This window comes from Ornithorhynchus anatinus, chromosome 8 (assembly GCF_004115215.2).
Source record: "Ornithorhynchus anatinus isolate Pmale09 chromosome 8, mOrnAna1.pri.v4, whole genome shotgun sequence".
Taxonomy (NCBI): Eukaryota; Metazoa; Chordata; class Mammalia; order Monotremata; family Ornithorhynchidae; genus Ornithorhynchus; species Ornithorhynchus anatinus.
This window is the reverse complement of record NC_041735.1, coordinates 52,613,235-52,757,413: the sequence shown is the minus strand read 5'-3', so window position 1 is coordinate 52,757,413 and position 144,179 is coordinate 52,613,235. Positions and strand designations below refer to the sequence as shown.

At 42.0% G+C, this 144,179-nt stretch overlaps 1 protein-coding gene and 1 non-coding gene across 4 annotated transcripts; one reads left to right on the top strand and one right to left on the bottom strand.

Moving 5' to 3' along the window:
- Nucleotides 1-18,694: 18,694 nt before the first annotated feature.
- LOC114813951 lies at nucleotides 18,695-18,833 on the bottom strand. The gene has a single exon (XR_003761695.1). It is a non-coding gene; the product is annotated as a small nucleolar RNA SNORA7 (small nucleolar RNA).
- A 52,846-nt stretch (nucleotides 18,834-71,679) lies between these two features.
- On the top strand, nucleotides 71,680-141,057 carry ZNRF2 (zinc and ring finger 2). 3 transcript variants are annotated; one of them, XR_003761490.2, is made up of 6 exons: nucleotides 71,680-72,150; nucleotides 101,187-101,282; nucleotides 128,505-128,610; nucleotides 132,423-132,501; nucleotides 133,698-133,890; nucleotides 135,420-141,057. XR_003761490.2 is itself a non-coding variant. In XM_029070441.2 (5 exons), exons 1-4 carry the CDS (start codon nucleotides 71,682-71,684, stop codon nucleotides 132,478-132,480), a joined length of 729 nt encoding a protein of 242 aa, XP_028926274.1. In that variant the 5' UTR covers nucleotides 71,680-71,681; the 3' UTR covers nucleotides 132,481-132,501; nucleotides 135,420-141,057. The 3 variants fall into 3 exon arrangements, 1 of the variants encoding a protein (XP_028926274.1); XR_003761489.2 differs by having other exon boundaries at nucleotides 133,695-133,890; XM_029070441.2 differs by lacking the exon at nucleotides 133,698-133,890.
- Nucleotides 141,058-144,179: the final 3,122 nt, after the last annotated feature.

Below are 144,179 nucleotides of genomic sequence, written 5' to 3'. Positions count from 1 at the left end.
GTTGGCTGGGTCCATAAAGTGCCAACCTGGTTTAGCCCGGATGCAGAATACTCTCTTAAATCTCTGCTCCCTTCACCCATATTCAATTTATATTGATCCAGACCTTTGAGGAGTATGAGGGGAATTAAAATGGCACATGGGTCTACATGTCCCCAAATGCATTGCAACGACGGCCATATTAGCTAGCACTCAAGGAGACACACACACACACACACACACACGAAGACCTGGGGTTTTTGGAGAGGGGATTGGGTATGAAGTCAACCTTTTAAAAAGAGACAAGTTGGGCATATGTCTTTCATGAGTTAGGTTGGCCGCACTTTTAGTATTTCATTTTTCCACCTGAAAGGCCTAAAAGGGAACCCCCTAGGGTCCTGATTTTGGCTAAAATGGCAGAAGGGTCCTTATAGCCAGAGCAGTAGTGGTGCAGGCAGCCCAGTAGCAGCAGAATGGAAATGCAAAGAGCAGCTGCCTAGCCCTTTCCCTGTCTTCTGTTTCCTTTTCAGCGGGGACAAGTGCCTGTGTGGTTACCACTGCCATTACAACTGAGCTGGTCTCACAAGGCTATTCCTGGGGATTTTCTGTGGGCCAAAAACATGGCATCCTGCTGCCCTGGCCACTCCCATGGGTGGTCCAGAAGAACTAGTTCTTGGGGCGAGGTGGGGGCTGAAGGAAAACAGGCAAAGCCTTAAAGGGATCAGGCAGCCCACAAAGAAATATGTCCGCAAGAATTTAGGCAAGATACATTATTGCTTTAAAGCATGGACAGAACTGCAGGAAATATTTGCTGGTTTGACTTTCATCCAGTTCTCCTATAACATGAGGACAGTGTTCTTGCAAAATCTCCCGTTAAGGAAAACTCGCACTGTGGTATTCATTCATCCTGATGGTGCCTGTTCTCATACTAGAAGTGTACACACAAGCCGCTTCGATAATGTGGCAGGCAATCGCTAAACAGTCTTGCATTGTAAGAAAGGTGCATCCATTGGGCATCTCCTGTACTAAGCACTGTACTAAGTGCTTTGGAAACTACAATAGAAGACACGTTTCCTGTCCTCAAGGAGCTAATATCTAAAGGGGAGACCTCCAGACAAAGATTCTTCACAAAAATCATGTGTGGACACTAAATGGGATTAAGTTGTCTTGTTTTTGTCCGTCTCCCCCGATTAGACTGTAAGCCTGTCAGTGGGCAGTGATTGTCTCTATCTGTTGCCGAATTGTACATTCCAAGCTCTTAGTACAGTGCTCTGCACATAAGAGCTCAATAAATACTATTGAATATGTGAATGAATGAAAGCAGTTCAAGTCTATTAGGATTCATTCATTCATTCAATAGTATTTATTGAGCGCTTACTATGTGCAGAACACTGTACTAAGAGCTTGGAATGTACAATTCGGCAACAGATAGAGACAATCCCTGCCCAATGACAGGCTTACAGTCTAATCAGGGGAAACAGACAGACAAGAACAAGACAACATAATCACGATAAATAGAATCAAGGGGATGTACACCTCATTAACAAAATAAATAGGGTAATAAAAATATATACAAATGAGCACAGTGCTGAGGGGAGGGGAAGGGAGAGGGGGAGGAGCAGAGGGAAAGGGGGCTTAGCTGAGGGGAGGTGAAGGGGGAAAGGATGAGGGAGAAGAGGGCAGAGAGGGAGCAGAGGGAAAAGAGGAAGCTGAGTCTGGGAAGGCCTCTTGGAGGAGGTGACTCTCAGAAGGGCCTTGAAGAGGGGAGGAGAGTTAGTTTGGCGGAGGTGAGGAGGGAGGGCATTCCAGGACAGCGGTAGGACGTGGGCCAGAAGTCGACGGCGGGATAGGTGTGAACAGGGGATGGTGAGGAGGAGAGCAGCAAAGGAGTGGAGCGTGCAGGGTGGGCAGTAGAAAGAGAGAAGGGAGGTGAGGTAGGAGGGGGCAAGGTGATGGAGAGCCTTGAAGCCCAGAGTGAGAAGTTTTCGTTTCTTGCAGAGGTTGATAGGCAACCAGAGTGATCTAATATACAAATGAAAATCCTAATGCAAATATATGTATATACTTAAGTACTGAATGAGCTGTAGTCAAAACATACAGTTGAAAATATGCATTAGGGCAGAACTGAGCATATTTTCAACGTGTTTTCAAAGAAGCCTGTTTTAAGCTTCGTTCTGCAAAGTAAGCCACCCGAAATCCATCCCGTCTCTAGCTTCATTGCCTTGGAAGCAACAGCGTGGGCAAGTCACTTCACTTCTCTGTGCCTCAGTTCCCTCATCTGGAAAATGGGGGTGAAGACTGTGAGCCTCACGTGGGACAACCTCCTTCCCCTGTATCTCCCCCAGCGCTTAGAACAGTGCTCTGCATGTAGTAAGTGCTTAACAAATACCAACATTATTATTATTATTCATGGGGAAAGGTGAAAAGCAATACTGGTTTCCTCTTCTGGCTCCCCACTGCTAAAATGTCGTATTTCTGGAGGGCATGTAAATTGTGGTTTCAGCTGAGGGGAGGTGGGAATTATAAATCAGACTGCTTTTCCCTCGAGGAAAATAATCTAGAGCCGAGTGGCCTTGACATTTGAGAAGAAAATATTGCGGTGGTCAGAGGAGGTCAACCAGTGGACAGTTGGGTCAAATCTGATGAATGTTTGACTTAAATCTTTTTTCAGGAGGTCTTTTCCCATAGACCATTCATAAATAACCCCTCCTCGTCTTCCCTGTCTCCCAGGAATTGGCTGGCTATTTCCAGCCAGCACTCTGGGAAAGGAGGTAGAAAACGAGAGCCGGAGGAACTACTAATGCATTTTTAATTAGGCGAGTGAAGCATCAAGCCAAACCTGGGTCAACACAGTTTTCCATTTTAATAATGGGCACAGCTAGGGGCTGACAATACTGCTTCCCTAGGAATGGGAGTGGCCCGCTGGCTGTGTGAGCTTGGAAAACAAAAGAGAAGGGATCTTCCTTCTGCTAGTGACAGCTGTGAGAGAGTGGGTGCCCGCCCTTTCCCCCCATTCTTTCTCCCCCCCCAGTGCAGTTTCTGGCAATGGCAGCTTCATGATGCTATAAGTCCGGGATTGGCACAGTGACAGCTCTGGGTGTCCCTTAGTGAGGTTATCTCTTCCTCAACCTGCTGCTGCTGCTGAGTTAGCTTCCATCAGTGCTTTATTCTCTTTCTCCCCTCTCCCTTCATCCACCTCGATCAAAAAAAAATACATTTGGGCTACCACAAACTCCTTTTTTTTCTGATTTCCGAGCTTCTCTTGATCCAGTTTGATATGTCCCTGAGTTAACAGAATGTGGCAGTGGGGCAGCCTATTCACGTGGGTTCTTGAGGTTCCTTTTAGATCTATAATTCTGGGATTCTATTATGCCCTTATCAGTTGGGTTATTACTGGCACTGATGTGTATATACACATAGTACAGGGCTTAAGTGCTTAGCACAGTGCTTTGCACACAGGAAGTGCTCAATAAATATGGTAGAATGAATGAATGTATATATGTCATATACATTCACATCCATGTGTGTATATGATGCACTTTTTAGGAGCTCAAAAATCTTTAGGGAGAGGCAGCTGAGTGGTGTCTCCATTTGACCAAAGGGAAACTGAGGCATGAAGGGATTCAAGTGACTTGTGACAGCCTGTAAGCTCATTATGGGCAGAGAACATGTCTGCTAATTCTGTTGTATCATACTCTCCCAAGTGCTTAGTTCAGTGGTCTGCATATAGTAAGCACTCAATAAATACCATTGATTGATTGACATCAAGAAAGTCTAACTTGTTTCGTGAAGAGCCCTGCTCTTTGTCTGAGCCAGGAAGAATACCTGAATATTAATTAATTCATTTATTTATTCAATCATTTATTGAGCACTTACTATGTACAGAGCTCTGTACTAGGGGCTTGGAAAGTACAAGTTAACAACAGAGACAATCCCTGCCCAACAATGGGCTCACAGTCTAGAAGAGGGGAGAGAGATTTCAAAACAACTGAACAGGAATCAATAGCATCAATATAAATAGAATTATAGATGTATACACATCATTAATAGAGTAATAAATATGTACATGTATATACAAGTGCTGTGGAACGGGGGGTAGAACAGAGGGAGTGAGTCGGGGTGATGGAGAGAGGGGGAGGAGCAGAGAAGGGGGGCTTGGTCTTAGACTTAGTCTTAGTATGACTAGGGAGTTCTACCACACAGCTATAGGAATTATAGTTATGCTATGAAAAAATCATGTTTTAGTAACCATTGACTTGATAAGAATTACTGGGTCGGGGTAGATGGTTCAAAGATACCACCAGCTTGACATCTTTTGATACAAATTCCTATATTCTTGTTATGTCCACCACCAGTGGAATGTTATTTATTCTTCCCGATCAATCCTTGGTAATTATAGAGTGCTTTCTGTGTGCAGAGCACTGTACTAAGCATTCATAATGTAATAAGACTCATTGTTGTTTTACTGTATCAATATTGTAAAGTTGAAAAATCACAAAGAAACCCAAAGTACCATTGGATACAATATACAAAGGCTGAGATGTTTAGTAGTATCACACCTTGACTGACACTGTTCTCGTGTGCACACTTGTTCCTTTCTGTTACCGAATCTACTGGCATTGTCTTGCGGGTTGGATTATACTGGGGCAAGTTCAGGTTGTGGGAAGAGTGTTCTCAAATTCTTCTATTGTGTTTTGCCCAAATTGTGTAATGACAACATGTATTCTAGTAGATCTGGATGTAAGTAAAGCAGCCACTTGCACTGTAAGAGTTCAAGAAAAACGTGGTTTACTTCGATCTTTCAAACTCATGCTTTGACTGATGGGAAGAAACTGGGTACTAGAAGGTTCCTGAAGACTCTTCCTATTCCCCTTTTACCTTCATGTCGATCGTGTGTCAAAGTCCCTATAATGGCTAACTATTGCTCTCCATTTGAGGAATGACTGCGTTAGGATTGAAGCCTTCTTACTGACAGTTTATTCCTTTGGCCAGAATGGAGCAGCGGAAGGTGGAGAATTTAGGCAGAACTTCTTCCTCTTTCTGCTTAGCCTTTAGCTGTAGTTTGAAGTGTGAGCGTTTGGTCCTCGTCCTACTTTCTGTGAAAAAATGCTCAAGTTGTGGATCGCAAGGCCTCTACTGTCATGGCCAACCTCACCAACGTCGCCTGCTCCTTTTCTCATCTTCCATGGAATAAAATAGAGTTGTAGGGAGTCCAGTCTTGCTTAATCTCTTCTCAGAGTTGTGTCTGAAGACATGGTGAGGTGCTTGTTTTGTTTTGTTGTCTGTCTCCCCCATTTAGACTGTAAGCCTGTTGTTGAGCAGGGATTGTCTCTGATGATGAATTGTACATTCCAAGCGCTTAGTACAGTGCTCTGCACACAGTACGTGCTCAATAAGTACGACTGAATGAATGAATCTCGGAGCTTGTTTGAGAAATGATTCCAGGCCTCTTGAGAAACTGATGATTCAGCAGGCTAAGGAGCACCATTGGAAGTCCTGATGCACACACGGACCAATTATTATGAACAGCTTTTCAGAATTAGCAAAGCATTATGGATTAATAATTAGTCTGAGGGAGATTGAGGTCACGTATCAGCTGGTACCAGTAATTGATTCTTCAGTAAGTGACCCAGAATTGAACATTGTCACCAAGTTCTTCTACCATGACAGAATATTTTACAGTAGTGCAAGGATAAACCAATAGTTAGGAAACCGACTTGGGGAAGTTAGATGGGCTTGAAGAAGGCCACTAGACATCGAGGAGACATTGAATTTCCACCCAAACTGAAAAATCAACAAGGTAATTGAATGTCTAATAGCTTGTGAGGCCCTGATTTGCCTCACACCCCACATCTGACATATTGAACATCAGTTGATAAGTCAGGATCTCACTGGTGAGACCCGTGAGGGGATGAGATAGCTGTGGGATATTCCAACAGCTGCTGTATCTTGAGCTGGAGTGGGAGTGGACTGCAAAGAAGAAAATCAGGAGAACTGTTTTAAAGATTGAGGAAAATAAAACCTCAGCTGATGTAACTTATTTGTGAGCAGCTAGGAGACAATTGTAGCAGCTAGAACTGGGGTGACTTTTTATGTTATTTGTTAAGCACTAACTTTGTGTCAAACACTGTTCTAAGTTCTGGCCTAGGTACAGGTTAATTAGATTGGACACAGTCCCTGTCCCATGTAGAGCTCACAGTCTACATTGGAGGGAGAACAGATATTTAATCTCCATTTTACAGTTGAGGAAACTGAGGCACAAAGAAATTAAGTGACATGCCTAAGGTCACAGAGCAAGCAATTGGCCAAGCCGGGATTAGAGCCCAGATCCTCTGACTCCCAGGTCCGTGCTCTTTCCACTAAACCACACTGCTTCTCTAAGGACAGAGACTTTGAGAAGATCAAGACAAGAGGCAAAATTGAGAAATGAATCAGGTAGCTACAGGAATCAAATGTGGTCCTTTGGATCCATGTCTCAGCCCAGGCAAGGTCCTTTGGATCCATGTCTCTTGCCTTTGGTTCATGGCATTTGAGCTCGATGCCAGATTGGCATCCTCCTCTCTCTGGTCATCTCCACAGGCTCCACTGTGGAGATTGGCTATAGCCTCCAGTTCTATTCCTCAGGAAGTTGGGCAATCTAGAGCAGAGGGATGATAGGTGCTGAAATGGGGAAGGGACCCAGGCAAGTCAGAGATACTCTTTCTTCATACTTCTAGTCTCCAGGAACCTTCTAGGGCTCTTTTGCTTTTGGCTCTGTGTTTTCCAAAGTCCAAGCCTGGAATGTGGGAAAAACCCTTGGATAAAGAAGCACTAGAACAAAAATGTGTTTCAGTGGTATGATCCCAGTGTCAACCAACTAGACAATACTTATTTATCTGTTCTCTTTCCTGCCCAGCAGCTCACCAAATATGACTTCTAGGGATGACTCAGTAATTCACTCATCAATTCCACAGTGCCTCAGAGGCTCTTCCAACTACCCTAGTTCTCCACACTAAGGCTTCCAAAGATTGATTACTGGGATGCTTGGCTTTGTGTTGCTAATCTAGTGAATTTCCATATGAGTCAATCACATTTCAGCTTTTCAGAAAGCTTCACTGCTTGTCTGGGCCTAGATTACAAACAGAATTTGCTTTTTGACAACCTTGCAGACATGACTAATAGTTTCAAATTTAAAAATAGGGCTCTACTTGTATTCTCATTTATTACTACTAATTACTCATTATGCCTAATACGTTAGATGGGATGGCTTAATGATCTAATGTCCAGGCTTGGAATATAGTACTTGGGTTTACTGTTCTTGTTCTGGGGAGAAGGGTCAACTGAGTCAGCCCTTTTCTCTATTTTAGGGAAGCAGTGCATCCTAGTGGAAAGAGCATGGGCCTCCAAATTCTAATCCCAACTCTGCCAGTTGCCTGCTGTGTGACCTTAGGTAAGTCACTTCACTTCTCTGTGTTCTGTTCCCTCATCTTTAAAATGGGGATAAAATATCCGTTCTCCCTCCCTTAGACTGTGACCCCTCTAAGGGACAGGTACTGTGCCTGATCTGATTATTTTTATCCATCCAAGTGCTTAGTACAGGGCTTGACACATAGAAAGCACTTCACAAATACAATTATTAGAGTAGGATGGGTTTGGGGAGTCATTAGAACTGAAGAGCCTGTGGAACCTTTCATTTGCCCTGGCATCCAAGACCTAGACTTGGATTTATATGACAACTTGTTGGGGAGAAAACTGAACTTAGCTTTTTTGTCATTTTCAAGACATTGGAAATTAGAAACCAATTTATCACCCATGGAGAAAATCTCCCCTGTGATATCAAGATAATTAGGTGAATTTCAAGGAAATTTGCACACCTAAAATTAAGAAGGGTAGAAATAAGATGGAATAAATTGATCCCAATAAGAAACACATTTTCGAAGGGGGAGAGAGAACTGCGTAATGAGCCAAGGACAACTTCCAGCTTGTCGCTAAGATACAAATTTCTCAGTGCAGATTTGTTAACTTTTGAAGAAAAATTAAATTTGAACTTTCCACATACAAATTCAGCTTTCAGTGCAAACATACGGCCTATTTGCTCTGAATTGGTGTCTGCAGCCAAAATCCTCCCTCGCATTTGGCAGTGAGAGACACAAGCTGCCCCAAGAGTTGCTGTCAAATAGAACACAGGAAATTGAATTAGATATGTACACCCTCCACCCCCATCTCAAATGTGCATGAACAGACACACACACACACTAAAAAAAACACAGAAAAAAACATGGGTTCTATCCCATTCAGATCTGATGGTAAGTTTCATGCTTTAACCACTCAAGAGAACTCTACAGACTCCTGATGATCCTTCATGTCCAATGGAAGATTGTAGCTTCCTCTAAGCCATGGTGCCAAGGCTCTTGCTCTTTTTCTTGGGAGGGGAGAACTACCTCTACAGATTGGTAAATCACCAGGTCTCTCCCTGCCTCTGGTAGCTAGATAATATTATGCTGTGAACACCCCATTAAGCCCAAACCTGTCTCCCTGTTCTCTCCCTGACCAGGATCTCACTGAGCAAACTGGAATCTCTGGAAAAGTACACTGATCCCAGAATCTTCCTTGATGGAAGCTGTCTGGGTTCAGAATTGTTACCTCAGGATAACTAAGGTTGGGTCAGATCCTTTGGGTTCATCCTCACCTCAGCTGTGGCATAGGCCCCAGGGCGGGCCCTGGAAGCCCCAGGATGGCCTGTGGCCTCAGGGAGCAGGTCATCCAGAGTCCAAGGCAAACCTAATGGGATTTGATGCCAGGCAGGGAAGTGAGCCAGACTTCCTGGAGGGTTTCATTATTGTTTATACCTTTGCACCTGGAGGAAAATCAGTGAACCACTTCAGCTTCCCTGGGAGGTGCCAATTGTACAGTTTATGGGAAAATTTGGGGATATTTACTCTATGTTGGTCTGGGGAAAATGCCAGGAGTCTATAGAATAAATAAAGAAAAGGAGAAGAGATAAAGCATGAAGGTTATAATTCAAGTTTGGTTGAGAAGGGCTCAGTTATTAACCAGCAAACTAATCAGCAGTTGGGAAGCCGTGAAATGGGACACCAGGAGTGTTTTTTATGTTGAATTCATCTGGGGAGAGTATAGAGGAAATTGAAAAAGTGCTTATGTAACTAATTTCTAAAGTAATGCAAACTTCATTATTGGCAGTTTATCTCCAGAATCGGTTAGTGATGAGTCTCAACCTGGCATATTTTCAAATCAGATTGGCACCCCTCAGTACCTATGCATAACTGATGTTTGTTCACTAATACGAAGATTGTGTTTCCAAATCTGTGAGAGAGGTTTAGTACTAGACATAAAGTCAAATATTAGGAAAAATATGTTCCAGAGCAGTGAGGTTGTTCTCAGATCTTAATGTTATTTCCATAAAAGCTGTGTAGGCTGTTCAATAGGTAAGTGGCCATTTATACTGGACAGTCCCATGTCTCATACTGTAATGTCACTAGACTCCTGCATGTCCATTTTTTATTTCTTTTAATGCTCAGCTCCCCTCCTCCTCAGTTAGTTCCTGCAGCCAAGTCCCGTAGTCTGGAATTGGTATCTGTGTTTATAGATATCTACAAGGACAAAAAAGCACTTCTGGGGTCAAATGAGGATTAGGGATCCCCTTCTTTTTCTGATGCTACTTGTTTAATGTTTACTATGTATTAGGCACTGTACTAAGCTCTAGGGTAGATATAAATCAATCAGGTTGAACATAGTCCCTGTCCCACATGGGGCTCACATTCTTAATCCCCATTTTACAGATGAGGTTACAGAAAAGTGAAGTGCCTTACCCAAGGCCACACAACAGAGAAGTGGCTGTGCCGAAATTAGAATCCAGGTCCTTCTGACTCCCAGGCCCGTGCTGTCTCTACTAGGGAATAGCTGCTTCTTGGCAACACATTCTTGGTTCTACAGACTTCTGCCAAAGGTTCTGTATGACATTATTATGTAATCATCATAAAGTAGTAATGTAAGGCATGCCTGTAACTTCTGTGATCTTTGAGTAGCATCTCTGGCCACCCTTTCAGTGGATGGAACATCAAAGTCAATGGCTGAAGCATCACGGTTAACAAAAGGATCCCCCAATTAAATTTTGAATGAGGTTTTTGTGTTCTAGTAACGATGAAAGCTGAAGTGAGAGGGACTAAACAAATTACAGCACCAAATGTTTAAAGCTTTAAAATAACTTGGTCTCAAACAAGAATTGATTATTGGTACAAATGCCGCAGGAATTGTGCTGAATTAAGATCGTGGAAGAAGCTAGCTTTGATAGAACTGCTTGGGATCTTTTCAGGAACTATAATTTGTGACAACAGTATGACAATAGTGTGACAAAAATAGAATATGGGCTTGCAAAAAAATAGTTAGGATTAGAAAGCAATGAAAAGTCTAGGGTAATAAGTCTGATACCATATTTGCTGCCTGTTGTTTTTGAAAAAAATTAGATCAACTATATTGTTTTTCAAATCATCTTTAGACAGCACAACAAAATAGCATGGACCAAATTAATTATTTTAGAAAACATTGTCATTATGTAATATATGTATTACCAGAAAAAGGGTAGAAAAATGATGTGATCAAATTAGGACAGCAAATGAAAAATGGGAACAAATGTTGTAATGACCCAGTAAATGTAGACTTGAGTTAAACCTCATTCATATCTTCAGGTACTGCTTTTCAAGATCTAATAATAATAATAATAATGGAGGTATTTGTTATGTGCTTACTCTGTGCCAAGCACTGTACCAAGTGCCAGATGCCATGCAATTAGATCGGACACAATCCCTGTCCCAGTTGGGGCTCACAGCCTAAATGGAAGGGAGAACAGGTATTTAGATCTGAGAAACTTTAGTCATGTAAACTCAAGTTTAGTCAAGTAAATTCAAGAATATCTGACAACCTTAAAATGCCTTTGTAACCTACAAATAAACAAAGAATGGGAATGAAAACAAATCTTTAGAATAAAAAAAAAACAAGGTAAAAGATTTTAGTCAGAAACAGGGCATTATTTAAATTATTTATTTGTTCTATGGCTTGTTCACAAATTAACTACTTGTGGAGTTTAAATTTGCTTCCTAAGACTGTCTTAGGAAGGTGAACTATTTTGAGGCCTTATTGGTCTGAGAGACACAGTTTACAGAAAGCAGAGTGGACTGGTGGCAAGAGGTCTGGACATTAGAGGACCTGATTGTAATCTCAGCTTTGCCTCTTGCCTAGTGTGTAACCATAGACAAATCATATAACCAAGGACAAGTCATCTCTGTAGCTCAGTTTCCTCACCTGTAAAATGGGAATTTTGTACTTGTTCTCCATCTGTGAGCCCAATGGGGAACAGGGACTGTCTGACCTAATTATTTTGTATCTACCCCAGAACCTAGTACAGTACTTGGCACATTGTAAGGGAGTAACAAATATCACAAGTATTACTATTATTATTAATAATATTTGATCTTGACAGAATGGAACTGTTTCATCTGACATGTACAATGTGTGGTTTTACAGCAAGGTTGATTCAGGTAGAGGTTTGGCCAAAGCTCCTTTGGCCCCTTCCAGTCATGTGATTGAGGCATTTAGCCAATCAGAGCTCTTAGAAAAAAGCCCTAGGGTTACCTCAATAAGCTCCTCCAAAGTCAGTTGGTCACTTGGAGGTATAATAACTTATTTCACACCCCTAGGATGAATTGAATTAAGCATAGCCTAATATCAATGAATGGTATTTGAGTGCTTACTGTGTGCAGAGCACTGTACTAAGTGCTTAAGATATAAAAAGATAATAGAGTTGGCGGACACAATCCCTGCCCACAAGGAGCTTGCAGTCTTACAGAAGTAGACTAGTGTAGTGGGTAGAGCACGGGCCTGGGAGTCAGAAGGTCATGGGTTCTATTACCGGTTCCACCCCTTCTCTTTTCTGGGCCTGTTACCTCATCTATAAAATGGGGATTGATACTGTGAGCCCCACATGGGACAGGGACTGTGTCCAACCTGATTTGCTTGTATCTACCCCGGTGGGACTGGTACATAGTAAGTAAGCACTTAACAAATACCATTATTATTATTACTATAGGGGGAGACATATCAAAAAAATTACAGATAGGGGAATTAGTAATGAGGCTATGTATAGAAGTATGGTGGGACTGGAGTAAGTATCAAAGTACTTAAGGAGTACAGAGCCAAGCACATAAGTGACACAGAGGGGAAGGAGGGTGGGAAAATGAGGGCTTAGTCTTGGAAGGCCTCTTGGAAGAGACAGGATTTTAGGAGGGTTTTGAAAATGGGGAGAGTGGTAGTCTGTTGGATATGAAGAGGGAGTTACGGAGTTTTAAACCAGAGGGAGGACCCTTTTCTTGAGGTTACTGCATTGGAACTTGCTCAGTTTGATCATGTACCAGAGCTGAGGAGTGCCTGAAGTACATGTACATGTATATTGAAGTACATGTATATTGAAACTGCAGTTAAAGTGGCTAGGGAGCTGGGGGTGGAAGGAGAGGAGAAAGGGTTCCCCTGTGGAGGAAAGGGAGAGGAACTTCCTCTGAGGCCGCCAAGGCAGTTGTCCCAGGCCCTAGGCCTTAATGAGCCACACTGTGAGAGGAATTGAGCTCAAAGCCTCATTTTCGATCACACTTTGGGCACCCAAGTGACCAGAAACAGCCAATGGCAGAAGGCCACCGCCATGGCATGATTCAGATGCTTCAAAGTGAGTGCCACAAAGGGACAGGGAGTTGGAGTTAAACCTACACTTCCCACAGAGGAGGGAGAAGAGGGTCCTTCAGCCTGTTTGCAAGTCCAGGGCCATCTGGAAAGGTAGGGGCTTCTTGGAGACAGTCCTGCCATGGACTCAGAATTCCTAGATGCAACTCTGGGAATTTTGCCAGAATTTAAATGTGTTTGAACCCCTCTCTGTTCAGCTCTTTGGATGTTCACTGGTACTACACTTTGTTAAATGTTAACCTAGTGACTTGAGAGAGTTAATGATCATACTATGGGTGCAGGCAGCTCAACTGAGGGACCTGGGCTTATTATCATCTTTTCCAAAGAAAGTGTTTGTTCATCCATGTATATGATGAGGACATTCCATTCCCATCTTCCTTAATATTTGATTTGGGGGCCAACAGAGAAAGAGAAAACAGAATCACCATTTACTTCCCACCCTATTGGAAGCAGAATGTTGGAACACCCTGACTCCTCTTGGAGCCATTATTCAATACTTTTAAAACAACATAAGTTGTGCAAGACTAAACTGCTCTGATTATATCACTTTTTAAAAGGGTTTTTTTTTAAGTGCTCACTCTGTGCCAAGCACTATACTAAGCTCTGGGGTAGAAACAAGATAATCAGGCTCAACGTGAAGTGCAAAGTCTAAGTAGCATGGCTTAGTGGATAGAGCATGGGTCTGAGAGTCAGAAGGACTTGGGTTCTAATTCCAACTCCACCACTTGTCTTCTGTGTGACCCTGGACAAGTCACTTAACTTCTTTGTGCCTCAGTTAGCTCATCTGTAAAATGGGGATTGACTGTGTGCCCCATGTGGGACATGGACTGTGTCCAACCTGATTACCTTGTATCTATCCCAGGCTTAGTATAGTGCCTGGCACATAATAAGCATTTTACAAATACCATAAAATAGTAGGAGGGGAACAGGTACTGAATCACATTTTTCAGATGAGGAAACAGAAGAGTCAAGTCACCCAAGGCCACAGAGCAGATAAGTGGTGGAGCTGGTATTAGAACTCACGTCTTATGATTCTTGGGGTTGTGTTCTTTCCACTAGGCCACACTGCTTCCCTAGGTATGAGATAATAATGGTTGGACACAGTCCATGTCCCAAATGGGGCTCGGAGTCTTAATCCCCATTTTACAGATGAGGTAACTGGGGCCCAGAGGAGGTAAGTGACTTGCTCAAGAGCACACAGCAGACAAGCGACAGAGCTGGGATTTGAACCCAGATCCTCTGACTCCCAGGTCTGTGTTCTTTCCACTAGGCCACACTACTTCTCTCTTGGTTTTATTTTCAATTTGATTTTACATGACATGATTTTCCCTGAGAAGGGTTTCAGCAGTATTCTTGTCTAGCACTTTCTCTTCCATCAGTTTGACTAGAAGAGGTTTTCCTTTTTGGCAAATGGTCATATGGAAAAGAATATTTCAGCCACTGAAAGTCCCTTAAGGCACTGACGCAAACTCATCAAAAAAGGATCGGATGACCAAACACCAAAAATTCCTTGAAGCTCTGCTCCCTGTTAGTGCCAAAACTGACGTTAGTTTGTCCCTGGAGAGGGTAGTGCTGAGCAGAGAAACAAGAAAGCCTTTTGTTCTACAGATGTCTGCTTCCTGTTAAGCATTATTCAGGAATGAGGCTTGCAATCCGAGGAACTGTCGTGCTCTTCTGTTAGAGACACAGTTCCAAATGGGAGTAGATCACCCTGGAGTCTGACCCTCCTGGAAAGCAGCAGACGCAAGCCGGAAGCCGGTTTTTATCCTCTGTCTGAGCCCAGCCAGGGACCCAGCTCTTCATCTGTTGTAACTCTCTGGAAAGAGTTTCACTGTAAGCAGAAATGTATCCGTCAGTCATCTGCAAACTGGTACCCGTTGACCCCGGACTTCCCTCAGAGGGTTACGTAAGAGAAGAGGAAGGTCTCTGGCCCCAGGTCTTGGCATAATCGTGCTCGTTACCCAGGCCTAGCCAATGCCTACTCTGGACTTGCTTAGCAGGGTTGGGGGTGGGTAGCGAAAATGGCAGCTCAAACTCCTCAACGTGTGTTTCCCCAACCCCCTTCCCCAGAGTTTCTTTCAGAATGTGTCTGCCTTTGGGAAGGCAGCATCCTCTGTGCTCAGGAAGAGGGTGTGCCCAAGTGCTAATAACTTTGGGGAGCAGCACCTCAGCCAACACGTATATGCCCCAAGTTTTCTCCATGGAAGGTCCGAACCTTCTGTAAAACCCAGATTTGCAAAACCCTTGAGACAGTCTTAGGCAGTCTAACACAACCCTTCTAGGCCTTCTGAGTGCTGCGTAGACACTTCCTGCTCAAAACCTGACTGACGAGAGAGAAGACTGCTGTGTGCAATTATTGTTTTTGGACTGCCTGTTGGAAATGATACTTGGAAAAGATTAGCTCTTTTATATAAGGTCTGAAATCATCTCACTAAGGTGGAGAAATTGGAGGGCTCTTCCACAGTTCTGATTTCTGTCTTTATCAATAATAGTATTTATTAGAGATTTACTATATGCTAAATGATGATGATGGTGCTATTTCCTGTGGTAGATACGAGATTATGAGATTAAGCACAGTAAGAGCTCAATAAATACAATTGAATGAATGACTATGAGATTGGACACAGTCCCTGTTCCACACAGGACTCAATCTATTTTATCCCTATTTTACAGATGAGGAAACTGAGGCCCATAGGGGTCAAATGACTTGTCCAAGGTCATACAGTAGGCCAGTGACAGAGCTGGGACTCAAATTGGAGAATCAACGTGGTCTAGTGGAAAGAGCACAGCCCTGGGAGTCAGAGGACCTAGGTTCTAATCCTGGCTCGGTCACTGGACCTTGTGAAAGTCACAACTTCTCTGTGACTCATTTTCTTCATCGGTAAAATGAGGATTAAGACTATGAGCTCCACATGGGACATGGACTGTGTCCAACCTGTCACATAGTAAGCGCTTAACAAATTCTATTAAAAAAAAATTGGAGACTCCTAGACCCATATTCTTTCCACGCCACACCTGGACACCCTTCCCTTTTAAGGAATGGGACATTTTCTTTTCTCTCAAACTAGCCCTGATTCATCCCCATCATTGTCAATAAACAGCCTAAAATGATAAATTGAAAATTCCAAGAGTAGGAATGGATTAGTCTGCAGAGATGAGTCTTTATTAGAGAAAAAAACCCAGTTATTAATCCAAGAAGAATGTATCACTCACCTCCCAAACTTGAATTGATTTAAAGTCTCCTGTTGGAATTCCGTGGGTGTTTCTCACAAATGTTGATCAATCTCTATAAAGACTGAAGCCAAACAAGCAACTTTAGAAGATCAGTAGTGAATTCCTCATTCAGTACAGACCCATCTTATTGTGGCAGAATTAGGGCACCCTTCTGTGTGAAGTTCCTGACTCTTGAGTGGTCTCATCCTCTCATATTTATCAAAATAACCCCCAATGTTAATCTAAAATCCACTTTTGATATAATTGAATAAATGCCAAAGATGACTTCTCATTTGGGATTTGGCCTCTACAAAACCTTAGGCCAGAGCCTTCTATTTCCTCATCAGTTAACAACCCTCTGGTTAATGGTCTTAGTTGATCTACCAAGAATTTATCCAGGTGGGTAAGTCTTTTTTGGCAAACTGTTCCTTAGTAGTTGAATTATTGTGTGATTCTGGGGGAGAAGGAAAGGGGCTGTGTTTGCTCTGGAAGATTATTTGCTGATGTTTATATTGAGAAGAATTTGAGGAAGTACCACAATGGTCATTGAGAGAATACGTTGGTTAGATTTACAGCAAATGGGTGTTCTAGGCAGGAAACCAGCTCTAGTGATGGTTGGGCTGGTGGAACTTTTTTATGGTATTTGTTAAATGTTTATTACGTGCCAGCCCCTGTACTAAGTGCTGAGGTTGATATAAGCTAATCAGGATGGACACAGTCAGTGACCCATGTGGGCCTTACAATCTAAAGGCACATTTTTGCAGATGAGGTAACTGAGGCACAGAGAAATGGATTGCCCAAGGTCATACAACACACCACTAGTGGAGTTGGGATTAGAACCTAGGTCCTTCTGACTCTCAGGTCCATGCTCTATCCACCAGGCCAAGCTGCTTCTCTTTTTTTGTAAGCTGTTAGATTACTGAAACTGTTTTACAAGACTGGGCTATTCTGTAGTTGACTTTCCTGTTGAGGTTGGTAAACTCAGCCTTGCCCCCTCCCTGGTTCTTGCCTGTGGCTTTCCTTGCCCCCTCCCTTTAAACACAGCAAATTCATCCCCCTATCTCCCTGGTCTCCCTAAGACCCTATCCATATTCACCTTTGTAGTCTATTGAACAACTGCTTGCACTGCCTTTTGGTCCCAGCCTTTCAGAGCTGCAAAGCAGAGACATATGAGGCCAGACCGAGGAAGATCCTGGGAAGGGAGAATGGTGGCACAGAGGAGGAGGAGGAGGTGGGGAAAGGGGAGAAATTCTGAGGAGGCAGTGGAAGGAAGAAAGGGGGCCACAGCCTTGGCCCTTCTGCCCCATTTCTCATGTTCCCTGCCCACAAGGAGCTTGCTGAATAAAGGGGGAGGTAAACATGAAAATAAATCTTGGATATGTATAAAATGCTGTGGGGCTGAAGGTGGGGTGAATATCAAGGGCTTTAAAGGGTACAGATTCAAGTGCAAGGGTGATGCAGAAGGGAGAGGGAGACCCTGGTTGGGCTCCCAGCATTCCCTAGGATGTGCTCGGGGCCCAACCACTACTAGAGAGAGAGAAAGTTGGAGATGATGGTGACACATCCTCACAATCCCCGTGAGGATTGGTGGTAAGGAAGGCAACCATCACACTTGAGCAGCCCATTTTGGAGAAGCAGCATGGTGTAGTGGATAGAGCACGGGTCTGGGAGTCAGAAGGTCATGGGTTCTAATCCCAGCTCTGCCACTTGTCTGCTTTGTGACCTTGGGCAAGCCACTTCACTTCTCTGGTTCTCATTTACCTTATCTGTAAACTGGGGATCAGAGCCCCACGTGGGATAGGTACTGTGTCCAACCTGATTTGCTTATATCTACTCCAGCTCTTAGTACAGTGCCTGGCATGTAGTAAGCCCTTAAATATCATAATTTATTATTATTATTGTTATTGTTGTTGTTTCTGGTCAGAGAGAAGTTTCTGGTTAGTCTCACCCAGTAATTATATGTCTTAAGTTTTTGTGTCTTTATGTAACCACCAAAAATGCAGGCAGGGGAAAAGCAGAGGAGACCTGTCCTCTTTTGCCTAAAAATCCCAGGCTATTCCAGCACCTTCTTAAATCTAGGGTAGTGTTTTGTTTTGCTTTTTTCCCCCCCCAAATGGTAATAAAAAAAGAAGGCTAAATTTAACAAATTAATGTTAGGCTAGGGAATTCCCTGAAGTGTTCCTTCTCCCACAGAGCCAGCCCATATTTGGTGAAAGAAAACCAGAGGGGCTCTCACACTGACTACTTGGGGTTAAGACTATTTTTTGTGGCCCTGAGATCCAAAGCATGGATCATCTCTAAGGATAACTCTGCCTGTCAATCTTCTGGCATGGAGCTCCAGGGAACTGTTGCACCAGGGACCTCACTAGTCTACAGGGAGTGAAATAACCTTTCAAGTCAGACAAAAGCCAAATCCTAGGAGTGTTTTTTCAGTGAAAATAAACTCTCCTTAGTTGCCTCCACCTACCATGTTTGAGCTGGACGGAGAGAAGAATATTGTCCCATGAAGCCACATTGTAGCCTGTGGCTTTCTATATCAGTAGCAATTTATCATCAAAATTAAAATGCCCAAAAGCTAATCATCAGTATATTCAAAGTGTCAATTCAGTGGAGACCCTCTCTGACCAGGAGTGCAATCTGACCCTGACTGATTGGAATTTTCCCTCTCCCGGATTGGGCAGCAGAAGTGGTTTACCATTGCAGCCTTCCACACAGTAAATGCAAGTTTCCTCCTTCGACTCTCTCCCATGCCACTGCTGCCAAGCATGGGTGAGTTTTGACTTGTAGCAGATTGCCTTCCACTCACTAGCCACTGCCCAAGCTAGGAATGGAATGTGTAGGCCTCTGCTTGACTCTCCCTCCCAAAGCTGAGACTGGTAAGAGTACTAGAAACTCTCCAGGGGCAACCCAGAGATGGGGAGCTGACGTGTACCCGAAAGGAAAGTTGCAGAGCTAAAGTGACTCTGAAAAACATCAGAATATCATTTGTTCTCCTCTTTTAAGGCTGGTGAGCCAAGAGAGGGAGCAGATGCTACTCTACAGGCATTACAACTCTGACTCCTGACATATTGTCTGTGGTGCCTTAAAGGACCCAGATTAGCCCACACAGGCCCCAGCCCACTAGGATTTCCCCAAATTTTGGTGGAACTGTTGGTTTCTACTCCCAGAGGCGAAGGGAAAGGCTGGCTCAGCCCAGGAGAGTTGGAGGTGAGACATAGAGGGATTTGCTTTCATAAAAATTAGCTTTTATAAATTATAAAATGTTGCAAAGTGCATGGGTGTTTTTTTTAAAAAAATTCTCTTTTTTTTTAGTTGCTAAGTACCATCAGTTTTTTCAGCAACATGTTGCAAAAACTGCAGATGCTAAGAACAACTAGCATAAGTGCCTCTTGGCTATACTCCCGGCTTATGGATTGGATCAGGCACTGCAACAATGTCTGCTGCTGAAAGAGGCTGTTGCCCAAAGGTTTCCCCCTCTAGACTGTGAGCTTGGTGTGGGCAGGAAATGTGTCTGATGTTATATGGTACTCTCCTAAGCATTAGTACAATGCTTTGCATACAGCAAGCTCTCAATAAATCCAATTAATAATAATAATAATAATAATAATAATTATAATAATGTTTTCTGTGACCAAGTGCACCTGCTACAAAATCACACCTGAAGGTGTATGGGTTGGTCAGTGTACATCTCAGAAGCTCTAAAAACTTACTATCTCTAACGACCTTAACAACTGAGAGAAAGCTTGCTTTTGTAAATGGTACCTGTTAAGCACTTACTAAGTGCTTGCACTGAGGTAGATATAAGATAATCAGGTTGGACACAGTCCCTGACACATAGTAAGTGCTTAACAAATACCACAAAGAAAAAAAATACAGAAAATGTTGGTCAGGAGAACATTAATACAGTGATCTATATATTAACTTGTATATTAATATATGTTACATACTAGAGAAGTAGCGGGGCCTAGTGGCTACAGCACGGACCTGGAAGTCAGAAGAACCTGGATTCTAATGCAAGCTCTTCCACCTGTCTGGTTTGTGACCTTGGGCCAGTCACTTCAGTTCTCTGTGCCTCAGTTACCCCCTCTGTAAAATGGGATTTAAGACTGTGAGCCCCACGTGGAACATGGACTATGTCCAACCTAATCAGTTGGATCTACCCCAGCACTTAGAACAGTGCCTGACACAAAATAAGCACTTAATAAATACCATAAAAAAGCATGTTAGTATAAGCTAACTAAACAAGAGTCCTCAAACAATGTTGGAGATTATCTTTCTGAAGCTCATAATCAATTTTTAAAACTAGCAGCACCTGTCCTTTGTTGTCTCGAAGGCCTCTCAAAACATGATTGGCTGTCACAATCTCTTAACATATATTTCTATTGACTGATTATGAGCCAAGTTTTTATTGAACTTGGATGGAATTCCCTTTAGTTGGCATCTGTCATCGAAACTACACATCAATCAGTCAACAGTATCTACTGAGCACTTGCCACATACAGAGTGCTATACTAAGCACTCAGAAAAGTGCAGTAGCATTAGAAGACAAGATCCCCGCCCTTAGCAAATTAGTAATCTAGCCAGGGAGTCAGACTCTAAAGTAAATTACAAGTGAATAATTCAAATGTAGGAGCAGTTAATTGGGCCATAAAAACAGTGAGACAAAAGGTCCAAATCTTCAGGGAACTGCATGGCCTAACGGATATAGATGGGCCTGGGTGTCAGAAGGTCATGGGTTAGAATTCTGGCTCTCCCACCTGTCTGCTGAGTGGCCTTGGGCAAGTCACTTCTCTTCTTTGTGCCTCAGTTACCTCAGGGTTGAACAGGGACTTTGTATAACCTGATTTGCTTGTATCCACCCCAGTGCTTAGTACAGTGCCTGGCACATATTAAGCGCTTAAAAATACTGCAATTATTATTATTATTCCTGGATCCTGTCCTGGGTGCAACCTGGTCACAGACACCAAACCTAGTCTCATTTCTGGTTCAACACCTGTGGTTGCTCCACCCTCATAATTATAATGGTATTTATTAAGGGCTTATTATGCCCCAAGCACTACTAAGTGCTGTGATAGACATAAGATAATCAGGTTAGGCATAGTCCCTCATGGGGCTTACAGTCTAATTAGAAAGTAATATAGATATGGAATCCTTGTTTTATAGAAGAAACTGAGGCACAGAGAAGTTAAGTGACTTGCCCAAAGCCACATAGCAGACAAGTGGTGAAGTTGGGATTAGAACACAGGTCCGTCTGACTCCCAGATCTGTGTTCTATCCACTAGGCCACACTGCTTCTCATTGTTCCATAGTTCCGCTGCTATTCTATGAACACAAATCCCTAATGAACTTTAAGCAAAAATGTGTTTTTACTCTGGTCTATGTACACGACTCCTACTGCATCTATTGTAACAGTGCTATCTATCCTTGGATATTTCAAGAACTATAATATTAGTCCTTATGTTTACTCATCTGTTATCTACCAGGCCCTTTATAATGACATATTGTGAAATTTTTTCTAACTACAGCCTTTACTTCTGGTGATGTTTTTTTCTTATCCACTCCCTAGTAATTTGGCATTTGCATTACATTAAACATGCAAATGAAAAGAATTAACACTTTTGTATTCAGTTGAGAATTTGCAGTTTAAGAGCTGGGGGGTGCTAACAGATTTTTTAATACATTTTATATCAACAGGAGTCAATGCAAGTACACTTGCAAGTGCGTTTTCATCTGAAGCTGGGATTAGTTTTGTTTTAATGAGGGAGAAAAGGCATATCTTTCAAGTAATAAAATAATAATAATAATGGTATTTGTTAAGATCTTCCTATGTGCCAGGCACTGTAATAAGTGCTGGGGTGGATACAAGCAAATCGGGCTAGACGCTGATGCCACTTGATCCTATTCCTCTGTGGGTATGGAGGAGTGAAAGAGGAAGCGAGGGGAAGGGCTGAGACTAGGTATAGATGTGGATATGCATGTGAGGAGAAAAGAAAGGAACTAGGAGAGGAGAAATTTATCATAATTATCATCATCAACAGCATTCACTGAGCACCTGCTGTGTGGTAGGTTCCTTTCCATACTCTGTGTCCTCTACCATTCTCTCCCAGCCCCCCAGGTTGTCTTTCCCCAGAAGAAACACTCAGTCTTACAATTATTTGTCAACAAGGGCATATTGGTCCGTACATTGTCTGTACATATCCACAAAGGAATAGGACCAAGTGCCACCAGTACCTGAAAGAGATGCCCTCTCTCCCTCATTCACTCTCCCATACCCACAGAGGACTAAAACCAAGTGGCAACAGCACCAGAAAGAGATGCAGCAACATAAGAGTGCCAGTTATCCTGACAAAATATCAAAATATCAGTCAACCAATAGATTACAATAGACTGTAAGTAAACTCTTTAAGGGCAGGGATCATGCCTACTAACTTTATTGTATTGTCCCAAGAGCCTAGTAGAGTGTTCTACCAGTCCATATTAGTGTGGTCTGTGTACTTTTTGGTATTTATTGAGCACATCCATTGCGCAGAGTACGGTATTAAGTGCTTAGTAAGCTGCAGTAGAGTTGGTGAACACGATCCCTGCCCTCTAGGAGTTTATAATCTAGTGAGGGAGTTTTATAATCTAGTGGGATTGGAAGCTTTCAAATGGCATGAGTCGTGACTGCCTCCAGCACAGCCTGTAGCCCCAGCAGACTCTCTAATGCAAACTCTTGAGGTCATGCATCATCACCAGTCAACAAATTCAGTTTTGTGTGAGAAAAAAATCCCTGCCCCTTTAATCCTATGTATAATTAGCAAGAGCAGCAGGACAGAGAGAAATCGACAAATGAAAACATCAGAGGAAGGATAATTTTGCTTGACTGATGTACTGAACTAAGCCCTGGTGATGGCTATAGTGGTGATGATGATGGTGAAGGTGGTGGTAATAATGGTGGTTGCTCCAGGGAGGGGCAGTGAGTGGAACCACCACCTTGTTCGGAACCAGGCCGTCTGCCCATTTTCTTGCCCAACGTTACCCAGCAGACAGGTGGGAGAGCCGGGATTGAAACTCAGATCCTGAAGTCGTCAGATTCTCATGCTCATGCTCTGTCCAGGTTCTCTTTTATTCCAGTTTATGGGCTTGGACAGACCTCTGTTTTTCTAAACCTCTTTGACACCAGTTCCAAAACAGCAATTTTTCTGGCATATTTTTTAGTCTGGAAATCCCCTTGTGGAAAGAAGTCTTGAAAGTCTCCGCTCTGTTTCTCCTCACTCTTTGCTCCTGATAATGGCGTCCCTAGCTCTCTCTCCTTGTAAATAAAGTTCCATTTTTGACTGGAAATATGATGATTTAGAATAAATAGATTTGGGCCCAACTTAATCTGGATTAAGGGGATTTATTAGTATTTGAAAAAAAATCAGGCTATATGGAATTTTACTTTATGTCTGACGGCTTTGGTTTGTCTAGTAATAGAGGTAGTAATAGTATTAAGTGGGCTTTGGTTTGTCTAGTAATAGACGTAGTAATAGTATTAAGTGCTTACTAGTAGTTGCAATAATTATTAAATACCTACTGTGTATAAAGCACTCTGTTAAACACTGGGAAGGAGCACTTAGTAGCAATCTAGAGAAATAGGGCAACAGATGTTACTGAAATGTCCAAGTGCTACACCTCCCCTCTGTCATAATGTAAATTATGTACATATCTTCAAATTATGTATCATAATATGTATTCATATTAAAGTCTGTCTCCCCCTCTAGACTCTAAGCTCGTTAAGGGCAGGGAAAGTGTCTGCTAATTCGATTGTATTGTACTCTCACAAACTCTTAGTACAGTGATATAGTAAATTCTCAATAAATGTTATCTCTCTCTCTTTCTCTCTCTCTTTCCCTCTCCCTCCCTTCTCAGCTACCTCACCTTCAGGAACTAGCATCTAGATAGCAAACAGTTCAAAAGACAGTGTTCAAGAAGACAAGCCCAATAAATCAGTGGGCTAGAGTGGTCTTGACCACACTCCAAAAAACTGGAAGCCATGTTGTACCTAGAATGACACACAGGTCTCTCATATGACACACAGGTCTCTCATACCAACACCATTTTTATGGCTGTCTTCCCGATTCAGCCTCATTCGGCCTGAGCCGAGAACTTCGAGGCCATTGAGTCCCGTCACTGGTCTGTAGGAACTTGGACACTGCGTTTGAGTGCTCAATAAATACAATTGACTGACTAGCAAGAGAGGCCCAGTGATGAAAATGAAAATCCCAGACCTAAGGACCTCTGGTTCTGTTTCTGAATCATGCAGGGTCAGACCAGCTGGAAACCATTGTAAAACTGCACAACCGGTCACCCTGTGGAGAGAATCAATCAATCATATTTATTGAACACTTACTGTGTTCAGAATACTGTACTAAGCACTTGGGAGAGTACAAAATAACAGAGTTGGTAGACACAGTCCCTGCCCAAAATGAGCCTATAGTCTAGAGGATGAGACAGACATTAATATGAATAAATAAATTACAAATATGTACATCAGTGCTTTGGACAAGTAAATAAAGGGAGCAAATCAGAGCTATGAAGAAGGGAGAGGAAGAAAAAGAAATGAGGGCTTAGTCAAAGGAGATGTGCCTTCAATAAGACTTTGAAGGTGGGGAAAGTAATTGTCTGTTGAATATGAAGAGGGAGAACATTCCAGGCCAGAGGCAGGAGGTGGGCAAGAAATCAGAGGGGAGATAGACAAGATCAAGGTACAGCAAAGAAGGTTGGCATTAGAGGAGCAAAGTGTACAGGCTGGGTTGTAGTAGGAGAATAGAGAGGTGAGGTAGGAGGGGGCAAGGTGATTGAGTGATTTAAAGCCGATGGTAAGGAATTTCTGAGAGGAGAATTAGGCCTTTTGTTCACAGTGCTGGATCCGGGCATCTCATTTCACCTACTCTGTTTAAGCTCAGTCCTGACTGGCACATTGCTGGGATGTTTGCAAGCAGAGGCGAGCAGATTGCCTTTTGAATTCCCACAGTCCAGACGGCTAGCTACATCATCCCAGGATGGTGGTTAAGTAGGAGGTTGGAGTTGAAGCAACTGTGGCGTATGATAATAATTACAATAATAATAGTTAAACTCTTACTACCTGTCAAGCATGTACTAAGTGCTGGGGTCAATACAAGATCATCAGGTCCCACCTGCGGTTCACAGTCTAAGAACAGGGAGAACAGGTATTGAATCACCATTTTGCATATGAGGGAACTGAGGCACAGAGAAATGAAGGGACTTGCCCAAAGTGTCACAGCAGGCATGTGACAGAGGTAGGATTAGAACCCAGGTCCTCTGACTCCTAGGCCTGGGCACTTTCCATTAGGCTGCACTGCTTATAGTCCAGGAATGCTCTTGCCAAGTCTCTCATTCATCCTCCCAGTGGGTGGGCAGGATGAAAGGAGGTGGGCTAGAAAACTTGATCTTCCAGTGATATTTCCATTTCCATGTCTAGTTTACTATAGGTCAATCTCTGTGAGAACCTTGGCTTGCTTGGGTTTGTGCTTGATATTGCTCTTCTAAAGTCAACTTCTTGCTCCTGGATGGCTAGTTCACTCCCAAATTGCTTTGGTCTAAAATTGGCACTGTTTTTAACATCTCTCTTTAGAGCTGTCTCAGCACAAGCTGATTTCCTGGTCAAGGTGGAAAGCAGTGTTGCCTAGTAGAAAGAGCATGGGCCTGGGAGTCAGAGGATGTGGGTTCTAATCCTGGCTCGGCCTATTGCTTGCTATGTGACCTTGGGTAAGTCACTTCACTTCTCTGTACTTCAGTTTCCTCAGCTTTAAAATGAGAATTAAATCCTACTGCCTTCTAATTAAACTGTGAGCCCCACCACAGCACTTAGGCATATATTTTTAATTTTATTTACTTTATTGATATGTGTCTTCCCTCCCCCCGCCCGCAGACTGTGAGCTCATTGTGGGCAGGGAATGTCATATTGTACTTTCCCAAATGCTTAGTACCGTGCTCTGCACATGCTAAGCGCTTAATAAATATAAATGAATGAATGAATGAATGTGAGACAGGAACTATGTCCAACCTAATAAACTTGTATCTACTACAGCGCTGAGAACAGTGCATGACACATAGTAAGTGATTAATAAATACCATAAAAAAAGGTAATGTAGCCTCCAGAGTCCCACAGTCCAAACCACAGCACCTCCCCCTGTGACAGCTCCATTGTCTGTTTCACCCATATCTGTTTCTTATTTAATCAGCTTTCAAAACTATTTCTTCTCTCTACTCTTTCCCATGCCACTCCACTTTCCTCTGCTTCTGCTACTGTCTTTTTGACTGAATGTTTTTATTTAGTCATTGTACAATTTCATTTTCACAACTGTTTTGGAAAATTTATTCCATACGTATAAAGCCGTCTGTCATCTGTTCAGAGATTTCATTCTGGGGCATAGTTTAAGAAATTCTTATACCACATACACTTGTGTGAAGTTGTGAGTGTGCCAAGCATGGCTAGAGATGTATCGCTCTTAAAATTACACACCCACACACTCACACATCCTCTCCCACCCATACACTCTTACCCCTCTCGGGATGGAAATGAAGCACAAGAGAGCATTCTATTCTGCCTCAGAATGAAATATTTTTATAATCAAAATGGTTTCAAATCTTTCTGTGATAAATGCTATTTTAAAACAGGTAGAGGAAATGAAATAATCAAGTTTGAGTCTTTGTTCTTCTCATTCTTGATTTGGGAAGCTCTTCACAAAAATGAAGCCTGGCTGTGCAGTTATGGGTTGGTTGAAGAGGTGGGTCATCAATAATGTTGGTTTTTGAGACTGGAGCTAGTCAGCCTTTGAAAAGCTGTTTGTGTGGCAAGTGGGACATGACTGCTATAAAAGAAATCCTCTTTCCATTTGCCCATTCCTATTTCTAGAAGTAAGTTCTCCTGCACTTGACCTCCAACCTTCATTAAGCTCCCGCTACCCTAGTTTGCACAGGAAACAGAACGTGGACAGAGCTCATAAACCCCTAGGCCCATCTCATTCTAAACAAAGGGTTGCTTGGTCTTACTTTTAATCCTTTCTAAAGCAGCGTGACCTACTGGAAAGAGCTAGAGCCTGGGAGTCAGAGGACCTGGGCTCTAATCCCAGCTCTGCCACGTCTGTTGTGTGACCTTGGGTGAAACATTTAACTTCTCTGGGCCTCAGTCACTAAATCTATAAAATGGGGATTAAGACTGTGAGTCCCTCGTGGGACATGGACTGTGTTCCACCTGATTAACTCATATCTACCCTAGTGCATAATGTAGTTCCTGGCACATAGTAAGCGCTTAATAAATACCATTAAAAAAGAGAGCTTGATGGGCCCCAGAGAGCCAGTGTTTAGTCTGGCAATGATGAAAAGAGATGCTATTTTTTGAGTTTTGTTGAACAAAGTTCACTGTTTCAAACCTTAGTGCCAGAGATCTATTTCCATTTCATCTTTTTTACCTCATCTGCCTGTTAAGGTTTGACTAGAGGGTCCTATGCCTTTGCATTTCCAGTTTACTGCTAATGAGGATTATCACTAACTGCAATGCAGCAGCCTCAAAAATTGTGCCTTTTAATTGCACGATCTGTTAAACCATGGCACTGTATCCTAGGGGAAGACCTATTCCTTGAGGTGGTTGACTCTGCACTGTGTAATACACTAGAGAATATTCTGTTGGTAAGTGCCCTACCCAGATGGAGGTAGATGTACAGATTAACTAATTATGCTGTTCTCTCTGGTTTCTGAGCTACTGAACTCTGAGGTGCTAAACTTCTTGCTTTGTCTCTGGCAGAGGGCCCCTTTAGGGAGCTCTTTAAAATGGAACTTTTTTTTTAACCACTTCATGAATTTTCATTCCTGTATTAGGTAAGGTACAACCTAATCTATTGTGATTCTTATTAGAGCTGAGCCTTGGGAGGCAGAACTCAGACCCTATTTCTAGATTGATCCCTGAACAGTGTTTCAATGATCTGCTAAGCACTTACTATGCGCCAGGCACGGTATTAGGGAAGCAGCATGATGTGGTGGATAGAACTTGGGCTTGGGAGTCAGTAGGTCATGGGTTCATTCATTCATTCATTCAATTGTATTTATTGGAGCCCTTACTGTGTGCAGAGCACTTTACTAAGAACTTGGGAAAGTAGAGTACAGCAATAAAGAGAGACATTCCCTGCTCACAGCTAGCTCACAGTCTAGATCAGGGAGACAGACATCAATACAAATAACTGGGCTCTAATTCCGGCTCTACCACTTGTCTGCTGTGTGATCTTGGGCAAGTCACTTCATTTCTCTATGCTTCAGTTGCCTTATCTGTAAAATGGGGATTGAGACTGGGAACCCCATGTGGGACAGGGACTGTGTCCAACAAAACTTACTTGAATCCACCCCAGTGTTTAGTACAGTGCTTGGCACAAAGTAAGTGCTTAACAAATTCCACAGATATTATTATTATTATTACTAAGTGCTGGGGTAGATCCAAGAAAATCAAGTTGAACCACAGTCCTTGTCCCACATAGGGCTCACGGTCTTAATCCCCATTTTACAGATGAGGGACCTGAGGCCCAGAGAAGCGAAGAAATTTGCCCAAGGTACACAGCAGACAAATGGCAAGCCAGGATTAGAACCCAGGTCCTTCTGACTCCCAGGCCCATGCTCTATCCACTAGGCCATGCTGTTAATTATTATTATTACTGTTTCGCCCTGACTTGATGAGATTGCCTGAGCCTAGAATGCCAAAGTATAAGGTGGGTCTGTGAGGTATCAGTTGCATTTTTTCCAAGCCAAATTTCTCACAGTCTGTCTTCAACTCTACTAGAAAGACATCCTAAATCCAATATTTCTATGTGTATTTAAGAGTTGAATATATAATGGTATGTATATGCTGAATGAGACTGATATGAGAATAGGCATTTCTGAGTGCAGTAGACTGTAAACTTCTTGTGGGCAGGGGTTACGTCTCCCAACTCTGTAGTGTTCTTTCCCAAGCACTTAGTATAGTGCTCTGCACAGAGGAAGCACTCAATAAACACCATTAATTGATTGACTGAGATATATGATTGAGGGAAAGAGGGAGGTTATGTCAGGTGAAATCTTAGGAGTGCAGGGTGCATTTTCTTAAACATTTTGAAGAACTTCAGGTAAGTCAATAAATTGTAGTGAATTTGGAAGAACTTAAGTAATAGCTCCATCAAAAAGGAGTTTTACTGGCATTTGCAATAGTCCATAAAATCAATAAAATTTCATAGCATCATCTGCCATAATAATGGAAGGGAAAGTCAATGTTAGAATGACTAATAACCCACGTGGTTCACAGAGCAGATGCAAGCAAACATTGCCCCAAAATAGATTGCTGTGACACATTAGTGAATGTGCAGCAAAGTGGTTGGAGCAAATGACTCACTTCCTCTAGAAAACCAACCAGTCCCTTAATCCTCAATACAATCTTTTCTTCCATGTGCTCTCTCATTAATTAGGAAGAATTGTAAAGTGAATTGAGAAGATGGAAGGCTCTATGGTGCTAAAAAAAATGAATTGACTATGGTGCAAGAGTCAACGATCCCCTCAACAACCAGGAATTGTAAATTCTGGGACAATAATTTAGGGACAAAACATAGAACAGGTAAATGGCTGGCAAAGGACAAACTTAATTAGCTGGCAGCAATTCTCAGCCCAGCACATTTTGTTCCTCATGGAAGGGCCTGGGAGTCTGGAGACCTGGATTCTACTTCTGATTTTAGCACTTGCCTGCTGGGTGACCCTGGGCAAGTCAGTCAACCTCTCTGTGTCTCAGGTTCCTCATCTGTAAAAATGGGGATGTGGACTCATTGTAGGCAGGGAATGTGTCTACCAACTATTTTGTCGTATACTCTCCCAAGTGCTTAATCCAGTGCTCTGCATGCAATAAGCACTCAGTAAGTGCCATTGATTGATTGATTGAGAGATACCTTTTTCCCCTCCCCCTTAGATTGTGAAGCCCATGTGATACAAGGTATCTTATATTGGATCTATCATAGCACTTAGTAGGGTGCTTGGCACTTAACAAATATTATTATTTTCTTATCATCATCATTAGTATTCTTAATTGGCTGATTTCCCAAGTAGAGACAGGCCAAATACCCCTTCAGAGGTGTGGGACAATACCTTTCCCCATCGTAGCTACTCCACCACTGCGTTTTGCAGGGTGCAAGTCCTGGTCTGGGGAGCAGAGCCTCTGATGGGGAACTGCAGGGCTGGGGGGAATGGAGATAAGATGCTGCCCTTTCCTCTCCCCAACCCCCAACCCCCAACCCCCAGCACTGTTCCTGCAGCTTTCCATAGATCCCCTGTGGTCAGTCAGCCAGTCAATCAATTGTATTTATTGAGTACTTACTGTGTGCAGAGTGCTGTACTAAGCACTTGGGAGACTATGATATAACAATAAACAGACACATTCACTGCCCACAAGGAGCTTACAGTATAAAGGGGGAGACAGACTTTAATAGAAATAAATTATATGTACAGCTCCATTACAGATATAGAGGATTACAGAAGCAGTGTGGCTGAGTGGAAAGAGCACGGGCTTGGGAGCCAGAGGTCATGGGTTCTAATCCCGGCTCCACTGCTTGTCAGCTGTGTGACTTTGGCAAGGCACTTAACTTCTCTGGGCCTCAGTTACCTCATCAGTAAAATGGGGATGAAGATTGTGAGCCCCACGTGGGACAACCTGATCACCTTGAATCCCCCCAGTGCTTAGAACAGTGCTTTGCACATAGTAAGCGCTTAACAAATACCAATATTTTTTAGAGAAGCAGCGTGGCTCCGTGGAAAGAGCCCAGGCTCGGGAGTTAGAGGTCATGGGTTCGAATGCCAGCTCTGCCACTTGGCAGCTTGTGATTGTGGGCAAGTCACTTAAATTCTCGGTGCCTCAATTACCTCATCTGTAAAATGGGGATTAACTATGAGCCTCACATGGGACAACGTAATTACCCTGTATCTACCCCAGCGCTTAGAACAGTGCTCTGCACACAGTAAGCACTTAAATACCAACATTATTATTATTAGATATGTACATAAAAGTTGTGGGGTTGGGAGAGGAGATGAATAAAGGGAGTAAATCAGGGTGTTGCAGAAGGGAGTGGGAGAAGAGGAAAGTAGGGCTTAGCCCCAAGCCTGAATTTCCAAACTGGTTTCATTCACAAAGGAAAGGTTGTGAGTAGCATGGCAGTCAAGTGAGAAGCAGAGTGGCCTAGTGGATAATATCGATCATGGGCCTGGGAGTAAGAAAGACCTGGATTCTAATCCTGACTCGGCCACTTGTCTGCTGTGTGACCTTGGGCAATTCACTTAACTTCTCTGGGCCTCAGTTACCTCATCTGAAAAATGGGGATTAAGACTGTGAACACTGTGTGGGGCAGGGACTGTGTCCAACCTGATTAACTTGTATTTACTCCAGCGCTTAGCAAGCGCTTCACAAATACAAAAAAAAAGTGATCAATCAATGGTATTGAACATTTACTGTGTGCAGAGCACTGTACTAAACACTTGGGAGAGTACCATCCAACAGAGTTGGTAGACATATTCCCTCCTCACAAGGGGCTTACAGTCTAGAGCAATTCTGGGAAATGACTGGTCACAGTAGTTCTTTCCTCCCTGAGCCCTGGAGGGAGGGTGGCTTGCGTCTACCGAAGTCCAGAGAGAAGAATAGAGATCCTTAATAATCTTTTAAAAATAGCATTGATGTTGTTGTAGTTCTTTACTCTGCCGTAGGCCCTTCTTGAGATTTTACACACCTCAGAGGCAGTCATGATTCGTGACTCTCCCTGCCTCAATAGCAATGAACTGTCTGCCTGAAACTCAAACAGCTCACGAGCACAGCCACAGACAATAAGCTCATTTCCCACAGAGGACTGAAAAAAAGCCAGAGCACCTCACGTACGACAAAAGGGTGCCACCCATCTACACATTTGAGGCCCATCCGCATTCCGGAATCGCAAGCCACATATAAAGCCACACAACTCCAGCTCCGACTTCAGCATGACCACAAAGCCCATTGTGGTTTCAGAGAGACAGGCCATGGCTGAAAGGTTTCCCGGAGGTAAGAGAGAGCAGGAAAGTCAATGTCTGGTTTCTGAGAAATCATTCTGATACTTTGGGATGGAATGTGCAGTGGAATGGGGTGATTTTACCTCAATTTGCCCCAACCTGGCTGTTACCACACCCCACCCCCATTCCTGTGACTTGGCTGACAATTGGTATATTCCAGTGAGCAGTTCAGATTTGGAGATACCTATCTACTTGCCGAAGAACCCAAGCTTTAGTTTAAAGCCATATCTTATCTTAAGAACCAGAGCCAGGAATGCTTCTTGTGCTGTGACTTTTACTAACTCTTTCCCCAAATTGGACTCTGGGTCACTCTTCTATAAGAATACTCCCTTGTGGTCTGCACCCCTTGCTCCTTTCCTGAGCGTATACTTTTTTCCAAGGTTCCTTTTCCACTCTGTAGGAATGCTAGCAGGAGATGGTGGTAAGGGGAGGGCTGTTCCCATTTCCTCCCATTTCTCCCTCTTGGGGTTCACTGCCTTTGCTGCGGTGGGGGGGATAATGATTTACCCTGTAAATCAATCAGTGGTATTTGTCGAGCACTTACTGTATGAAGAACACTGCATTAAGCATTTGGGAGAGAACAGTAGAATCGATCTCAAAAAGCTTATATAATCTAGTAGAGAAAAAAGACAAAATGTCAACCCTCTCCAAACTTGGGGGTCTCCTCTCTGAAAGTTGATTTATCTGCCCAGAGTTCCTTTTCCCTCACTCATCCTACTTTTTCCCAAAACAAATGCTTACTGAGAAGCACGTTGACCAAGTGGAAAGAGCACAGGACTGATAGTCAGGAGGACTGTGTTTGAATCCTGCCTCTGCCACTTGCTTACTGAATGATCTTGGGCAGGTCACTTAACCTTTCTGTGCCTCAGTTCCCCCTTCCTCTTAGACTGTGAACCCTGTGTGGGACAGGGACTGTGTCCGATGTGATCACCTTAGGTTTACCACTGCTTAGCACAGTGCATGGTGCATACAAATACCATAATTATTATTACTGAATCAGTTGAACCAGTGGCAGGTGCAGTGCTATAGAGACCTCTGAACTCTTGGCAGTCTTTGACCATCTTCACTCACCTCTTCCCAGTGCTCATATTCCAGCTGAAGAACAGCTGTGCATTTACTTCACCCACCTGGTAATGTGGAAGAAGGGAGGATTTGTTTTCTGATTGATGGATTTTTTTAACCTAGAATATCCTAGAGTTGCTTTCCTTTAATGTTTGGTACTCACACTGAACCATCACCGAGCTCTGCAGTTCAACAGCTGCGTCTTGCATTGTATCTTTGCTAAAAGGAACCAAACAGAACCTGAAATGTTTTATTCCCAGGCAAGTGTTATAAATGTTATTTTCAGATGTAACGACAGGAAAGCAGACAGTGTTGTCAGCCTGATATTTGTCTTTAGAATTTCTCCAGGCCGTTGATATCTCTGGGCAAACAATGTATTTAGAGACCACATGGGGCTCCCGTGCCATCTGAATCTAGAGATCCAGTTCCTTTGTTCTTCACAATTTGCATTGCTGAGAGACCAGTGGAAAATGCAGTTGCAATCACACTCCTATTGTAATTAAACAATGAAGCATTTTTGAATGTGGTTGAATGTTTAAATAATCATGAAAACAGCAGCTGGTTTATCCCCTCTGCCCACTTAGGAGTCTTTTTCCTTGAGAAGAATTCCAAAAAACAATCTCACCTTGATCTTCTCAGTGTCAAAAACCTGTCTGACTGGGTGGCTTCTGATCAGCAGACCTCCCGTAAAAAAAAAAAAGAAAATGAATTCCTTTTCTGACAAAATGTGACACTTTCTCAGGAAATCCATCCAAACCATATATAAATCTCTGTGAACTCCCAGACAGGATTTGAAATCAGTTCCTTCCCACAGGTTGTGGGTATGAGGTGTAGACTTGGCAGAGTTGGGTGGTGTTCCTAGAGCAGACAAAGCAGCCAGACGTTGACATCATAGTCAGTCGATAGTATTTATTGAGTGCTTATTGTGTGCAAAGCACTGTTCTAAGGGCTTGGGACAGCACAATATAACAATGAAACAGACACATTCCCTGCCCACAAAGAGCTTACAGATGTCAGTTCTCTTGTCATAATTGTGAAGGTAGATGTCCATCCATGCAGAACTTTTTCCAGGGAGGAAAACTGAATCACAGCATTTAACAAAATTATTGTAAAAATAATAATTGTGGTAATCAATCAATGGCATTTACTGAGTACTTACTGTGGGCAGAGCAATAATAATAATAATAATAATAATGTTGGTATTTGTTAAGCGCTTACTATGTGCAGAGCACTGTTCTAAGCGCTGGGGGAGACACAGGGGAATCAGGTTGTCCCACATGGGGCTCACAATCTTAATCCCCATTTTACAGATGAGGTAACTGAGGCCCAGAGAAGTTAAGTGACTTGCCCACAGTCACACAGCTGACAAGTGGCAGAGCTGGGATTCGAACTCATGACCTCTGACTCCAAAGCCCATGCTCTTTCCATTGAGCCATGCTGCTTCTAAGAGCACTGTACTAAGTGCTTGCGAGAGTATGATTTTTTTGTTGTTAATCATTTACTATGTGCCAAGCACTGTACTAAGTGCTGTGGTAAAGATAATCAGGTCACACGCAGTCCCTGTCCCATTTGAGATTCACAGTCTAAATAGGAGGGAGACTAGGTATTGAATCTCCATTTTACATTGGAGGAAATTAAGTCACTGAAGCAATAATAATAATAATGGTATTTTTTAAGCACTTACTATGTGCCAGGCACTGTACTAAGCGCTGGGGTGGATATAGCAAATTGGTTTGGATACAGTCCCTTGTAATAATAATAATGTTGGTATTAAGCACTTACTATGTGCAGAGCACTGTTCTAAGCGCTGGGGTAGATACAGGGTAATCAGGTTGTCCCACGTGGGACTCACAGTCTTCATCCCCATTTTACAGATGAGGTAACTGAGGCACAGAGAATTGAAGTGACTTGCCCACAGTCACACAGCTACCAAGTGGCAGAGTTGGGGTTCAAACCCATGATCTTTGACTCCTAAACCCGGGCTCTTTCCACTGAGTCACGCTGCTTCGCCGGATCTGCTTCTGCTTCACGGCTGAAACAGGCAAGGGGGAGTCAGTCTCGGTGGCCTGGATTCCCTCCCCAGCTTTGTTAGGTTGACCCGCTGGCACTGAACCCTGGGATTCCCAAAAATTTTCATCCCACATGAGGCTCAATCTCAATCCCTATTTTACAGATGAGGGAACTGAGGCACAGAGAAGTTAAGTGACTTTCTCAAGGTCATACAGCAGACAAGTAGAGCCAGGATTAGAACACATGACCTTCTGACTCTCAAGCCCGTGCTCTATCCACCTAGCCATGCTGCTTCTCTTGGGCAAGTGAAGTGACTTGCTCAAGGTCACACAGCAAGCAAGTGTGGCAGAGCCAGAATTATTGTCCAGTCATTATCACTAGAGACAAATAAAGGGTTGAATTTTGTTGAAGGAAAAGACTCTGGTCAACTATAGCCACTTTGGTCTCTTTCTTCCCCCACTGCCTCCCTCCCTAACACCTGTTGACCTCATTAACTACCTGGTTCCTAAAATTGAAGTCATCAGGTGTGAATATACCTAAGCTTCAGCAGTCAAACTGCCACTCCTCATCTTTCCCCTGCTTCCCAACCATTTTGTAAGAAGAGGTCTTCCATCAGCGTGACTCAGTGGAAAAAGCCCGGGCTTGGGAGTCAGAGGTCATGGGTTCAAATCTTGGCTCTGTCACATGTCAGCTGTGTGACTGTGGGCAAGTCACTTAACTTCTCTGGACCTCAGTTCCCTCATCTGTAAAATGGGGATTAAGACTGTGAGCCCCATGTGGGACAACCTGCTTACTCTGTACCTACCTCAGTGCTTAGAACAGTGCTCTGCACATAGTAAGCGCTTAACAAATACCAACATTATTCTTATTATCTACTCTCTAAATTCCCCCACTTACCCCCCCCACCCCACCCCGTATATCCCTGATCCCCAGGCCTCTGACCCTATCCCCTCTCACTTACTAAAACCACATGCTCCCTTTTTTTTAAGGCATTAGTTAAGGGCTTACTATGTGGCAGGCACTGAACTAATCACTGAAATAGACACAAATTAATCAGGTTCGAATCAGTCCATGTCCCAAATGAGGCTTGCAGTCTTAATCTCCATTTTACAGATGAGGTAACTGAGGCACAAGAAGCAGCTTGGTCTAGTGGATAGAATGCAGGCCTGGGAATCAGAAGGACCTGGTCCATTCATTCATTCAATCGTATTTATTAAGTGGTTCTAATCTCATATTTGCCACTTGTCAGCTGTGTGAACTTGGTCAAATCACTTAACTTTTCTGTGCCTCAGTTACCTTATCTGGAAAATGGGGATTAAGGCTGTGAGTCCATGTGGGTCATGGATTGTGTTCATCCTGATTAGCTTGTATCTACCCCAGTGCTTAGTACAGTGGCTCATGCATAATAAGTATTTAACAAATACCATTAAAAAAAGTGATTTGCCAAGGACACACAGCAGACAAGTGGCAGAGCCGGGATTAGAACCTAGATCCTCCTGACTCCCAGACCTGTGCTCTATTCATTAGGCTATGCTGCTCCTTGTTCTACACCCAACCCTTCCCTCACTTTCTAAGCATATGAATAGTTATTTTTATTTCTATCAATGTGATTATCATTTTGGTATTTGTTAAGCACTTGCTATGTACCAAGCACTGTGCTAATCGTGCAGTAGATACAATACACTCAGTTCAGACACTATCTCTGCTTTGCATGGACCTCACAATCTAAGGAGGAGGGTCTTCCCCTTCTAGACTGTGAGCCTTTTGCTGGGTAGGAATTGTCTCTATCTGTTGCCGAACTGTACTTTCCAAGCGCTTAATACAGTGCTCTGCACACAGTAAGCACTCAATAAATGAGATTGAATAAATGAATGAATGAATGAGAAAAGGCATTTTGTCTCCATTTTACCAAGGAGGAAACTGGGACACAGAGAAAGAAGTCATTTGCCCAAGATGACCCAGCAGGCAAGCAATCTTCTACACTGGCACAGAGTGCTCAATAAATATGATCGATTGGTAGAGCTGGTATTAGAATCCAGGCTTCCTGAATCCTAGTGTTGTGGGTAGGCCATAGTGCTTAATAAAGTCATTGTGAGCAAAGAATGCTTATTGTTATACTGTGCTCTCCCAAGTACTTAGTATAGTGTTCTGCACATTGTAAGCACTCAATAAATACAACTGAATAAAAAGCCCCCTCTCAAACCCATGGCCCTCTCACTGCATCCATTCCTATCCAAGCACTTTAACAGCCCATAAACACCCTTGGCCTTCATTTCCTCTTCACCAACTCTCTTTCTGACTTACAATAGTCAGGCTTTAGACACCTTCACTCCACTGAGGCTGTGCTCTCTAAAAAGAACAGTGACCTCCTTATAATCCTTTCCAGGAGACTACTGCCCCCTTCCCACCTTTAGAGCGTAAGAATAGAACTTTATTTCTAATTAACTGGTTATGTGAATTGTAAGGTCCCACAAATGACCTGATGGGCTTTATGCAGAAGGATTCCTGGTAGCTACAGAAAGAGGTTTTATTGATGTTGGCACCAGCCTCTGTGTACTCTGTGTACCAGCCTCAACTGTATATATTTTCGTTACCCTATTTATTTTGTTAATGAATTGTACATCGCCTTGATTCTATTTAGTTGCCATTGTTTTTACGAGATGTTCTTCCCCTTGACGCTGTTTAGTGCCATTGTTCTTGTCTGTCCGTCTCCCCTGATTAGACTGTAAGCCCGTCAAACGGCAGGGACTGTCTCTATCTGTTGCCGACTTGTTCATCCCAAGCGCTTAGTACAGTGCTCTGCACATAGTAAGCGCTCAATAAATACTATTGAATGAATGAATGAATGAATGAATACTATCCTTCCTTTAAAATAAGATTATTCTAGGCATTGTCAGAGTCTCCACTCTAACTGAAAGAATGTAGAAGGGATTAAGTGGTTGGGACTCCTCCTTATAAATGGGTGTTTCAGCAATTAAAATGAGTTGCTATTTAAGTGAGGCTTTGTGGGGGTTTGTGTCTCTTCATAGTAGTTTTGATGTGGTAGAGGAGGGAATCTTTTCTTATGGACTCTTTAGTTTTATGCCTTGACAGTTTCTCTGCCACGCCACATAGGCTTCCCCCTTCATTTTAGGATGCTCTTTTTTCATTTTTGAAGCACTTACTATGTGCCAGGCATGGTAAGGTACAGCAGACACCGGCAGGTACAGCTACCCAAGTTAATCACAACGGATGTCCCATATGGGACTCACAGTCTTAATCCCCATTTTACAGATGAGGTAACTAAGGCACAGAGAAGTTAAGTGACTTGCCCAAGATTATATAGCAGACAAATGGTGGAGTGGCATTAGAATCCAGGTCCTTCTGATTCCCCAGCACGTACTCTATCCATTAGGTCACAACGTTTCCCCTTGAAAGCAGGAATTTGGCCATGTTGTTTTCTATGCTTTTAAAGCTGTGTCCAATCTTTCTTATTACAGTGTTTTTCCACCTCCACCTCTGAAGATGTAATCATTAGGGTATTTCTCACTGTCAAAGGTAATAAACTGGATCCAAACAGCTCAAGGCTATTGCTGTGCAGTCAATATGAGGTAGGAGGTAGGATGGTCCCAAATGATTGATGAATCCAAGTCAATCCAAGCTAGTTTCTTCCCAAGACCTGTACCTTTGCCTGAATTATCTAGTCAGGCAATTGGAACAGTTCCAAATTCTCTGGGCATTTAAACACCTTTCCCTCCAGAATCGACTGTGTTTTTCTCATTGTTGGATGTATTAACTGCACCAGAAAGTTATTTAAATCTAAAAATAGATTTTGCCTTACTCTAAAGAGATAACTCTAACAAATGCTTATCAGATACACTTATTAATAATAAATACACAGAATAATATACCCTTTAAAATAGCTCATCTATTATGCCCAAGTAAATACAGTATAAAGGTGGGTCCTTAAAAGAAGCAGAACACAAGAATGCATTAATGCTGATTTAAGAACTACAGAAAATAGTTTGTTTTAATAATGGGAAAGATTGTTTCTTTCAGTTGACAATTCATCTTACAGCATGACAATTATAAAAAGGAAAAAAAAAATACTTTGCCTTATTATCCTATCAAATGTGAAGGGTGTTTGTACAAATACTGTACAGTGCACTTCACTGGAAAAGTCACATTATTTATCACTTTGCCCCCACAGTTTTGACATGAGTCCTTAGTAAGAGCACTTTGTGTAACTACTATCTCTTCGAGGCCTTTGGGGGTAAACTATGGCTGTTTTAATCCATTTTGAAAAGCAATTAAAAAGGCGGGGAGGGAAAAGGAAGCACTCAAAGCACTTGTCAGGGAGTTGTTCTTGACTAGCTTGCATGTGAACATCCTGATGATGATGCAAATTCAAATGAGGTTTGCTTCTAAACTCTATTGTTAATTCAAAACCCAAATCACCAAATGAGTTTGATTAGATTCTCTTGTCTCTAGGGAGGAGGGAGGGGGGTAGGTTTGTTATGCTCATCCAAGAGGTGAATCAGACTTTGTTCTTTTGTTTAGTGTTTCCCAGTCTCCTTGTACAGAAAAGGGGGCGGAGACTTATTTTGCCCTGAACACCAGCTGGGTCCCTGCTATACGATCTTTTATCAATGCCGAAAGAAGGAAGGTGATGGAGTCTATCCCTCTGTCTACCAATCTCATAATTCAATCAGTCTTTAGGAAGGTGCAAAAGACTGAATGTACTCTCCTCAATGCTTTGTGCTGCCTACTTCTAAAAGGATTAATAACTTGCTGTTTGTTTACTTAAATGCTTAAAGACATGCAATTGAGGGAATATTCCTCTTCCCTGGAGCATATGCCTAAAGATAGATCCCTTTTCTGAGTCAAATTCTGAATCCCATGAGAGATGGATGGGTAAGCAGTGTGGCTTAGTGGAAAGAGCACGGGTTTGGGAGTCAGAGGATGTGGGGTTCTAATCTCAGCTCTGTCACTTGTCTACCGTGTGACCTTGGACATGCCACTTAACTTCTGTGTGCTTCAATTATCTCATCTGTAAAATCGGGATTAAGACTGTGAGCCCTACATGGGACAACCTTATTACCTTGTATCTACCCCAGCGCTTAGAAGAGTGCTTGGCACATAGTAAACTCTTAAATGCCATTATTACTATTATTGTTATTAATTTGTCAGTGTATGGCACTGAGATATTGTGTTGAGGGCTTTTTTTAATAGTACTTATTAAGCACTTTATATGTGCCAGGCAATGTACCCATTTCTGGATGAAAACATAAAATGCAAGATGACTCCTCCAAGACTGAGGATTAAGAGGAAGATTTATGAAGGCTTTTGGTCCTTTCTATGGTAAGGACTGGTAGGTAGAGAAGCAGCATGGCTCAGTGGAAAGAGCATGGGTTTAGGAGTTAGAGGTCATGGGTTCTAATCCTGGCTCCACCACATGTCAGCTATGTGACTTTGGGCAAGTCACTTAATTTCTCTGTGCCTCAGTGACCTCATCTGTAAAATGGGGATTAAGATTGTGAGCCTCACATGGGACAACCTGCTTACCCTGTATCTACCCCAGTGCTTAGAACAGTGCTCGGCACATAGTAATCACTTAACAAATGCCAACATTTAGTAGTAGTAATAGTAGAAATAGACTGTGAGCTCGTTGTGGGCAGGAATTATTATTGTTTATTTTATTCTTTCCCAAGTGCTTGGTACCGAGCTCTGCACACAGTAAGTGCTTAATAAGTACATTTGAATGAATGAATAGTAGTAGTAGTAGTAATAATAATAATAGTAATTGTGTTATTGTTAAACACTTAATCCATGCCAGGCACTATACTAAGCACTGGGGTAGCTACAAGATAGTCAGTATGGACACAGTCCCTGTTCCATATGGGGATCACTGTCTTAATCCCCATTTTACGATGAGGTAACTGAGGCCCAGAGAGGTTTGTGACTTCCCCACGGTCACACAGGAGACAAGTGACAGAACTGGGATTAGAATTCAGGTCCTCTGACTCCCAGGCCCGACCTCTTTCCATTGGGCCACAGTGCCTCCTCCTCCTCCTTGGATAATGTTCATTCATTTATTCAATAGTATTTATTGAGCACTTACTATGTGCAGAGCACTGTACTAAGCGCTTGGAATGTACAAATTGGTAACAGATAGGGACAGTCCCTGCCCTTTGATGGGCTTACAATCTAATCGGGGGAGTCAGACAGACAAAAACAATAGCAATAAATAGAAACAAGGGGATGAACATCTCATTAGAAAGAGCCCGGGCTTTGGAGTCAGAGGTCATGAGTTCGAATTCCAGCTCTGCCACTTGTCAGCTGTGTGACTGTGGGCAAGTCACTTCACTTCTCTGTGCCTCAGTTACCTCATCTGTAAAATGGGGATTAAGACTGTGAGCCCCATGTGGGACAACCTGATGACCCTGTGTCTACCCCAGCGCTTAGAACAGTGCTCTGCACATAGTAAGCGCTTAACAAATACCAATATTATTATTATTATTATCATTAAAACAATAGCAAATAAATAGAATCAAGGTGATGTACATCTCATTAGCAAAATAAATAGGTTAATGAAAATATATACACTTTGAGTACCATTATTGAAAGTAAAATTTAGCCTGTGGCATGTTACACATTGCGCTGATATTCTTTGGTCCCAACTACCTCTAACTGTAGTCAACTGGAAACATGGAACGGGAAAAAGTAAGCTGTATTTAAATATGCTAGAGAGGAGTCTCTCAGGATTTTGGATGAGGTACCTTTATTCAATGTTGTTTTCCGACATTTGGCCACACTGAGGTGGGGAAAAAATTGCCACCTCCTCATAGGAAAAAAAAATCTCCAGAATTGTGAATTTTTCAAATTTTCAACCACTTCCTTCCCACCATTCCTTTAATGGTTTCCCTTGTTTAGCTTGTAAAGCCAGCCCTGCCTTTGGTGGAAATATGCTCCTGGACAGCAGAGTGAGAAAGAATATTTTCAAGAAGGGTACAATGTGGACTTTAAAAATTTTTTTATGGTATTTGTTAATTGTTTACTCTGTGCTGGGCACTTACTAAGTCCTAATAATAATAATAATGTTGGTATTTGTTAAGCGCTTACTATGTGCAGAGTACTGTTCTAAGCGCTGGGGTAGACACAGGGGAATCACGTTGTCCCACATGGGGCTCACGGTCTTAATCCCCATTTTACAGATGAGGTAACTGAGGCACAGAGAAGTGAAGTGACTTGCCCACAGTCACACAGCTGACAGGTGGCAGAGCTGGAATTTGAACTCATGACCTCTGACTCCAAAGCCCATGCTCTTTCCACTGAGCCACGCTAAGTCCTGGAGTAGATACAAGCTCATCAGGTCAGATGCAGTCCCTGTCTCATTTAGGTCTCGCAATCTTAATCCTCATTTTACAGATGAGGTAACTGAGCCACAGAGAACCTAAGGTCACACAGCAGACAAGTGGGAGAGCTGGGATTAGCACCCATATCCCTCTGCCTCCCAGGCCCGAGCTGAATCCTCTAGGTGATGTTGCTTCTAATTTTGCTTCAATCGTTCAAACCCTGCCGTATTCATGGATTTTGCTCACACCAGATGAAGACAAAACCACATTCTTACTGTACGGCAGTCAGTATTTAAACCTTGGCCTCCCCAAATATTCATTTTTTAATGGGCTGTCTCAACTCCATAAAAAAGAAATAAAATCAAGTGAGAGTCACAGGAGATTTGACCCATTTAGGGTCATTTTAAATCCATTTCTGGAAAATCACAGAAAGAGTAGCTTTTATATAAATTTCAAAATGTCTCTTCACCACCTTCAATTCATGGATCATATAAACCTTTTGAATACAAGAAGATTGCTTTACTGAAAAGCACGATTTTTCTTGTTACTATGGAAACAGTGCTAAGATGATTGGAGAGTACCACACAAAAGCATACTGTATGTAAATGTATTCCTAGTGAATGCCTTTTATTATATTCTCACTCTGCTTATAATCCTCTGACTTCTAATACAGCAGATACATTCCAAACCTAATGTTTTTGCCTGAAGACTTGCCATCTAAATATGACTCCCTTTATTTTGATTTTAAAAACTTAGGTTTAGTATTTTCCAAGTGATTTCCACTAGAGCTAGAATATGTTTTTGCCTTTTTCTCTCCTGGAACAGCTCTTCTTTACAGTTAATATCCTGAAACACACAAAACATAAACCTTTCTTTGGAAAGAAAGCTATTAAGAATTAGTCTTCAGCTAATTCCTTTGTGCCCCTCTCAGGGTCACACCTGGAGAGTTTCCAGTACTCTACCAATCTCTACTATGGGACAGAGTCAAGCAGAGGCATATTCATTCCATTCCTAGTTTGGGCAGTGGCTAGCGAGTAGAAAGCAATCTGCCTCAGGTGAAAACTCACCTGTGCTGGGCAGCATTTCATTCATTCACTCATATTTATTGAGCACTTATTGTGTGCAGAGCACTATACTAAGCGCTTGGAAAGTACAGTTGAGAGAGGAGACTCAAATTTACTATACGGAAGGAGCCAAGAAAACTCCATGGGAACACTACTAGAATGATTGCAGGTGGAGCTGGGGTGTTCTGGGAGAGTTGTGGCCATGGCGTTGCTATGGGTCAAAGATGACTCTACAGCATAAGACAAAAATTCCTTTGTTGATGATAAAGAGACATTCTATTTAGCCTGTCTTCATTCATTAACATTTATTACTGGTAGTTAGTATTATCAAATCAAGCCAAATATAGAATAGCCAACAGTGTCTGGGAACAATAATGGATGTCTGGGTTTACTAAAAATGGGTGGGTGGGTCCACTTGATATCTAACAAAAGATGTGTACACACCCAGGTTATAACCACCCCACAATACAACCAACCTGGAGATTCAAATGATATTGTTTGATACTTAACCACAGGTTATAACCATTCCATGGTACAACCACCTTGGGGCTACAACCTGAACGGTTAGATGCTATACCCCAGGCACATACTTGCCATAGCCAAGTTGTGTAGTAAGAGCTCAGACTGAAATTTTGAATTTTGAGTAGAAGTGGTGACCTAAGAATAAAGGTGTAGCCCTAGCTGGAAGCCTCATCCAGAAATGTCCTCAACACTAGGCAGACAACTGTGATTGTTTTACAGCTTTCTTGTAATCTGGCTTTATAGTGAATGATTGAACATAAAGGGTAATGATAAGCTGATGAAACTTTCCCCATAACTGAGAAAAAAAGGAAATGAAAGAGACTTTTTCATTCACCAAAGTGTTTTTGGTGGCATTTGGAATGTCAGTGTGCTTCATTCATTCAATCATATTTACTGAGCACTTACTGTGTGTAGAGGACTGCACTAAGCTCTTGGGAATGTTCTATATAACAATAAATGGACACATTTCTTGCCCACAAGGAGTTACAATCTAGAGGGGGAAGCAGACATTAATATAAATGAATAAATTACAGATATGTTCATAAGTGCTGCGGGGCTAGGATGGGGGATGAATAAAGAGAGCATATCAGGCGATGCAGAGGGGAGTGGGAAAAGAGGAAAGCAGGGCTTAGTCAGGGAAGGCCTCTTGGAGGAGATGTGCCTTCAATAAGGCTTGGGGGGGGGGGGTTGGCGAGTAATTGTCTGTCAGATTTGAGGAGGGAGGGTGTTCCAGGCCAGAGAGAGGACGTGGGCGAGGGGTTGGCGGCGAGACAAAGTCGAGGTAGAGTGAAAAGTTTAGCATTAGAGGAGTGAAGTGTGTGGGCTGGGTTGTAGTAAGGGAGTAGCAAAGTGAGGTAGGAGGGGGCAAGGTGATTGAGTGCTTTAAAGCTAATGGTGAGGAGTTTTTATTTGATGCAGAAGTGGATGGACAACCACTGGAGTTTCTTGAGGAGAGGGAAAACATGAAGATTTTTGTAGAAACATATGGGCAGCAGAGTGAAGTATAGACTGGACTGGGAAGAGACAGGAGGCTGGGAGGTCGGCAAGGAGGCTGATACAGTAATTGAGGCGGGAGAGGATAAGTGATTGTATTATCATGGTAGCAACTAGGGTGGAGAGGAAAGGGTGAATTTTAGTGATGGAGTGAAGTGAAACCGACAGGATTTAGTGATGGATTGAATATGTGGGTTGAATGAGAGCAGTCTAGGATAACGCCAAGGTTACAGGCTTGTGAAGAATGGTGGTGCTATCTACAGTTTTGGGAAAGTTAGCGGGAGGACAGGGTTTGGGAGAGAAGATAAAGGAGTTCTGTTTTGGACATGTTAAGCTTGAGGTGACAGGAGTATATCCAAGTAGAGATGTCCTGAAGGCAGGAAGAAATGCGAGACTGCAGAGAGGGAGAGAGATCAGGGCTGGAGATATAGATTTGGGTGTCATTGCATAGAGGTGGTAGTTGAAGCCATGGAAGTGAATGAGTTCTCCATGGGAGTGGGTGTAAATGGAGAATAGAAGGAGACCCAAAATTGAACCTTGAGGGACCCCCACAATTAGAGAGGGAAGGCAGAGGAAGAGCCTGTGAAGGAGACTGAGAATGAGCGGCCAGAGAGTTAAGATGAGAACCAGTAGAGGACAATGTCAGTGAAGTGAAAGGAAGTTTCGAAAGGAGCCCCTGGAAGATACAAGATACTCTCTAAACTGAATTTCTCAGAAAAAAAAAAACAGTCAGTTGTAATTGAAATTTTGAAACCAATACTTGGAGTTTTTTCTAGTGGTTTTTCTTGGAAAAACACAACTTCTTGGGAAAAGTCACATAGTTTCTGCAAGGGCAAATCCTACCTCCCTAATCTGCTGGAGTATTTTTGGAGTGGGTTGTTAGAATTAGACAGAGTGGAGCCAGTGAACCTAAAAAACACCTTGCCTTGTAGAGGGCCTTTGACCAGTTTCCACCTCTAGAAAAAAACAATTTTAATGATGGGATTGGAGGGAATGATCTGCCATACATAAGAAATTGATTAAAAGAGAAGGTCTAAGGGTAGAACGGCCACGTTTCTGGAATGGAGGAGTGTAGATAGTGGGTTCCCCAGGGATCTCTGCTAGGATTGATTTTGTTCAAAGTTTTCATAAGTGGCTTGGAAGAGGAAGTGCACAGTGAAATGTCCAGAATAACAAATGACCCGAAACTCTCCTGAGTGGTGGAATGTCATGCAAATGGAACTTCACTCCTCTAATGCTAACCTTCTCACTGTGCCTTGATGTCATCTGTCTCGCTGCCGACCCCTGGCCCACGTCCTGCCTCTGGCCTGGAATGCCCTCCCTCTTCAAATCTGACAGGCAATTGCTCTCCTGTTCTTCAAAGCCTTACTGAAGGCCTTCAAAGCCTTATTGAAGGCACATCTCCTACGAGAGGCCTTCCCTGACTAAGCCCCCTTTCCTCTTCTCTCACTCCCTTCTGTGTCATCCTGACTTGCTCCCTCTGTTCTTTCCCCTCCCCAACCCCACAACATTTATGTACATATCTGTAATTTATTTATTTACATTAACATCTAGCTTTCCCACCTCTAGACTGTAAGCTCATTGTAGGCAGGGACTGTATCCTGCCTACAGTATCCTGCCTTCTCTAGACTGCAGAGAAGCAGCGTGGCTCAGTGGAAAGAGCATGGGCTTGGGAGTCAGAGATCAAGAGTTCAAATCCCAGCTCTGCCACTTGTCAGCTGTGTGACTGTGGGCAAGTCACTCAACTTCTCTGTGCCTCAGTTACCTCATCTGTAAAATGGGGATTAACTGCGAGCCTCACGTGGGACAACCTGATTACCCTGTATCTTCCCCAGCGCTTAGAACAGTGCTCTGCACATAGTAAGCGCTTAACAAATACCAACATTATTATCTGCTTATTGAGTTTATTGAACTCTCCCAATCGCTTAGTACAGTGCTCTGCACAGAAAGCGCTCAAATATGATTGATTGATTGTAACTGGCGATCTAGCTCAACTTTGACTTTCATTGCTATTTTCACTCCAGGCCCAACTGGAGCCATTCTTCGGATGACCTTGGGTATTTCTCTGTGCTACGTTTAGCACCTAGTCACTCGATGCCCATTTTTGCAACTGGGAATTCGAGAGTGCTTTAAAATCTAACTTCTTCCTGTAAAGTACCATTTTCTCTCTGAAATTCATATGCAATGTTTTTTGGCCCCTATTCAGCTGGAACCGATTAAAGTCATTAAATCCTTTTGGTGTACCCGGTGGGTTGGGAAAGATTGCTGTCACCGATAATGTCGACGACTTTAGACACCATGCAGATGACATGGAAGTGAATTAGAGAGCTGTCCTTCAGGTTTAAAGGTGACACAACTGATGGGGAGACTTTTAACCATTTGTGTGAGTGACAATTGATGCTAGCAATGTGTTACTGGGCATGCCTACCTTCTTGGGCACATGTGGGGAGACAAAGCTTGGGCAGGACAGGGAAGTGGGAGATCCAGGGAGGGGGAAGAAATAGCTTCCCATCCCCCCCCCCCCATCAACGTGTCCAAGCCAAATCAAACTTGCCCACCTGCCCTACCATCTTCCTCTGCAGATTCAGTTGCCCATCTGAACCTGTCCAGCACTTCCCTTCTGGCTTGAGTCATCTCCCTCTCCCTCCGGCATCCCAAGGACAGCCTGGTTTGGCGAACTGCTCCTACCATTTCCCAGCTGACTCCAATCTCTGACTCAGACCTGATTGAAACAAAGTCTCTCCTGGGCCCTGGTTTCAGGCTGGAATGATGTCACTGCGTGGTCACAAACTACTAAACCTGGGATTATAAACTAACTAATCTCCTTGACCAGTGCCAGCGGATGTGAATTCAGTTGTGATTCTTCCCTATTAGACTCTTAGTTCCTTGTGGGCAGGTATCAGGTCTATCAACTCTATAGGATGGTACTCTCTTAAGCTCTCAGTACAGTGCTCACAGAGCACAGTAAGCACTCAATAAGTTCCACTGATTGATTCAGTCACATCTTGTCTTGTCTCATGCCATCGAACCGTTTCCGACCCATAGCAACACCATGGACACATCTCTCCAAGAACGCCCCACTCTCCATCTGCAATCATTCAGGTAGCGTATCTGTGGAATTTTTCTTGGTAAAAATATGGAAGCGCTTTACCATTTCTGCCTTCCATGCAATAAACTTGAATCTCTGCTCTCAACTTTCTCCCTTGCTGCTGCTGCCCAGCATGGGTGAGTTTTGACTTGCAGCTGATTGCTAGCCACTGACCAAGTTAGGAATGGAATGGGTTAGCCTCTGCTTGACTCTCCCTCCCATAGTCGAGACTGGTTGAGTACTGGAAACACTCCACGTGTGACCCTGAGAGGGGCAGTCACATCTACGTGGCTCAGTGGAAAGAGCATGGGCTTGGGAGTCAGAGGTCATGGGTTCTAATCCTGGCTCTGCCACTTCTCAGCTGTGACTTTGGGCAAGTCACTTCACTTCTCTGTGCCTCAGTTACCTCATCTGTAAAATGGGGATTAAGACTGTGAGCCCCACGTGGGACAACCTGATCACCTTGTATCCCCTCCAGCACTTAGAACAGTGCTTTGCACATAGTAAGTGCTTAACAAATACCATCATCATCATCATTATTATTATTATTATTATTATCTAGCTGAGTTTTTTATGGCTTTTGTTAAGTGCTTACTATGTGCCAGGCACTGTACTGAGTACTGGAGAAGATACAATGTAATCAGGTTGAATCAGGTAAGGCCACACAGCAGACAATAATAATAATAATGATGGTATTTGTAAAGTGCTTACTATGTGTCAAGCACTGTTCTAAGCCCTGGGGAAGATACAGGCAAATCAGGTTGGACATAGTCCCTGTCCCACATGGGGCTCATAGCCTCAATCCCCATTTTACAAATAAGGTAACTGAGATGCAGAGAAGTTAAGTGACTTGCCCAAGGTCACACAGGAGCCAAGTGGTGGAGTCAGGATTAGAACCCATTGCTTTCTGACTCCCAGGACCGGGCTCTATCCACTAAGACACACTGCTATGTGAATTCACTGAATTCAGACCAAGGTTCCGAGTAATCCCCTCCCTAGTGCTGCTTGTTGGCAATTTCCAAACTTGGGATGTTTAATGTAAATGATGCCTATTTGGAGAGAAAAGTGTAGGTGTGAATTTTAGAATTTTCTTGGTTTGGTATTACTAGGAGACTCAGAGAAATCGTCACTGTTGCTCAGACATCTGGTGTGTTACCAAATGGTGCTGCTGCTGCTTCTGCAACCTAGCAACCAAATATCCTAAGCCTTGCAGAGGACTTTTGTTTGAATTTTTTTCTCTAGGAACACCTCAGGCACCTAAATTGTTTTGGCAGTAATGGTGATTGGTTGGTTTGAACCATCTTCTATCTTTCTCCGATCAATCGCTCAATCTAGATTCTAGATTGTAAACTTCTTGTGGCAGCGAACATGTCTATCATGTTGTACTCTTCTTAGTGCTTAATATGGTGCTCTGCACACAGTAAGCACTCAAGAAATACCATTGATTGAATGATCAATCCATCTGAGTGCTCTACTGAATACTTTGTCCACTGCTCTCAGACTGTTAATCCCATGTGGGACAGGGACTATGCCTGACCTAATCATCTTGTATCTACCGCAGTGCTTCGTACAGTGCATGGCTAGAGAAACAGCATGGCTTAGTGGATAGAACAAGAGCCTGGAAGTAGAACAATCTGGGTTCTAATTCTGGCTCTGCCTTGTCTGCTCCATGACCCTGGGCAAGTCACTTCACTTCTTTGTGCCTCAGTTACCTCATCTACAAAATGGGGATTAAGACTGTGAGCCCCCTGTGCATCAGGGACTGTGTCAAACCCAAATACCTTGTATCTACCCCACACTTAGTATAGTGCCTGGTACATAGTCAGTGCTTAATAAATACCACAATTATTATTATTATTATTATAATTATTAAGAAGTGTTTAACAAATGCCACAGTTATTATTACTCAGGACTCAAGAGGTGCTTGGTAAGTTTTGAGTGAATGTAAAATAAGAAGCAGTATTGCATAATGGATAGAGTACGGCCCTGGAAATCAGAAGACCATGGGTTCTATTCCCAGCTGAATCACTTGTTTGCTGTGTGACCTTGGGCAAGTCACTTAACTTCTCTGTGCCTCAGTTACCTTATCTGCAAAATGGGGATTGAGATTGTAAGCCTCTCGTGGGACAAGGGACTGTGTCCAACCTGATTTGCTTGTATCCATCCCAGTGCTTAGTACAGTGCCTGGCACATAGTAAGTGCTTAAGAAATTCCATTATTATATTATTATTAGTAATAGTATAAGGGGATCTGGAATGGAACCTAGAGGGGCACTGCCAGATAGAGGGTCAGAGGCAAAGGAAAAGTTAGTGAAAGAGACTGAGAACGTGTGGCCAGAGAGCTAAGTGGAGAAACAGGAGAGAACTGTTTCAGTGAAATCAAGATACGATAATGTTTCAAGCATAAGGAGCGGTTCACAGGGTCAAAGGCACCGATTATTGATTACAACACAAACGAGACATACATTCCCTATAATGAAAGTTATATTAAACACTTATCTGTGCCAAGAGTTGAGGTAAGTACAAGATAATATATCTAAGTCAGACCCAGTCCCTGTTCCTCAGTCCAAGAGGTAATAATAATAATAATAATGTTGGTATTTATTAAGCGCTTACTATGTGCAGAGCACTGTTCTAAGAGCTGGGGTAGATCCAGGGGAATGAAGTTGTCCCACGTGAGGCTCACAATCTTCATCCCCATTTTACAGATGAGGGAACTGAGGCACAGAGAAGTAAAGTGACTTGCCCACAGTCACACAGCTGACAAGGGGCAGAGTCAGGATTCGAACCCATGACCTCTGACTCCCAAGCCCGGGCTCTTTCCACTGAGCCACGCTGGAGAGAAAGGATTTTATCCTTATTTTACAGATGAGGAAACTCAGAACCAGAGCGGTTAGATGACTTGCCCATGGTGACAAAGCAGGAAATCTGAAACTAGACCACAGATTTTCAGACTTCCAGTCCCCTGCTCTTCCCACTAGGCCAGACTGCTGCCCTCCCCTGCAGGAGTTCAAAGTCTAATGGACCAATCTTCTTGTGACCAGTAGCATGTTTTGTGCAGTGGCTAGCCAGTAGTAAGGGTACAGTCAGTTGATCAGTCCGTTGTATTTACTGCTCACTTACAGTTTACTGCTCACTTACAGTGTGCTCTGTATTAAGCACTTGGGAGCAGTAAACAGACACATTTCCTACCTGCAGCCAGCTTACAGTTTATATTGACTCTTTTAGTCCACGGCCAATCAATCAATCAATTAATCTATGGTATTGATTGAGCACTTACTTTGTGCAGAGCACTGTACTAAGCACTTGGGAGAGTGCACTACTAAGGAGTTAGCAGATTTGTTCCCTGGCCAAGAAACAGAATACTTCTGGACATCTTCCTCAGAGACTGAGGCCACTAAGCACTCATTTGCCTTTTAGGCTGCTGTTGAGGAGGGTGCTCTCTTCCTCCATAAAAACGAAAGGGGGGTTTGCAATTTATATTTTAAGATTTTACTCAATCTGGGGTGGGAGTGTCATGAACTGATTCTCTTTCCCTCTTCAAAACCCTACTTAAAACTCACCTCCTCCAAGAGGCGTTCCCAGACTGAGCTCCTCTTCTCCCTCTACTCCCTCTGCCATCCCCCCTTTACCTCTCCGCAGCTAAACCCTCATTTTTCCCCTTTTCCCTCTGCTCCTCCACCTCTCCCTTCCCATCCCCACAGCACTGTACTCGTCCGCTCAACTGTATATATTTTCGTTACCCTATTTATTTTGTTAATGAATTGTACATCGCCTCGATTCTATTTAGTTGCCATCGGTTTTTACGAGATGTTCTTCCCCTCGACTCTGTTTATTGCCATCGTTCTCGTCTGTCCGTCTCCCCCGATTAGACCGTAAGCCCGTCAAACGGCAGGGACTGTCTCTATCTGTTGCCGACTTGTTCATCCCAAGCGCTTAGTACAGTGCTCTGCACATAGTAAGCGCTCAATAAATACTATTGAATGAATGAATGAAAGCTAGCAAGTTGCCAACTGAGGAAACTGTAAGAATGGTAGGAAGAAAATAAAAATGAACAAGCCAAAGGAGGAATTGTTCATGAGTTAGGTTCAACCTAATTTTAGCCCGCAATCAGGGATTTGGAGAGGTGGCCTCTGTCCTGTTGTCCTTTGGCCTGGTCCCAAAAGACGCTTCTTCACAACCTGGGAAAATGAAGTCACCCCGCAGGCACCTTCAGGAGACCTGGGATCTCTCTTTTGAAGTCTGCTCTCTCTCCAAAAGCCATATGTTCTCTCAATGGTTCGGAATGAGTCCTTTGGAAAAATTGCCATCATTTTTAATAGTTTCTCAATTACTGTATGGAAACCATCTGTATTCTGTACTGTTTTGTGGCATTATATATGACAATTGTGGTAGTTGTTATACTAGCCTTATCCTAGATGTCCACCCTAGGTCAAATAATAATAATAATAAAAATAATTATGATTATAGTGCTTACCATATGCCAGGCAATGGACTAAGCACTGGAGTGGGTGCAAGTAAATTGGGTTGGACTAAATTGGGTTGGACACAGTCCTTGTCCCACATGGTGCTCACACTCTTAATCCCCATTTTACAAATGAGGTAACTGAGGACAGAGAAGTAGTGACTTGCCCAAGGTCACACAGCAGACAAGTGTGTGCAGAGCACTCTACAGCACATGGGAGAGTACAGTATAACAAAGTTGATAGGCAAATTCCCTACCTTCAGATTTACCTGCCTTTCAGGGTGTGTGAAGCTCTTTGCACTTAAACATTCCTAAGAAATAAGCTAGTATTACAGTAATAAGCTTAAAAATGATTATTTTGTGTTGGGGGATAATATCTGAAGGTAAAGTTGGACATCATATAATTCTGGAATGTCGAATGATGAACACAATTGTTGAAGCAATGCCATCATTGTGTTGTAAGTATTTGAAGAGGCTGGTAATGTCAGGGCTTGCCTCAACTACCATGACCTCCAAAGCGTAGCTTCAGGCTGTGCAATTCTAGGGGGAGTAGGCTGGAGTCGCAAGCAAAACTTGAGACAAGGTGAAAACGTCTCTTGTCTAACTTTCGGAACCGTTGGTTTGAGGGATGAAAACATCGTGATTGGTGATGCCACTACCTCCATCTCTAATCATCCTTTCCTGTGCTCAAGTCAAACACAGAACTGTTTATTCATTTATTTATATTAATGTCTGTCTCCCCCTCTGGACTGTGTGAGCTCATTGTGGGCAGGGAATGTGTCTGTTTGTTGTTGTATTGTACTCTCCCAAGCGCTTAGTACAGTGGTTTGCACCCAGTAAGCTCTCAATAAGTGCTATTGAATGAATGAATGGATGAATGAACTCTGATCAGGATGGTGGTCTGCGGGTAGAGGGAGTTGGGGGTGGATGAAAGCATAGCTTCTCTGGGCCAGGGGAGAATCCAGAACCAACAGAAGTAAGCATTCAGTAAATACCACTGAGTGATTATTTGAGATTTTCTTGCTAGCAGATGTGAATCTGAAGGGAGTTTATAGTGTATTTTCTACACAAGTGAAGTACAGGACAGACACTGTTGATCATCATAATCGTGAATAGTATTTATTGAATGCCAACTTTGTGCAGAGCACAGTATTGAGCACATGAGAGAATACAATACAATACAATCAAGAAGCAGTGTCACCTAGTGGATAGAACACAGGCCTGAGAATCAGAAGGACCTGGTTTCTAATCCTGGTTCGGCCACTTGTTTGCTGTGTGACCTTAATAATAACATGGTATTTGTTAAGCGCTTACTATGTGCCAAACACTGTTCTAAGCACTGGGGTAGATACAAGGTCATCAGGTTTATTTGGGAATCATCCATGTAGAGATGGTAATTGAAACCATGGGAGTGAATGGGTTCTCCAAGGGAGTAGTTTAGGTGGAGAATAGAAGGGGACCCAGAACTGAGCCTTGAGGGCCCCTCACTGTTAGAAGGAGGGAAGCAGAGGGGGAGACTGTGATGGAGACAGAGAAGGAGCGGCCGGGGAGATACGAGGAGAACCAGGAGAGATCAGTGTCTGTGAAGTCAAGGTGGGATCAGAAAGGATCTAGTTCTTTATTCGTGCCTGACAAAGGCTATTTATATCTACTGAATTACCACTTCTAAAGCATCCATGTATTTAACTGGAATAAATATGGGAACCAAGTAAGAGCTACTCATCCATCTTTTCGGTAATACAATCTGTCTCTGAAATATATTATTAGTAGCATGCCTCTTGCCTCTTCTTTTACTACTGAGTTGGTTTTTCAAATTAACAGAAGAAACGGACTGGTTGACGTTGCAAAAGCTGTCTGACTTTTTTTAGATTTGAACTATATTTTTGTATAGTTTTAGTATGGTGGGACCTCCATCTTAATTTCTGTTAGATTTAATATATACCGTTTTCAAATTGATTGCTACTTTTCCAAAGTCTGAGAACTGATATCAAGCAAACATGCATTGACATTTAAGCCACTACAATAAATTCACTGTTTATAGTGACGCCATCATTGCAGCTGTCATTTTTGTTGTTAATTTTTACTTGACAGAATCTTACACTTCCTTTTACAGATAGTGAGGGTAGGGTGGAAGGAGAGATAGAGTAGGATGTATTATTAGGATGCCATCTGTTAAAAGATATGCCAGAGGCAATATATTAATGTACACCTACAAGTTTTACTGAGCTGTTAAATTTCCCTTAAGCTCTTTAAATTTCCCTGTCATTCATGTCTCAAAGATCAGTGAATTATTATTGTCATTATATTCTATTTTTCATACCTGATCAATGCATCATTATTCTGAAGCCTCTAAATCTGTGGTTTGAACTTGTCACATGCATTCTCATTCTGAAAATGAAATCTGTTTCACCTTTTGCTTGAATCACCTCAGCAATCGATAGTTTGTTTCTAGATTTTTCTAATTATATATTGCTTCTCTAATAGGTGTGACAATCAAAATTGAATCAGAGATATTTCATTTTTTTTTGTCCTATCTTAGCTGTGGGCTCCCTACCTCTTAGAAGGTGAGCCCATTTTTGGACAGGGACTATGTTTGAGCTGATTAATTTGGATGCACACCCCAGTGCTTAGCACACTGCTTGGCACATGTAAGAGTGCTTGATGAATGCCATGATTATTTATTATTCTATGTGGCTAGTCCAAGTGAATTTAGCAAATTTTATGTTCTTATCCATTTTATCCAATAATTACTGAATTATTTACACAATAGTAAAATAAAATGTGCACACATGCCTAGTAAATGATTTTCCTTTATTACCTTTATTACCTTGATGATTTAAAATTTATATTTATTCTGTCCATACCTCCCAGGCTGACACTCATCTTTGTTTTTAGGAAGGATGCAAACTGTAAAATTTATATTTATTTAAAATGTGCACACATGCCTAGTAAATGATTTTCCTTTATTTCCTTTATTACCTTGATGATTTAAAATTTATATTTATTCTGTCCATACCTCCCAGGCTGACACTCATCTTTGTTTTTAGGAAGGATGCAAACTGTAAAATGCAGGCTGTGTTGTTTTTAAATGGAAAGTTCAGAATTAAAATTAGAATGGATAAAATAGAAGGGAAATAGTTTGTTCTTCAGGCTTCATAGTAGTCCTAGTATTTAGTGAGCACCCACTTGATAATAATATAATAATAATGATTGTTTGTTAAGTGCTTACTATGTGCCAGGCACTGTACTAAGCACTGGGGTGGGTATAAGCAAATGGAGTTGAACACAGTCCCTGTCCCACATGGGGCTCACAGTTTCAACTCCCATTTTACAGATGAGGTAACTGAGGCCCAGAAAAGTGAAGTGACTTGCCCAAGGTCACACAGCAGACAGTGATGGAGTCAGAATTAGAATCCATGACCTTCTGACTCCCAGGCCTGTGTTCTATCCACTACACCATGCTGCTTCTGTGCATGATTGTAATAATGCTGCTTCAAGTGCACTTGAAGGGAACGGCATAAAATAGAGACGCATACCCTGGCCTCAAGAAGCTTACAGTCTATTGGGGGAGATAGCCACAATGATATTTACAATTAGAGTTGTCCTAATTAATAATTGATTGTACAGTTGCATACACACACACACACACACACACACACATATGCATGAGAAAAGCTAATGAAAGTTAATGTCCTTAAGGAAAAAGGGGTGAGTATGTTTATTTAATTTTTTTATGGTATTTGTTAAGTGCATCCTATGTGCCAGGCATTGTACTAAGATAGTACAAGATAGTTAAGTTGGACTCAGTCCATGTCTCACATGGGGCTCACAGTTTTCATCTCCGTTTTAAAGATGAGGTAACTGAGGCACTGAGAAGTGAAGAGATTTGCCCAAGTTCACCCAGCATCCCCGCTCCCAGCTTCATAGCACTTATTTACATATATGTAATTTATTTATTTATATTAATGTCTGTCTCCTTTTCTAGACTGTAAGCTCACTGTGAGCAGGGAATATGTCTGTTTATTGTTGTATTGTACTCTCCCAAGAACTTAGTATAGTGCTCTGCACACAGCAGTCAGTAAATACGACTGACTGACAAGTACCTTCTGACTCCCAAGCCTATGTTCTATCCATTAGGTTACACTGCCTCTCTAATCATATCTATTCTTCATAGCAACGGTCCCTTCAGTGAGTAGTTGACATAGGCATAGCTTTGAAGTCTTTAAGGATATAAGCTTAAAAATATCTAGGTAAACACTGTTTTAAATAGTGGAGATAACTGTCATTAGCAAGAAAAAGGGTTAGATGAGCATTTTGCCTTTTAGCAGTGGAATCTTCAGTTTTAAAATTTATTCATGATTTAGCAGAAAAACTCAAGGCTTTTAGGCAAGCTTGAAAACACAAGCTAAAGCAACATGAATTCCCACTATAACCCCACCCCCCTAACAAGTCATGAAGGGACAGAAAAGAAAACCTTGCCTTCTTTCCTGTGTTCTAGCAGAACATGTCTGGCACAGAACTTGATTATTTCTGGGTTTAAAAAATCAGTGCAGAAGATGGTGATTCATTTTAGATTTTGAAGTTTAAGCAGTGCAAGTTATTATCACTAGATGTCAGTGTGGACTTTCTCAACTGTGAACCCTCATGAGGTGAAGATTTGAAATTGTAGATCAGACAGAAGCCTAGCCTAGAATCCTGTTTCCTAACCCTGGCTAATTCAGGAGCACATTCTTTCAGCATATATTCTGTGCACTTTCATAATATAGTTAAATGGTTGTTAATGAAAGCAACATTGACTGAAGCAAAGAGCATGGGCCTGGGAGTCAGAAGACCTGGGTTGTAATCCCACCTCTGCCACATGCCGGCTGTGTGACCTTGGGCAAGTCACTTAACTTCCCTGGGCCTCAGTTCCCTCATCTGCAAAATGGGGATTCAATACCTGTGCTCCCTTCTCTTAGAATGTGAACCCCATGTGGGACCTGATTATTTTGTATTTACCCAGCACTTAATAAAGTGCTTGAAACATAATAAATGCTTAACAAATACTATTATTATTATTTTGGTTGCTACTAATAATAATAAAGCAGAGGAACCATAAACTGTAGTTTGTTGCAAACTCTGCATTGAAGCCCGTATCCCCAAGGGTCTTTCAAGTAATATTTATGTACTGAAAATGACATAGATTTATTCATTCATTCATTCAATCATTTATTGAGTGCTTACTGTGTGCAAAGCACTGTACTAAGTGCTTAATCATCCAAAATTCAGGATTAACTATTAAGTATACATTATAAAGCTGCATGTCAACTCAGGAATTTATAGACTTCTGCTCCAGGAAACTATGATAGCACATAAATGACTGTGCAGGCTGATACATTAAGTCTCTAGACTTTAAGCTCTTCATGGGCAGGGAACGTGTCTACCAACTCTGTTATAGTGTACTCTCCCAAGCTCTGAGTCCAGTGCTCTGTACACAGTAAGTGCTCGGTAAATGTGATTGATTGATTAAAACCTTAGTGTAAGTAACACAGAAATTTAGTGGCTAGAGTTACGAAGTTTGTCTATGGCAACTTGGAAGCAGGAGGCCTTTAAAATATTAACGAGTAGTCGTTTTTAAAAAATAATATTGGGTCCAAATATTTAGGGAGAAAACATTTTTTAAAGGGATAAATTCACCTGAGTGGGAAGTACACTCTGATCCAAATTGTTACTTGCGCTGGGTAGACTTGGAAAAAAAAATCAGGGTTGCCATTTTTCCTGGTTAAGGCCCAAACAGGAAAAATTTAATTTTGCCACACCCAAGAGCAATATTTGGTAATACTCTAATTGTGTAGGCAATAGATGAGAATATTTGTTATTGCTAGTCTTCTAAGATGCCAACTGGAGAAAATGCTCACCTCGTCTCTACTAGAATGTAGAAAGGAAATGGGTAGTTATTTTGGGACTTCTCTCTCTTTGCTGGTTAAATCTCTGCTACACATTAATGATTCCATAGGGAGTCCTGTGGTGAAGAGAATTAATCAATAGAATGTCTTGAGAGTTTACCCTTGCAGAGCACTGTGCTATGAGAAGGAGCATGGCATAGTAGATTCAGCACAGGTCTGGGAGTCAGAAGGTCAGGGGTTCTAATCCCAGCCCCAGCCCTCATCTGCTGTGTGACCTTGAGCAAGTCACCTAACTTCTCTGTGCCTCAGTTACCTCATCTGTAAAATGGGAATCAAGACTCTGAGCCCCATGTGGGACAGGGACTGTGTCCAACCTAATTACCTTATATCTACCCCAGTGCTTAATACAGTGCCTGGCACGCAGTAAGCATTTAACAAATACCATAATTATTACTATTATTATTGTTATGTACCTCGATTTGTCTATCTCACCATCGACCCCTCACCCATGTCCTGCCTCTGGCCTAGAACGCCCTTCCTTTTAATATCTGATTGACACTTACTGTCCCCACCTTCAAAGCCTTTTATTTACTTATGCTAATGTCTGTCTCCCCTTTTAAGAGGACTGTAAGGTCATGGGCAGGGAATGTGTGTGTTATACTGTTATAGTGAACTCTCCCCTGTGTTTAGTACAGTGCTCTGCACATGAGAAGGGCTCAATAAATATGATTGACTGACCGACTGACTGACTGAAGGCATATCTCCTCCAAGAGGCCTTCTCTGACTAAGCCCTCATTTCCTCTTTTCTCATTCCCTTCTACGTTGCCCTGACATGCTCCCTTTATTCACCACCTCCACATCCAAATCCACAGCACTTATGGTTCGTATCCATCATTTATTTATTTATGTTAATGTCTGTCTCCCCCTCTATACTGGCAGCTCACTGTGGGTAGGGAATTTATTATATTGTTATTTGTACTCTCCCAAGTGCTTAGTACAGTGCCCTGTACACAGTAAGCCCTCAATAAATATGATTGATTGATTGATTGAGAGTACAATACAATAGAGATGGTAGACATGATCCCTGCCAAGGATCTAGCTAGGGAGACAGGCACTAAAATAAGCAGTAGAGTTTAAAGATGGGTATGTAAGTGCTAGTGGGTAGTGGTGCAGTTAATAGCAAGTGTTTGGGTGACTTGGAAGTGTTGAAGTCAGGAGGGAAATAGTTTGGGGAGGAGATAGACTAGGGTCTCTTGGAGGTTGTGATTTCAGAAGGACCTTAAAGATGGGGAAAACAGTGGTCTACCTGATGTGAAGAAGGAGGGAGTTCCAGGCAGGAGGGAGGGCGTGAGCAAGAGGTTGGCGGTGAGAGGGTTGAGGATGAGGCACAGTGAGTAGGTTGGTTTGAGAAGAGCAAAAACATGCAAGTTGGAGGGTGGGACAGGAGGGAGGATAAGTCAATCAGTGGTATTTATTGAGCTCTTACTGTGTGCAGAGCACTGTATTATGTGCTGGGGGAGAGTACAGTGTAACAGAGCTGAGCGACATGTTCCCTGCCAACATCGAGCTTGCTGATTAAATGTGTCTTAACTCCAGTGGACGGGAGTTTCTGCTCGATGAGGAGAGGAGTGATCAGCCATGAGAGGTTTTTGAAGAATGGGACGACCAGGGCAAAATGATGTTTTAGAAAATTGACTTGGGCAATTGAGAATGCTATCATCCTTCCACCCCTGATGTGCAGTGTGTGCCCACAGGGTCCTGTGCTTGGTCAGTTCTAGGTTCTCCCCAAACTGCAGCAAATCCCTCTGGGCTCCCCCTTAGCAGGCCATACCTCTGTGCCTGGAGCCAGGCTGGTCTCTGGGGGTGGAGGGCTGATGAAGGTAGGGTGGGCAGACATTCAAGGTTCACTCAGCTCTTGTTTTTCCACAGATTTCATAATGGAGGTTCAGGTGGATCTTTGACTTCTTGAAATGGTATCTCACCCATTTTACCTTCCGAGGATAAGCTTGCTAAAAGCAGCCTCGGGAGAAGAGTCTTTAGGAAATATTGTTTGTGGTATTTGTTAAGTGCTCACCATGTGTTGTTCTAAGCACTGGGGGAGATACAAGGTCATCAGGTTGGACATAGCCCATGTCCTACACGGGGCTCACGGTCTTAATCTGCACTGTACAGGTGAGGTAATGGAGGCCCAGAGAAGTTAAGTGACTTGCCCAAGGTCACACAGCAGACAAGCGGAGGAGCTGGGATTAGAACCCAGGTCCTTCTGACTCTTAGGCCCCTGCTCTATCCACTAGGCCATGGTACCATGGATTCCCAATTGAAAATAAATTGATGAACCCTGGCAAGTACTTACTAAAAAGAGTTAATGCCTACTTTGCTCCTAGGGATAATTTTGTTATCCTTAAGTTTTGGACAACTATAAAAATAATAATGATATTGGGTAAATACTTACTATGTGCCACAGTGCTGGGATAGATAGATAATAATTATGTTGGACACAGTCCCTGTCCCCCAGGATCTTACAGTCAAAAGTAATGATAATGGAATAATTAGAAAGGATAATACATGACTCTTGCTGATCTGCCTCCATCTTCTGTCCGTTTGATTATTTTACTGTTTTTAACATTGTCTGAGGTCCATTATTAATCATAATATTAATTGAATGCTAACTGTCCAAAGCACTGTATTAAGAACTTAAGAGAGTACAGCAGATTTAGTTAACATGACTTCTGCCCTCAAGGAGCTCACAGTCTAACTGGGGAGAACCAGCAATGTAGTGATCCAAACAAAAACCCAACGCACCCAAAATTGCTATTTTTACTAGCAGGTCACATATTATCTCTACCCATTTTGGATAGTGTGCTTTCCAAAGTTGAATGTGATTATAGTTCCTCGAAGGTTTTTTATGATATCTTGTCCAAGCGTTTTTAAACATATTTGAAATATCACATTGTAAATCAGGCCCCTAAATTATTTGTATCAGCAGTTAAAATGGTCTCTAAATACAATACAGTGCTTTGCACACAGTGAGTACTTAATAAATACTATCACTACATAAATAGTATTACCACTACTATGGCAGCACCACATCAAATAATGAATTTTGTAAACACTATTCTGTGGTTTTATCAAATATGGAAAGATGGATGTCTGGTCTCTTTTACATTTTTGTTTTTACATTTTGGCTTTTACCTTTCACTGTTACATTATAGTAGGGAGGTGAGGAGTTAAGGAATATGGTTAAAAGACAGGTAATACTAGTCAGTTGCTACCATTTGTAATGTGGGGTTTTTTCAGTGGGTTTTTTAATGGTACTTGTTAAGTGCTTGTTATGTGCCAGGCACTGTACTAAATGCTGGGGTAGATACAGGATAATCAGCCCCTGTTCTACATAATGTTCACAATCTAAAGTAGAGGAAGGTGGATTTAATTCCTATTTTACATCTGAGGTAGTAACTAAGCCACAGTGAAGTTAAGTGACTTGTCCAAGGTTACACAGCAGACAAGTGACAGAGTCAGGATTAGAACCCTCTGATTCCCAGGCCTGTACTCTTTCCAATGGGCCACGTGGCTTCCATTATGGTGGAGGCGTAACATGAAAATTGTGATGTAATTCAAGAAAATAAAGCTTTCAAGTTCTACTAAAATCATTTCTCCTTCATGAGGCCTTCCCTAAGCCCTTCTTCCCCCCCATTCATCCTTCCTCCTCTGAGACGCCTATGCACTTAGGTATATACCCCTTAAGCACTTTGATACTAACTCCAGACCAACATCACTTATTCACATATACTCTACCATTTCTCCTATCTCTAATTTACTGTAATGTCTGTCTCCCTCTCTAGACTGTAAGCACCTTGAGGGCAGGGATCATGCCTACCAATTCTATTATAGTGTATTCTCCCTAATGTTTAGTACAGTGCTCTGCACAGAGTAAGCACTCAAATATTATTGATTTTTTGATTGAAGTCATTGTAAGGGCCAGTAATGTCCTGGATGCTGCAGAGAATGGTAAAAATAATTACATTAGTTAAGAAGTCTCAAAAGTTTCAGTCTTTAAATATTCAAGTTTTTAAAAGTACATATTGACAATATATTATTACTTGCTGTAAATAAGTTCTTTCAATTTTAGGAAGTACAATTACACCAAAACACATTAGTCAAATTTAGCCTTTGGGTGAATAGGCATAATTGCTAATGGAATTGATGGAAGTTAAATGTGAATACGTGAAGACAGAATTTGACCACTGGTAACTAAAGAAAGCTGAGTGGAGTAAAGATGGAATAAACAACAGCTAGTCAGTCCATCATATTTATTGAGTGCTTACTTTGTGCAGAACACTGTACTATGCACTTGGGAGAGTACAATATAACAGTGAACACTAAAAGAACCTGATTTTTATTTTGGCCAAATCTGAATTTTTGGGATTTAAGAACCAGCATTTTTTTAAGCATCACTGAAATTTAGGATAAAATGTCCCATCCTCTTGGAATAAAATGATTTTGATTTTTTTTTTTGTTGGAAATTGAGCATTATCCTCACTGGATATATACCGAAAAAGAGGAGAAAATGTAGCCTGATAAATAAGAATCTTATTTTTAAAGTTTTTCAAACATGACCAGAATTAAGACTGTCTAAATGAATATTATGAAGGATTTATTTTTTCACTATCTGACAAGACTAATGCCTCTGGACCATATGTTATTAGTCAGAAAATAAAATGCCCCGGAGTTCCCAGGCAGAACCTCAGAGGCAGGACCTCAGAATCCTGGGAACTCTGGGGTATTTCTTTTTCTTTATATGTTTTTTTTTAAGCACTTACTATGTGTCAGGCACTGTACTAAGCACTGGATTACAGTGGTTACAATGACTACTTGACTGAGAGATAGCATTTGTGGCTTTTTCAGTGAAAGCCTTAGAGCAGTCTCCAGATGCAGCAAGCAGGCTGGCAGGAGCACAAGGGAAATAGCCCCAAGAATCTGAGGGCATCAGGGCAGCAACTGCCAACTGCAAGAAGGCACCTGCAAACAGGGAGGCAGAATAAACTAATTAAAACACAGTAAAGCACAGTCTCAAACTCTCTGAACTAGCAGTGGACTCTGGTGGGAGGCCACGGCAACAGACAGGGCTGGTGGGCAGCAATGAGGGGTGGCTCTCTCCCAGAAAAGCACTTGTTAAGACTGGGATATGAAAGAGGTGGCTCAAAAAGAGAGACAGGCCCTATGTAGAACCAATGCTTTAGTACAGTAAGGAATCAATTAGTGGTATTTACTGAGCATTACTGTGTGCAGAGTACTGACTATGCTCTTGGGGGAATATAGTATAACAGAATTTGTAGGCAAATTCCCTTCTCACATGGAGCTTGCAATCTACAGGGAGGGACCGACATTGTTATAAATGAATAAATTAGGGATATTGTCCATAATAATGATAATAATTATGGTATTTGTTAAGCGCTTACTCTGTGCCAGGTGCTGTATTAAGTAGTGGTGGATACAAGCAAATTGGGTTGGACACAATCATTCAATACCTGTCGCACATGGGGCTCAGAGTCTCAATCCCCATTTTACAGATGAGGGAACTGAGGCATATAGAAGTGAAGCAACTTGCCCAAGGCCACACAGCAGACAAGTGGCAGACCCGGGATTAGAACCCATAACCTTCTGACTCCCAGGCCTGTGTTCTATCCACTACACCATGCTGTGGGGCTGAGGGTGGGGAGAATATCAAGCGCCTAAAGCGTACAAATCCAAGTAGGTAGGCGACACAGAAGGGAATGGAAGTAGGGGAAAAGATGGCTTAGGTAAGCCCTCTTGGAGATCAATCAATCAGTCATATTTATTGAGCTCTTACTGTGTGCGGAGTACTGTACTAAGTGCTTGGGAGAGTACACTATAACAGAGGTGGTAGACATGTTTCCTACCCATAATGATCTTACAGTCTAGAAGGGATGGGGTTTTAATAAGGCTTTGAAGGTGGAGAGAGTGTTGGTCTGCTGTATATGGAGGGGGAAGGAGTTCCAGGCTAGAGGGAGCATGTGGGGAAGGGGTCAGCAGTGACATAGAGAGACTGCAGTACAGTGAGTAATTTGGCATTTGAAGAGTGAAATACACAGACTGGGTTGTAGTATGGAATCAGTGAGGTAAGGTAGGAGGGAATGAGCTGACTGAGCGCCTTAAAGCCGATGGCAAGGAGTTTCCATTTGATGCAAAGAAGGATAGGTAACCACTGGGTGGTAAGGAGTTTCTATTTGATGCAGAGGTGGATGGGAGGTTCTTGAGAAGTGGGGACTGAACTTTTGTTTGGAAAAATGATCAGGGCAGCAGAATGAAGTATGGACTGGAGTGGGGAGAGGCAGGAGGCAGGGAGGTCAGCGAGAAGGCTGATGCTGTAGTCAGGGTGGGATACGATAAGTGCTTGGATCTGTGTAGTATAAGTTTGGATGGAGAGGAGAGTGGATTTTAGGGATGCTGTGAAGGTAGAAACAATTGTATTTCATGACAGATTGAATATGCTGGTTGAATGAGAGAAATGAGCCAAGGTTAATGGTCAAGTTGCAGGTGAGGAGAAAGATATGTGGAGGACAGGGTTTGGGTGGAAAGATGAGGAGTTCTGTTTTGGATATGTTTAGTTTGAGGTGTTGTGGGATATCCAGATAGAGATGTCCTGCAGGCAGGAGGAGGAAGTGCGAGACTGCAAAGAAGGAGAGAGATCAGGACTGGAAAGGTAGATATAACTGTGGTATTTGTCAAGCACTTACTATGGGCCAGGCACTGTATTAAGCGCTGGGGAGGGTACAGGTAAATTGGGTTGGACACAGTCCCTGTCCCATGTGGGGCTCACAGTCTCAATCCCCATTTTACAGATGAGGTAACTGAGGCACAGAGTAGTGAAGTGACTTACCTGAGGTCATACAGCAGACAAGTGGTGGAGCAGGGATTAGAACCCATGACCTTCTGACTCCTAAGCCCATGATCTATCCATTATGTCATACTGCTTTTCCCAGATATGTGACAACAATGTGGAAGAAAGTTTCAGTCATGCACTGGTCTTTCAGCCACGCTTGTATAGATGGATGGGATTTCACCATTAATAGTGTCATCTGAAAAAGCCAAGAATGTATATTCTGTATAGGTGAAAAGGCAAAAATTCAGGAATGATCAGGTCAAAAATCAGGTCTCAACTTGCCCCAAAATATTGCTGCAGTTTTTTTGCTGTTTCGCCAGATCAAAAATAAAGTTGAAACCTGTGGGGTTTTCCTTTGGAACACCCAGACTATATATATATATATATATATATATATATTGTAATATTCAAAGGAGCAGGATAGGCTAGTGGAAAGAACGTAGGCTTGGGAGTCAGAGGGCCCGGGTTCAAAACAGTGTCCAACCTGACAACCTCTTATCTACCCCAGCACTTAGGACAGTGCTTGGCACACAGTAAGTGCTTAACAAATACCTTAAAAAAAAATAGTCCTTGCTCTACCAGTTGCATGCTGTGTGACTTTGGTCTCATCTGGTTACATAGGGACTCAATGCCTGTTCTCTCTCCTACTTAGACTGAGTCATTGTGTTCAACCTGATTAACTTGTATCTGCCTCAGTATTTAGAATAGTGCTTGACAAAGAGTAAGTGCCTAACAGATATCATAATAATAATAATACATATGCTATATAAAATGTATAAATGTATGGTGTATCATTACTTATACTAATATATTGTATATATTGATTTATTAGAGTTCTGTAATGCATTCGTTCAAAATTCTCAAGGCAATGGTTGGAAAGCTTTTACATTTTTTTGAATAATGAATGTCACCCAAAAATGATAGTAATAAAAATATCCGAGATATTTTGAGACACTGGGAGCAGATTCTGTTCTTCCTCAGGGGCAATGCCTTGTGGTAACCATAATTATGGAGAAGCAGCATGGCTCAGTGGAAAGAGCATGGGCTTGGGAGTCAAAAGGACCTACGTTCTAATCCTGATTCTGCCACTTATCTGCTGTGTGACTGTGGGTAAATCACTTAACTTCTCTGTGCCTTGATTCCCACATTTGTAAAATAGGGATTAAGACTGGGAGCCCTATTGTGGGACAGGGACTGTGTTCAACCAGATTTGCTTGTAGCTACTCCAGTATGTAGAACAGTGCCTGGAACATAGTAAGCACTTTTAACAAATACCATAATGTGGAGCTGCAATACTCCATACACAGTAAACACTTAATAAATACCACTGATTGATTGACCGATTGATTGAAAGTAAAGAGTGGCAGCAGCCACTACTGGCTCTAAGGTACAGGAATCTGGGTTCCTAAGAGCACACATATACTGCATAGTGGATAGAGCATGGGCCTGGGAGTCAGGAGGCCATGGGTTCTAATCCTGCCTCCACCACTTGTCAGCTGTGTGACTTTGGACAAGTCACTTTACTTCTCTGTACCTCAGTTACCTCATCTGTAAAATGGGGATTGAGACTGTGAGCCCCACATGGGACAACCTGATTACCCTGTATCTACCCCAGTGCTTAGAACAGTGCCTGGCACATAGTAAGTGCTTAACAAATACCATCTTTCTTTTTCCCCCTCTGGGTCAGGCTGGGAAAGAGAAGAAGAAAAGAGGAGAGAAAGAACAGTGCAAAATGGGAAGTTGTGTGACCAGGGCAGCAGAAGGAGAATAATAGAAGCAGAAAAATAACAATAGAATTATTGTTATTATTATTATTAATTCTGGCTCCGCCTGCTATGTGACCTTAGGCAAGTCACTTCACTTCTCTGTGTCTCAGTTACCTCATCTGTAAAATGAGGATTGAGATTGTGAACCCCACATGTGGGAGGGACTGTGTGCAACTTGATTTGCTTTTATCGACCCCAGCGCTTAGTATAGTGCCTGGCACATAGTAAGCGCTTAACAAGTACCATATTTTTTTCCCCCTCTGGGTCAGCGTGGGAAAGAGAAGAAGAAAAGAGGAGAGAAAGAAGAGTGCAAAATGGGAAGTTGTGTGAACAGGGCAGCAGAAGGAGGGGGAGAGAAGAGTAAAAGAGAGGGAGCAATCGTAAATCCAGCTGGCACTGTGTAAATTCAGTTGCAAATGATACAACCGATGACTTCATATGGACACAGCCTGTTTGAATGCTTATTCAAAACATATGAGCTCGGAAGTCATTAAAGCGATAAATAAGCTTTGGGATGATGTCTGAGAAAAAAATGTATTTATTTGTCAGAATTATATACCAGACAATAGTGTACATAAACAAATTCAGATGATTGATTAAAGGATTCACTGATTCCACCAAAATACCCTATGCACACCTCTTAAATCATTTCATTTTTGCCTTCTAAAGACAACAAAAGATCATATCTTGAAATGTTTTTTGCATTTTGAAACTGGACCAGTTGACTATGTGTGGGAACACATATTTACGATTGTGAATATCACATTATTAAAGTACTACATTACAGTATTGTAGAAAGTGGCTGAATTTTTTTTTTTAACCAATATAGTGATTTTCAAAAAGAACAGGAAAACCTAATTTGCCTATTTGTGATGATTTAGTCACAAGAATTCTGTGAACTCATTGAGGGCAGGATTGTCATTCTTTATTGTTATACTGTACTTTCCCAAGCGCTTAGTACAATGCTCTGCACACAGTACCTAATAAACGATTGAATGAATGAATGAATGAATGAAGATTTTGGTTAGATTATATTAAGATTTACCACAGTTACAAATAAACAATATCAAAGTCATTGAACATAATCTGAAAGGTCTTCCCAACTGTAATTTAGGTTCTACTGAATTTGCTGCTCAAACTTTATAAAGAAATGAAACTCTGAACTCTGTAGTTGGAATTTTTTTTTTAAGAACATCAACTCTCCTCATTTTGGTTTGGTGGGGACAAGGGCTGCTCTTTCATACCCAGCTTTTGAACTACCATTTTAAAATGGATCCTAGTGCCTGCTTTTCTAAAGCTACTGCAAAGCAGGTCAAAGTGAACCTCTGAAAACAATTTTTAAGTGAGTAAGTAGTCTTTACTATATAGTGTCTGCCTTATCTTGCTTTGAAGTCTACTGTACTTACTTTTGGAACCAGGTTCTGACATGAGCATGACAACCGGTTTTGAAACTGGTTGTTTAACAACTGGTGCACAGCTCAGGCCACACATCACGCTCACAGTAGCTTCTGATTTTAAGAACTTGGGCTTTCTGGCCACCATTCCTAAATTGTTGCTTGTTAACTAAACAAGTGAACTTCATCCATTTGTATAGCTTGGGTTTTTTCAAGCGCCCTCGCCATTACTTGGCTAGCATTTTCATTCAGATTCTATTCTGAGGTATTTTCAGCTATTTTTAAAGGGGGTTTCCAGTGGTTAGGGCACAGTAGCCTTTGTTTGCACAGCCAGATTTATGCATGTATAACTCAGAGTATGACTGCCAAGGTGCATATACATGGCTCTGCCACTTGTCAGCTGTGTGACTGTGGGCAAGTCACTTAACTTCTCTGTGCCTCAGTTACCTCATCTGTAAAATGGGGATTAACTATGAGCCTCATGTGGGACAACCTGATTACCCTCTATCTACCCCAGTGCTTAGAACAGTGCTCCGCCCATAGTAAGCGCTTAACAAATACCAACATTATTATTATTATTATGGCTAGACTATTATGGGAAATAATCCCTTAGGGTTGTACTAAGCGTGACTATATAGTCACACATTCATTCATTCCATAGTATTTATTGAGTGCTTACTATGTGCAGAGCATTGTACTAAGCGCTTGGAATATACAATTGGGCATCAGATAGAGACAATCCCTGTCCAGTGGCGGGCTTACAGTCTAACTTCTCTGGGCCTAAATTCCCTCATCTGTAAAATGGGGATTAACTGTGAGCTTCATGTGGGACAACTTGATTACCCTGTATCTACCTCAGCGCTTAGAACAGTGCTCTGCACATAGTAAGCACTTAACAAATACCAGCATTATTAATTGGGGGAGCAGACAAACCTATATATATATATTATACACACATACATAATGTCTACTCGCATACTGCATGCCTTTGTTTTTACCCTCAACTACAAGGAAAGGTGAATTCCCATCTTCGATTCTTTCCCAAACTCATTCTGTTGAGGGTCTCTCTTAGGGTCAGCAAAATAGCTCCTGGGTTCTCCAAATCACCAGTTTAGCTCCGCATCTAGAGATGCAAAGAGTGTTCATTTTGCACATTTACGTTGTGCATTCAGCAGCTGGAGGCAACGCTTGGAATAATAGAGAAGCAGCGTGGCTTAAAGAGCCCGGACTTGGGAGTCAGAGGTCATGGGTTCTAATCCCGATTCCTCCACTTGCCACCTGTGTGACTTTGCACAAGTCACTCAACTTTTCTGTGCCTCAGTTCCCTCATCTGTAAAATGGGGATCAAGACTGTGAGCCCCAAAAGGGACAACCTGATCACCTTGTATCCATCCCAGCGCTTAGAACAGTGGCACATAGTAAGTGCTTAACAAATGTCGTCATCATCATCATCATCATCATCATCATTATTATTATTATTATTACAATACCACCAACCACCTCCACCAGCCCCTGATAAGAGAAGCAGTGTGGCTTAGTGGAAGGAGCCCGGGCTTGGGAGTCAGAGGACCTGGGTTCTAATCCCGCCTCGGCCACTTGTTTGCTGTGTGACCTTGGGCAAGAGAGTTCACGTCTCTGCACCTCAGTCACCTCATCTGTGAAATGGGGATGAAGACTGTGAGGCCCATGTGGGACAACCTGATGAACTTGCATCTACCCCAGCGCTTAGAACGGTGCGTGGCTCAGTGGAAAAAGCCCGGGCTTGGGAGTCAGAGGTCATGGGTTCAAATCCCGACTCTGCCACTTGTCAGCTGGGTGACTGTGGGCAAGTCACTTCACTTCTCTGTGCCTCAGTGACCTCATCTGTCATGTGGGGATTAAGACTGTGAGCCTCACGTGGGACAATCTGATGACCCTGTATCTCCCCCAGCGCTTAGAACAGTGCTCTGTACATAGTAAGCGCTTAACAAATACCAACATTATTAGTAAGCCCTCAGCAAATGCCATTATTATGAGTAGTGTTATTGCAGCGTGGCTGAGTGGAAAGAACCCGGGCTTTGAAGTCAGAGGTTGTGAGTTTGAATCTTGGCTCTGCCACTTGTCAGCTGTGTGGCTGTGGGCAAGTCACTTCACTTCTCTAGGCCTCAGTTCCCTCATCTGTAAAATGGGGATGAAGACTGTGAGCCTCCCGTGGGACAACCTGATGACCCTGTATCTAGCCCAGCGCTTAGAACAGTGCTCTGCACATAGTAAGCGCTCAACATGTGTCAACATTATTATCCTAAGGAGCTTGGAGGGAGGGGACTAATTAAAGTCAGGGACGCTCCGCCCCCTGCCTCGCCCCCCCCACTGAGGGCACGCCCCCTGTCGGCGCGCGCCAACCACGCCCTCAGGACACGCCCCCTTTCCGCGCGCGCCAATCCCACCCTCAGGAGGCGCCCCCTGCCGCGCGCCAGTCACGCCCTCTGGACCCGCCCCCTGCCCGCGCGCCAATCACGCCCTCAGGACCCGCCCCCTGCCGCGCGCCGATCACACCCCCTGCCGCGCGCCGGGCCCCTCCCGCCCCCCCGGACGACACTGTTGACCTGCGAGACCACGTGCAGGAGGTGGGGCCGCTGCCTGGTTGGCGGCGGACGGGGCCGCGCCCGCCAATGAGCGTGGGGCGGCCGGCAGGGGGGGGGCGGGGGACGGACCCCGAGAGCCGAGGGGCGGGGCCGGAGGCCTGTCAATCACCTCGCCGGGGCCCCGCGGAGGCACCTACGCCGGCCGCCGCTTTAAAAGTCCATCTGCGGTGAAGGGGCTGGGAAAGGTGTCCGGCGGTGGGGGGGTGGGTCGGCCTTTGTTCTTCCGCGTCCCCCACCCTCCCGTCCGGGCCTTCTCCGTTAAGCTGCCCGGCGGCGGCGGCGGCGGGAGGGAAGGAGGGAGCGAGCGCCCCATCAGCCCCGTAGCAGCGTCCGGAGGAGGAAGAGGGGGCGGAGGAGGAGGAGGAGGAGGAGGATGGCAGCGGCGGCGGAGGAGGCGGCGCCGCCGAGGCCCGGGGCGGCGGCAGTGCGCGGCGGCGGCCGGTCCTGGCGCAGCCCCATGGGAAGCCGCAGCGGCCGCCGCGCCGCCAGCTGAGGGGCCGCCGCCGCCTCGGTCCCCCGCAGGAGGAGCGCCGCCCCCGGGCCGCCCCGCTCCCTCCGGGCCCGGCCGGCCGGCCGGCCATGGGCGCCAGGCAGAGCGGCCCGGCCGCCGCCAACGGCCGCACGCGGGCCTACTCGGGCTCCGACTTGCCGTCGGGCGGCGCGGGCGCTAACGGGGTGGGGGCCCGGGCGGCGGCGGCGGCGGCGGCGGGAGGCCCCTCGGCCCCGCTGTCCGGCCCGGCCCCGCTCGTCCCGACGGCGGCCCGGAGCCGCTCCCTGGCCACCCCGGCGGCGTTGGCGGCGGGGGCGGCGGCGGCGGCCGGCCGAGCCGCCCCGGCTTCGGGCCCCCTCCCGAGCGGCGCCGTGGGCGCGGCCGGGGCCCCCTCCGGCTCGCAGGACTCTGTGAACAGCAGCCCCGACGACGGCGGCGTTGGCCGGGACCGGGACCGGGACCGTTCTGCCGGCGGCGGTGGCGGCGGCGGCGGCGGCGGCGGGCCCCGCCTGGTCATCGGCTCTCTGCCCGCCCACCTGTCCCCGCACATGTTTGGAGGTACGGGAGACACACAGCTCCCCCCGACCCGGACCCCACCCGCACGTGGCCGCCCCCCGCCCCGCTCCGCCTGCGCCCGGACTCCTAATGCCCTTCGCCGCTCGCCTCCTTTCCCCGTCGCTCTTCTTTTCCTTTCCTTTCTTTTCCTCTTTCCCTTTTCCTTTCCCTTCTCTCTTTTCCTTTTCCTTCTGTCTTTTCCCTTCCTTTTTTCCCCCTTTTTAATTCCCCCTTTTCTTTTCCTTTTTTCTCTTTTCCTTCTCCTTTTCCTCTTTTCCCTTCTGTCTCTTCCTTTTTCCCCTTTTCTCTTTTCCTTTTCCTTCTTTCCCTTTCCATTTTTCCCCTTTTTTCCTTTTCCTTCTCCTTTCCCCTTTTCCTTCTCCTTTCCCCTTTTCCTTCTCCTTTCCCCTTTTCCTTCTCCTTTCCCCTTTTCCTTCTCCTTTCCCCTTTTCTTTTTCTCTTTTTCTTTTTCATTCATTCAATAGTATTTATTGAGCAATTATATGCAGAGCACTCTACTAAGCGCTTGGAGTGTACAAATCGGTAACAGATACATTCCCTGCCCTTTCTTTTCCCGTACTCTTTTCCTCCTCCCTTTCCTCTTTTCCGTCTCCTATTTCCCTATCTCTTTCCCTTCTTTTCCTTTTCCCTTCTTTTCCTTTTTGGAGTGAGCCTTAAGAAGTAGCCTTGCTGTTGCAGGAATCCATCGGAGCTGACGGGCTGGCCCCACGGGGGTTAGTTAACTGTACCGAGTAAAGGCTTACTCCATGCTTCCCTGACTTCTCACGCCACAATCAACTTTTTGCTCCCCTTGTGCAGCAACAGAGCCTCGAGGACTGTATATTGAATGTACCATTTGACTTTCTTTTTTTTTCCTTCCCCTCTCGGGGTTAGCAAAGGTCGATCTGAAATACCCCGGTGTCTAGAGAGGTCTGTTCCCTAAACATGTTTCTGGTGGCATTTGGGCGTTTTAAAGAACACACTAATAAAAACAGCAGTGCAGGCTCTAGGGATTCGGGTATTGTGGAGGGGAGGCACGGGAAAAGTCCCTTTTGGGGTTTTCTTTTTTTAATGCCTGGAATCAGGTAGCTATGCAAATACCCCATAAAAGCACAATTAGGTTTTAATTGGATAATGTATTCATAAAGTCTACTTTAAAAGAGTAAAATACCTCTTAGGGTGGCAGTTAAACGCAGGTGCTACTCATTTCGACATAGACCTCCAGCAATTTGAAAACGGGAAGTTATTGATTAATGAAAATAAAAGCTATTAAGTGACGTGACCTACTTTGACCCAGGCCTGTTCCTTTCCTAGAGGAACAGTTTTGGAGCTCAGTTCAGGCATTTGGAAGAAGAAAATTCTTGTAGCCCTAAATGCCTCTTCTTGCAGGGACTACCCTTTTAAGGTCATAATATAGCCATAAAGTTTATTGTATTGTCAAAATGGAAAACTTAAGGATTTGATGTGCTGCATGTGCCTCTCAGGAAAATGGATTATTTTTTTCCTTGATAAGGATGTTTATGAAAGCCTGATAGAATTTTTAGAAGGGGGAGTTGGTGATAACTTTACCAGTTGAAATGTTTTCCAAGTCAGTCCTATCTTTTTCAAATAAATAGTAATTTGAATGCAGCACCTTTTGATGTTTTAGCAGGTTAATCAATTTAATCAGTAGCAGATGAATCATTTTCTCAATAAAAGCAATTTTGGGGGACTTTGTTGCCTAAAGAAGTAAACCAGCGACTTTATTGAACTCACTGTTAATGAAACTCTTGAAATAAGTGGCAGAGGCCACTTGAAATTAAAATAGTTTAATGACAAAACTGGTGAGTGGTCAACCCATAATTTTAATACAGTGAAACAGTGGTAAAACTGTGTGCACATATCAAGAGTTCAGAGGTATAAGGAAGCACTGGAACAAAGGAGCAACAAAGGTTTAGTCATCAGATTAATAGTTTTTTTGTTTTCTCTAGCTTTTCTTCTGATTACTCTTGGTAAGGAGTGCTTTATTGGCCTTATAATTGCAAAGAGTACTGAATTTCATTGAGCTAATGATTAGGCAAATTGCTGGAGAAAGCAAGTTACCGAATATCCTATGGCTGTGGGAAATTTGAGTACAGTAAATTTGGTCAGTTTAAAGGATTAGTTTTACTTTAAATTGCAAGCCAGTCAAACCACTAGGTAATAGAAAAAATGTTAATATTAGCGAGTTTCAAGGTAAACCAAGATAGGTTTAATGCAAATTTCTCAGAGGGTGAGTTTTTTTGTCTTGTCATTCAAAATTTATTTTGACATCAGTGTCACTCAACTGTGTTTTCTTCATCTCGGCTGAAGCGCAGAGATTTTCAGCAAGTGGGATGATTCCTGACATCGGCCTACAAGGTCTCACTTGGGCTTTTAAGCCCCTGTGCCATGGCTGCCTTTCTTCATCCCCCTCCCTCCTTTTTTCTTTCTTTCCCTGCTGCAAGTTCTTAAGCACAGTTGTCTTTTTTTTTTTTTTTCTTTCACGAGTTGGTCTTTTTCCTTTCCTTGAGTTTCTCTGTGAAGCTGCTGGGAGGGAAGAGTAGTAATGGAGGCAGACATGTGACTTCTCACCTCAAGAGTTCATTCAGGAGTATTTCTTGAGTGCTTACTATGTGCAGAGCACTGTATTAAGCACTTGGAATGTACAATTTGGCAACAGATGGAGACTGTGCTTGCCCAGTGATGGGCTCACAGTCTGATGGACTCTTAGTATCAGCAGAGGGATGCTCCTGAGTACGACAGGTGTGGCAGTTGAACACCAACTCTACTTGATCAGAGTCAGTTATCAAGGAGATCAGACCCTGGCTGCATTTTTTTTTTTCAAGTGTGTGTGCTTGCTCACAAATGTGAGGTGGGGTGAGAGCTGGACCATGGCCATGAAATGTCTGTTATGAGGTTATACTCTTCCAAATGTTTAGTACAATGTTCTGCACACAGTAAGCACTCAGATATGACTGTGTGACTGTGGCTTTCAGATGCGACCTGCTGCTGTTCTTTCCAGATCCAGCCCTCCTGCCTCTGTTTCTTCTTTGAGGCCCAAGTTGGGCTGTGGGAGCCCACAGGAGAGCTTGGGGCTGCTCAGAAAACTTGAAGGGGGTAGAGGCAGGATAAAACAGAGTTGGACAAGTTTTAATTATCCGGAGGCCAGCAGGATTTGGTGGTCCACTTGGTACACGAGGGCCACACCAGGCTTTGCCAGCCGGTGCTTGGGCTTGTCAAATTTTCTTTCAGCCCTGTAAGGTTTTGATGAAAATTGGTTCCCGATTAACTGACTGATTCTTATTCGTCAAAGTCCTTGGTTTAATAGCATACTCTTGTTTCTTGAGTGTGTTCAGAATTACATAGAGCTGCAGTCCAGTGTCTTAAAACATTTAGGGATAGAGCTTTCAGCCTTCTTTATCTACTTGTAAATCCTTCAATTTTTCTGCCTTCCTACTAATGCATAGAGGAATGAACTGATTAAAATATTCATTTAATTTGATTCTGTAAAGAGTTGCAGCATATTTTTGCAGATAACTTCAGTGAGGGTTCCTGCTGCTGTACACCATAAATGCAAGAATGAGTATGAAAGATACTAACTTGTAGTGGCTTTTGCCTTGCTTCTCACTAGGTTGAGCTTGCTTGGGCCTGATCCTTTAATGGTTGTTTCATGTGGTCTGATGTTCAGCTGCCTCCTTGGTTTGCACAGCATTCCACCTGTTTACAGTTCTAGATGTGATTCTTGAAAGACTGAGTTGATAAAACAACCTGTTTTCAGATAAATTGATTTATTTCAGTGTCAGCCTGAGGCAGTTAGTTGGAACACAATGGATTAAGCTATGATTGAATTGTTCTTGTAACTACATTCAGAAGTGTTATACAGAGTCCAGGTGTGTGGATCTGACATACCGTTGAAGGAAATTTCTCTAAAGAAACTGTCAACATGTAAACAAGGGGAAGGTAACAAATGGCTTATTGGTAAAGGAGGAAATATTTTGTCTACCTGTGGAGTTATTAGTATTTAGCACTTGTAAATCAAATCCTCTTAGATGTCATGCAAAGAACTGTAAGAAAAAGGACAGCATCTTTTTTGTTTGCATTTTTAAGAATGTCCTAGATGAAGGATACTAAAAGGTTATTTAGTACCTGTTGAAGTACTGGGTAGTGGTACTATAGGTATTTTATCCTTGCATATGGTGTAAAAGTTCAGGCACTTTCTTAAATATTAATCTAAGGTCCATTTTGAAATGGAGCACCCTCTGGGTGCCACAAATGATACCATACCTGAAAAATTTAGAGGTCAGTTCAGAGCATAGTGTCAGCAATGAGTCCTGGATGACTGACAGTCTGGGCTGTGTTGGCTTTATGCACATTTCTACCGTGCTAGTAAATTTACACAGCATGATACTTAACCCCAACTCGTTAAGGTACATGGGAATTTCCACTAATAAAGCATTGCTTCTGTCTACCACTCCAGAGGAAAGCAGATCTTGATCTTAAGTGGGCAGGTCTGATCTACACTGTAGTTAACAAAAGCCTCAGTTAACTCTTAATTTCTCCTGGCAGGTGGAAGAGCTGGGAAAGATTGCTAGAACTAGCAGCCATGAAATAGAACAGTAGTGGGGACTTAGAGAACCAGAAAGGGGAGGCACAATTAATTGTAGGAGGAATAGTGTGTATACTTTATGTTACGGTAGTTAAGTGTTTACTATGTACTAGGCACTGTACTGCACGCTGGGTTATAAGCTGGTCAGGTTGGTCACAGCCCATGTCCCACAATAGGGCTCACAGTCTTAATCCCCATTTTACAGATGAGGTAACTGGGGTACAAAAAAGTGAAGTGTCTTGCCATAGGTCACACAGCTGAGATTAGAACCTTTCTATGCAGAATACTATACAAAGCTCTGGGAGTGGGTTTACAAGTGGGAATTTAGTCCCAGTCCCGGTCCCTCAAGGGGTTCACCCCTTGCAACTCCAGCGGACACTGAAATCTTTAACTGCAGTTGCCGGCCTGACTGGCAGTTTCAGCTAGTGAGTGAGGCAACTGCTGCACTGAGTCCCAAGGATCACTTCTTTGGATACTTTTAATCCTGTCCTGGGCATGTCAAAAATGAAGCTTTATATAGTTCAAAGTTTAACCTTAAAATGGGGTCAATGCTGGGAGGCTGGTAGTGACCAGTTCAGGCTAGAATTTCGACTCTGAATTTATAACGCGGTAACAGTTAATGGACGTCATAGGAGGTAACAAAATGTAATTCAGCCAAGTCACAATCATCACTACCCGTGACAACAGTAGGACAACATTTCTCCCCCATTTTTATGGGTAGGCAGGAGTCGGAGGCATTGTCAACTTGAGAGGGATTTCACGAGCCTCCTGAGCCTGTTTTTCAGCAGTATATAGTTTACAAACTACATTTAGGAAATCACTTAAGAGTTGGCAAGTACAGTAGGTGGTTCTTGGAAAGCAGCATCTAATATAACATCGTCATTACCTGAATAGAGTCCACCGGAAATAGGGACTTTTGGACAAGTATTCAAGAACAAATTCAGCCGTTATAAAAATAGGGGAAGCCACAGGCTAGGACTATGTAAGTGCTGTGGTTGGGGGGGAGGAGGAAGAAAGGTAAGAGGGGAGTTGTTTCGTCTTATGCTGTCGAGTTGTTACCGACCCATAGCAATGCCATGGCTACATCTCTCTCAGAACGTCCCAGCTCCATCTGCAATGGTTCTGGTTAGGTTCCTGGATAAACAGGGACCTGGGAAGAGAAGACAATGGTCCAGAAAATCCCTCGAGGTTGGAGGGTGTGAACAACCCAATATACGTCTTGTTACGCTGTGCGTCTGAGAAGTCATATGAGTTCTAGCATTCACTCTTTCAATCGTATTTATTGAGCACTTACTGTGTGCAGAGCACTGTATTAAGTGCTTTGGAGAGGTCAATATATTAAAAACTATCATACCAAAAACTGTTACAGAAAGTATATTCAACTCTTTTTCTCGATGGAGGCTATGTACTTGGTAAACCTCACAGTATACTCTTGTTATAGTACATGTGCCCTGGTTAGAGCTGCCTGCAAGCACAGAAACACTCTTTCCACTCTCAGCATTGTTTTCTATCCAATAGACCCACGGTGTCCAAGAATGGTCTCATTCTCAAATGATGTTCTGTCCAAAATGCGACAGGAAAATGTGCGTGGCTTATTGTGTAACTCGAAGTAGGAAACGGACAGTATATTTCCAAGACGGTGTCAAGTTGTGTGTCTAAATGAACAAATTAAAGAAAATGGTTCTCTGTAAAATAACTTTACTGAAATATGGATGTAGTACCCGGAGAATGACATGCAAGACTCAGAAAGTAATATTTTCACTACATTCTGCATTGGTCACATGTTTATTGCTGTATAATGCTCAGGTTTAGTCCCTACATAAAATATGTAAAGAAACTGGGAAGGGTCTAGAAGAATGACAGAATTGGTTTAAAGGAATGGAAAGTGGTCAATATCGTTTCTCCTCTTCAAAGCTCTATTAAATGTCACATTCCCTGCTTCTTTACTTATCTCTTTGTCCTTATCACTTGATCATCCACCTTTGCACTATGTATATTTGCTTGTTGCCTTGTTGATGTTTATCCTTTATATCCATTTTCTGTATATTTGACAATTTGCGGCTGCTTGCCTCTCTCACAAGATTGTAAACTCATTAAAGGCAGGGACTGCTTCTTTTACTTCTATTTTGTGTTCTCCAGGGTACTGCCCGCAATAGCAGATTAATAAATGATGATGACATGAATTGAAGTTATTGAGCCCAGAGCCGAGGAGGATATAGGGTTTTTAGTGAACATGAGGACCAAAAAATGTGAAAATTTTAAAAATTGCAATGAGAGTTAAAAGTAAAATTCCATGACTGAAAATGTCCAAGAAGGTTTAGACCTTTCTTGCCTCCAACAGAGATGCGCCTCTCTGTAGAAAAGAAATGGTCATGTTGATTAAGAAACCTGCAAAGCCTGGTAGGGGTGGAAATAGTTTCTCAAAATTGAACTAGAAAAAGGAATTAGAGGCAAGATTTACTCAGTTGAAAATTTTGCCAATACACCCAACTCATGTGCCTTTCCTTACCTGAAAGATGGATAGTTGTGTCTTTTGAGAAATTGATAGTTAAAATAAAATTGTGGAAATAATGGAACTGTGAGGGATTTCAAGGAGTCACCTGGTTATATCAGTTAAACAAAAATGTCCAAATCAAAACTAGTTATAAATAGGGGTCTGATGAAAACAGGAATCAGGTGAAGAATATTCTGGCTTCACATTTCTTATTCCTGTGAATACATCTTGGCATTATTCTAACAGTACTACTCTGCTGATCCAGTTTAAGCTCATGAATAGCACACCAATCTATCAATTGTATGTGTTGAGCATATTTTACAGATGAGGGAACTGAGGTCCAGAAGAGTTGTGACCTGCCCAAGGTCACACAGCAGGCATGTGGCAGATGTCCAGGTCCTTTGACTCCCGGGCCCGTGCTCTCTCCATGAGTTTTTAAATGCAGACTACAGAAACTTGCAACAGTTGTACCTATACTCTGAGTGTTTTGGAGCACTTTCCAAATCAGTTGTGTTTATTGAGCTTACTACATGCAGAGCACTGTACTAAGGACATGGGGGAGTATAATATAGCAGAGTTGGTAGACACATTCTACCTACACCCAGTTTACAGTCCAGAGGACTAACCAAACCACTGAAACAGGTAACAGTTGAAATTCAATATTGGTGAAATAGGCCAAGGTAACAATCTGAGGCTGAATTTCTTTATCCAGCAAATAGGAGGATGTACATAGGCTACAGCTTTTCTCCAACAGTTCCAGTCAGTCAGTGGTATTTAATGCCTTCTGTGTGCAAAGCATTGTACTAAGCATTTGGGTTCCATTCTTGCTGCTCGTCCTTCACTACTAAGATGGTTTTCCAAAGCAGATTCATTTTTTTGCTTAGTATTCTTTTCTTTGCCAAGGTTTATTGTGTAATTAAAGTAAAAGTGAAAGTCTTTTATGAAATGTTTCTTTGACCTCCCACTTTTTTTATTAATCATCTGTTATTCTCTATATTCTCCTGTCCCTTCTCTTTTGATTAAACATTTTCTTCCTGCTTCTGTATGTGGGACCATAGATGAGTAAGGCAGAAACCGAGAGGAGGAAGTTGGCTGGGATTTAAGTGCTTTAATCCCACCCTCCCTCTCCTTGGTTCACCCACCCCAAAGCAAATTAGGTGAGAAATGAGTTTTATGGGATTTTTTTTTTTGTCCTTGTCTCAGTACATTCCTGCCATCCCTTTTTATTTGTGTTTCTCCTGTTTTCCCTTCTTACCCTCCCCTTCTCTTGTACCAAAAATATTATTCCTTGTCACTTTAATCTCTCTGTTCACCTGTTGCTGTCTCTTGTGTCTCACTTACTCTGTTACTGTCAATTTCATTGGCTGTGACCCTACTTGCCTGTCTGACTGTGACCTTAGGCCTATCCTTGTGCATGCATGTGTTTTTAAGTCTGTACCCATGAGTGGGCTCACTTATCTTTGGCATGTGATTGCCCCAAATGGAATTTTTCTGTGTATGTCTTGTGTTCCTCTCTGTGTTCAGGTGGTCTCATTTCGTTTTTCCATGTAGGTTTCTGTGTAGTCCGTTGGAGTGTAGAGCAGAATAAGGTGAAGGTGGAAATGTGAGCAGGGATTAAAAAGTGCTCCTACCCCCAGTGTCAGCTGCCAACCTCAGGTGTCTGATTCTTTCCCTAGGTCCTGCCCTGTCGTGAGGAATTTATTTTTTCCATCGGGCTGAAGACTGGAGCAGAGGCAGATTATCGCTCATTAGACGCCATCCTTTTACCCAGTGCCTGCTCAGAGAATCTCTCTCTCCTTGCTCTCATGCTCCATCCCACGGTAGAGACCTTGGTAGCGGTGGAGACCAGGAGGTCTCTAGTCTGTAACCTTGTGCCATTTGCCCGTTAAGGGCCTAACTCTACTCTGCCCCATATCTACCCCTGAGCTCTGACCCGGGCAACTGCGCCTGAGTCAGACTTTGTTTCTTACCCCCACCCTAAAACTTAGTGACACCATGGAGTTTGATGGCAGCATTGATAGCTCAGGGGCCCCTGAGAAGAGTCCTCTTTGCTTAGGTACTTGCCTTACCTTTAGAAGTATATTCATATTGGCTCAACAGCTAAGCATGTTGGCACGCACCCGGGGGATGCAAAGAGGAAGTAGATAGAGACTACTTATTTTTGGTGTGTGCTGTGTATTCATTGCTCCCTGCTGTGTAATTGTATAATAGTTGTCCCTTATTATCTGAAAACATTACTGATAGTTAACTTGGTCCTCGTTTAGATGTGGCTGACAAAAATGACCCTCAGCTCATAGTCCTCGAGGCTTTATGCACAGCTAAAAGCTGTCCTTTGCTGTGCCGTTTCATTTGCTATTTTCAGCTTTGGGACTGTTTTCAATTCCTCCTCTTAGAATTATGAACTTCTCAAAGCCTTGTCTTGTCTTTCCCGGGTGCTGCTGTTGTCCCCCAGCTTAACTGCTCTGCCATATTGATGGAGATGGCGCCTCACTATATAGGCAAAATATTTATTCTGCCCTTCCTGTTTGTGTTCTGGTTCTGTTCCGGTTCATCATAAAGGGAAATGTGGCCTACTGGGAGTCCGGAAACATGGGTTTTAATGCCTGCTCTGCCACTGGTCTGCTGTGACCATGGACTGTTTTTTCATCTGTAAGAAAGAGGGAAAATACTTGCCCTACCTCTTAGATTGTGAGCCCCATGTGGGGCTGACACTTTGTCTAGTCAGATTTTTTGTTTGGTACCTACCTCAGTACTTAGTACTTAAGTCTTTAATAAATACTGTAGTAATTATTGTTTTCTGTTTGGGTATTGAGCTGTAATATGACCTTCTCCCTTGTCTTTCCCAGCCTGCTTGTTTCAGTGATGTTTTCTTTGCTGTTGGTACACTGATTGGATTCTGGACCCTATTAGCAGTAATTGTGTCTGGCCATTTGAAAAGTTGAGTGTGTGTGTGGGGGGGGGGTAGTAGTCATATTCATGAAGTGCTTTTGCTAGCAGAGCACTGTACTAAGTGCTGGGCAAGTGTGCAGTTGGGAATTAGATGTGGACCTTGCCCCTTGAGGGATTTGTATCTTTGGGTGACATTCAACTGGTTGGTGAGATGTCCTATGTAGTAGCTTTGGAAGGGTGACTATTACTACATACAGCCCTGAGAATTTTCAGTTTGGTCTGATACTTGAGTTATATTGTTGTCCCATTCTGGGTCAGTCACCCAAGGAATGTGCTGACTGCTTTGATTTGACTTTCTTCTTTGGGTGGAAATTGGGTGGGGCTGCTAACAATTTAGAAGACAAGATTAAAATTGAGAGGCCAAGCAGCGTGGTTTAGTGGATAGATCATGGGCCTGGGAGTCAGAAGGACCTGGGTTCTAATCCCAGATCTACCACTTGCCGGTCACACAACAGATAAGTCACTTAACTTCCCTGTGCTGCAGTTACCTCCTCTGTAAAATGGGGGTTAAGATTATGAGCCCCATGTGGGACATGGACTGTGTCCAACATGACTAGCTTGTATCGACCCAGCACTTAGTACAGTGCCTGGCACATGGTAAGTACTTAACAAATACTATAAAGAAAAACAAACATATTTGAAGTGGTCTTACAAAATTGAATGGAACTAATGAGAGCAATGTAACATAGTATTCTTAGAACAGAAGACAAACAGCAAGACTAAAGGGCAGATAAAGCTTTGCTAAACATATACAGCAACACTATGCCTCTCCCCACCCCAAAACCCAAAGGTGACAATCCCCAGACAGCACTGTAGAGTTATCTTAAAAGCCCAAACATGAAACTGAGAGGTGGTAACAGGAACATAAACTCTGTACTGTCAGATCCCTGTTAATTTTGCATCAAATTTTGACCACTCCTCAAAAAGGATTTGAGAAACCCTGGAGAGAGTCCAGAGAATAGTCCCAAAAGTCAGAGGATGGAAAATAGGTTGTTAGGGAAGATTAAAGGAATTGAGATTGTTTGGCCTGGAGAAGAGAGGGCTGGAGTAACTAACCACTTTCTAAGTATATGAAGGATGTGAAGCACTTATTCTCTGCTTCTAAGTGGAGACTAGATTCCCAGGAGAGGTAGTGGAATCTCTTTCCACTCCTGTAAAACTTTAAGAAGAGAATGGATAGTTATGTTAGGAATAGTTTGGTTATTCACTTGTTTGTGAGCTGGATCATCTGGACTACACCTGCTCCCTAAATCCCCTCTCGATTGATTCTGTTTGTGATTCTGTGACTTGCACACATCATTGAAATAATCCAGGGCACACACTTGAATCTGCGCTGTGGATTTTTTTTAAAGAAATATTCTAAAGTGTGGTAATTTTATTAATCTTGATTTGTCAAGAGGGGAGAAAGAGGTAAGCCTTTTGAATTTCTTGAAGGCTACAGGTTGATTTACAAACTTGTTGCATATCAGTCATTCCCATTCCTATATGTAATCTTTGCTGAGTTATTAGGCCTCAAAATAGCTATTCTCTGTAATCTCCATAACTAGTCTGTGAGCCACTCTCAAGAGCTACATTTTGGCATAATATCCAGAGCAGATTCAGACCAATCCTGGAGGTTTGGCTTGATTATGCCTGTTTTAGATTTGAGCCTAGTACCATATACTGTTGAGACCCTGGTACATATTTAGAGAGATTTTGGCTTTGCAGCAGAGAAGCAGCTTGGCCTAGTGGAAAGAGCACGGGCCTGGGAGGCAGAGGATTTGGCTTCTAATCCCAGCTCTGGCATTTGCCTGCTGTGTAACCTTGGACAAGTCATGTAATTTATCTCTGCCTCAGTTTCCTCATCTGTTAAGTGGGGATTAAGTTCTCCCTCCTACCTAGACTATGAGCCCCATGTGATACAGGGACTGCCCAACCTAATAATGTTATCATGCTCTGCACACAGTAAGTGCTAAATAAATACAGTTGAATGAATGTAGCTACCCCAGTGCTTAGTACAGTGCTTGGCACATAGTGTTTAACAAATATCACAGTTATTATTGGCACTATTCAGGAATTAGTTTACAATATCAAATTGGTGTATAATAGGCTGGCCTCTTGGTTCTTGTAGCAAGTTTTCAAAAATAACTCCCAAAGCAGTCAAAATTGTGTAAAATCAAGGAAAGCAAACTTGATCTGGGAACTTGTATTAATAGTCATTTTAAAAGTTTTCATTGGGTAGTTGAAACTTCCCAGAAAAACACAATTTGGGTCTAGCTAGTCATATTAGTTACATTCTAAGGCAGATAAAATATACTGTGCTTTTTAAGGTAGGGATCATGAATTGTAGTCCTTCAGTAAAATTGGTAATGTGGCATAACATGCCCAATCAAAGTTGTTCTGGTTTCCAGTTTATTTTATAAAAAGAACAGTGCTGTAGAAATACTGGCTTAAAAGCTGAGGGATAACAAACCCTCCTGTTGGCAGTTAGCTTTGCAACCAGCGGGTGACTGCTTCTGAGGCACTTATCTACTCCAAACAGAAGCATTCGACCTTTTCTTCAGTGTGTAAGGGACCACCATCAGTTTAGGAGGTGAGGAAGAGACAGTCTTCATCCTCTCTCCACTATGACATTAAGCATCTCAACTGAGCTTTTTCCTCCTATTTTCCCTTCGCCTCTCTCTTCCAGTCCAGGGGAGGAGGCTAGACAGAGAGGGGCCTCCCTAAGTCCACCGATTCTGGGGGGTCCCCTAAATTCCACACAGGGGTTTTTTAGCCCAGGTTTCTCATAGCCACAAATCCTCCCCCTAGACTTTTTGGGGGACTGGGGGCGGAGGCAGTTGGAGGAGAGCCACCACAGCTCCTGCAAGGCAGAGGAGGGAGGAGTTTGAACTGGCCCCTCCATTTGAGCTGTGGTCTCCCCCCTACACATTTAGCAGTAACTTGAAGAAGGTGACCAATTGTTTCACCCAACACTGTAATTCATGGCATGACTTTCCAAGAGACATTCTGTTGAATGGTAGTTGAACAGATTGTGACTCCTTTTCATCTGCCCTCCTGAAATTCTCCCTCCTCCAGTAAGCATTCCCTCTTGAATTTTCTTCTCCTGAGATCATATTCTTCTGACCATAATCTCAACCTATACATATTCACAGCCACCCAAAGCACTTGGGTACATATTGCCTACACCCTTTGCTGTTTATGCTCTTATTTGCTTTCTCATCCATTCTCATGTCTACTTGTTTCCTTATTTTTCCTTCTAACCACAAATAATTCATGTCTGCTGGTCTACCCAGTTATATTTTAAACTCTGAGGGCAAGGATCATGTGTTTTACTTTATTGCACTTTCTCAAGAGCTCAGTTCAGTGCGCTGCACACAGACATTCATAATTTTTTTTTTGTTATTTAAGTGCTTACTATGTGTTAAGCACTAAGTGTTGGGGTAGATGTGAATTAAATCAGGTCGGGCACAGTCCCGGACCCACTTGGGGCTCTAGGAGGGAGAACAGGTAATGTTATTGATACATGGTGGTTTTATTTCAGTCCTACTTAGGGATTTTCTTGGATTATATTTGACAAATTGCAGTCTGTAATTGTAGAGAAGCAGCGTGGCTCATTGGAAAGAGCACGGGCTTTGGAGTCAGGGCTCATGAGTTCGAATCCCAGCTCTGCCACTTGTCAGCTGTGTGACTGTGGGCAAATCACTTAACTTCTCGGTGCCTCAGTTCCCTCATCTGTAAAATGGGGATTAAGACTGTGAGCCCCACGTGGGACAACCTGATTCCCCTGTGTCTACCCCAGCGCTTAGAACAGTGCTCTGCACATAGTAAGCGCTTAACAAATACCAACATTATTATTTGTTTGATTTGGCTAATCAAAGTCCTTACAATGTTATGCTCAATCTTTAATGAAAGGGAACTTGGTTATGAAGTCAAAATTCTAAAACGGACAGAGTTGCACCAAAATTTGCATAGTGTAAATGTGTTGCATTGAATCCATACCAAGCCAATTACTGACTCCAGTTTAGCAATCAGTCAAACAGTGGTATTTATTGAGTGCTTACTGGGTGCAAAGCACTGTCTTAGGGGCTTGGGGGAAATTCGCTGTGTTTGGTGCACAGTCCCTGCCCCCAGAAAGGGAGGAGACTAGGGTGGGAAAATGAGAGCTGAGGCACAGAGAAGTGGCTTGCCCAAGGTCACTCAGCAGGCAAGAAGTAGAGCCTGGATTAGAACCCATGTCCTCTGGCTTCTAAGCCCATGCTCGTGCCACTAAGCCGCACTGCTTCTCTAGTTAGTGAAGGGTTCCTGGAGAAGATCTGATTTTTAAGGGGGACCGTGAGGGTTTGGCAGAAATGAAGAGAGAGGGAGTTACAGGTAGAGGGGAGGGTGTGAGCAAGGGTTTGATAGTGTGAGATATGAGATCCAAGCACAGTAAATAGGTTGGGGTTAGAGGAGTGACCTGTGCTTGGCACACAGTAAGTGCTCAATAAATATGATTGAATGAATGGTGGGCTGGTGCCTAGTGAGTACATTCAGCCCTGTTTGATTTGGTGCCATCAGGAGCACAAGTGATTGAAATTCCAGAGTCCAAAATCCCACCTGTCCCCAACTCTTCATTGGCCCAGGGATGGTCTTTGTTGTTGTTGTTTTTTTTTTTTTTAAGGTGACCCCTGGGCCAAAATAACTGCTAACTCTAATCTAGATTTCAAAAATGGAAAGGTGGGTTCTGCAGTATCCAAATGGCATGCCCTCCTCTGAGAGGCTTAGTTGTTTCCCAGGTAATAGAGATGGGTCTCGAGACATCCCCCTATCACCATCTCTCCAGTAGAATCAACTCTCACCCACCAGACATAGCTTCTTGCATGAGAGAAACTACTCCTATCTTTTCCTTTAGTGGGGAATTGATCACCAGGCTTTCCCCTTCTCTTCCATTTTAATGTGTTTTTTTTTTTAAACTAATCATGTGAAGTGATTTTTTTTATGGTATTCATTAAGCACTTACTATGTGCCAGGCACATAAGCATTGGAGTAGATATGAGCTAATCAGGTTGGACACAGTCCATGTCCCACGTGGGGCTCTCAGTCTTAATCCCCACTTTAGATGAGAAAACTGATTATTATGTTAAATATGCCAAGAGGCTGAGGTCTGTATTTTTGGACATTGGCTTAATGCATGGCTTTCCCCTCTCTATTGCCCCTGCCTCATCCCTCCACCCATCTCTTCTATGTAAATTGGTGGCCCTGAAAATGACATCCCCATTTCTGTATGCTGCTGATATCCAAAATGGTGGGGCCCCCCCAAAAAAAGGCATTAAACACTTTCTCTGTGCCAAACACTGGGGTAGATACAAGAGATTGGGTTGATGCGGTCCCTGTGCCACATGGGGCTCACAGTCATAATCCCCATTTTACAGATGAGTAAACTGAGGCACAGAGATTCGAGTGACTTGCTCAAGGTTACACAGGTTAATCCCAGTGGAGGTGGAATCATGCTCTTTCCACTGGTGCACACTGCTTCTCTAGTGGATTAACATTGGGAAGCATGAAGATGATAGCACAACATTCAAAGGAGTGGGGAAATAAAGGGACATGGAGTTCCATCCATAAAAATGCCTTTTTTTTAATAACCAACTGGAGGGACAGAGTAAACAAATGAACAAAAGTGAAAGTACCTGTTTTTCTTATGAACTGCAGAGCTGTCACTTAGGCTAATGGGCAATAGTTATTATAATTGGAATTAAATCATTCGTTAAAATACCAGGCATGGAGATATAACTAAATCAGAGGAAATTGTCGTACTGTTTTGTGGCCAAACAAAAGAAATAGGCCATGGACCTAGTGGCATCATTTCACACTCATTTTTCTTTTTATGAATTGTAGGATCAAAGGTTTATTTAAAAATAAATTCGTTCCGCTTGATATCCTGAAGACAAGTCAGTGGAGGGTGGGGAGAGGCTGTGCGGGGATGTGTATGGTGATATAATTTAGGGCAGCTCTGAAATTATTTGGCCATTGCTGCTATTTTCAGCAAGATGTGACTTGGGCAGCAAACACAGGAAAACCTAAACCCTTAAAGTGAAATTATTCTTAAAAACATTGAAATAGGTATATTAAAGATACTACTTAAGAACACATTCAAGTAAATTCTGGTACGAATGTAAAATAAGCATCATCCCACCATCTGCCTCTTTGGGATTAATCTGATCAATCAATTAATGATATCTGAGTGCTTACTGTGGGCATCCTTACTGTGTGCATCCGGAGAAGCAGCATGGCTCAGTGGAAGGAGCACGGGCTTTGGAGTCAGAGATCATAGGTTCGAATCCCAGCCCTGTCACTTGTCACACAGCTGTGTCTACCCCAGCGCTTAGAACAGTGCTCTGCACATAGTAAGTGCTTAACAAATACCAACATTATTATTATCCTAGCTCTGGCATAGAATGCCATCCCTCCTCATATCAGACAGATAATTGCTCTCCCCCCACTTCAAAGCCTTATTGAAAGCACATCTCCACCAAGAAGCCTTCCCTGACTAAAGCCGTCCTCTCTCCTCCCACTCCCTTCTGCGTCGCTCTTACTTGCTCCTTCATTCATTCTCCCTCCCATCCTCTTAGCACATATGTATATATCAGTAATTTATTAATTTATATTGTCTGTCTTCCCCTCTAGACAGTGAACTCATTGTGGGCAGGGACTGTCTCTCACTGTACTCTCCCAAGCGCTTAGTACAGTGCTTTGCACATAGTAAGTGCTCAATAAATATGATTGAATGCTGAAGGGAAAGAATTAATATAAAATTCTCCTAATGGTACCTGACCAACATGTGAAGTATTATTAAGATTGGTAAGAAAGGTGTACATTCTGGGGGAAAAAAAGGCTTTTTAATTTTCTGTTGCCTTGCTCTTATAGGTGGAGGGATGCTGTTTCTTTTTGACAGTAACTATACAAAATCTTCTGTCTATAAAACACTAAGCTCATTTGCATCGTAATGTACTTGAATGAATATGTCCAAAACAGAACTCATCTTCCCACTCAAACCCTGTCCTCCCTCGGACTTTCCCATCATTGCAGACACCTCCATCCTCTCTGTCTCACTAGCCTGTGACCTTAGCATTAACCTCGACTCATAACTTTCATTCCACCCACATATTCAGTGAGTGGATCACCAAATTCTGTCTGTTTCACCTTCACAGTGTCTAGAATCCACACTATCCTCTCCATCCAAACTGCTACCATACTGATCCGAGTACTTGTTTCCTGCCTTGACTTCTGCATCAGCCTCTTCACTGACCTCTCTGCTTCTTGTCTTTCCTCACTTCAGGCCTTTGCTCTGCTCCCCATATCATTTTTCCACAAAAATGTTCGGTCCATGGTTTTCGCCCTCCGCTCCAAGAACCTTTGGTGGTTGCCTATCCACTTCTACAGGCAACTCCTTACCATTGGTTTAAGGTGTTCAATCAGCTTCCCCCCTCCTACCTCACCTTACTGATTTCCTACTACAACCCAGCCCACGCTTTGCCCCCCTATCACCAACCTACTCACTTTACCTCCATCTCATCTGTCTCACTGCCATCCCTTTGCCCACATCCTCTCTCTGGCCTGGAGCTCCCTCCCCCTTCATATCTCACAGACCACCACTTGCCCCACCTTCAGAACTCTTAAATTCACATCTCCTCCAAGAAGTCTTCCCTGACTAAGCCCTTATTTCCCTTATTCACCTTGCCTTTTGCATTGCCTTTGTAATTGGATCTGTACTCCTGAAGTGCTTGATATTCACCTCAGCCTAAGCCTCACAGCACTTATGTACATATCCTTTATACTCTCTCATTTCCTTATTTGTAATTTTTAAGAATTGTCTCCTAGACTATAAGCTCCATAGTAATAATTATAATTGTGATATTTAAGCACTTACTAGGTGCCAATCACTGTACTAAGAGCCGGAGTAAATAAAAGATAATCAGATCCCAGATGGGGCTCACAGTCTAGGAGGGAGAGCAGGATTCAATACCTGAATACCTAAAATGATATTGAATCACCATTTTACAGATGAAGGAACTGAGGCGCGGCAAAGTGAAGTGACTTGCCCAAGATCATGCAGCAGACAAGTGGTGGAACCAAGATCCAAACCCAGGCACTGTGACTCCCAGGCCTGGGGCTCTTTCCACTAGGACACACTGCTTCGCCATGTGGGCAGGGATCACACCTATTGTCCTGTACTTTCCTAAGTGCTTTGTACCATTGTTTCATTGATACTTAATATTTGAAGTATGATCAAGTTGTCTTGAAGGTGAGGTTGTATTAGAAATCTGCACACCTTTTGTGTCTTATCTTCAGCAGACTTGGGCTTGAAGGCTTGATTTAGGTTTGGGTGAAAGGACAAGGAGAAGCTTCTCAATATCCCATTGTGTTTATTCAAATATCTTGCCATTCAATTAAGTAAATACTGCTGCTTGTACCACTTGCTTAAAGCACTCTCTATGAAAAGTCAGTGAAATATTGCACGGCTGTTTTTTCCTTTGGCAAAACAGTATGATACAGCCAATGTAGTTTAAGTCATCATCAGTGGTATTTAACGGGTGCTATATTGGGTTTATGTGTTGATTGCAGTGGTGAGTAAAATAGTCAGTTCTCAGTTATTCAGGATATTAATGAAAGATTTGCCATGCACTACTCATAACTAGCAAAATAGTCAAATATCATGCTAATTTCCAATTGTTAAAAGTTTCACTTTGACTACTGATGCCATATGACATGGCAAATACATTGCTATTCAAAAGTCTTACAAAGTAGACGTAATGGATTTTAGCCTCTCTTGGTAGTCAAAAGTGCTCGAACAGTGCAACTGTGAGTAGAGTGACTGACATGAAAGCCAAGAATCGTCCCCTATTTTAGTTCTTTTTCCTCTCTGTCTTCTCTCTGGAAATACTAATGAGCCTCAAAGTGGTCCAAGGGCAAGCCTGCTTACCAGGCTTTTAGGTTAAGGGACAGCCTAGTTCAGGCTACTATTACCTTCGAGGTATTCTTCAAAGAAGAGGAGTGGCTCAGATTAGAACTGTGAAATTAAAAACCGGATTACGGGGGTTGGGGGTGTAGCAGATTTCCAGTACATACGTGAGAGCTTCCCATTGTGCATCAATAAGGAATTATAACAGCAAAATGCAGGTATAAATCCATGCAGTGAAATAATTTAACCTTAAATACTGTAGAGTTGGCTTTTGTATCATTCAAACTCTGCATTTCTTTGGTTTCTTTCCTCCTAGATGCTTAGTGTTAATATTTTTTCCTGACTTAGAATTGATTGGGTTTTCCTCTTTTCTCTACTACTGCTACCTCTATTCCTTCCGGAAGCAGTAATTTAATGGTAAGTATATTGACCAGATCAGATTTATGAAGTTTTTGGTTTACTGAGGATTATCTACCCTCATGTAACTAGCTGAAAACTTTGTAGACTACAGATCTTAACTCAGTGGTTTCTCGGGTTTTCAGCATTGCATTGTTTTGGTGTGATGGATTGATTGCGCGCCATTCCAAAGTTCTGCCTTCTGCATGTTGCCATATGGCATCTATTATTTGTAGTGTTCATAATAATATGCCTTTTTCATGGAGTTTACTCTTTTCTTCTTTTCATCTTTCTACTGTTTTTATCAAGTGGGAAATGTCTTTATCCCACTCTTTTTTCCCCCACTGTCGTATGCCCCCGCCCACTCCCTGTTCCCACCCCTTCAGCCCTTAGTTTATATCTCCAAGTAAACTTTGGCCAGTCTGTTTTCCCCAGATGTTGTCTGTCTATAACATTGAGCATGTCTTCTCTTGAGTCTCTTTTTTTCATTGAGAACCTATAGGGATTGTGTCTACTAAATCTGTTGTATACTCCCAAGCACTGAGTACAGTGCTCTGTACAGAGTAAGCGCTCAGTAAATACAATTGATTAATTGAACTCGTGTTCTTTCTGATGATTTGCCCGCTTAATTCCATTCTGCTGTCGTTTTTAGTTTGTTTTGTTCATTTAAGGTCTTTAAGATATTCCAGTTGTTTATGGTAGATTTTATAATCTCTTAGAGAAGTAGTGATCTCTTAAGCCTCAAATACCAAATTTGGGGAAGTGAAAGATTAACACTGAATTTTTAAGTAGCACTAAATAGTTTAAAATGAAGTTATTTAAAATATTCTTGATATTAAAACTTGACAAATATTTAAAAAAGCTTCTTCCTAACTTGGCATCTTACAATAAATTTTAGTGCCAGTGCTTAAGGGAAATAGTTTAATTTCTGACTTGGGACTCTGATCCAAGTTCATCTGTTTCATAATTAGTAAAAATATCAACAGTCATTTCATAAATGCTTCTGGGATTATCTGGGGAGCCTCAACCCAGGGATGGAATTAAGGGGTTGTATTACCACCTCAGTTGCTATATACTACCACTAATAATAGTACTAAGCACTTACTATGTGCCAAGCTGGGTTAGATACAAGATAATCAGGGCCCACATGGGGCTCACAGTCTCAGTAGGAGGGAGAAGAGATGTTGAGTCCCCATTTTACAGATGTGGGAACTGAGGCACAGAGAAGTTAAATGAGTTGCACAGTGTCCCACAGCAGTCAAGTGGCAGAACTGGGATTAGAACCGAGGTCCTCTAACTCCCAGGCCCGTGCTCTTTCCACTAAGCCATGCTGCTTCTTATCTATCCACCTCTAAGTTCTTTCCTGATTACAGGGAGGATCGTGGATGAGGGACATGTTTTCTCCCACTCTTGCCTTTATTGTTGGAGCCATTGTGGAATCCCATTGCTTGCAAAGATACTAGCCTTTGGACCAACTGCTGAAGAAAATTGTCAACCTTGCACTCCTGGAATCACAGTATGGCTGCACACTGCGGATGTGATATTTAATGAGTGTCCATTTGCAGAAGTGTAGGGGCCAACATCTAAACCCACTCATATTGTCAAATACTTTGTGGTGCCAACAAACATCATCTCGATCTGAACTCTGGAAATTGCTGAGGAATTGATCATCTTGAGAAGTTTTTCGAGATCCTAAAATTATTCCACATTGACAGTGTTAGTGCATCATTATTGAAGGGGTGTCTGATATTTTTTTTTCTCCTTTGCCAAGAGAGTAAAGCTGAGAAGCTGGGTTCTAAGTCCAATCAATCAGTCGTTTATTGAATGTTTACTGTCTGCAGACCATTAGACTAAGCACTTGGGAGAGCACAATTAGTAGTTGCTAAACACATTTGCTGCCCACAACCATCTTATAGTCTTTAGGAAGACAGACTTTAATATACAGATATTACATAAGTGCTGTAAGGCTGAGGAAGGGCTGAATCGGTGCAATTTCAGGTGCTGGGGTGACACACAAGGGAGTGGAAGGAGAAGGAAATATGAGCATAGTCTGGGTAGAGGAGTGAAGTGTGTGGGCTGGGTTGTAGCAAATCAGGGAGGTGAGGTAGAGGACAAGGTGACTGCTTAAAAGCCTACAGTAAGGAGTTTCTGTACAGTACAGAGATGGATGGGCAACCACTAGAGGTTCTTGAGGAATAGGGAAGCATGGACTGAATATTTTGGTAGAAAAAAAGATCTGGGCAGCAGAATGAAGTATGGACTGGAGTTGAGAAAGGTAAGAGTCAGGGAGGTCACCAAGGAGGTGAATGCAGTAATCTAGGTGGGATAGAAAAAATGCTTGGATTAATGTGATAGTTTTGGATGGAAAGGAAAGGGTGGATTATAGCAGTACTGGGATGGTTAAGCCAATAGGATTTGGTGATAGATTGAATATGTAGATTGAATGAGAAAGGAAGTCAGAGGATAATACCCAGGTTCCAAGCTTGAGACAGGGTGGATAGTGGTGTCTGTAGTGATGGGAAAGTCAGCAGGGAGGACAGGGTTTGGGTGGAAAGACAAGGAATTCTGTTTTGAACATGTTTGAGGTGTTGGTGGGACATCCAAGCAAAAATGTTCTGAAGGCAGGAAAAAATGAGACTGAGAAGGATATAGATCAGGGCTGGAGATGTAGATTTAGGAGTCATCCACTGAGGGATGGAATTTGAAGCCATGGGAGTATATGAGTTCTCCAAGGGAGTGGGTGTTGATGGAGACTAGAAAGGGATCCAGAACTGAGCCTTGAAGAACTCCCTCAGAGGGTGGGAAGCAGAGGAAGAGTCTGTGAAACAGACTGAGTGACCAGAGAGAGAGGAGAACCAGGAGAGGGCAGTGTCAATGAAACCAAGGTTGGATATTGTTTCCTGGAGAAGGGGGTGGTTGACAGTATTGAAGGTAAACTGAGGCCAAGAAGGGTTAGGATGGTATAGAGGTCATTGGATTTGGCAAGGAGATCATCAGTGACCTTTGAGAGGGCAGCTTCTGTGGAGTGAAGAGGGTGGAAGCCCAATTGAAGGAGGTCAGTGAGAGAGGTGGAGGCAAGGAAATGGAGATGGGGGTTTAGACAACTCCCTCAAGGAGTTTGGAGAGGAATGGTTGGAGGGAGATGGGGTGGTAACTGGAGGGAACCATATTGTCAGGGGATAAGGGATAAGGATAGGATAAGGGAGACATGAACATGTTTGAAAGCGGTGGGGGAAAAAGCCATTGGAAAGTTGAAGAAGGTGACCAGGGAGGGGGGAAAAAAGGAAGGGGGCAAACACTTTTTAATAAGGTGTGAAGAGTTGGGGGTTGAAGGTGCAGGTGGGGTGGATGGATTTTGAAAGGTGACAGGTGATCTCCTCTCTAGATACTGCTTGGGAAGATGGGAGAGTTGAAGGGGCATTCTTGTTTATTCTGCTCAGCCTTGTTTGAATGCCCAGCAAGGAATCCAGATGCATATGTGCATTCACACCCAAAATTTCAGAAGCTACAAAGCATTACTGGGTGAAAGGAAGATCCAGTTCTGATCAAATTCTTTGGTTTGAGCCACATTCATTTTCAATGATGGCAGCTGGTTTGTTAAATTTTATAGAACTAACCAAAAAGTCAGTGGGCAACCAAAGCAAAGAAGAGAAAACTATAGGTTTAACTTTCTGTATCTTAAAATATTAATGACAGTGAAGTGCTAATGAAGCAGTAGATAATGTAAATTCTAGTTTTAACATGTTTTAATGAGACTGTTGGAGGCACAGTTGCTGGGGGACAAACTATACATTTGTTCACCTTCCAACTGTGTATCATGGCTGTCAGATTAGGTCAGTTGGACTAAGTTGGGAAAAAAACCCATTCACCTCTGTAGTGATGGCTTGTATATGGTCATTGTGAGAACTAATATGAACAGAATGCAGGTTTCTACCTCACTCAGTCCCATTGACTTCTAGCATTAGGGTTGAGATTGAAAGTTAAAGCTAAGAGCAAACTAAGAGTTAAGCAAAAACCTTTTCTTTTTTTTGAAGCTTAGGGTATTTTTACCAAGACTGGGGCACTTCTAAAGTATTCAGTTCATTCTGTGGGGTTTTTCTTTTGATTTTGCTTTTTCCCTGCTGTTTATAGACTTGCTTTGGGCAGGCCACTAATGAAAATCTCCAGTCCCTTTTTGTAATGGGTAATTTTTCTAAGACTCACTATTCTATGGGGAATTGTTCAGACTCTTATTTTTCTTTTCAGGAGTATTCTGAAAGTGGACAATGTTAGGTTAAGTCAGTGCTATAAAAGGTAACTACATATTCCCATATGGACTTCATTTACATCAAATTCTTCAGACTGGATTGAAATATCCACTCTCCTGTATGGGGCCACCTTCTCCAAAATGGCCATTACTTACAGGAATTTGGGATTTTGGAACAAAATCATTAGTTTCGCCTCAGCTTTCTAGGCTGTGTTCTAATCCTCTCAGTAAGGATGGGGCTAGCTGGAAACTGATATGTGATGGGGCTCTTGACCTTAGCTTCTCCCTGTCTCCTAGCTTTTAATGAGAGAGATGGGGAGAACTTCCCTGCTGTGTGTGTGGGGGTGGGGCAGGGGAGACGGGTGTGTGTGTTTACATGTATCATGGCACAGAATAATCACTGTTATGGCCACAAGAACTTTTATGATCTCATCCATTATAGTAGTCCTTTTATGTGTCTCACTGAAAGATTGCTTTCTGAGAGGAATTAAGTCTATCTCCTATTTTTTAGTATTCAGTAAATATAAATTCTTTAATCCTATTTAATTTGAATGGATCCTAAGATGATTCTGTGAATGAGTACTAAAATGAGGCTCTTCTCTGGTGGAGGGAGAACAAGTGAGTTGTTTGCTGATGGGAAAGGGAATGAAGGATCTGAACAGAAGAGATGCCTAATGCATTAGTTAATTAGTCTTTGGAAATACAGTTTAAATGGAATGAAATTTCCCTTTTAAATCCCAGTATTAACTTTCTCCAAGAAAGTAAATATACCAAAGATTGCTTTTCAGGATATATTTGTGAAACTTATCTAAGCCATCACAGTCCTATATATTGAGAGCTTACTGGTTGCAGAACGCTGTAGCATGCCTAACCAATGTACTTTTTTGCCTAAACTTGTATTTTATCCTAACAGCCCTTAGTTGTACAAGGCTTTGGCATTATTCCTCACAGAGCCATGCCTGGGAGGAGGGGACAAGATGGAAGGTTGTGAGGAGGGTTGGCCAGGAACAGGGGCCTGCAGCCTGGGGCATGAAGTGCTGAGGGATGGAGTGCCCTGTTCCCAGTTTTCCTCTTTCCTCTTCTTCCTCTTCCTCTCTTTCCCCTGAGAGTTGGCCTTGTTAATCACCCTGTGCTACCTGTACTTTTGGGGGGTTCAGTGGTGGGGGACCATCTAGCTGCACCATCCCTCATCTTTTACCCTGGTGCCAGGCTTGGGGGACCATTGCTTCTGGAGCCCGTGAGGCCTCCCATTCTGGGGATCTGGGAGGGACAGAGGGTGTCCCTGCAGGTGGAAGCCTGGTTCTCCTTCAGCCACAGCCAGGGAGGAATAGCAGCAACTGCTGGAACCTCTGCCCATCCCTGCTCCTGTAGACCAAGGCCTGCCTACCCATGGACAAGTTACACTGCCCCTACACTACTGGCACTGACCTGTCATGGTGGGGAGAAGGAACAGCAAGAGGACTTCTTGACCATTAGGACAGTGGAACTGTGGTTGTTGGACTGTGAGCCTCCAGACGCCTGAAGCTCTGCTCTTCCAGCCACAATATCTTATTTCCCTTTGTTTTTTGGGGGGAAGTGTTTATCATTGTCCTTGTCTTATGTTGTTTTGGTGATGTTTTATCTTGTGTATCCATTGCGAGTTTCCCCTCCTTCCTTCCCACCCCATATTCTGAGGTTGTGAGCCCTTGGGGGCCACGGACCCCAGAACTTGTAATTTTTTTCCCTGTGCTTCTCCACACCATAGGTGCTTAATAAATATTACTCTTGATCTTTCCTTCTTGGCACCCTGGAAAACTCTATTACATGTCACAAGACTGCAAGCTCCTGGTGGGCAGGGATTGTCACTGTTCATTTTTGTATTGTTCTTTCCCAAACGCTTAGTACAGTGCTCTGCACACAGTAAATGCTTAATAAATGCAGTTGAATGAACCCATCCCAACTCTTAGTCGATCAACTACTGGAGAATGGACAAGTAGATTTGGACCACTAGCCTCTGTAGCCTCCTCTAATCCTTCCAGTACAGCCACTGGACTTTACTTCAGGATTGTTGAACCCAGGGCAGATGGGATTAGGCAATTGGCAATGGTAGTGGGTTTCAGGTAGGGACCAGCAAAATGTACAGAAACTCAATACTGGGTTTTTTGTGGCCTCATGCTGGTACTATTGGGGAACAGTCAGTGAAGCAGGTAAGGTGAGTGGGGTCAGTGAAGCCTAATACTGAGTTGTATTAAATAGATTCAGAAACTCATTGGTGGCAGAGGGGGAAAACAAGGAACTTGAGCCGCAACGCAAGCAGAAGTAGAATAATGAAGATCAGAAAGGCGGGCAGGGAATCCATCTGAATCCAGATTTTTGGAAGGCAGCTAAGAATCATCAAAATACCTGAATAAGCCATGTGGGAGCTCTTAGATGCTGATGGATGTATTCTAGACACACACATGCACATAGGTAATAATATATTGCTTTTCAGAAGTACCAAAGCATCCTGGACTAAGATCCTGAAGAAGATAATAATCATGGTACTTGTTAAGCACATAGTGTGTACAAGGCACTGTTCTAAGGACTGTGGTAGATACAAGTTAATCAGGATGGACACAAAAATCCCTTTCCCACATGGGTTCACACTTTTAATCCCCATTTTACAGATGAGGTCATTTACAGAGAAGTGAAGTGACTTACCCAAGATCACACAACAGTCATGTGGCAGAGCTGGAATTAGAACCCAGGTCCTTCTGACTCCCAAGCTCTTGCTATATCTACTGTGCCACCATGCTTCAGGCATCATCAGGAGCATCAATATAAATAGAATTGTAGATAATTCTATTTATATTGATGCTATTGATGCCTCTCTACTTGTTTTGTTGTCTGTCTTCCCCCTTCTAGACTGTGAGCCCATTGTTGAATAGGGATGGTCTCTGTTGCCGAATTGTACTTTCTAAGCTCTAGTACAGTGCTCTGCACACAGTAAGCACTCAGTGAATGAATGCTTCTATAAAATGGATCTTTGTGCTAGGCTGACAAACTACATATAACCAGGGATTTCCCTTGGCAATATGCAGCTGAGTGTGGTCACTGTGTGTCCTTGTGCTGCCATGTAAACTACAAATAGGGTAGAAAACCAAGAAAGATAGTAACAGTTTTGGAAAAGCGACACAGACTAATGATAGAGCAATCTGAAGGTCCAGCTTCCTATGTGATCAGGAGGTCTCAGCCCACCACAGATACCACATGGATTTTCAAAAACAGTTTCCTCAGAGCCCTTCTGTCAATCTAAAAAATAAATGCTAGGACAGGATAGTCCTCCAGCCACAAAGCAATCCTTTATCACATAGCACTGGTGGACAGGATATGTGAGGAGGATACATGGTAGCAGGATACTCAAATAGCTTCTTAGTGAACTGTAATGGAATTATAAACAAGAAAGAAATACTTTAAGGGCTTGTTAAAGCAAAATATCAAATGCTGTGATGTAGCCATAGATGGGCAGGAAAACGCTAGAACCCAGAGTGGACTGGCACATATCGATGGAGCATTCTTTATGTGCACATAATGTGGGAAGGTTAGTCAATGTTACCGGGACACAGAAACACTGATGAGTTCCCAGATATTTAACAGATCCTCTGCTTGATGCTTAACCCTAGTTTCAGAATCACTTTGGTAACAATAAAAATAATTAATGCTCACTTCTTCATTGTCCTTTAAGGTAAAGAACACTTTGCATATACATTCCCTGGCAGCCTGACTCACCTTTCTGAGCTGCTTAGAGGCAGAGTAGATCTCCAGTTGGCACTAGCAACAGGGGGAAAAACATTATGCATCTATATTAGAACCTCATTTAGCACTGCAGTGGGGTACCTGGAAAAACACAATGTCTTGTGAATAATTTAAGCAATAGGAAATAGAGGATTAGATCCCTGAAGATTCAGATCTTTCATAATTTAAATTGAGTTTTTAAGGATAATACTTCTGTATTACTAGACTGAAAGCTTGTTGTGGGCAGGGAACATGTCTACCAATTCTGTTCTCCCAAACGCTTAGTGCAGTGCTCTGCATGTGTTAGGTACTAAATAAATACCATTGATTGAAAAATACTATTGATTTTATTAAAATAGAAACTAAGTTTCTCTATTTGTGTGGTATTGTTTTCTGCTTTTCCTTAATTGTGAGGGTTTGTGTATTTCTTGCACACATGGAGATTATGTGTTTATGTGCCCTAAATTTAGCTATACCTTGCTGGTGTGTACCTAAATATGAACTGGGGGAATACATAAAGTGTTTTTGTTTCTCCAGTCTTTGTTGCAGCATATGGTATTTGTCTAGAGTTCAGAAAACTGTTATAAATCACAGTTAGGCCTTTATTAATCATGGAATAGGACACAAACATTTTTCAAAGGGGGAGAAGGTTTATAAAAACTATTTTTAAGGATCCTCAAAAAGTAGGACCAGGGGAGATTTAGTAAATATTGTTTGGATGAACTTGTACTGGGTAAATCCACCTCTTGTGCACTAATGCATTTTTAATTGTGTCCACATACACTGGAGACCAGGAAGGTAAAATTAGATTTAAAATGCTCTATTTAAATGGCAATTAAAACAAACAAAAGAGATCCTATTCTGGGAGGGGAAGAGAATACATTTGTAATTCTACATTATAAACCCTCTTTCTCTGTTAATGCAAAGCATTTAGCTGACAGAGTGTGGATGATTCATTAGTGGTTTTAGGGTACTGATTTGAGTCCAGGTTGAATCCAGACTTACCTTCCCCTCTCCCACTGCCCAACCCCTCCACACACCCCAACCTGAATCAGCCATTTGCCACTTAATAATAATGTTGGTATTTGTTAAGCACTTACTATGTGCAGAGCACTGTTCCAAGCGCTGGACTTAACATTTTCATCAATAATTTTGATGGAAAAGAAAGCATACTTAGAGTACAAATAAATGATTCCGGGCAGGTAGGTATCCCCTTGGAGGACATAATAGTATAGTATTTATTTAGTGTTTACTATATGCAGAGCACTGTATTAAACACTGGGAAGGAATACTTAGGTGGAAATTAAAGATAGCAGGACCAGTTATGCATCTGGTCAGAAGCACCCAAAATTAGATTTATAAGGACGAGTACATATAAGGGAAAACTAAAATGTACAAATGTGATTACTGACTGGTTGCATGCAGGTTCAGCATTAAACAGGGTTATAATAGTCAAAAAGCTAAATGCCCATATTCAGGTGACACATAATTTCAGAGTTGGTAGTATATTTCTCAATGTTGTCTCAGATAGGATTGGTAAAATAGTATTAGTTTTACTAAATAAAAATAGAGGTGAGGTTTCAAAGTACTCAGGGAGTTTCAGAGTAAAAAATGGGTCCCCCTAAGCATGTCTAATTTATTTCATAACTGTGAATTTCTTTTTCTTTTTCAGGCTTCAAGTGCCCAGTGTGTTCAAAGTTTGTACCTTCAGATGAAATGGATTTGCATCTTGTGATGTGTTTAACAAAGCCAAGGATAACCTATAATGGTCAGTGACAAGCTTTAAAAATAACACTTGTTTGTATTAATTGGGGTAAAAATCACTTTTTATAAGCAATGGATTTTATGTTTTAAAGAGAATTTGGTGGAGAGAAGTTTTCTGTAAAGCAAAAGAGGTTTGGCACTTGTTTACATAGTCTCTGCCACTTTTTTAGTAGCTTCTGTGTGGCAAATATGCAATGTGAGCATAGGTGATGCACCTGGTTATTGTTGCTTACATTGGAGGAGATAAGACCTCAGGCAGTTGGCTTATTGGCTTTTGCAGGCTTTTCTTTCCAACTGGACTTTTATGTGGTCATCCTCTTTGGGATTACCAACTCACAGCTCATGGCACGTTCCACTGATATTTTTTCCCCTTAGATGGTTTTTCATGGCAAAAAGACTACTTTTCTGCAAGTTTTCTTTAGGGTGGCTCCAGTTCGTCATTCAACATGCTTCCCTTCACCACATCATTAATAGCTTTAGATCCACACAATAGCTCTTTCACAATAGCTACATATGATGTCTGGTGGAACCTCTAAGGCATTTCAAACTCCACCTCAGAGTCCCATAAACTTTTAGTCTATTTTCTTCTTTCTATTCTGGTGATATTTTTAAGAGCGTTTAAAAAAGTCTCTCTCTCTATTCTACCGATCCTTCTCCGACCCATATCCCTTTCTGTACAACTTTTTTTGTATCATGCTGTTTGCTTCAAGTGGAAAAGCAGAAGTTGAAAAAGATGAGTTAAACATTCTAAGATTGGAAGCCTTCTTTCAATCACAGGGGCTAAGAGCTCAAATGAAGCTATCGTCTTAGGGGAAAAAAATCTTCTGTTGCTTCACAGATATTCTCTTAAGATGTGGCCTTAATAGGTACTGTTAATGGTCTTTAGTTGGCCAAAAATATGTGACTATGACATAGGGTCTGAGGGGTAAAGAGGACAGAATATGCCTATATGTTTTTATAACATCTTGAAATGCTTTTTCAGGGCATTCAGAATTCCCATTATGGATTTTTACGTACCCTCTATAATGTTTCCACCACAGTTACCCATTGAGTTTTGGTGTTTGAAATTGGTACCTGGTAAAACCCATGCTATTAAATTAAAGGCCGTATTGGCTTTCTTTTCTGCAGTTAACAGGAAACTGCAGGTAACCTGGATGTCATACTCTGTTCAGGAGAACAGCTTAACATAAAAGCAACTCTGAGTGAGGATAGGGAAATAAAAACAGATTGAGATTCTATAATTAGACAAAATTGCATACATTTGACTGTGAATACCATGTTCATATTCAGTAGAGCAAAGCAAAACAGATTAACAAAGGCACTTTAAAATCATGTTTGAGCTAATATGATGTCTTCTGACTGGGTGCTGTATAATACATTAAGTATGTTAATCTAAATTATTAGGGACTGCACACAGTAAGTGCTCAATAAATGCCATTGATCGATTAATTAGATAGATCACCATCCTCATTAAGATAATTGGTTACCTATGTACTCCAAAACAGTTACAAGGGGGTGGAGGTAAAAAAAAATCACTGCCCTTGAGTAGTTATAGTTTAATGGAGTAGCTCCCTGGAAGAAAGAACCCATTGATTGTTGTTACAGTTTATTCTTTCTATTTTGCCTGTTCTTGCAAGTGTTTGCCTTCCTATCCTTTCATGATATTTTCTCTGTTCTTTTAGTATGGATGAGGAGATTGCTGACTGGGTCCCTTGGTATTTTGTGTTGTATTTAGTGTTTTGTTTGGGGGGAAATTGGCCTAGTTTGCAGAGTCTAACATAGTTGTGGAAGACATGGAGTAATTATATATTCATTCAGTTGTTTTGAGTACTTACTGTGTGCACAGCATTGTACTAAGCACTTGGGGGAGTACAATATAGCAATAAGCAGACATATTCCCTGCCCACAATGAGCTTACGGACATTAGTATAAATAAATTACAGATATGTACAGAAATGTGGTGGGGCTGTGAGAGGGGTTGAATAATGGGAGCAAGTATGTTACTTAATACTCCTTAATACTTTTTTTGTATGTAAAAATATGTTTGATATATAGCATTCATCTATGCATTAATGTGGTTGTTTTAAGTAATAGTAAAACCAGTGTATTACCTACTGACATTAAATGCCTCTCTGGGAGAAATGTGGAGGCTTTTGCTGCCTTTAGCCATAGAAACCTAGCTATGGTCATTCTCACCTCTTTTCCCCTTTCTGTCTCTCCCATGTCAGTCAAATCAATCCATCAGTCAGTCTAATATTTATTGAGTGCTTACTTTGTGCAGAGCACTGTGCTAAGCACTTAGGAGACTACAACATAACAATATAACAGACACATTCCCCACCCATGATGAGCTTATAGAGCACAAACATATAGTCTAGAGGTCAATCAATGGTATTTGAGTGATTGCTTTGTGCAGAGCACTGTACTTAAATGCTTGAGAGAGTACAATAAAGTTGGTAGACACGATTCCTGACCTCAGTAAAAATAGTAATAATAATTGTGGTCTTTAAGCACTTACTATGTGCCAGGCACTATACTAAATGCTGAGATGGATACAAGCAAGTCGGATTGGGCAGAGTCCCTGCCCCACATGAAGCTCACAGTCTTAATGTCCATTTTACAGATGAAGTAACTGAGGCATAGAGAAGTTAAGCCACTTGCCTGAGATAGCACAGCAGACAAGTGGCAGAGCCATGATTAGAACCCAGGTTCTTCTGACTTCCAGACCCGTGTTCTGTTCACTAGGCCATGCCGCTTCTCAAGGATCTTACAGTCTAGTAGGGGATGACTACTGGATAAACAGTTGTGGCAATATTGCTCCTCTTTAGCCTCTTTCAGTCAGTAGTAATTATTGACTGCTTCCTTTGGCTAAGATGAGTTAAATATAAAAAAAGACAATGTCCTTGCCCTCAAGGAGCTTACAATTTGATGGGAAAAGCACATAGACCCAAATTTTTATAGTTATTGGAGGAAGAAGGGTAAAGAAACAACTAGGTAGAGTAAAGAAAGATGGCTAGTGGAATAAATAAATAAGTAGGGTACATAGATTTAAAATATGCATAAGTGCTATAGATGGCTGCATGTAAATAAGAATTAAAATAGATGTGATGACAACTGGGGTGGTGGAAATGAAATGGAGAAGACCTCCTGGAGGAGATGGGATTACAGGAGAAGTTTGAAGTTGAAGTTGAAGTCCCCATAGGGCTATCCCTCTGGCAGCTAAAACGGAACTTCTCTGCCCCTTGCCGCTCTTAATTTTCCCATTAGATTTGATGATACCACCACCCTCTCCAAGAAACTCACAGACTTTGACTCCTCCTTGAGTTTTAGCTTTCGCAGGATAGGAATAAAATTAACGTATTCTAACGTTGGGTGGAAGATATGCCGCAAGTGACATATTCATCTGTACCATTAACCGTTGTGGACCTAGTCCATAGTATTTTCTGTTTCACTACACAATAAATATTTCCTCTGTATTTGTTAGCTTTCTGTTGGTGTTATCCATGCAAAGTTTCAAGCCCTGCAGCTGGCACAAAATTTTTGCTTGTAACCCATGAGACTTGCATGAGACTTTTGTTTAGGAATAGATGTTCTGCTGTCGGAGATTTGTTTTTGCAGTAGCGGTGATGGGCTACAGTGAGCCAGGTCCCCAAGGGGCAAGCATTGAGAACAGCAGGCTGACTATGAAGGCAGTTTGGGGCCCTTCACCCAATGCCGCCTTAGATACTGCTGTGCCCTCCTATGGAGTGTAGCACTCAGTTACACCCAAGGAACTAATGAGGTCTTTACTACTTATTTTACCAGAGTAAAGATCACTATCCAACTTCTTTAGATGGGAATGTCATTTCATAGACGTGGACTGAGTTATCAGAAAAATAAAGGGAAATTTAGAGGATAAAGGGGGGAATTGAAATAAAAATAATTGTATTTGTTTAGCACTTAAGTGGTTCATTCATTCGATCAGTCGTATTTATTGAGCACTTACTGTGTGCAGAGCACTGTACTAAGACTTTGGGAGGGTACAGTATAACAATAAGCATATTCCCTATGCGCAGGGGTAGATGCAATTCAGGCGGGTCAGGCAGAGCCCACTCTCCAAAATGAGGCTCAAAGTCTAGGGAAAGAGGGACAGGTATTTCATTCCCTTCTTACCAATGAGGAAAGTGAGGCCTAAAGAAGTTCAGTGACTTACCCAAGGTCATACAACAGGCAAGTGATAGAGCTGAGATTTAGAACCCTGGTCTTCTTACTCCCAGGCCTGTGTACTTTCCTAGTCACATTGTTTTTTATAATGAATACAGGAGTAAAAAGCCTAAAAAACATTTCCTGTCTCCAGGAATTTCTATTCTAAGACAGCAAATGTCATTTATGCAAAAATCTACTCATGTTATGTTTTGTTATTTGAGTTTTTTTTTTGCTTCCTATTTTCCCTGGATTGGTATAGCACATACTACGATCATCATGCAGAAGGACAGTGGTTTGACAGAGGTTTGTGGGAGGCGGCCTCCTCACGTAGCTGAAGACTGCCTGTTTCAAGCGAGACTTGGAAAAAACCTTGAATGAGGGAATGGAGATGACTTGAAGCTTGCAGGTATAGGACACTGGGGAAGAGTAGGACAAAAGGGACTGTAAATCGATTTTGCCTGATTAGCATGAAAGTAATGGTCAGCGAAGAAGAGGATAAGCCTGGCGAAATTGTCAGGCGTGAAGAGGCTGAATCCGAAGCTGAGGTTATTAGAGAATCAATCGCAGGGATTTGAGAAGGGACTGACAAAAATAATCTCTCAGGGAAGATAAGTTTACAGCAGCATTTTGGAGGGGAGAAAGGTTGGGGATGTAAGATGATTGTGTCCAGGCCAAAGAGAAGCAGTGTGGCTTAGGGAAAAGAGCTGCGTGACCATGGGCAAATCACTTAGCTTGTCTGTGCCTCATTTTCCTCATATGTAAAATGGGGATTTCATGCCTGTTCTTCTTCAGACTGTGAGCCCTTTGTGGGACACGGACTGTGTTCAATCTGATTGTCTTGCATCTATCCTAGTGCTTAGTTACAGTGCTTGGCACATTGTAAGTGGCTGAGGAACTGGGGAGCCAAAGGTGTTTTTAAGAAGTATTAGAAGGAAGGGAATTAAGTTTGGATTTCCTTTTTTTTTTTTAAGTGTCACATATATAAATGGTTTAATTAAATGTACAGGTGAAGAACAGAAAGTTACACCAAATTGCCTAACATTACTTCTCTGCAGCAAGGAGAAGTGGAATCATTTTTCCAATTCTGTGGAAAAATTGGACTATTCAGTCCAGCAGAGGCAATAGTCTAGTAATAAGCCAGTTCTTATGAAGACTACTCTCTAAGCCTAGTCTTTTCTGCATGGAATATGATATATTTTTAGCCCTACCTATTTGTTTTCAGAGAGGTCACTCTATTTGATAAGGCCTTAATTTGCTTTCCAGTATTTGCCTCAGGACGGTGCAGTTTAACCCAACTTTTCTTCAAGGACGAGATTTCTATGCTAAACTAGTACAGCAGTGCTGAATTAATTCTTATGAGATTTGGGTCTTGAATTCTGTTTCTTGTTCACAGTCACTTTTGCTGAAGAAATTCATTTTAAAGTAGTAGTTGCATCTAGAGCATTTCTTTTGTGCATGGCAAGAAAAACTTCTAATCATCTATAAGAACAATTTATGTGATAAATAAAACAAGGCAGGCTTTGTTCTTACCTTTTGACATTATTGTCTTTTTTCATTTTAGAGAAATTCATCCATTCTGATTCTTCTGTAGTCTTGTGAGAGCACATTTTAAAATTATTCACCATTGAAGTAACAGATTTTACATTCAAAGTCTATGTTTATTACATATACTATTCTCTCCAACTACATATAACTTTCTAAAGGCCCTTTGAAGCCATCCATGCAGGTTGGGTCCAACCATCTTGCCAGCCTGTGATAATTTTTACCTATCTTTTCCATATTAACCAACGAAGGCAATGCCATTTTGTGGTCAGGACAATGGCCTACTCAACCCAGCACTCTCTTTCCAACAGCTGCAACAGACTGGGATGATGAGTAGAACCTTGTGTGTTGGAGAATAGTAATAATAATAGTACTTGTTAAGCGCTTACTATGTGCTGCTGTTCTAAGCACTGGGGTAGATACAAGTTAGGTTGGTCACAGTCTCTGTCCCACATGGGGCTCACAGCCTTAATCCCCATTTTATAGATGAGGTCACTGAGACCCAGAGATGTTAAGTGACTTGTCCAAATTCACATAGCAGACATGTGGCAGAGCTGGGATTAGAACCCAGGTCCTTCAGACTCCCAGGTCCATGCTCTATCCACTAAAGCCACACTGCTTCTCAAAAGAATTAACTAGTTCCCATACTGGGAGATGAACTCGGAAAGCCTGGGTGAAAACCAGAAGTCTTAACAACTGGAACATATGGGAGAAGCAGCCCATGCTGCCTAGTGGGTAGAGCACGGGCCTGGAAGTCAGAAGGACCAGAGTTCTAATTTCAGCTCTACCACTTGTCTTCTGTATGGCCTTGGGCAAGTCACTTAACTTCTCTGTGCCTCAGCTCATCTGGGACATGGGGAGTAAGACTATGAGCTCCATGTGGGTCATGGACTGTGTCCAACCTGATCAGCTTGTTTCTGCCCGAGCTGTAAATACAGTGCCTGGCATATAATAAGCACTTAACATGTACCATTGAAAAAAAAGCTGTTTTCTTGGCATCCATCCTGTTTAATATCTCATATTTTTTATTTTAGCAGTTTTCACATGTGATAAGACCTTTTCACAATTACTAGGGAGCCAATCTTAGAATGAGGATTGACAGGGGTTTTGTATTACTATTTGTCTAAAGCTATATAGCTTTTCTCATGAATAGAAAGAGATGTCCCAGAAATGTGTAACTCAGAACAAAAAGGGTAATATGCTTAGTTATCCCATTACATGGGGGAATGATACATTTTTACAGAATCCTACATTAAGGAAAACTCACTCTGTCTGAGACCATGCACATGTGTATTTGCACAACTGTTTCTTCCAACACAGCATTCTGCTGTCGTATCCAGTCAGACTCATGTTGTCAAAAAAACGTTTCCAAATTTTGGTGCCACTTTCTAGTCAAAATGCAAAGGGAAACCATGCATTTTGTCAGAACTAAGTTTACAATGCTGCTAAAACAATAAGAGAAAGTAAGCTTTAATTATTTGTTATGGTATTTAAGTGCTTACTATGTGTCAGACACTTCTCTAAGTGCTGGGGTAGGAACAGATTAATCAGTTTAGACAGTCTTTTGTCCCACATGAGGTTCACACTTTAAGAAGGGAGGAGAACAGGTATTGAATTCCCATTTTACAGTTGAGAAAACGATTCTAGGAGAACTATAATGTGGAGTGGATAATGAAAGACCAGGAATCAAACGTGACTACAGATTCACTAGTCTCCATCTCTGAAGCTTACCACTTTGCAGTTTAGAATGTATTCACATTTGAAAATTCCTCTAGGATCTGTGGTCCACCAGAGAGTGAGCATTGCTAAAGGATAATATTTAATCTAGTGATGAGCATAGATGGAAATATTTCTGTGTATCATCTGAACAAGAGAGTGTTGCAGAGGGTGATCATCACTGAGGTTTTATGTGTAGCTCCAAAGGCATTTTTTGTACTGAAACGTTAAACATGTGAAAGTTAGTACACTGAACAGCTAAGTGTGCTGTTTACTTCTGGAAATTACCCTTATAATCCAGGTAGTTTTCATGGAAGGTTCAGATAAAATAATCATTTCCTAAGATGAGACTGGATAGAATACGTTGGACAAATCAAGTGTCCAAGCTTCCCTAGGACAATCTGCCCCTTTAGGGGAGGTTGGGACAACATTGGAACCAAACTGAATGGTGCCACTGGAGGAGATGTAGAGAAATAACCTGATTTAGCCCCCTGCTTGTAGGCAGGTGAATAGCTAAAATTTCCAAAACAAATGGCCATCTATTCGTCCCTTAAATATTCCCAACGATGAACTCTTTACAATATTCTTCATTAGCTCATTCCAGTATTTACACTGATAATTATGGACTATCCTATGCCCAACCCAAGTCTCTCTTCTTTCATTTCAAGCCATGTTCTTTTGTGTTACTGATTCAACTTTCCTGCCAAACATCCTTTGGCACCAGCCCTGGAGAACAAATAGTGTATTGGATGGGGTATGTCTCCAATATGTAATTTCTTTTGCTTCTTTCCAAACTGGCCTAGGACTGAAAATAATGGTTCATATGTCTCCTGAACAGTCTGTGCAAGGTGGTATGTGAAGCTACTTCTTAAGTTCCTTCTGAAGCCTCTGCTGCTGACCTTCCTTTTGTCTGGGTTTTCATCCCTATTCTATAGGGTAGACAGGAAAATAGGACCTGGAGACGGGATGGGAGTGATGCCTTCGGCATCAACCGCTACTGTATTGTCAACACATGTTCATTTCTTCCCCATCTGCAAGTTTGGCTCAGTGGATTAAAGTTATATTTCCAGTGCCAGCATAGCATCAACCTCTAAAAGGAAGCAATAGAAGCAGTGTGGCCTAGTGGATAGAACCCAGGCCTGGGAGTCAGAGGACATAACTTCTAATCCCGGCTCTGCCACTTACCTGCTGTGTGACCGTGGGCAAGTCACTTAACTTCTCTGTGCCTTAATTACCTCATCTGTGAAGTGGGGATTGAGTCTGTGAGCCCTATGTGGGACAGGGACTGTGTCCAACCTGATTAGCTTGTATCTACCCCAGTATATAGTACTGTACCTGGCACACAATAAGCATTTAACAAATACCATAAAATAAAAAAAAATCATAGTGGTTTGCCTGGAATCCAAGTTTTTAAAATGACTGGATAAAGGTCTTTTCTCAGTGATTCTTCTTCAACCTTATTACTGTTATCATCAGACATGCTGACATATTCCCGATGATTAGGATAGAGATTCTTTTATATGTTTGTTGGTCATGTCTGGATAAAGATTTATGCTAAGTTTTTGATTGCTGTAACCTGAAAGGCAAATAATTAGATGATTCACAAATAAAAGGAAACATTTATTATCCTTTAGAGTGGTTTTGAACTTATAGCATACTGCCCCATACCCAAATGTTAAATAATTTGATCATTTGGGATTTACCAAACACTTAGTACAGTGCTCATCATATGGGGCTTAATAAGTGACATAATTATAAGAATTGATTTATAGGAACTGTTTTATAATACACCTCTAAGTACATAGGCCAAATTTCCTTTCCACAAGAACCCTTTCTTTGAATAAAATATGGCATCTTTTTATGGTATATGTTGTGTATATGTTTATATGGTATATGTTAAGTGTATATGTAAATGTGGTATTTAAGTGATTATTGTGTCCCAAGCACTGCACTAAATGCTGGGGTAGACACAAAATAATCAGGTTCCCACATGGGTCTCAGATTCTGAGTAGGAGGGTGAACAGGTATTGAATCCCCATTTTGCAGATGAGGGAACTGAGGCACAGAGAAGTTAAGTGACTTGCCTAAGATCACACAGCAGGTCCATGGCGGAGCTAGAATTAGAACCCAGTCCTCTGACTTCCAGGCCCATGTTCTTTCCACTAGGCAATGCTGCTTACTATGTATAAGGCACTGTGCTAAGTGCTGGAGTAGATACGAGCTAATCAGGTTGGACACAGTCCATGTTGCACATGGGGCTCACATTTAATCCCCATTTTACAATAACTGAGGCAAAGAGAAGGGAAGTGACTTGCCCAAGATCACAGAGCAGACAAGTGACGGGGCCAGGATGAGAACTCAGATCCTTCTGACTGACAGGCCTGTGCTCTATGCACTAAGCCATGCTGCTTCTCTAGGGTCTTTGGCCCATAGTTTGGAATATATTACTAGACCTGTATGTTCAAAACTTTGAGCACCTATGCTGTGTTTTAGATCATTCTTGAATTCTTTTTCATTAAAAATTAGTGAATTTTTTCCAACTATTTCTTTCAGGGAAAGGGTACAGACACTTTTATGAAGGCATTTACTATAGTAGTATCACCCATCAGGAGCAGTATTAAACATTTCTGGGAGTGTTAAACACTTTATTTTTGTAATAATATGAAAAATGAATAGATTTTTACAGTGAATGTAGAATTTTTCTAAAGGGAACCCCCCCCATATAAGTTTTCTATTTGCAACCCCATGCGTTTTGTCATAAAATTCCCATTGTGAACTTTAGGAATTAGAAGAGCTGTAAAATAACTATATAAACAGTGAACTCAATTGTGAAGTAGGTGATTCCCCTCTCATTTGGAGCCTACCTTCTTTTTCTATCTTTAATAACTCTTTAGATGATTCAGAAAATGACCTAAATTGATGGTTACCTATGATGGTTAAAATGGTATTTTTTGGCTACAACAATAATAATAATTCTAATAATAATACCTTTCTATGTAGCACTTTGTTTCCAAAGAGGTTTCACATCAGGCATTTCATTTTTACCTTCACAAACACCCCTTTGAGGTGGAGAGAGGTAAGTATTATCCCCCTTTACAGATGAGAAGGTTGAGGAACAGAGAGGTTAAGTGACTTGCTCAAGTTCACACAGCAGACTAGTGATACAACTAGCACTAGGATCCAGGTCTTCTGACTCCTAGGTTCATGCTCTTTCCAATAGACAATGACTATACACTGCATCTGATATCTTGGGGGCTTTTCGTAGTTCCCTGGAATGTAGCTGGATATGAATACATGCCATTTGGAATGGGTAGGTGGTTTTTCTCAGTCTCCTGTGGAAAGTTCCTTGACTGTTTTTGGCATCACATAATCAGGAAATGCCAGTTATCTGGCTAGTTAAAACGGTTGGCTATTCAGGATATTGCTGTTTTTAATGTAGTTCTCCAAAATTTGTGAGGGTCGGGGGAGGGGAGTTTAAAGAAAGCTTATTTTTAAGTTTTCTTTGAAATCTTGTACATTCAAATTAGGCAGACATGATAAATGAAATTTTAATCAATCATATTTTCAATCATTTGCATTTATTGAGCACCTGTCACATGCAGCTCTCTGTGCTGAGTGCTTTTATCACCCTCTGTATGAAGTTTGAAGTTTACCACTTCCAAATTCATGCTTTCAAATTCATGTAGTGAAAGCAGAGTGGAGAAGTGCTGTTACTCTCCCCACCTTCAAAGCCGTATTGAAAGCACATCTCCTCCAAGAGGCCTTCCCTAACTAAGCCCTCCTTTCCTCTTCTCCCACTCGCTTCTTTGCCCTGACATGCTCTGTTTATTCATACCACCTCACAGCACTTATGCCTATGTCTGTAATTCTATTTATGCCTGTCCCCACTCTCTAGACTGTAAACTTACACTGGGCAGTGTTTGTGTCTGTTTATTGTTATATTCTACTCTCCCAACCATTTAGTACAGTGTTCTGCACACTGTAAGTGTTCAGTAAATATGATTGACTATTATGAGGACAATGGCAGCCATAGAAAAGAACGGACGGTTGGAAAAAGCCGGTAGAGTGGAACTTGTGAGAACTAAGGTGAGTGACCAGGAAGAGATTCATAGTCTGATTTCTCCCTGATCCTCCTGCTTCTCCTCCTTAGCCCTCATCCTTTCTGATTCTTCTACAGTTTGATGTTGATTGGCTAGGAACTCCTGATGCATCATGCTCAGGGGTTTCTGATAATCAGCTAATACCCTTACGCTGTTCCTATGGTAGATTCTTAAAAAGCACTATTAAAACACCTAAAATATCCTTAAATGTAGTGTTCATTAAGCCCTTACTAAGTGTTGAGCACCATGCTGAATGCTGGGGTACTAGTAGATCATCAGCTCAGACACAGTCCCTGTCTCACATGAGAAAATTCCTAATTTCGTTCTGCTTTACCAAACAAAACAGAGCTTGTAAAATTAGTTTCCCTCTTCATTCTTTTTTAAGATCTTGTCTATCCCTTGGTCTCTTAAGGGAGTCAACTACCCTTTGCCACAGAAAATCCTTCTAGACTGCAAGCTCCTCGTGGGCAGGGAACATTTCTGCCAACTCGGTAGAAATGCATAGTACAGTCCTCTCCATGTAAGTGTGCAATAAATGCCATTGATTGCCAAGGCACAGACTGTGCTTTAGTGGTTCAAGGGTTTTGGTTTTTAAGGGAATTTCCTGGTCAGCTCTTCAGTTACCCTTTAGGTAGGCCACGTCCTCCTAATTTTACCAGCCTCAGGAACCCTGATTGGTGGGCAAATATCTAAATGACAGACTACATTTGAGGTTTTTGCACTTCCGTCCTGGTTGGGCCTACGAATGCCAGCCACGTGCACTATTGCCTGCAGTGCACTTGCTCTAAGAGTAATCCTTCTAACTCAAATTGGGAATAGGGCAACAGCAACTGAGTGGATGCTGTTGCTCCATTGGGTTGTTGGGAAATTTCAGCAGCCCAGGGCATGGCAGGACCCCACCCTTCACACTCCCCACTGGAAGGTGGTCCAGTCTCTTCCAGTTTTCTTGAGCTCCCTTTTGGTCCTGTTTCCCTCAAGCCCAAAATGAGAGCTTTCACAAGTTCCAGAGAGATGATGATAATAATAATAATTATGGTAATTGTTAAGTGCTTACTATGCGCCAGGCACTGTACTAAGTGCTGGGATGGATACAAGCAAATCTTCAGGTTGGACACAGTCCCTTGTCCCACGTGGGGCTACACAGTCTCAACTCCCCCACTTTACAGATAAGGTAATTGAGATCCAGAGAAGTGAAGTGACTTGCCCAAGTTCCCAGAGCTTGGTGGAGTGGTGGAGCTGGGATTAGAACCTATTTCCTTCTGACTCGTAGGCCCATGCTCCGGGCTGGCTGTTATGGATTTGGGCTGTCTCTCTGCTCCACAGGATTGCTCAAGCCAGTAATGTGTCACTTCCTGCCTTCATTTCAATGTCCATGGAGGGGTTGTGAGACTTCTGTTTTTGAGCTCCAGTTCTTCAGTCTTCTTTTGACTTTTATGCTGCTTTGTGTAGTTTAGATTTGGGGAAAAAAGTGGTTTGAGATCCATTACGTTTCTACACATCTGTGACATTGCAATCCCTTGGACACATCCAATTGTCTTATTTCTCGCTAAATACAGCATTCTGGGAATTGAGGTTCCATTATTTCAAAGGAACATCTTTATGCACTTTTGCAAAATCGGTTCAAGATTTGAAGTAAGAGATTCGCCCTGTGGGCAAAGTGAAATAGTCAAAATATTTTCATTTGTGCTTTTTCCTCTTGTGATTTTTTTTTAAATTTGAGAACATGTTTCACTGTGTATTGAAATAAACTTAATACCAGGGGCAACAACTGCATTCTTTTTTATAACTGATAATGAAACACCATTTTATTCCCTTAATGTTATGTCTAACTAGCAAACACGAAGCTAAGAGAAGGCATCAACCAAATAGATAGGAAGCCTAGGGCATCTGATGCTGAAATAAGCCAACATTTGTCAAGCTGAGTTCTGTGCAGTAGTTCACTTGTATTTATTCATGCTTGTTAGATGAACACTCACCATTTTGGAGCATAATAATAATGTTGGTATTTGTTAAGCGCTTACTATGTGCCAAGCGTCCTTCTAAGCGCTGGGATAGATATAAAGTAAACAAAATTGAAGTTTGGGTATCTAATCCACTAATGGATTTTTCTCACCATCATGTGGGCATGTTGTTGCTTGCCATTGATGATTGGTTCTGAATTCTTTAAATAACACATCATACAGTCTGTTCTTCTGTGACTTGTACTTTGATTGTGCATTTTGGATAAAAGTGCTGATGATGTAGGGAATTTTTTTCCTCAGAATGCACTTCTGTTTGAATATAGCATGATGTGGTGTTCTGAAGAAACAACATTTGGCGTGTGTGTGGCATCAGTCAAGGCGTGACTACTGTAATGCAAGTTTTACATAAAGTGAAACTTACTGGGATGAAAATCTCTGTGTTTTAGAAGAGCTAACTCTATTTGTGAGTAGTACCATCCGGTGTCATTCTTATTCATTCAGTAGTATTTCTTGAGTGCTTGCTGTGTGCAGAGCACTGTACTAAGTGCTAGGAATGTACAATTTGGCAACAGATAGAGTCAGTATTTCTATTATGTGCAGTATGGAAAAGGTTAAAGCTGTTTACATGGGCAAACTTAAAACAGAGAAATTAATGCTGAAGTCCATCTTCTAACTCATTCAAATAATAAATAGCATCTAAAAAATAAAGATTTGTTCTAGAGCTGCTCTGAGTCCCAACTGGCATTCTCTATATAACTTCTGCTTCTTAATGATGTGAACTCATTATAACTCTTGATTTTTCTAGGGAATGTTTCACATTTCAGCTACTTTTGTTTTCTGCTGCTATCATTGAGGGTTCAAGAATCAAAAATAGATCTTCAGGTAAAATGCCTGATCTTAATCCATCAAGTAATAGTGCTTGGTTTTTGGTTTTTTTTTCTTTTCCTATACTGCTGGAGAGGTAATTTATCTGTTTGGATGCGTGGTCTGAAATGTTGCTATTATGGCTATTAAAGCTAAGCATGTAGTTTTCTTGGCTGCCTTTTGTAAATTCCACCATTTATTTTGAAAATTAAGTATGTTTGTTGTCTGCTTCTACCATGTTACCATGACCTGCAAGTATTCCATAGGTATGTGCTTGGAAGTGCTAAAAAAAAAAATTTTGCGTATCTGGCTGCTTTGGTTTTCAGAAATATATTTGGATGGACTTGATACAAGTTAAGTAGTCTGTGAAGTCAACTGTACAGATACCTAAAAAAAAGACATTTATAGAGATACATTTTGACTTACAGCCATTTAGATTCTAGCGTTCACTACCTTAGTCACCATTTTAGACACTGTAATCCATCTTAATGTTAAATCGAGATGAGGGGATACCTGTGGACTCATTGATGATACCATAAGTAGAAGTAGTAGGAAAGCAAGATTTATCCTTATAGTGTTTCTTCTCTCCAGTTCTTTGGAGGCCTTTTTTCTTTCCTTTCAAAAAATCACTATCTCTTTTAGGAAAACATTATTTATGAAAGTAAGACTAAATACTTCATTAGTTAATGTCCTTGGATCAGACCCAAGATCAGAATTCCAAGTTGATAATTGTGGGTCATTGGCCATACTGCAGCTGGCCTCTGGCAATGACTAAGTGAAAGGTATTCAGAGTCAAGGATTGTTAGTCCGTCCTTTACGAAATCCTGGGGGAAATGAAGAAGAGGGAATAACGGTCTGCTCCGAAGGAAGTGCTGTGCTGTGACCCTTTAGATCTCAAAATCTTCCCTGACATTTGGCAGTATGAGATTCACTAGTCCACCTGCCTGTCTGGGAGGCAAGCTGTACTGCAAAAGACTAAAGCCAGGCATAGGGAGGCATCTGTCACAAACCCCTCTCTCTGTCCCCCTGCCATCACGAAGTCTGTTTGAACCAATGAGGTCAGAGATAGGATCCTGGAGCATAGGCTTTCATTCTTGCCTCCCTCTAAAAACCTTGCAGTTTTTTAGGAACAGGGTTGCTTTCTCACTAGCGAGCAGCTGGGTTTGTCCAGAGTTCAGCACAGAAGGCTCCTTGCTTGGGGTTTCTGAGCCTGTCAGGCATTGGCCTGTCAGCTGTTTTGCAGACTTAGAATAGCTTCCAGGTCTTGGAAGGCATTGAGAATCACAGAGGGGCACTCCTTCTCACATGCCTTCTCTCTCTGGCCCTTTCACCAACTGGTGGTAGCACCCACTTTTTTGTGAAACCTAAATGACTTATCTTCAAATATGAGGTATGGCAATGTTTACTCCTTTATACTAGTAGCCTGTATTTTTGGAACCAGATAGTGGGTTTAGTTTTGAATTCCAGATGGCAGACATTAGTTCTAATTTTTAAACGAAAAGCTCATAAGGCATCCAAGGCCTGGCACTTGTGCTTGTCTCGTTTCACTATTACCTAGCATCTATGAAGCTTGTTAAACATTTGCAAAATGGTTTTGGCTAATAATTCTGCCCATCATCTCTACCTTACAAAAAGGTGAAAACGGTCTTAGGAAGCATTGGAATCACTTTTTTCTATAAACGTGTGTGGGTGTGCGTATGTGTGCATGCACATAAATATATACATTCCTCTTCATTAGAGGCAAAAAATGAAAAACATTGCAGATTTTTTCAGTTTTAACCTTAGTAAGGTTAAAAGGACATAGTATTGTTTTTACTAGATTTTGATACAGAAGTCTTTGGTGGCCCATAAACATATTTTTTCTATTAATAATAATAATAATGTTGGTATTTGTTAAGCGCTTACTATGTGCCGAGCACTGTTCTAAGCGCTGGGGTAGACATAGGGGAATCAGGTTGTCCCACATGGGGCTCACAGTCTTAATCCCCATTTTACAGATGAGGGAACTGAGGCACAGAGAAGTTAAGTGACTTGCCCACAGTCACACAGCTGACAAGTGGCAGAGCTGGGATTCGAACTCATGAGCCCTGACTCCAAAGCCCATGCTCTTTCCACTGAGCCACGCTGCTTCTCCATCCATCTCTTATTGTGATGGTGATATATTGATGTGTAATATAAACTTGTGCAATAGGAGTAGAGCAAGATAGAAATTACTCAGGATACTTTATGTTTCCTTAATTAATCCTCAAAGTGTGGTGAGTGGAAATAAGATTGGATGGTTCACTTTGACTAATCACTGGCATCCTACAGTGCTTCAGGGGGGTCAATATGAGGAAAAAGTGGAAAATATGTCTGAGAGCAATGATAACCTGGAAACTGACCGTACTGGGCCAGTGTGACATTTTTATGTAGTTCAGGTGTTCTAAAAGGTTAAAGCAGTAGTTCTGGACATTTGTGGCCAAAAGGAGTTGGGGAAATGGGAAGGAAGATGGAGATAAAGTGGAATAACAAGAAGCCTGTCTTGTGGGTAGAGCACAGACTTGGGAATCAGAAGGGTCTGGGTTCTAATTGTGGCTCCGCCATTTGTTGTGTGACCCTGGGCAAGTCACTATGATTGATTGTCTGACTGAACTTCTTTGTGCCTCAGTTACTTCATCTATAAAGTGAGGATTGACTCTGAGCCCCATATGGGATATGGATTGTGTCCAGCCTGATTAGCTTGTAGCTACCCCAGAGCTTAGTACAGTGCCTGGCACATAGTAAGCACTTAACAAGTACCATAAAAAAAAAGAAGCCAACAAGTACCATAAAAAAAAGAAGCCAAAGAGTTATAAAATTATATGAACAGGAACAGATCATGAAACTCAGTTCCCAAAAAGGAAAATCAACTATTAATCATGTCATTCAAGTACATGTTTTGTTGTTGAGACTGTGTGTCTGCTTAATATTTTCATAGTTTTGCATGCAGAAAAACACTGAAAAAGGAATGTCAGAAAGGTACCCCCCTGCAACTTGGTAAAGTCCTGCATGCATGGGTTGGAAATCTGGGGTCCAGTTCCCAGCTGTGGCTCACCTGGCCTGGCCCAGAACTGGCTCCAGCCTCTAATGAACAACTAACTGGATTAGAAGTGAATTTAGGCTCATTTCTAAGAGCTCCAGCTCCACCCCAAATGTGTGGACTGCCCCCAGGGGAAGCTGGGGCTTGAAGTTGATCTCAACCACCCAGTAGACCACTACATATTTGTAGAATTTACACTCAAATTGCAGTCACCTAAGTGTAGTCTCCATGAAGTGAAAACCCTGAGGTTTGAGGGAAGGGAAAGGGGGATGTCCTGGACTGAAATAATAATAATAATTATGGTATTTGTTAAGTGCTTACTATGTGCCAGGTACTATACTAGGTGCTGGAGTAGATACAGGTCAGAAGGACCTGACTTCTAGTCCTGGTTCTGCCAAGTGTTTGCTGTATCATCTTGGGTAAGTCACTTAACTTCTCTGTGCCTCAGTTCCCTCATCTGTAAAATGGGGATAAAGTTGGTGGGCCCTCTGTGGGACAAGGACTATGTCCAACCCGATAATCTTGTATCTGCCCCAGTGCTTAGAACAGTGCCGGGCAAATAGCGGGTAGCAAATACCACAGTTATTATAATAATTATTATTAATATACAAGCTAATCGGGTTGGACACAGTCCATGTCTCATGTGTGGCTCACAGTCTCAGTCCCCATTTGACAGAGGAGGTAACTGAGACATTGAGAATTAAAGTGACTTGCCCAAGATCTCACAGCAGACAAGTGGCAGAGTTGGGATTAGAACCCAAGACCTTCTGACTCCCAAGACCATGCTCTATCCACTACACCAGGCTGCTTCTCTGCCCCCATTCTGCCCCATTCCCCTGGGGTAGCATTGGGTCAAAACAAGCCCCCCAGGACTGCCCTGTCATGCCCCCAGATGCTCAATGTGATTTTGAAGTTGGGTGGTACGGGCCAGTGGTGCTTAGAGGTCTAATCAGTGCTGTTGGGCAGCCAGCCCACTGGTACTGGCCTTCAGGATCTCAGGAATTTTTGAAAACTTCTGGAAGAGATGCTGAAATGACATGGATCCCACTGATGTAATGGAAACCACAACATTTCTAAGAAAATATTTATATAAAGATGACATATTCCTGACTGACGTTCAGATATGTAATACATGTTGCTACAGTTGAAAGTGGTTCACAAGTCTTCTCAAGATGCTTACTAACATACGCAGTGAAGAGTAGAGACTTCATAAATCAATTTGAATATGAGCAGTTTCTGATTTGGGAGGTTGCAAGGGGCAAGGAAAACAAATGGGGAGAGGTCAAAAGGACTTCAGCAAGGAAGAATTGGGTAAATTCCGGGCATGCGTAAATTCCGGGCATGCCTAAATATTCTTGAGGTTTCTAGTATAAACTGTCTTTCAGCTAGTCACAGTAGAATTTTTTTAAAACTATTTTTGCCTTCTGGAAACTTGTGCAGCCAGTGTAGAAATCTGTTTTATATTTATCCTAGGCTTCCGTAGACAGCTGGCAGTGAGAGGTGGCTCTCATATTTGGCTGGGACTGCACACCCCAAGTGATCCTGAGGATTGAGCGATTTTGCCCATTTGATTTATTCCATATATATAAGCCCAGACAAATCATGAAAGCCCCCAGAGTTAGATTTTCAGCAGGTCTTCCTGGATAGTGCTGTACTTTTTAAATGGTATTTGTTAAGCATCTGCTATGTGTCAAGCACTGTTCTAAATGCTGGGATAGATACAAGGTCAGCAACAATCTCTGTCCCACATGGGGCTGAAGGTCTTAAGTAATGGGGAGAATGGATATTGAATCCCTATTTTGCAGTTGGGTAAACTGAGGCACCGGGCAGTTAAGTGACTCACCTAAGGTCACACAGCAGACAAGTGGCAGAGTGAGGGTAAGAACCCTGATCCTCCAGCTCCCAGGCCCATGATTTATATATTGGACCATGCTGCTTCTCATTTCCTGTACAAACCCAGGCAATGGCTCCCTAAAGAAGTTAATGCTTCTGGGCACCAACCGGGACTTTGAGGCCTAGTGGCTAATGCTCACTGAAAAGCTGATTCTCTGGAGAGTGTGTGCTCTCATTTGGTAAGAATAGAAGTGGTGGTAGTTAGGACTAGTAGTAGTCCCACACACTCCCACAGGCTCAGATGTGATTGTAGGCAAATCACTTAATTTCTCTGTGCATCAGTCACCTAATCTGAAAAAAGGGGATTAATTCCTCCTCCCTTCTGCTTAGACCATTAATGAGGGAGTGATAGAAGAAATGCTGAGCGGGAGAGCTAATTTATAGCAGGCAAAGTGAATTTGAAGTGGTAGAAGTAGGCCCAGGTCCTGGATTGTCTCTGGTAACAATCAGCAGTACACCTGCAGGAGTGAAGAAAATAGATTGTGGGGGTCAGCCCGGGCAGGGGAAGTGGTGGAAGCAGTTAGGGACAGCGGGCAAGGGAGTTGAGTTTGGTGGAGAGAACAGTTTTGAGAAGCAGTATGGCCTACCGGAAAGAGCACGAGCCTGGAAGTCAGAGTCCCTGCGTCCTGATCCTGGCCCCCCCACTTACCTGCTAACTGCTCATAGGCTATTTAAATTCTCTGTGCCTCAGTTACTTCATCTGTAAAATGGGGATTAAATCCTCCTCCCCTCGACTTAGACTGTGACCCCTGTGTGGGACAGTTGCTGTGTCCAACCTGATTTCCTTATATCTACCCAGCACTTACAACAGTGCTTAACAACTACCATAAAAAAAAGACGACTTTAAATATCGTCAAGCGCAAGGTTGGTGGAGTGTCCAGGAAGGGCATGAGAACCTAGGATGGGTTGAGCAGGTCTTGAGTCCCAAAGCCTGGGTATAGAGCAAAGACAGGTGCAGGTCTAAGGAGATGTGAGATGGCAGGGTAGAAAGTTGTGGTTGGTAAATGCTAAGTGGGAGTTGGTGAGATGAGAGTTGGAGCAGTGTTTGGAGATAATGACATCGAGGGTATGTTTCTGTTGATGTGTGACTGAAATATTGAGTTGAGCAGGGTCAGAGACACATCACCATGGAAGTTGGGGTGAGTGTCAGTAGCAAAGAGAGACTGGCACACAGAACAACAGAAGTAGGACCAAGGTGAGTGTAGAAATGTGTCTATTGGTTGTAGTGGGTGTTGGGTGCACACCTGGGTGCATGCGTGTGCACCCCCACCCTCCCCACCCCCCAAGAACTAACTCCCAGTGGCTTCACTGATACCTCTCCTGATTCAACTCCTGTCTCTCTGGCTGCTCATTCTCACTCTCTCCTGCAGGCTCTTCCTCTACCTCCCACCCTCTAACTGTGGGGGTGCCTTATTGCTCAGTTCTATGTCCCCTTCGATTTTCCATCTGTACTCACTCCCATGGAGAACTAATTAGCTCCCATGGCTTCAACTGCCATCTTTAAGCAGATGCTTCCCAATTCTACATCTCCAATCCTGATCTTTCTCCTTCTCTGCAGCCCTTGTATTTCCTCCTGCCTTCAGGGCATCTCTACTTGGATGGCCCATCGACACATCAAACATGGCAAAAAAAGAACTCATCTTCCCACTCAAGCCCTGTCCTCCCCCTGACTTTCCCATTATTGTAATAATAATGTTGGTATTTGTTAAGCGCTTACTATGTGCAGAGCACTGTTCTAAACGCCGGGGAAGATACAGGGGAATCAGGTTGTCCCACGTGAGGCTCACAGTCTTCATCCCCATTTTACAGATGAGGTAACTGAGGCCCAGAAAAGTTAAGTGACTTGCCCTCAGTCACACAGCTGACAAGTGGCAGAGCCGGGAGTCAAACTCATGACCTCTGACTCCAAAGCCCAGGCTCTTTCCACTGAGCCACGCTGCTTCCGTATTGTAGATAGAACCACCCTCCTCCCTGCCTCACAGACTTGTAACCACAGCATTATCCTTTACTCATCTCTCTCATTCAATCCACATATTCACTCTACCATGAAATCCTGTGGGTTCTACCTTCACAACATTACTAAAATCTGCTTTTCTCTTCATTCAAAGCCATAACATGTTGATCTAAGCATCTGTCCTATCCCAACTCGAGTACTATATCACCCTCCTCTCCTTCCTCCCCACCTCCTGTATTTCTCCACTCCTGTCCATACTTCACTCTGCTGTCCTGATTATTTTTGTAAAAAAAAATTCAGCTTATGTTTCCCCACTTCTCAAGAATCTCCAGTGGTTGCCCAGCCACCTCTGCATCAAACAGAAATTCCTTACCATTTGTGTTAAAGCACTCAGTCACATTGCCCCCTCCTACCATCCTCTCTGATTTCTCCCTACAACCCAGCACATTCACTTCACTCCTCTGACACCAACCTACTCCCTGCACCTCATTGTCATCTATTTTGCCAACAACTCTGACCATGTTAAGAGAGTTTCTGTCTTGTAACTCCCTCCCTTATTCGACAGACAATCGATCTCTCCACCTTCAAAGCCTTCTTAAAATCTTTTTTCCTTCAAGAGGACTTCCCTGACTAAGTCCTCATTTCCCCTACTCCCTCTCCCTTCTATGTCTCTCTTGCACCTGGATTTTTATCCTTTATTTACCCCACCTACAGCCCCACAACACATATGTACATATCCATAATTTTGCTTCAGTGTCTTGTCTCCCCCTCTAGATTGTGAGCTCCTTGTGGGCAGGGATGTGTCTACCAACTGCTATATTGTACTCTCCCAATCACTTAGTACTGGTCTCTCCAAATACCATGTATTGGTTGGTTGGATTGTTTGGAGTGAGCTCATTTCTTCTTTTCAATGCCGAGGTACATTCATCTACCTGTATGTTGTTAGACATCCAGTCTCGCACATCCTCCAAACTGTTTCCCAATCAACTTTTGCCTTCCTCTGTCTTGGCTCTGCTTGATTATAGATATGTACAATTGTGTATTGTACAAGAAACCCATTTTGGAAAATTGTTTCAGAGAAGCCATGTAACACATTAAAGGAGGTGTGTGTCAGACTGGATCCGTGAGTGCATGAGAAAAAGAAGGGTACAAAGGAAGCCAGAAGTGAGGGTTTCTGCATAAAAGAATTGCAAATACATTTCTTTAAAGGCCAGTCACAGAGATAGAAAGCTATGCCCGTTCAAAGATCAACAGAAACTGTTTACTGTAGTTCCCTCTCAAGGGGAAAACTGAAATACATTTTTTTGGCATTATAAATTCCTGAATTATATTGCCAAAGATGTATTTTATTCTCCACCCTTTGTCTGAATAATGAAAATCGTCTCCAATGATTATGTAAAGTTCTATCCTGGAACTATATAACTATCAGATGTCCGAGTGTTTTCCCTTTTGAAGAGAGGCGTGTTTTAAAAATTAGCACTTCAATCCTGTATTTTTAAAAATTTGTACTATTTTTACTTCATTTATTTTCACAGACTCAAGAGGTTGAAAAGGATCTCGGAAGGCCATGTTTTTGGCAGATTAAATTCAAATAAATGTAGAATGATAACTGTTTGACTTTATCTTAAAAATCTCCTCAGTGTGTAATGTGCCTTGTCCTTTCCAGTTACTAACATCAGTTGTCCAACATAAATCCCTCCTACTTTAAGCATACCCTATTTGCTCTCCTAGTGCATACTTTTCTCACCCTGATTTTGGAGGAGGATATAGATTATTTTTTGTATCACAAAACTGAAAGCTGCCATAGAGGCCTGGAGATAGGAAAACAGGTCAGAATGCAAGGAGTGGAGGCACCTCTGGGAATGGGGATTTATTAGAGCCCTGGGAGAGGAAGAAGAGATAGAAAGGGAACCTCTGGTGCTGATTTATGCAGAACCTGGGAGGGTGCAATAGAAGAGAACTAAAACTGAGACCCAAAACCGGGAGCTCAAAAAGGATTCAGTTACACTGAAGAGAGTCTGGTAAATATTGATTGGATGTCCAAGAGGGGGGAGTGGAGAGGAAAAGATGGCAGGAGAAGAGAGGCATATTTCCCCTGTGGCTGGGGCTGTGCTTTTGACATCGAAGAGTGGCCTCCAGGCAGCTAACATAGAGCTACACTCTATGGCCTCACCCAGTTCTTATATTGTGATTCCCCAAGAGGGACAGACTCTGGATCTGATCGATTATTTAATACCCACCCCAGGGCTAAGCACAGTGCTTGGCCCATAGCAAGTGCTTAATAAATATCTTAGCTACTCTTTTAAGGGGCTTTGCATGTCATTAAACAGTGATTTTTTATAATAATTCTATGAGATACATTTCCTTTCTCAATTTTGTAGATAAAGAATGTAGAGAAGAGACCACGCTGCTACAGCTGTGTAACCTGATTAATCAGTCTGTAGTATATATGTCTGTTTTTTTTTATGGTCTTTAAGTGCTTACTACTTGGTAGGGGTGTTAAAGTGTGATCTGGGGAGGATCAGGTGAGCAGGTCAGAAAGACAAAAAAGGAGAGAGAGCTGATGAAGTGCCTTGAAATCAGTGGCTAGGAAATTTTGCTTTATACAGAGGGAAATGGAGGATTTTGAGGAGGTTTTGAAAAAGGAAAAGAACAGTGTTTGAGGAAGATAATCCGGGCTATTACTGACATCCACTAAAAAGAGTGCTGCCTATTCTTTGTTACCCCAGAAGTCTTTAGTCTTACCCCTTCTGCCACTCTGGTTTGAGGTTTTATCTAGTGTGACTGGGCCTGAGCCAGGCAAGAGCTGAATCAGGTGGGCTGAAATAGACCTCAGCATTAGAGAGCAGTTTAGGGATAGAGCTAGTAAGTGAGGGGGGAAACAGGAAAGTGGAGCAGGTCCAATTTTGGAATGGGAAGGTTATCCCAGAAACGGGCTAGTGAGAGTGAGTGCTCAGAGTTAAGGATGGGGATGTGGCCATGGAAGCCCCAAATCTTTGTGACCCCCACCCCATACACATGCAATCTTACCCCACTTTCCCTTTTCTTCCTTCCCCTCCCTGCAGATGAGAAAGGAAAGTTCAGAAGGGATCCACGAGGGTATTTTCTCTCCAAAGTGGTTTTAAGGCAGCACCAGAGAAGATCCAGTCAAGGACAAGTAGCCAACACAAGCAGAGAACTCTCAAGCATTCAAGATGGTTTTAGAGCCTTCCTGAAAGGGATTTAATCAACCCCAATAGGCTTCTACAGATCTGAATTGAATTGGTTCTCCCAGTGTCCTTTTCAGGCTCAGACAATCTCTGGGAAATGTCCTGGATTTGATCCACTTACCCTGACAACGGGATTTCTTCAGACAGCTGTGTGTCCTCTCAGGCCCTTCTCAGCCCCAATCAAAATACAAGAGAAGTCTCCAAACTACTAGGGTTTAGGGACTGCACAGCCGGCATTGTCATTATACAGGCCATACTGGACACCAGATCCAAAAGTGGTACTGGGCCTCTCATTTCCATGAGATACTGCTACCTGATGCCACTTGTGTTTTCACATGTGTAGTCTTAATGGGTTGCTGGAATTGTAGTGTTTAACAGTCCACCTGGAGAAATAGTGGAAGCGTGATAAGCCACACTTGTAAATTAGTGTTTCAGATGCCTGGTCAAAGTCTTCAAGGTGGTGGTGGAGGAGGGTATAGTTCTGTTAGTGTCTCTGCCACCTGTCTTCTGTGTGACCTTGGGCAAGTCCCTTCACTTCTCTGGGCCTCAGTTCCCTCCTCTGTAAAATGGGGATTAAGACTGTGAGCCCAATGTGGGACAAGGACTGCATCCAACCTGATTGTTTTATATCTACTCCACTGCTCGTTACAGTGCCTGGCACTTAGTAAGTGCTTACCAAATACCATAAAATAAAATATATGGGTGATTCCCAAATCTATACCTCTAGCCCTGATCTCTCTCCCTCTGTGCGGTTTCACATTTCCTCCTCCCTTCAATCATAATAATGTTGGTATTTGTTAAGCGCTTACTATGTGCAGAGCACTGTTCTAAGCGCTGGGGTGGATACAAGGTAATCAGGTGGTCCCACATGAGGCTTACAGTCTTCATCCCCATTTTACAGATGAGGGAACTGAGGCCCAGAGAAGTGAAGTGACTTGCCCACTGTCACACAGCTGACAAGTGGCAGAGCGGGGATTTGAACCCATCACCTCTGACTCCCAAGCCCGGGCTCTTTCCACTGAGCCACTCTGCTTCAAGCCATCTCTACTTGGATGTTCTGCCATCACCTCAACCTTAACATGTCAACAGTAGGACTCTTTATCTTCCCACCCAAACCCAGTCCTCCCCCTGACTTTCCCATGACAATAGAGAGCACCACCATCCTTCCTGTTTCACAAGCCCATGACCTTGGCATTATCCTTGATGCCTCTCTCTCATTCAACCCACATATTCAATTTATCCAGAAATCCTGTTGGTTCAACCTTAAGAACATGGCTAAAATTCACGCTGTCCTCTCCATCCAAACTACTAAATTTTGTAGTTTCAGTTTTGTAGTTTGTAGTGCTTGGATTAATATCGAAATACCACTGATTACTAAATTTTGTAGTTTCAGTTTTGTACTTTGTAGTGCTTGGATTAACATCGTAGCAATCAGTAGTATTTATTGAGTGCTTATTATGTGCAGAGCACTTTACTAATCATTTGGAAAAGTACAAGACTATAGAGTTGGTAGACAGGATCCTTGCCTATGAGGAGCCTGTAGTTTTCCAGAATTGGACAAGAAACAAATTTATAGTTTAGTGCTCATATATTCGATTTGAACTGTCATCAATCAGATAATAAATATCTACTGAGCATGTGCAAAGTGCTCCTATTTATATTAAAGAATAGATATGGTCCCTGCCCTCAACAGGCTTACAGTATATGGAGGAAAAAGATGAAAGCATCACCCACAAACTATGTTTATGTATTTGCACACACATTTGCACCCACATGAATTTTCTAATTATGAGAATGATTAATGAGAATGAGAAATGTGACAATGGAACTTGGATTAAGCAAGCAGATTGGTGGGTGAGTTGTCTGATGTTATTTTCAAGAGAAGATAGATTTGAACCGAAATCCTAAGGAAGAAGAAGATCTAATTTGAACAGAAGCCAGAAAAGTGTTTCATGCCTAAAAGAGAACTTAGGCAAGACTTGAGAAAGGGAGAATCTAGTGTGTGGCTTGGCTTGGTTTGGTTTTACCTCTTCACCGCAACTAGAGCCTTTGGATAAGATGGAATCTGTTGGTGGAAAACTTTGACAACCCTGTCAGAACTTGTTTTTGATTGTGGAGGCAAGAGCAGTGCCTTGGGCATGGTTAAAGTGGCAGGCCCAGTCAATTATTTTAGCTAGGGAGAGTCAGTAGGTTGGGAATTCACCAAAAAGGAGATTCAAGAAGTGACCAGGGCCTGGGCAGTCTGTCTCCTCCTGTATGTTTGATCACTGAGGCCTTAAATTTAACCCAAGAGGATTTTTTGGTATTTGAAGTATGGTTTTGTCAAAATGTTTAAATATTTGGGTGCTGGTATATGGATGTAGATAAGTAGCAATTTATTATTATTATGGTATTTTTTAAGCACTTACTATGTGCCGAGCTCTGTTCTAAGCACTTGGGGTAGATACAGGGTAATCAGGTTGTCCCAGGTGGGGCTCACACTTTTCATCCCCATTTTACAGATGAAGTAACTGAGGCACAGAGAAGTAAGTGACTTGCCCAAGGTCACACAATAGACAAGTGGTGGGATTAGAACCCACGTCCTCTGACTCCCAAGACCATGTTCTTTCCACTAAGCCAATTTAATTTGGTGCTGTCAAAAAATGCCAAGTAAGATTTGATGTTCTCTATAATGAAGACCATTTATAAAGCAAATGTTGTGAAGATTGTTTATTGTTAAGTTTATTCCTGTTCTCTTCCTGCAGAGGATGTGCTGAGTAAAGATGCTGGGGAATGTGCAATATGCCTGGAAGAGTTGCAGCAGGGAGATACGATTGCAAGACTGCCTTGTCTATGTATATATCATAAAGGGTATGTGTTCTTTAAGTATTAAAATGGATATTGCTGCTTAAACAGGCTTCTCTCCACAGCTCATTTTTACTTATAATTTTCCAAAGAAAATATTTTCTCTGGAGAAAAAACCTTATTGGGTCCATGGAAGTGGGTTTAACTTAAATCAAAAGGGGAATTTTTTTGTCAAGGTGGAGTATAAAGGGCCATCAAGCCAGATTTGAGAAAAACCTAAGAACATAGAAATTCCTTTTCCAGGTCAAAGCAGTGGCCCTTCCAGTATTCTGTTCAGAATAATGGCAACGATATCTTCCAAACAATGTGTAGAGGAACCGTGTTGCCCTACCTGTCACTTACCCTAAGGGGCAGGCGTGGATTTTTTAATGTTCTTTTTTCCACTCCAGAGCCCGTTTCCTCTAGTTCTCCAAACTTCTCTTGAACCCACTGATACTTTTTGCTTGCATAATAAATGTGGGGGAAAAAAAATACTTTAACAGGGACAAGGGACTATGTCTGACCTGATTATCTTGTATCTATCCTGGAGCTTAACACAGTGCTTGGCACATAGTAAGTGCTTAATAAATTCCACTAAGTACTATTATTGTTGTTATTATTATTCTCATTTTAAAGAAAGTGGTATGGGGAGTACTTCTTCACAAATGATGTTTGGTAGTTTTAAATTCAAAATATGAAATTTTGGCTTTTTTGTTCCTCTGTTCTTCCATGTTGCTCTGTATGCCTAGAAGAACTTGGCATCTCTCTTCCTTCATTCAAAACTCTGCTCAAATCCCACCATGTTCATCAAGCCTGCCCAGACTAGATTAGTTGGGCGAACATCATTACCTTTCTTAAATGTCTGTGATTACTTTTATGAATAGTTTAAGTGCATAATCAGAGCAGAAATCACTTTCTTCATTCTGAGAGTGGGAAAAATTAAAGGAGGGAAAACAAGTGATTGCTTTATGCAAATGCTGTACAATATTTAATCCTTTAATTAATAATGCAGATTTATTTTAAAAGATGTCCACTAGCAGGACTAGATCATTACAGAGGCTCATAGGACTCAAGCTCCAATCCCTGGCTCAAGAGGTCCCATGGGGATTCAGAAACCCCATCCTCAACTATGATCGCTTTAAGCAAGTCCCGCTAAAACAGTGCTGCCAGTGGTGCCAGTACGTGCATAAGCTTCCATCATCTCCTTCCTCCCTCGTATCACTGCTGCCGTAGTTGCGGACTTGGGTCAGATCCACTTCCTGCCAGACTCTCCAAGCTCGCCATGGCTCATAGTATCCTAAAAAGCCCGCCTAACTTCCCCACCCCAACCTCAAGCTACTTGTGCCACGCGAGTAACCTGGAGCCACATGTATGTGTGTTTTGAAGCTGGCAAAAGCTAGTGGTTTGCGGAATTTGAAGAGAGAAGGAACTGTAGTCTAGGTGGAGAGGAACGTTGCATTGCGGTAACAGTCATGCCGCAACAATACATGTGATGCTATCTGCATCACAGGTCATATGGGGGCCTGGTGAGACCCTCAAGCCATGGGCCAAAGCCGTCCTAGATCTGGCTCTGCCACTAGCCCACTCTCACAGACCTCTGCCCCTATGACATATGGGCCTCCTACCATGTAGGGTCAGCGACAATGTGCTCCCCATATGATTAGGGTGAGGGAAGCCGAGAAGGGACCATAAAGGTGTTTATTTGTAAGACTGGAGTTTTATTATAACCCCACTGTAACTATTACTAATTATGTAGCAACCATTCTTTCTTAGGTTCCATTCATAATGATTGTGTTTATGTATGCACACACATCTAGGCAGTTAAGGGTTAAGAAGCAGAAGTGATTGAATGAATGAACTACATTCCAGAAAGAGGGACTGTAGTTCTAGCTACAAACTATCCCTTGTGTGTCCCTTCTTTCTGTCTTTTCCCTTTCATTCTTTTGGTCGTATTTATTAATTGTTTCCTGTATGCAGAGCAGTGTGTACTAAGTGCTTGGGAGAGTTCAATAAAATAATAAACAGACACATTCCTTGCCCACAACGAGCTTACAGTCAGGGAGTCGGTGGGGAGACAGACATTAATATAAATAAATTACAAATGTGAACATAAGTACTGTGGGGCTGGGAGTCAGGGAGAGCAAAGCGCACAGGTCAGGGGGACACAGAAGGGAGTGAGAAAAGGGGGCTTAGTTAGGAAAGGCCTCTTGGAGGAGATGTTCCTTCAATAAAGCTTTGAAAGAGGGGAGAATAATTCTCTGTCATTAGAGTAAGAAGAGCGTTCCAGATCAGAAACAGGATGAGGGGTGAGGGGTCTGCAGCGAGATAGGCGAGGTCGAGGCACAGTGAGAAGGTTAGCCGTAGGGGGGCGAAGTGTGCAGGCTGGGGTGTATTGAAGAGTAGCGAGGTGAGCTAGGAGTTCCGTTTCCTACATGGGGAAAGATGGGGCCTTCTAAAGCACAGAGCTTTCTTGGGTCATTGCACATTTTCTTCTACTGTAGAGAATAGTTTGTATGTTTAAGTAGATATAGATATATTCTCAAGTTTTGGGAAGGGAAAGGTCTAGATTGATTAGCTTTCCACCCTCCCTCTCCCTTTCTAAGTTATTTGATCATTAGAAGAAATTGCTGGAAGCTTAGTATGAGAAACTTAATTTTCACAATTCCTGGCTCCAATTTGTTTAATTTTATTATATTATTGTAGAAGTATCTAAGATCCACTCTTTGTAAGTCTTATCCTACTCTGTTATTGCGTTTAGAAAATGCAAGAACTAAGATGGAGGGAGGGGTTTGGTGGAAGGGTATCAGTGGCAAAAGGAATTTTCAGAGTCTGAGCATTTCTAAGTCATAATTATTTAAAATATTAGGGACTTTAGCAAAAAAAAGCATTTTGCACATTTAAAATTTGAGAAAAAAATGAAGTACCTCACAAACTCAAAAATTGCATATGCTACTTATATCTGAGAAATTGACAAATATATAAAAATTTGAAGGGGAACCAATCAGTTTTAGGGATCTTGATTCTGTACACAGTGAACTTTGTGTATATATGTAAAATTAGGGGAGGGAGAAAGAGGAGCAGTGAAGGTTTGCAGCCTTTGGTATAAGTCTGCATTTCTGTGAATGTCTATACATGTGTCTCTGTGTCCCAGTTAATATTCTCCTTCACAATCATGTGTATGTTATAGTATGTTTTCAGGTGTCCCTGTAAGAGTGTGTTTTTTTCCTAAGGTGGGTTCTAAACTGAAGTATGTTTCTTTTAAAAATAAAGTTTTACTACATATACTTCAAGTAGATAGGGTAATTGAGTGGTGGATTTACTGGAGGGACCAAAAAAAAAGACCTTGCCTAAAGGTAGCAAACGGCTGGTGATCCTAATGGGTCCAGAATAATGAAAGAATCAACTTGCTAGTTTGGGGTCCATTTTTAAATATATTACTGGACCTCACTATGTTACTGAACTGTTATTTTTCTTTTTTACAAACATCATTTCCTCAAATCTTTGCCATTTTTAAAGTACTCTATTCTGTAAGCTTCTGTGGACAGGATTGTGTCTACCTACTCGGTTGCTCTGTCCTCTCCACAGTGTTCTGCACAGAATAAATACCATTCATTAATTGGTAGACTCTCTTCATAATATTATAGTCAAAATTTTCCTGATGCCACATGGAGAATCAGTATACAATGAACATTTTCTATATAGATAAATAGAACAATGATAATGATTAATGATCAAGACACCATTCTTAAATGATACGTGAATGATTTTCATGCTTACATATAGATCATAATAATAATCATCTAATTATTCTATTCTTTTGTTCTTCTCTCTGGTTTCAGTTGCATAGACGAATGGTTTGAGGTAAATAGATCTTGCCCTGAACACCCCTCAGATTAAGGACCAGATTCCTGTGTATAGGTAATATACCACTTATTTAAGTTCTTTTAGAAAATGAGAGCTAATTTTAAGGATTGAAGCTTAGTACAATGACACTTTTGTAATTTGATTCAGTAGTTACTCAATCTATTTTAATCCAGTCAAGATAGCCAAGTAATATATATACTATACCTTGTTATGCAAGAATTAGCAGTATTGAATGAATATCAAGATTGATTTGTTCTTTTCTGTTTGCGTCTCCCTCTCCAATCCTCACTGTTTAAGACCAGGTAAATGTTTCCTGGCCTTAAATTTGGTAACTGAGGTAGTGAGGTTAAACCAACCCAAAGAAATCCCTTTATATATACAATCAGTAAATTGAAAGAAATTATTCTTCCTCCTTTCAATCTCTGATCAAAAAAAAGACCATGCCTTAAGGTAGCAAATGGGTGGTGATCCTAATGGGTCCAGAATAATCAAAGAATCAACTTGCTACATCTCTGAACAGCACTCTGACCACATGAGATGTGAATTTACAGCTGCAGTAGTGACCACCAGGGTGATTAAAACCTGGAGTTAGAGCGGCTAAAAGGGGAAGAGAACATGCTGAACTGGAAACGTTGTTAAAACTGAGAAATATTAACCATATACATAATAGTGGTCAAAACTGGCCAAAGCTACAGAAAATAATATTTGGTTATTACAGTCACAGGGTGTTCTCATTTCCCAAAATGTTTTCCTTAGAGGTTGAGAAAGAAAGAGCAAAACAGGAAAATAAGACATTGTAAAAGAGGACTTAAAAAGCAAGATGTGGAGTAGGTGGGAAAAGTAGTTAAGGAGAAGGATAGAGCACTGTGGAAACATTACCAGAATTGTTAATTGGTATAGATTTTCACGGTAAAGTCACTGTTGGCTGTAGGCCCCTGGCACAGTAAGGAATTGACATAGGTCGGATTTAAGTGGTGCCATGAAGGCTCTATGATGTGAAAAACCAGGTGCTACAGTAGAGGTCTGGGGAGACAAAATTAGATCACATGCAATTTTTAAATTGGAAAATTGGAGATTAGAGAGGATATCCTGTATTTTCCAAGTTGTATTTAGTCTAATAAAGTAGAACCAAAATGAAAATTAAGCGTGTTTTGAGTGAAATAAATACTATAAGTTGGCATTAAAATATAAATGAATGGAAGTGTTGGGGAAAAGGCCCAACCATGTGATCATTTGGGGTTTGCCAGCAGATGCCCAGAGATTCATCCCTGTAAAAAGCTCAACAGCTGCCCTGATTAATAAGGAAAGGCTTCATCCCTCTCCTGGAATACTAGCAGTAAAGCTACTTACCCCTCCAGTTTCCTCTTGATATTCAAGAAGACAGAACTTAAGTATTTTCTTCAGTTACTTCAGTTGTTTCCTTCATTTACTTCTGGGCTGCAGGTAAGAAAGCCTAATTTGGTTACAGAGGAATGAGTGTAACACTGTCCTCTATCTTGCCCTTACTGTCCCAGTATCATGACATTTCTTTCCTCTTTCTCCTCCCTCCCCCTTCAGATTTACTGTCTCTCATGTTCGGCCTTATTTACTCCTATTCACTGTGGGCTTGGTGAACAGAGGAGAGCCACTAGTTCCCATCGACCCAAGTTCTACTCCTTTTGCTCTCTCTTGGGTTAGGTAGGTTATTCCTCTGACCTTCTCCATCTACATGAAGCCTTGGGGGAGTTCCAAGCTACTCTGGTTTGAGGGACTTTGAATAGTTCGTTATAGCTGGAGGAGATTTTTTTTTCCTTAATCCCCATTTTGTCGTCACAAAGAAGCTGCCTCCAGAAAACCAGTTTGTCCAGAGAGAAAATGGTGGGATGAGAGGTCCTAAAAGCTGTGGCCTGGGATGTCCTGTATTGCCTTAAAAAAAGGCTGCAAAATCAAAGAATAGCAGACCGTATTGTGGGGAAAATTGTAGGTCATGCCTGTTATAATTTATATTTTCCCCTCAGAGGACACATGCACCTCTCCTTTTGCTTATATTAGCCACCTGTGATAGATTAGCCATCTCTCAGCCCCCTTTTCGGTAACCCCATTCACACCTTCTTGGGGGCAAATCCTGGAGAGTTTACCAAGCAATCATTTGAGATGACTTTTTCTTCCACTTCTGTAGAAATGTGAGCTCCTTACTTTAAGTGCCAAGTCCATGGGGGCATGGGAGGACGATGACCCCCACAGCTGTTGGAGCTGAACACCCAGATTTGCTCACCCCCAGGTCTCTGATAAGACCAGAATGTTTCCAGTCCCTGCTGAAAAGGCCCAAAATGATGGTGACTTCCTGGCCTATTAGCTTTTTGAAGTCTTTTCCCTCCCAGACCTCATTCCCACATAATATCTGCCTCTAGACTGTAAGATTATCGTGGGCAGGGAATGTGTCTATTATATTGTGTTGTAGTCTCCGAAGTGCTTAGTACAGTGCCCTGCACACAGTAGATCTCAATAAATGTGGCTGATTTATTGCCCCTTTTCTGTCCCCGAACTCAAATTAAAAGTTGGTACTTCTGCCACTGGATATAACCTGTTTTCTGAAGGTGGGGCTTTTGCTGTTTGTTTTTTGAACTACAAAATATCGGTTTAATCTCAGCACAGTCTTGGCTCTGTTAGAATCCAGAGGAGATGAGGCTTTTTACTAGTATTCCCAGCAAAAGCTGAAGCCTGTCCCAATTGGTTACGTTTCATATAACCAACAGGGCAACCTCTGAGCTTTTCACATGCATGGGGTTTCAGGCATCGGCGGATACCAAGAAATCACATGATCTGGCCATTCAGTTTTGAAGAGCCATCCATTCGGATAAAAGTAACTCATGTTTTAACTTCTGAGTATTCGAAATAGAGTGGTCAGAGAAATGTTAACCAAGAGTCTCTTGCTTTGGAAAGTGAAGTGATTTTGTATGTCCTTGAATTGAAATATGTCTATTTTTAAACAGGCTTTCTTATGTCGTCTTTTCAAGATGCTTGGAAAACTGAAAAGATATGAGAATCTGAAAACAAATATGCGGGCATACCCAACCAGAAATCTGAGTTCTGTGGAACTGGTTGACAAAGATGGACAATCAAATGGAAGAATCTCACTGAAAGGACAGTTGCTTGCCATAGAGCTCAGTGTACCAAACTTGCATATAAAGGACACACAGGGATTTTGAAAATGCTGCACACTGAATAGTCATCTCCCCAGTTCTTGATAAATATTTTGTATTCAAACGCCAAAGTTAACTGATTTCTTAGTTCATTTTTTTTTTAAGTTCTTTAGCACTGCAAGCAGGTTATGGTGTTTTCTTTTGATTCATCTTCCTTTTTTTCCAGCATTTCTTCATTTCTGAACTCCTGAATGAGGATGATTACATATTTTCTTCTCATGAATTAAAATTTCAAACGCCAAACTAAGAGATATAATCTATCAGTGAAAGTTTATTCCTTGAATATCAATCATGGTCTCAGTGTCCATGATCTCAAATCTGCATCCCAACACACTTCCCCCCCCCCCCATGAGTGGAAAATGTAAATTTCTGCATAGGAAAATATAGTATATATTTAATTTTTTTAATTGAATATTTAATTTTGTCAGAATGCAATCCAAAGAGTAAAATCAAGTTAGGTTGTTACATTTGAACTGCTCAACTAAGATTGCTACACTGTTACAGTTAAGACATTCTCATTTCTTTTTTAACTGCTTGCCGATAAGACTACAGTGAAACATAAACTTGCAGCTATGCAACTTTTTTAGGAGAATAAGAATTACCAATTTTAAATGCTGCCAGCAACGGTAATTTCATTTTAACGGGTATTTTTTCATTTAATTTTTTCAGGAAGTTATTTTACTGTATTTTATTTTTCATTTCCAGGCTGTCACTCTAGGTTTTGGGGGAGGGAGGGAGTCTGAAATTTAGGTTAGTTACAGAAATGAGCAAAAGAAGAGTTTCCAAGTTACTGGTATTGAACTCTGGGGTTAGAACTCACTTTAATTTTGGGGAACATTTGATGTAGATTTATTTTTTAATCAAAATTAGAACATCTTTAATCATTTGTCACAATCTAGAGGCTGGCATTTGCTAAGTAATGTTTTTTCACAAGTACCAACATTTTCTTAATTTATAATTTATTCATGTATTATTATTGAACTGTGTGGAACAGAGTACCTGAAGAGACTTCTTAACGAAGTTGTCAGCAGGAAAAAATTGTGAGCAAAATTTTTTGAATAACTATTAGCAACAGTAAAATATATCTGAATAGTTCAAAAAATACTGGAAGAGATATCAGGGCTAGAAAAGAACGTCTTTTAAAAATCAAGAATTTACAAATATGTAATTTCTGCATTTTCAACATAAAGGAAAAATGCTATCAATGAATATTAGCAGTGCACTTTAATTGTATGGCATAAATGAAAGTTGCCTAGTAAGGATTTCTTACTGCAAACTTTTCCTCGAAAGGGTTTAGGTATTAGGTTGTCCATTTAATGCTATTGCACTCATGTTTTTAATTTCTTTAGTTTTTTTTTCCTATTCTGTTGTTTCTGTTTTCTTTTAAGAAGGACAAGTACAGAAGCAAATGCTGCTACCCAGAATAACTTGTTGGTTGTAAACTGACTTTTCAATTGCTTGCTTGGGATTGTAGAGTATATAAAACACTTTTCCTTAGAGTTATGATGTGAAATGCCTTTTGTTATGCTGCAAGTGATAAAAGAAATCCAAAATTCCTTGTGTCCCCTGACAGCATAGTTTCAACTGGGCTTTTTAAACCGTTAAGGAAAAAGTTCCTCCTTCTTTATTGGTCTTATTAAATCTCAATGGAATCCTTCTTATGTCATGTATTTTATATTATGTAAATTTTTACTCCCCCTCCCCTTCAAATTATAATCAAATAATACATTAATTTTCCCTAATTGTGGTAAGAATTAATTTTGTTGCTTTGCATTCTTGAAGGAAAAGTCAGTTATGAAGCTCTGATAGTTTACTGCCGACATTTTCCTGGAGTTTATTTTTATGATGTGATTTGTTTCTTTAATTTCATTTGCTGAAAATCAGTGTGAAAATGTTGGTTTAAAATTCACTTTTTGTGCACACTGGTAACTCTCCAATCTGTCCCACAGATCAAGGTGTTAATGTTGTCAAAATAATTTGCTTTTCAATGAAGAAAATCAGTGTTGATTAATATCCTGTTGTGCTAGATTATTAAAATTTATATAGAGCAGAGTTTCAACTGAAATTAGTCATGGCTAGCCTTTCCTTTAATAAATTCTTCAGAAGCTATCTTTAGCACTTAAATTTAGAGCTTCTTCCGATTACTTTTTCAAAATATTAATCTCATATAATTATGTGTTAGAAAATTGAATTTGAAATAAAAATGCTCTAGAGTTTGGATTCAAAACCAAAAGTTAAGATATTCTAGAAAATGCAGGCAATACACTGCTCTAAGTTACAGACTTCTTTTTAAATACTCTATAATAATGTTTGTTCACCACATCTTTATGTTATCAGAGAGATGTTTTAAGATTTGAGTCCTAACTATTGAAGGTTAAATGTCCAGGTTTTGATATGAAGGCTGAAAATCCTGATTAGTGATCGAATTAGGCCCATGTCACTTTTGTAAATACTTTTTTTAAAGAAGAAAATGTGCTGCCTTTAGGTAGGGAAAGGCCACTCCTGCATATAGGGGAAACAATAGGTTTTAAGGTTTTTATTTGAGTGCCATGGTTGGTCTATAAACACGTTGATGCCAATTTTGACTCCCCGAGGTTCCTTCAGCTGGCTCATTTCTTGCCATAGTATGTAAAAGAAACTCAGGTTTTACTGCAATGAGCAATTTGTTAGTAGTCAGTATATTTTAAAATCATTTTCAAAACCTGATCATGATCCTGGTCATAGTCTGTGTTTCAAGAGCAGCAATGTAAGTAATGCATGTTTGAGTGTTTGATTTTCTGGACTAGATGATACATCAAGAAAGTCACACTGCTGTTTATTCTCTATTCCTTATAGTGCAACAGTTCTCTTTCTCTTTAAATGCAATGAGGTATTTAAATTTTCTCTTTTGACATTTGACTTGATTGAAGTGTAAAAGAAAAAAATGCATGTAAAGCCTTTCTGCAGTACCTGTAATATTTATTTCAAAAAATTATTTGTTTAAATGAGTTCATTTGAGCTCATTTGAGCAATGTTAGAAATTCATTTTCAAGATTTAATTTACTACAGTATTTCTCAAATCAGGGGTCGGGTAGGTTAAGACCAATGTTTTGAGTCTTTATTTGAAAGACTATGTAAACTATGTAAAAAAAAAAACAAAAACCGCCAACTCTGGTATTTACATACTAATGAAATTGGAGGGTGAGAATTTCCTAATAAGCTCCACTATTCACTATTCTCTCAAGCCATGCCATACGTAAGAAGGGGATTGAATTCACCTTCTAATTGGCTTCTACATAATTCATCAACTGATTTCCACATCATTTTTAGCTTGAAGAATATGTTCAAGTCAGTTTAAGCCATTTTTCAGTGAGAGGAAATTAGTGAAATTAGTGAAGTGATGATCATTAGTATTAATGCAATTTGCCTATCACAAGTAGGTGGCTTAGAAGAGGCAGCCATTTTTCTTGCAGTTAAAGTTGCCTTAGGGAAATCTTGTTAGGCAGCCATTGTGAGATTGACTGTAAAGTCATTTTATTATTCTTGTGCAAGTGTTTTTTTCCTAGTAGAGAAGTGCCTAGCTCACAGGGAGTTGGGTTATTTGCTTGCCTTTTCTTCTACAGTGTGTGACTTCTGATTCATTCTTTGGTTCTGTGACTATGTATGCTTTCTATCTCTTGGGTTTTCAGCTTTCTTCCGTAGTTAGATGTAGTCATTCTAAGTGGCCACTTGATATCTTCCTTCGAGATGAGAGGAAGGGTTTTCGCTAATTGCCACTGGAAGCAATGATATTCCTGTCTGAACAACAGCAGGGGCAGTTTTTCCAGTTGTTCAACTCTGTCCAAGCAAATTGCCTGGAGTGTGGGACCCTGAAATGACCTTTCAGCTTTTAAAAGCAAAAGCAATATGTTATATTTCAAACAGAGGTTTTGATTTACAATTGGTAATGAATGGCTTACCCCCACCCAGTCACTTGCTGGCAGTTTGCCAAAAGTAAGAGTCAAGATCCTTCCCAAGACTAAATGTGAGAATGAATCATTGGTTTTTGAAGATGGGGCAGGACAGTACTGTTTTAACTAAGGTCCAGAGAATCGGTATATTCAATTCAGAAGCTGTTTTCCCCAAAATAAACAGCTGTGGGGTCTTTTTAAAAGGAAAGGCTTAAACTGGAAGTAATTAAGATGTATCCTCTTCCATGCCTTCTACCTATGTCTCTATAAAGGAGCTTCACCTCCTGACCATTTTTTGGAGCAGTGGTACCTCCACATTCTCCCTGCTCCCAGAGTATGAAAATTAGACCTCACACTGATGGGTTATATTTGCCTTAATCAGATCTCTTTCGGCAGAAGGTGTTGTGCAACAATGTATTTCATTTTACTTCTTCCACATGTCTTGTAACTTAGGAGTTTCAATGTTCACAAATAAAAGAAACCACTTGTAATCATAACTGGTAACTAACCTCTTGATGCATTTGGTCATGGTTTCCTTTCAGCTCTCCTGTATCAGGAACTTGCATCAAATATTCTGTGGTACCTAAATAGTCACAAGCATCCAGGTTTAACATGTATGAAAAGTTCTCGGGCACTATCCATCAGGTGTCTATAAGCTTACCAGTTCGAATTGAAGTGAAATTCAACTACACTACCCCTGTTGTGTCTTGGGAAATAAATCTCCTAGCTAGCTTAATCAAAGTATCTCAATATTTTGAGATGGAGAGGTGAGAGGAAGGCTCTTTTTTTAAAGGCATATGTTATAGCCTTTACTATGTGCCAGGCACTGTACTAAGCACTGGGGTAGATACAAGTTAATCAGGTTGGGCACAGCCCATGTCCCACATGGGGCTCCTGACCTGTATCCCCATTTTACAGGTGAAGTAACTGGAGCACAGAGGAGTCACAGCGGACAAATGGTGGTACCGGGATTAGAACTCAGGTCCTAGGCCTGTGCTCTTTCCACTAGGCCATAGTGCTTCTCTTAAGGAACTGTATTTTGGACTGCCCAATTTTAGTGTATTTAAAAGATGATAGCCCAGCAGTGCCATGCAACTGAGGAAAGAATATATTTTCTGACACCTTATCATTACTTAGAGTACAGTGTAAAGGACACAGCTACTTTTGCATACCTCTTTCTAAGAAAATAAAATGGGGGGCCAGAAACAGTAAGTGAAACTTCATATCAGCTTATGAAATGCTTGATTTTTGTAACAATAATAGGCAAGAAGTCTTCATAATTCCCAGCATAAGCAAAGAAGGTCATTTGAAATGTTTAAGACAAATACTGCTTGTAAACTTTGTATTTGAGGATGATTGGAAGATGAAACTGTAAAGTCTGTGGTTTTTTGGTCGTCTGGCAGTACACAATCATATGAATATTTTTTCAGTGATTTAGGATATGTTTAATAACATTCCATTATGTAAAATATGTAATAAATCTTTTGAAGCACAACGTGTATAATGTGTTGAGATTTGGATCTCTTTCAGATCGACCATATAGGAAAGGAATCTATTTTGTTATTGGACATTTTAAAGATTTTTTCATAGTATTTCTATTTTCAAAGAAATAGTAGTTGTGTTAGATGTACCAAGATGCCTATCAAGAAAGGTAGGAGAGTGGTGAATGAGGGTCTGTCAATATTCAAAAAGAAGCACGGTGACACCTTTTTCTCTTTGTTGTGCTCTAAGGTCCTTTAAACTAAACTGTTTGGGGTTTAATGGCAAATGTGTTTTTGCCAAAAGAAAATCGGAGCTATGCCAATGAAATCACTTTTCGTTCTGACCTGAGAAATGTATTTGCCATCATTTAGAAAGATCATTTGATCAATGGTATTTATTATGTACTTAGAATGTGCAGAGCACTCTACTAAGTGCTTGGGAGAGTTGGTAGACTCTACCAACATGATAAAGTTGGTGGATATGTTCCTTGCCCACAAGGAGATGAAAGATGAATTTTAAGTTGATAAAGAATTAAAATAGTATGTTGTTTGGGTTTACTTCTGTCTCTGGCTCATCTCCCAGCCTCCAGTGCCTTGTTTTAACTTCAGATGATTTTTCTGCAACCATGGTGAGTCAGAGTGATGAACTCCAAACTAGTGGAGTTCAAATTAGGAATCTCTTCAGTCTGACTCAAGTTTTTGAAGAATGAATGAACCCAATTCTGCCTCTTGCCTGGGAACAGAATATACTGTATTAAGTTCTCATAGAGTCGCCTTTGTGGACTTGAGAGGGAGGACTCTGTGGTCTTTCCCCCCTGCCCCATCCCCCAGAGGCAGCCATCTAGAGATGACGATTAATGCTGTTTGGGGTATAGCATGGTGCAAGTTCACAGACATTCTTAGGGAGTATGTCACGAGCACATCCATTTCTGACCAATCTTAAGCACACCTGAAAGAGTCACGCTGGAGGGCAACCTCTACCACCTGGGCAGAGGTACTTTATTCGAAATGGATAGAAACCTGCCTCTACCAGGTGGCTTTCCAGATATCGTGCCTTCAAGAGCTTTCGGAGGGGAATGGGCTTCAGTCTTTTCTCTCAATTTTTTTTGGGGGTGGTGGTGGCGGTGAGGAAATATTACACTCTACCACTTCTCATTTGAAAAAGTGAACTGTTCTTCCTGTTTTTATGTGTCTTTTGTAAGTTACCCTTTATTTTCAAAAGTGAAACTACTGACTAGCTTACCCAGTGAAACTAGCTTACCCAGGTTGCAGATGTTGTGGAACAATTGCAACTGACAGTCCCTATCATAGTGCACGCATGCGCCCCCTTCCATTCCCTCCCCACACCTCTCCCTCCACCCTCCTTTTTGTGTAAAAATGCTTGGTGTTTTCCACACCTGGCAGTTTTTGGTTTGCCTCTTGTGAGCCTCATACTTAGATTGTGAGCCCCATGTGGGACTGGGACTGTGTCCAACCTTATTGGCTTGTGCCTACCTCAGCGCTTAGAACATTGCATGATGTATAGTAAGCACTTTGGAAAAATAATAATAATAGTGAGAGCCTCTGGCGTTTCTCCTCTTAAAAAAAAAAAGTCACTCCTTGATTGCAGTGAACCACCTTCTGCCTATAGATTTTGCAACATGCATTTGCCACACTCGTGTATCTGAGGCTGTGCTTCATTATCTCTTTAGTGTTTCCATAGTTCCTCATGTGTTTGTCACCCCCTTTCAGCTTTCCATACAACAGTTTTTTGGGTGTTCAGTTGGCATTCATCCTACTCATATGTCCCAACCACCAAAGATGTGTTTAAGGCAAGCATAGTTTCGACATTGTTAGACTGATTTCATTCTAGGATTTCGTTGCTTGTGGTCCTCACTTGCCACTTTATGGTGAGTTTGGCACATTGGTGAGGCCAGTGGAAGTACTCAAGAAGTCAGACGTGGCTTCTGTGATGAGTTCAGGTTTATGCCATGTAAAAGGTTGAATAATACTACAGTTTTGAGGTGTTCAGTTTGGCTTGAGTTTGTTATCCCACTGTCGTCACACTAACAAGAAATACTAGCTTTTGTGATTCCATTTTGTACTTCCTTTTTTATCAATACATTATTGTACAATATCCTCCTTAGCAGAAGTCTGAGATGATTCAGTAAAGGTCTTTGATAGAACAAGTTGAACGGGAGTGGCCATACCTTCCACAGCCCTATTTTCTCCTGCCAACATCGTGATTCTTCTGGTAATTCTCAGTTACGATATTCTTTGGTAGATGATCCAGAAGGGTCTTGCCAACAGTGAAAAAAATCTTGAAAAGAAGTCATCATTCCAGAAAAGTAACACTTCTGTTTTGGTTATCTCACAACCCTTTTCAGCCTGTATGGTATGCCAAGGGAATTTTTCTGTTTATCCTATGAGAGCGATTTTTACCATGTTGTTTCTGATGTAGGAAACATATGACAAGACATGAAGTCAGTCTGTAGCATTTATTGAACATCTACTGTGTGCAGGGAACTGTTTGAATTACTATAGAATTAATTAGTGTAGAATTTGAATTAATAGAATTAGTATAGATGATCTCTGATTTCTATCCTCTAGTAGCTTACAATATAGAACTTACAATCTTGAAGAACCAAAAGTCTCTGAAACACTGTACATTTCCACTTTATGCCAACTTTAAGCAATTCAGAGCTCAGGTAAGAATGATCACATTCAGTATTCCCATTTTAGTGCCATTTTTTTATTTTCAGGAACTCTCCTATCCGCAAATAAGCTGTGGTTACATGTGTCTTTCATAGACTACTAAATGACTTTCTGTAGGTACTGTGCCCCCATCATACAGTGTAAGTCAGGGAAAATTTCAATGGGAGCACAAATACTACCTTTGGGGTGTTCTGGCATGCTGACACTGAAGTCTCATCTTCATTTTTTCCAGTTAAACACCAGAATTTGGATTGGCTCAAATGCAAACATGAAACCCTGATTTAATTGGTCTTTTAGAGGTATGTCACTGGCAATTTTAAATAGAACCCGCTGGCGGAAGTTGGAACTGTGGTTTCCAGTGACCTGCCATGATTACTTAATGTTTGGGGGTCATAAGATAGCAAAAGGAGACTGGAGAGCACTTGAAGAGGAAGATGGTGGGGAGA

Excerpts from the sequence above, each read along its gene's own strand:
- ZNRF2 (XM_029070441.2), top strand. The coding sequence starts at position 71,682 with ATGGGCGCCAGGCAGAGCGGCCCGGCCGCCGCCAACGGCCGCACGCGG. Across the intron at positions 72,151-101,186 it reads GTCCCCGCACATGTTTGGAG|GCTTCAAGTGCCCAGTGTGT; the intron begins GTACGGGAGACA and ends TTTCTTTTTCAG. Across the intron at positions 101,283-128,504 it reads GCCAAGGATAACCTATAATG|AGGATGTGCTGAGTAAAGAT; the intron begins GTCAGTGACAAG and ends CTCTTCCTGCAG.